The sequence below is a fragment of the Carettochelys insculpta genome, chromosome 31 (genome assembly GCF_033958435.1).
Source record: "Carettochelys insculpta isolate YL-2023 chromosome 31, ASM3395843v1, whole genome shotgun sequence".
NCBI classification, from domain to species: Eukaryota; Metazoa; Chordata; order Testudines; family Carettochelyidae; genus Carettochelys; species Carettochelys insculpta.
Genome location: NC_134167.1, coordinates 13,738,756 through 13,860,651, shown reverse-complemented (window position 1 = coordinate 13,860,651; position 121,896 = coordinate 13,738,756). Strand labels below are relative to the sequence as shown.

The following is a 121,896-nucleotide window of genomic DNA, read 5'->3' as shown; positions in this document are numbered from 1 at the left end:
GATGTGTGGCACCCAGATGTCCTGACCCCTCCTCCCAGCACTGCCTGGCCCTTTGTCCCACTCTACGGGCTGCTGCTCTGGCCTCCTCCTGCGCACGGGGAGGGAAAAGGCGGAAGTGAAAAGAATAAAGAGAGGCCAGGGCCCAATCCTCCCCCAAAGCGACCCCGAGCGCGGCCCCCGGGGTGAGACCGGAGTGACCCGAGCGCAGCCCCCGGGGTGAGACCGGAGTGACCCGAGCGCGGCCCCCGGGGTGAGACCGGAGTGACCCGAGCGCGGGGCCCTGGGGTGAGACCGGAGTGACCCGAGCGCGGCCCCCGGGGTGAGACCGGAGTGACCCGCGCTGGGGTGAGACCGGAGTGACCCGAGCGCGGGGCCCTGGGGTGAGACCGGAGTGACCCGAGCGCGGGGCCCGGGGTGAGACCGGAGTGACCCGAGCGCAGCCCCCGGGGTGAGACCGGAGTGACCCAAGTGCAGGGCCCCGGGGTGAGACCGGAGTGACCCGAGCGCGGCCCCCTGGGGTGAGACCGGAGTGACCCGAGCGCGGGGCCCTGGGGTGAGACCGGAGTGACCCGAGCGCGGCCCCCGGGGTGAGACCGGAGTGACCCGAGCGCGGCCCCCGGGGTGAGACCGGAGTGACCCGAGCGCGGGGCCCCGGGGTGAGACCGGAGTGACCCGAGCGCGGGGCCCCGGGGTGAGACCGGAGTGACCCGAGCGTGGGGCCCCGGGGTGAGACCGGAGTGACCCGAGCGCGGCCCCCGGGGTGAGACCGGAGTGACCCGAGCGCGGGGCCCCGGGGTGAGACCGGAGTGACCCGAGCGCGGGGCCCCGGGGTGAGACCGGAGTGACCCGAGCGCGGGGCCCTGGGGTGAGACCGGAGTGACCCAAAAGTGCAGGGCCCTGGGGTGAGACCGGAGTGACCCGAGCACAGCCCCCGGGGTGAGACCGGAGTGACCCAAGTGCAGGGCCCTGGGGTGAGACCGGAGTGACCCGAGCGCGGCCCCCGGGGTGAGACCGGAGTGACCCGAGCGCAGCACCTGGGGTGAGACCGGAGTGGAGTGACCCGAGCGCGGGGCCCTGGGGTGAGACCGGAGTGACCCGAGCGCAGCCCCCGGGGTGAGACCGGAGTGACCCGAGCGCGGGGCCCTCGGGTGAGACCGGAGTGACCCGAGCGCAGCCCCCGGGGTGAGACCGGAGTGACCCGAGTGCGGGGCCCTGGGGTGAGACCGGAGTGACCCGAGTGCAGGGCCCTGGGGTGAGACCGGAGTGACCCGAGCGCGGCCCCCGGGGTGAGACCGGAGTGACCCGAGGGCGGCCCCCGGGGTGAGACCAGAGTGACCCGAGCGCAGGGCCCCGGGGTGAGACCGGAGTGACCCGAGCGCGGCCCCCCGGGGTGAGACCGGAGTGACCCGAGCGCGGCCCCCGGGGTGAGACCGGAGTGACCCGAGTGCGGGGCCCTGGGGTGAGACCGGAGTGACCCGAGTGCAGGGCCCTGGGGTGAGACCGGAGTGACCCGAGCGCGGCCCCCGGGGTGAGACCGGAGTGACCCGAGGGCGGCCCCCGGGGTGAGACCAGAGTGACCCGAGCGCGGGGCCCCGGGGTGAGACCGGAGTGACCCGAGCGCGGCCCCCCGGGGTGAGACCAGAGTGACCCGAGTGCGGCCCCCGGGGTGAGACCGGAGTGACCCGAGCGCGGCCCCCCGGGGTGAGACCAGAGTGACCCGAGTGCGGCCCCCGGGGTGAGACCAGAGTGACCCGAGCGCGGGGCCCCGGGGTGAGACCGGAGTGACCCGAGCGCGGCCCCCGGGGTGAGACTGGAGTGACCCGAGCGCGGGGCCCCGGGGTGAGACCAGAGTGACCCGTGCGCGGGGCCCCGGCTGAGTCCGGGGGCGGCGCCGCGCCCGGCGGAGGATCTGGGCGGTGCTACTGGCCCAGCCCCCCGCCCCCGTCCCCCACGAGCGGTGCCCGAGGCCGCCGCGGGCCCAGCCGAGAAGCCGGAGCGGAGGGGCCGGATCGGGTCTGGTCGGGTCGGAGCGGAGCGGAGCGGATCGGATCGGATCGGAGCGGGTCGGGTCGGAGCGGAGAGGAGGGGCCGGACGCGACACGGCGCCATGGTGAGGGGCGCGCGGCGCTTTCGGTTCGGGTACCCCGGGCGCGCAGCTCCCCCAGCGGGGCACTGGGATCGGGCCGGGCCCACCCCCGCCTTGGGGTCTCCTTGGGGCCCAGCGCTGGGCCCTGTGTCCCCCGATCTGCCCCGCTGGTGCCCCTCCAGGCAGCTGCCCTGTGGTCCCTCCCCACCCTCTCCCCCGCCCGGCGTGAGGCCGCAGGAGCCCAGGGTCACACCCTGACCTGGTCCCGAGCCCTGCGCTTTGCCCTGCCAGTCGCTGAGGCTTTGAGGACTCAGGGCCCTTCCTGGCTGGGCTCTCCCTCCTCCCGGCAGGCAAGGGTGTGAAAAGGGGGCCCTGAGCCCAGCCCCTGCCCGAGAGCCCCTCCGTGTGCCTGGTCCCTTTTGCCAGTGGGGAAACTGAGGCACGCGGCAGGGGCGCGACGTGCCCAAAGTCCCCCGGCGCTGCAGGGGCAGAGCTCGAACCAAATCCCAGATTTTGACCCCCTGGTCCGGTCCCGCGCTCTTTCCACTAGGCCACACTGCCTTCCTGCGGGGTTCGGTGCCAAGGTTTGGCTTATGTCTCTCTGGCACGGCCCCCACATGGGAGGTGGAGCCGGCCAGGGGAGTTAGGCTGGTAAATTCCTTTCTGTGGCCAAGTCCCCTGACACCCCTTGGGCTTCTCCCCCTCCGAGGTCCCCTCGACCTTCTGCAGCGTAGCTCAGTAACTATCAGCCGGCCTTGGGGTTCCTGGAGCGGGGCGCTCCCACCATGCCAGAGCCGAACCCTCAGCCCAGCCCTGCCCTAGACTCTCTATGTAGGAGCTCTAGCTGCTGCGGCACCCCCTTGTGTGGCCTGGTCCCGTTGCCCCAGCTGGCACCTTCGGCCCTGGGGGCGCCCACCGGCTGAGCTGGGCTGGTGCAGGGAGCCGTGGGTGGCTGCTTCCCTTCTGCCGGGGCAGCCAGCTGAGCGTGCCCAGCTCAGGGGTCAGGGCCCCCCTGGCTGTGGGGCAGGGCCAGGGGATGCCTGTGGACCCGCCTCCCCCATTCTGACCCCCAGGACTAGGGGCCTGCAGAGGCCTTGCTGGTGCGTGAGAGTCCTGGGGGGCTGAGGAGCCTTGGCGAGCAGAGCCTGGCTTCTGAGCTATGGGGAGCAGGGTTGGGTAGCTCCCCGGTGGCTGTAGGCGGCCCCCCTCTGAGGACAGGCTGCTCTGTTGCCCCCGAACCCGCCTCGGGCACCAGGCACGGCATGGTGTGGCCAGCGGTGGTCTGCCCAGCCGAGGATCCGGCCCCCCAGCTCCAGCCTCCGGCCATCCCTCCAGGACTTGTGGGCAGCTCCCCCAGGGGCCCGGCCTGCAGGGAGGGGGTCAGCCTGGCCAGGACGGTTGCGGGGACCCTGGGGCAGAGAGGCCCCTCTTGGTTTAGACCCGTGGGAAATGGGCCCCCAGGAGCCTGTGGCTGGGAAGTCGCGCTTCCTTTCATGCAGCCGAGGTGCTGCGGCTGCGGGGAACCCCTGGCCTTGGCTGCTTCCTCTCTGAAAGGCTTTTGTTCGGGGGTGGGGTGTGCGCTGCAGGGCTGCAGCGGGTGATTGGTGTGTCTGTATCCTGCAGAGCAAGAGGGGCTAGGGCTGTGGGGGTGGCTGCTGGCTGGCCTGGGGGGTGATGCAGCTCGGTTCCCTGGGGCCAGGGGACAGTCACAGCCCGGGCAGGCAGGCAGGACTCCTGGGTTCTTTGCGTTCTGGGCCTCCTCTCCCCGCACGTGGGGCATGAGCCCTGTGGAATCTGGCTGGCAACCTGGCGGGTGTGCCGGGCAGCTCAGCCTCACGGATACGCTGGGGCGGGGGCTGCAGGGCGGGGGGTGGGCCGAACCCTCCGCAGCCTGGAGGGTCAGGGCCCGGGAACGCTAGCAAGCTCAGGCCCTCTAGGTGTGTGGGTCTCCAGCCCGGGAACCCCACCTGTGCTGTCAGCACAGGCTCAGCGCGTGCCACCTGCCCCACGTTCCCTCTCTGCGCCGCTCAGAAACCCCCTTGGGCCAGCATGGTCCTCATGTCTCAGCACCCTCGGCGATATCCCTGGCCCCCTGGGGCTGTGGCTACACCATGCGCAGAGGCGGTAGCTGCTGCATGTGCCCTGTTCACACCTGAAAACACCCCCCGAGATCAGGGCCCCGTCGGGCCAGGCGCTGCCCAGAGCCCCCCTGAGATAAATGCCCTGTCGGGCCAGGTGCTGCCCAGACCACCCGAGATCAGGGCCCCGTTGGGCCCAGACCCCCAGACACTCCCCCCAGGGGCTGGCTGTGCCAGGGGAGGCGGTGGACAGTGATTGTCAGATGTTCGTGGGGCGCTTGTGCCCAGCCAGGGGGAGTCGGTGGCAGAGCCCGACCCGCTCCCCCAAGGGCCCTGCCCCCAGCATGGTGCGGCGCCAGGACTTTCCTGCTGTGCTGACGCCTTTTCCACCTCTCCCCACCTCCAGGCATCCAGCAAAGCGGCGGACGGGAAACAATAGTTACTGGCTGGTTCCCGTAACTGCTCCCCCCCCCACCGCCGGGAGCCCTGTCCTGGCCCGAGGCAGGCGCCAGCCACAACCTGCAGCAACGGGCCAGGACCAAATACTGGGGGGCGGGTCAGGAACCCCTGCCATGAGCCGGGGCCTGGGCCCGAGCGAATCCCAGAGAAGGGGCAAAGGCTGAGCCAATCCTACGCCCCCCCAGGTACCCCGACCGAGAGGGGAGTGGGGGGGGGCTAGCAATCAGCCATGGGGCTGGGCAGACTGATCTCCCCTTGCTCCATGGGGCCCAGCCCTCCCTGCCCTGCCCTGCTCCTGCTGCCATTCCAGCAAGGTCTCCCCTCTGCGACCAGGCCCGATGAGCTGGGAATTTCCCACCCCGGCTTTCAGCACATGCCGCTGCGCTGGGTCGGTCGCTGGCTGAAGGGTTCCCGTTTCCTGCTGGAGTCTGCTCAGCGACTGTCCCATGCCCAGCACCACCCCCCGGTGGGTCTGCTTCCTCGGACCTGCCTGTGGCGGGAGGGTTTCCCTGGGGGCTGCCAAGGAACTGCCAAGGTCAGGGCAGCCGCGTGTTGGCACCGAGGATTTATCCTCCTGGAGATTTCCTGCTTGTGTCACGCGCTCCTCCAGAGCTGGTCCGGGAGGGTGTGCCAGCACCTCTCCTGCCTGGCACACAGCAAGCGGGGCCTCTTTGGCAAGGCAGGGCTCAGCTGAAAGGAAGCAAGAAAGAACATAAGTAAAGTCTCCGCGGAAAATCAGGCCCTGGACGGTGCAGGGCTGTGATGGGGTTCAGGGGTCCCCCAAGCTCTGCACCCGGCCGCAGGCAGGAGTGACTCTCGCTCAGCAGGAGAGCAGCGGGTTTATTAGCCGACAGGGCACAGCGTCGTACAGAGGAGTCAGTACAGCAGGCAGAGACAGCCAGTCCAATCCATGCTGGGGAGAGGAGGCCCCGAGGGGCCCCCAGAGCCGGGGCCTTGTCCCCTCCTTGGTCTCGCTCTCTCCCAGCCCAGACTCACTGCTCCCAACTCCCAGTTCCAATTCAAACCCCTCAGGCTCCATCTCCCCCTTTGTCTGCAGCCCAGAGGTGTCACCTGGGCGCCAGGTGACCCTCAGCAGGAGCCCCCCACCCTGTGCGAGACACCTGTCACACTTTTGCACACATGTATCCCCCACTCCATCACATCTCTCCCTCCTTCCAGACTGAACTGAGCGGGGTCACTCAGCCGGTGACCTGGGGAAGTTCGGGGTCTTCCCCACGCGATAGGGCATCGGCTGTTCCCTCGGTGCTCCCCTTGATGTTACCACCTCCATGTCATAATCCTGCCACGGGAGGCTCTAAGTCAGGAGCTTGGTCTTGGCCCTTTTTGTGTGATGCAGCCGGGCCAGTCCCTTTAGTTCCCTCGGGCTGGTTGGTCTCCCTGCTTCAGTCTCCGGTCCATCAGCCACGTTCCCAAGTCGGGCAGGCAGAGCCCATACAGCTGCTGCAGCAGCAGCAGATCAAACCGTTCTTCTCTGGTCTGGGCCCTGCCCCGTCTGCCCACCCGTCCATACAGCTGCTCCAGCCAATGTTTGGGATTCAGTTGCAGGCCAGTAAAGGAAGGTACAAATGCTTCCACCCTTGGCATTGAGCCAGACCACCAAAATGGTTGTGTGCCTCAGTTTCCCCTTCCATGCCACACAATAGGGTTGGAATGTTCCTCCTCGTGAGAGGTTGCAAGACTAGTTACAGGGAAGAGCGGTGACATTTCAGAATTGCAAAGTCCTTCAACATACAACTCCATACTTCTACATCAATGGCATCATGTTACCCGGCTCTTTCCAAACATGCAGTACACGGTACAATTCTACAGCTTCTGGTCGCATCATCCATTGGTTACAGCAGTCAGCGTGAGTAACAGAACAACCCCATTGCACGTGTACATTTATGTTGCTCTTTGGTAGACCACAACCTTTGTGTAACATCCTTGCGAATCTGGTATTTTGGGGCAAAATGGCTGAGGCCTTTCTTAGCACCATCAAGTTCTAATCTGTCTTGCTCTCTAGGGTGGAAATTTGATCTCTCTGGCTGTGCCCTCCCTTCTAAGGAGAGCTGGGCCATTGATGATCTCAGGGAGAGGGCCCCTCCCAGCCAGTCTGGAAATTTGCAAACCAAACTGGTTTCTGAAAGTTGTTTTGCGAGTCCCAGATGCAGAATCCACATGGAGGAATCCCTGTTTATCCCTTATCGGCCCACCAGGCCCACAGCTCCTTTGTCCTTCCACCTCCAACTTCTGCCTCCCCATGGAATCAGAAGTGGAGTCCAGTATAAGAATATAAGTGTTTCCACCATCTGGAGGTGAGGAATTGCTGGCCCTCTCCTGCATCCTACAGAGACTGACTGTGCAGCTGTTTCACTTGGTTATCACAGGGCTGCTCACACTCCCCGATAGTCTTCGCTTTACTTGGCCCAACTTCCAGTTCCTGAGAAACCTTTACCGTGCCTGCTTTGGACCCTTGCAAAGCACAGCCAGAGGTTTCATACTCAGGCAGGTCCTGGCCATCAGGAACTGAAACAAACTTCTCCACATGCAAAGGGCTGCTCTGGCTCTTACAGACATGCACCTTTCCTGTTTACTCTTCACCTCACTCCCATTTTCTGCAGTCCCCATGGATTGCTCAGGGAAATTTTCTTCCTCAAGAGCTCCCCCAAACAATAACTCACCCCTGTCTGCCTCCACAGGGGCACTGCTCCCTTGAGCCACAACCAGCTCCTGGGGTTCACCGACACCCAGGATCACTTCAGGCCCATCAGGCAGATTCCCACGTAATCCTCCTCCAGGTAGAGAACCAGTACCACTAGACAAAAGGGTAGGATCACAGCCCTCCCTTCCGCTACCAGCTTCTTTATCTTCATCAGGCACCATAACTCCATTGCCAGTCTGCTCTTCCTGGCTACGTCTACACGTGAAGCCAACATCGAAATAGGCTATTTCGATGAATAACGTCTACACGTCCTCCAGGGCTGGCAACGTCGATGCTCAACTTCGATGTTGGGCAGCACCACATCGAAATAGGTGCTGCGAGGGTACGTCTACACGCCAAAGTAGCACACATCGAAATAAGGGTGCCAGGAACAGCTGCAGACAGGGTCACAGGGCGGACTCAACAGCAAGTCGCTCCCTTAAAGGGCCCCTCCCAGACACAGTTGCACTAAACAACACAAGAGCCACAGAGCCGACAACTGGTTGCAGACCCTGTGCATGCAGCATGGATCCCCAGCTGCAGCAGCAGCAGCCAGAAGCCCTGGGCTAAGGGCTGCTGCCCACGGTGACCATAGAGCCCCGCAGGGGCTGGAGAGAGAGCATCTCTCAACCCCTCAGCTGATGGCCACCATGGAGGACCCGGCAATTTCGACGTTGCGGGACGCGGATCGTCTACACGTTCCCTACTTCGACGTTGAACGTCGAAGTAGGGCGCTATTCCGATCCCCTCATGAGGTTAGCGACTTCGACGTCTCGCCGCCTAACGTCGAAGTTAACTTCGAAATAGCGCCCGACGCGTGTAGCCGCGACGGGCGCTATTTCGAAGTTAGTGCCGCTACTTCGAAGTAGTGTGCACGTGTAGACACAGCTCCTGTGTCCTGGCTAGAGGATGACTCTGGTCAGACAGAGTTCTCTCACCCCTTCCAGCATCAGGCAAAGAACAAGTACCAGAATCGGCTGGTCTCTGGGATTCCCTGGTGATACCAACTGGATCAGACCGAGTTAAAGCATCACCCCCCCTGAGGGACACAGAGGCAGGCCCACTTCCCATCTGGGCTTCAGCTGCCCTCAGATCCAGCTCTGGGATCTTGGCCCCATCTCGAGCCCCCACAGGCTCAGGCAAAGGATTCACTTCCCTAGAAGCAGAAGCACCTTTCTTGCACCAAGGACCAGCGTCCTTATCAGGGACACCACTGCCCATCCCAGAGCCATTCCCTCTGCTCCAGCCCCCATGGCTGGATTCAGAGTCACACCTGGAATGCTCTTTTCTGGGTTCCCTCTCCAGCCACCCCAGGCTGGGGGAGTCTTCTTCAGGCAATGGCCTAGTTTCCTCATTGGCACCTTTTTCAAATGCAGGCTCTGCTCTCTCCCCTGTTCAACGGCAGACAGACAATGGGAGACACTCTCTCTTTTGCCGCAGCCCCCCTGGCTGGTCTGAGACACACACCCAGAAGGTGAAGCAGCTTCTCTCACAGACAACTTGCCATTCCCAGTGGACCAGCTGCTTTCCTGCCCAGACACACAGGCACCTTCCTCAGCCCGGCCTGGAAAACTCTTCGCAGGTCTGTCTTGGCCACTAGTAGATGATGGGTTGGAATCGCTCCTTCCCTCCTTGAGCTGTGGCAGGCCACTCGGTTCAGAGCTCCATGCAGTCCAGGGTTCCCTGCCCCGATCTGGGCTCACCTCTGCAGGAGTTTCCTTAACCCTCAGCTCTGCCATTGCACATCCACGCTGCCTTGTCCAGCTTCTTTAATCTCGATTCGGTTTCCAGGGGCTGCCACTTCACAGCGGAGTTGCTGAGTGTGGTTGCAGGCTCACAGGCTGATGCCCTCTGCACCCCACGATTCCTGGAAGAATCCCTTCAGTGTGCCAGGCTCCTTGCGGGTCACAAACTCCCCGGGGTTAGGCCGTAGGCCCCTCTGCCCTCTGGGACCGACTCCAACAGACTCCCAGCGGAACCCCTTCTTCGCTGTGACACCTGCTCTCAAGGACCATGAGCACCCTGTCTTGGGACAAACTCATTCAGCGTGTCAGCCTCCTTGTGGGTCACTTGTTCCTGGGGTTGGGCCCTCGCCCCCTCCACCTTCTGGCACCGACTCCAGCTGACTCCCAGGAGTAACCCCTCCTCGGCTGTGACACCCCGTCTCGAGGACCACGACCGCAGTTGCTTGGATTCGGCTGCAGGCCCCTCTGCTTGGGGACCTGCACCTCACTGCCTGTCAGCACACCTGGCTCTCGCAGGCCCCCTTCTTCCTCCTGGGCCCGTGTCACTTACTGCTGGGCGCTCCATCCTTGGGGTGCAAAACATCCCACTGCTGACACCAGTGTGACGGGGTTCGGGGTCCCCCAAGCTCTGCACCCGGCCGCAGGCAGGAGTGACTCTCGCTCAGCAGGAGAACAGCGGGTTTATTAGCCGAGAGGACACAGCGTCGTACAGAGGAGTCAGTGCAGCCGGCAGAGACAGCCAGTCCCATCCATGCTGGAGAGAGGAGGCCGCGAGGGGTCCCCGGAGCCGGGGCCTTGCCCCCTCCTTGGTCTCTCTCTCTCCCAGCCCAGACTCACTGCTTCCAACTCCCAGTTCCAATTCAGACCCCTCAGGCTCCACCTCCCCCTTTGTCTGCAGTACGAAGGTGTCACCTGGTCGCCAGGTGACCCTCAGCAGGAGCCCCCCACCCTCTGTGAGACACTGACGTACACACACATCCCCCACTCCATCACAAGGGCACAGCAGAGCAGGTACCGGACGACAAACTCATGCCTCCCGCCAGCTTGGCAGAAGCCGTCCTTCCGTGGGGCGTGCGGGAAGGCTGGGCTGGGCCCGAGAGGAAAAGGGCCACGGACCAGCCACTGCCTGGCCTGGGTTTAGCCCCTTGGTCCTCAGCATGTGAGTCAGAGGGCGCAGGCGGTCGTGGGCGTCCCCCGGCTGCCCTCCGGCCTGGCGGGATCCAGGGCCCGGCGAGCTAAGCCTGTGCCCCGGCAGCTGACAGCCAGAGCGGGGTGGCCCACGTTGAACCCCTCGTCCCCACAGGTGGAGAAGAACCTGGACCGGTGCCAGCAGGAGGCCGAGGAGGTAACTCAGATCATGCTGGACAACTACTCCAAGGTGCTGGACCGCGAGGGCAAGCTGGCAGACCTGGACAACAGGGCGGACGAGCTCCGAGTCATGGTAGGTCGGGGCTGGGCATGCGCATAGGCTCCTGGGGGTTCCTCCAAGACCCACAGGCATGCAACGGGCTCCTGCTGCCGGGCCCACAGCAGCGTGGGCCCCATAAACAGGTCTGCTGGCAGCGGGACGAGGGGCTGTTGTCCTGGGGGCCAGCTGCGCGGGGGGTGCTGGGGTAGCCCCGCCCCTTCTACCCGAGGCCCCGCCCTCCTGCCCAAGGCCCCGCCCCCAGGTGTGCAGAGCCTGGCTGCGCCGCGGCCAGCAGGGGGCAGGCTATGTGGGGGAGGCGACGCCCAGGCCGGTCCCCAGCTGCCCCGAGCTCTCTGCCTCTGTCCTGCAGAGTTCTGCCTTCACCCGGACGACAAAGACGGTGGCGCGCCAGGAGCGCTGGAAGCACCGGAAGCTGAAGCTGGCCCTGCTGGGGGTGCTGGTGGGGGCCGTGCTGCTGATCGTCCTGGCCGTGGTGCTGGCATTGGCCCTGCGCGGGGCCGGGAGTCCGGCTGCCCCCACTGCACAGCTGAGCCTCAGTGAGGCCGACAGAGGGGTGCAGCAGCCCCCCGCGTAGTGCGGCTGGGGGACAGAGATCACGCTCGGCTGCAGGCGTGTGCGTAGCTTTGGCACAGGCCCCTCGGGCAGGGTCTCCCTGCCGGGAAGTGCCTTCGACGGCCCAGGTCTGGGGAGCGACCCTACGATAACGCCCCATCCCCGGCCCAGGGCGCCCTACGATAACGCCCCCCTCCCCGGCCCAGGGTGCCCTACGCTAACGGCCCATCCCCGGCCCAGGGCGCCCTACGCTAACGCCCCCATCCCCGGCCCAGGGCGCCCTACGCTAACGCCCCATCCCAGGCCCAGGGCGCCCTACGATAACGCCCCCCTCCCCAGCCCAGGGCGCCCTACGCTAACGCCCCATCCCCGGCCCAGGGCGCCCTACGCTAACGCCCCATCCCAGGCCCAGGGCGCCCTACGCTAACGCCCCATCCCAGGCCCAGGGTGCCCTACGCTAACGCCCCATCCCAGGCCCAGGGCGCCCTACGATAACGCCCCCCTCCCCGGCCCAGGGTGCCCTACGCTAACGCCCCCTCCCCGGCCCAGGGCGCCCTACGATAACGCCCCCCTCCCCAGCCCAGGGTGCCCTACGCTAACGCCCCATCCCCGGCCCAGGGCGCCCTACGCTAACGCCCCATCCCAGGCCCAGGGCGCCCTACGCTAACGCCCCATCCCAGGCCCAGGGCACCCTACGGTAACAGAGGGGGCTCCCCCCAGCTCCCCAGGCTGTGCAGCCCGGCGCTCCCCGGGGACCCGGTGCGAGGAAGATGCGTGGGGATTTCCGGCAGCGGTCGTGGACAGTTACTAAACGCTCACTTGTGCCATGAACTGGTTGGAGCCGGCGTGTGCCCAGCGTGCTCAGGCCTCGGCTCGGCACTGCTGCACCTCCTCTTTGGGGAGGGAATAAACGGGAAACACTCAGGCTGTGTGGTTCAAACCCACCCTTGTCCCCCAACCCAGCCCCCTGTGCCCCACCCATGCCCCTGCCCTTCCCTGTTCCCTGCCTGTCCCTTGGAGGGAGCAAGAGCAAATTGCTCATCTCCCCTGCCCCGTCCTCCCTGGCACTTTCCCCTCGCTCCCTGGCAGCCAGGAGGGGGAGTGGGGACCAGCACATGGCTCGGGGGAGCTTCAGCCCTTCCTGCACCACCTGGCCCAGCTAGGAGCAGGAGCAAGGGGAGGCCGCTGGCTGCCCCACAGCCGTGTTCGGGGCCACGCCGGCTGCCATGGGGAGGCGCTGGAGAGGCAGAGGCTGGCGTAGCAGTGTTGCTCCTGGCCGGAACGGCGTCCCCCGCTGGCATGCACTGAGCCCATGGCTGGGGCCACCAGCCACACGCTGCATCTCCAGGGTGGCACCTCGGCTGGGCGCTGCCCGAGGGGGTCGTCAACACGAAAAGCACCTCAGAGACGAGTGCACTGCTCAGGGCATCAGCTCTGGTGGGTGAGACCCTCTTCCTCCGCTGGGGGATCCATCCGGCTGCTGGGCCGAGCCTGGGGCTGTTCCCAGCGCTGCACTGCTCAGGCCCAGGCGTAGCACCTGCTGGGGCAGGGGAGGGGCTCTCTGCTTTGCGGGGGCTGGCCCCCTCCCCAGGCCCTGCTAACACTCAATGAACCATAGGCTGTGAGCTTCCCACGGGCAGTGGTTACCTCCCCCAGGCTGGGCACCCCCCCCCGGGCAGTAAGCATCACCAGGGAGGTGTTCCCCCCCAGGCTGCGAGCGCCCCAGGGCAGTGCTGCCCCATGCTGTGAACACCCCCAGGGCCGTGCCACCCCCCCACGTTGTGAACGCCCCCAGGGCCGTGCCCCCCCCACGCGGTGAACGCCCCCAGGGCCGTACCCCCACCCCGCGCTGTGAACGCCCCCAGGGCCGTGCCCCCCAAAGCTGTGAACGCCCCCAGGGCGGTGCCACGCCACGCTGTGAACGCCCCTAGGACCGTGCCCCCTAAACCCCGCCCCCAGGTCAGTCTCGGCCCGGGCTCGGACTCGGGCACTGCCCGCTCGAATCACGGCCTCTCCCCGCACGGCGAATCACGATTGGCTCCTGATTCCGTCATCGTGACTCGAGCCCGCCAATCGGCGGTTAGCTTGCCGGCCACTTCCGCATACAGTCCCGCCCCGCCGGCGGTGATTGGCTGGTGCGGCCCGACCGGCGAGGCCATTGGGCCGGGCTGAGTCACCGCCGCCGATGGCTTCGTACTTCGAGGAGCACAACTGCGAGCCCGGCCGGGGGGGCGCCCTGCTGGAGCTCGCCAGGTGGGGCTGGGAGGGGAGCGCCCCGGGGCGGGGGGAGTTATGGGGCAGGGGGGAGGTGTGGGGCTGGGAGGGGAGCGCCCCGGGGCGGGGGGAGTTATGGGGCAGGGGGGAGGTGTGGGGCTGGGAGGGGAGCGCCCCGGGGCGGGGGGAGTTATGGGGCAGGGGGGAGGTGTGGGGCTGGGAGGGAAGCGCCCCGGGGGCAGGGGGGAGTTATGGGGCAGGGGGGAGGTGTGGGGCTGGGAGGGGAGCGCCCCGGGGCGGGGGGAGTTATGGGGCAGGGGGGAGGTGTGGGGCTGGGAGGGAAGCGCCCCGGGGGCAGGGGGGAGTTATGGGGCAGGGGGGAGGTGTGGGGCTGGGGGGGGGAGCGCCCCGGGGCGGGGGGAGTTATGGGGCAGGGGGGAGGTGTGGGGCTGGGAGGGAAGCGCCCCGGGGGCAGGGGGGAGTTATGGGGCAGGGGGGAGGTGTGGGGCTGGGAGGGGAGCGCCCCGGGGCGGGGGGAGGTGTGGGGCTGGGAGGGAAGCGCCCCGGGGGCAGGGGGGAGTTATGGGGCAGGGGGGAGGTGTGGGGCTGGGAGGGAAGCGCCCCGGGGGCAGGGGGGAGTTATGGGGCAGGGGGGAGGTGTGGGGCTGGGAGGGGAGCGCCCCGGGGGCGGGGGGAGTTATGGGGCAGGGGGGAGGTGTGGGGCTGGGAGGGGAGCGCCCCGGGGGCGGGGGGAGTTATGGGGCAGGGGGGAGGTGTGGGGCTGGGAGGGGAGCGCCCCGGGGGCGGGGGGAGTTATGGGGCAGGGGGGAGGTGTGGGGCTGGGAGGGGAGCGCCCCGGGGGCGGGGGAGTTATGGGGCAGGGGGGAGGTGTGGGGCTGGGAGGGGAGCTGCCCCTGGGACAGCGGGGGGAGGTGTGGGGCAGGGGGGCGCTGCCCCGGGGATGGGGGCGTGGAAGTGTGGGGCAGCAGGAGTTATGCGGCTGGGAGATGCCTTGGGGGAGTGGGGGGGAAGGTGTGGGGCAGGCAGGCAGCTGCCCCGGGAACAGCAGGGGGAGGTGTGGGGCATGGGGGGAGCTGCCCCAGGGGGAGGTGTGGGGTAGGGCGGGGAGCCCCATAGGAGCCCATGGAGGGGGCTCAGTGCCTGGCCCATCTGTTCTCCCCCCCCCACACGACCGGGCTCTCCATGTAGGACGCTGCTCAGCGGGCAGCAGCTCGACCTGGGCTTGGTGGACTTCAGTGACTGGGATGAGCGGCTGCCCCCGCCGGCCGCCCGCCATGCCGTACTCAGCCTGCCCACGGTGCGCGTGACACCGGCCCAGGCAGGTGAGTGACCCCCCCCCCCGCCCAGGCCTGGGCTCTGCTGCGCCCCAGCCCTGCGCCCCACTTTGTGCTCCCCCCACCAAGGGTTTGGCCCCTGGTGTCCGGTGGGCAGTGCCCCTCTGCTGCCCTGGGTCTGTGCCCTGGAGCCGGGCGCTCAGGCCCATTTCCCAGGCAGGGCCCCGGGAGCGGGCATGCCCTGCCTGGCACGGGCCCCGGCTGATGCCTGTCTCTTCCCTACTGCCGCCAGCCAAGGGGCTGAAGTGCCCCGTCTGCCTGCTGGAGTTCGAACAGGACGAGGGTGCCAGGAAGATGCCCTGCGAGCACCTCTTCCACTCAGGCTGCATCCTGCCCTGGCTGGGCAAGGTAGGTCTTGCAGGGCAGTGGCCTCGCTTGGCTGCCCGCCTTGGGGCTGCCGGCTGTGCCAGGCCCCCGCAGGGGTGGGGTGCATGGTGTGATTTCTCCTCTCTCCCCAGACCAACTCCTGCCCCCTCTGCCGGCACGAGCTGCCCACCGACAATCAGGAGTACGAAGAGTACAAGAAAGACAAGGTGGGAGGCGCAGGGGCTGCTGCAGGGGAGGGGGGCGTCAGAACGGCGCCGGGGCCGGAGGTGGCTTGGCTGGAGCGGGGCCAGCTTTCCCCATCCCTGGCATCTCTGCCCGTGCCCCGCAGGCCTGAGCGGAGCAAGCCTGGCCTGCCCCAGGGCTTGTCCGGTTGCGGGCTGCCCAGCGGAGGAGCTGGGCGTGCTGGGTGGCGCTCACTGCCTGCCCTGTGCCTTTTAGGTGCGGCGGCAGCAGCGGGAACACCGGCTGGAGTGCCTGCACGGGGCCATGTACACATGACTGAGGCGCCTGGGGACCCCCGCTGTGCTGGGGCATCGGCTGCTTCTCCGGGGGACTCCTCGGCCTGGGGACAAACTTGTCTGCGGCCAGCGATGCCGCCTCCCACGGACAGGCCCCCCCAGCCCAGCGCCCCGTTGGCGAGGGGACGGGACGCCGATGGGGTGGCAGTGAGGTGACAGCCCAGCCGCAGCTGATTAAAGCTCCTTTAAGCCAGAGCTGTTGTGGCATCCCTGGGGAGTGGGGCAGGGCGGGTTTCCCGGGGGCTGGGCTGGGGGAGTGGGAGGCCACAAGGGGTGGGGGGGTCTCTTTCCTTCCTGGGCAGGAGTGGGAGGGCCCTGCCCTTGGGCCTGAGCCTTGACCCCTGTGAGAGCCCCAGCCAGCTGGCTGCCTGGGACCTGCGGTGTGGTGAGCGCCAGGCCCCACGCTGATTCCCAGCAGCCGTCCCTGTGTGAGGGTGACCAGGGCCGGCCCCCCAGGCGGTTCAGTGAGGTCACAGCCGGGGCTGCAGTGACCAGCACTAGGGGGCGAGGGTCCCCCTGTGCCATAGGGTGGGCACCATGTCCCTCTAACCCGCATAAAAGGGGCTGCAGGTGGAGGTCCCTGCCCAGCAAGAAGCCGGAGCCTGGCTGGGCACCGGACCCTCTGCTGGCTGGCGGTTGCTCCTCCCAGCGGGCTGGGAAATGGGGAGACAGGAGCCCCGCACCAGGGCGATGGGAGAACCCTGATTCCTGGGAGTGCAGCTGAGAGGGCAGGACAGGGGAATGCAGAGCTGGCAGGAGTCAGCTCTGCTCAGCGGGGGGACATGGCTCTGCCCCAGGGAGTGGAACAGCCCAGCCCTGCCAACCCTTAGCCAAGCTGATAGCAGGAGGGTTGGTAATTGACCAGACAGGTCCGTCCACCTCACCAGCCACCACCCCGGCCCAGGGCCATTCAAACTGGCAACCCAGGGCGGGAAGGCTTCGCGTCCCGGCCCACGACTGGTTTGGGACCTGGCCTGTGGGTAAGGCCTGCGGGGACCGGGACAGCGACGGTCCCTGCGCTCACACCTCGGGGCTCCCCTGACACTGGCTGTTGCAGAGTCGTCACCCTTGGGCCAGCAAAGCCAGTTCCTGGTGGGGGGGCTGCCCCAGCAGCGACACTGGCAGGGAAACTCTGGCCTCTGCACGCCAATGCCAGCAGCACCTGCGCCCAGCAAGCGACCCCACCGGTGAGACACTGCTCAGAGGGGCTACCTGGGTGCCCGCGACAGCCGCAAGAGCCACCCTGGAGATTAACCACCTGCAAGGAGTTACAAGCTGCTTCGTGGCACGAGCTCCATCCCCAACAGCAAGGGGCGTGCTCTGGGCTGGGACAGCACCAGCCAAGCCAGGATGGACCTGAACGGGGACCCTTTGCCAGCCGGGGGGCTTCTACCTTCCCTGCCAGGTACGGGCCCCACACGCTACAGCCTGTGCCTGGTGGGAGTCAGCGGAGGGCTCCCAGGCGCTCCAGTGGCTCCGGGCCGTGCTGGCGCCTCCAGCAAAGCAGCCTGAGGAAAGACGAGGGAGTCCAGCGCTCAGCGCTGCTCACTGCTCGCGGCAGGCCCAAATGGGGCCATTTTACAGACAGGATAACTGAGGCCTGAGGGCACAGTGAGCAAGCAAGGGGGCTGGGCAAGAACCCAGGAGTCCTGGCTCCCCTGAGCTGGGGGCCCAGCCCTGCATCCTGCTCTCAGCAGGTAAGGGGGGTGGGAGAAATTGGGGGGGCAGGATGGAGTGGGGGAGGGGGTCTGGGGGGGTCACTTACCTGCTCCTGTTGGCCCCACCCCACTGACCACGTGCAAGGGCCAATGGGGGGTGGGACCACAACTCCCAGCATGCAGTATGGAACAACGGCGGCCAGGAAGGGCCTGGCACCTGTGTGGAACGCCGTGTCAGCAACCCTGGTTTGAGTCCCGGCCGCAGCAAAGTGCAGGGGCTCCAGGCCAGGGTCCGGCCCACCCTGCCACTGGCAGAAGCTGCAAGGAGCTCGGGGGCCCGTGCCCGCAGGCAGCAACTCAGTGATTCTTGGGCCTCTCCTGCCCCAGCCAGCACAGCTGGGCGTGAACCCCTGCCTCCCTGGAGGCCGACCCCAGCCCTGCCTGTTGCTCCCCGTCTCGACCTGGGGATCCCCAAGGGGGCGCTGAGCACCCTCACCAGGCTTCGGTGCCAAGTCATGCTGGGCCTGAGCATCTGCTGGGGGCCGCCCCCCAGGCCTGGTATGCAGCCGAGTGGCACACTGCTCCATGCAGAGGTCGGGGGGGGACGGTGGGAGGGCCTCTGGCTGGTGGGAGGGATGTAGGAGGAGGTGCAGGAGGGAGTCATCTGCCCACCCTGGTGGCTCCTTGCACTGCCCCGCCCCCAGCAAAACCTCTCAGCTCCCACTGGCTGGTTTCCAGCCAATAGCAGCATAGAGATTTTAGCCAGGGGGCAGCCCCCAAAGCTCCCCCTGCAGGCAGCCCAGCTCTCAGCCCTGTGTGGGGGAAGGCCCGAAAGCTGGGGGAAAGCCGGATGGGCAGCAGGAGGCCTGCGCTGTGCCCAGCCGTCAGCCCACGGGACAGGGAGGCCAGACTCCTGGGTCCCGGTCCCAGCTCTGCTGCCGAGCGCACCTGGGCCAGTTCCATGCCGCGTGCCTCAGTTTCCCCAACAAGTCATGGCACAGGATGCCAGCCGCCACGTGGCTGCGGTCCCGGGGGAAGAGAGCTGCTGGTAGGTAGGTGCAGCACTGGCCAGGACCGTGGCAGCGGTGGGACGTGATCCCATGCCGGGGAGCACCAGGCTGCTGCTCTGCTGGGTGGGCTGGGCAAGGGAGCTGCTCCGTCCAAGGTTCTCCAGTCAGAGGCGATGCAGGAATGCTCCTCACACCCCCAGTGTGGCTTCGGCAGCCTGTTTATTGGTGCCACGAGTGCCCAAGGGAGGCCAGGCTGGCACGGCCCTTCTCCGGCCCCCGGGCGCTCCAGCCAAGGTGCCCACTCCAACCTGGCCCCACGCATGCAGGGCCGATGCAATGGGGTGCGGCCAGTTCCCCCGCCCAGGCCACAGGGCTTGGTGGCACACACCTGGGGGACAGGGGGGGCGTGAGACTGTCCCAGCGCCCAGGTCCTGCGCTGGCCTCAGCCAGCACTTTCACCAGCCCCAGGTGGGAGCTGCCCCCGGCCTGGAGCCACCTCAGCCACCCACACACCAGGGGAGCCGGCAGCCCGGGGGTGCTGGGAGTCGGGGGCAGGCCAAGGGGGAGCCAGCGCTGAGTCCTGGCGGCTGGGCGCAGCAGGGAACAAACCGGCTCGGCTCGGCTCGGCTCGGCACGTCCATCAGCCGGGGGCAGCCGAGTCCTCTCCCCCGGGCCAGAGCATCTGACCCTCCCAGGCAGGGGCCACGGCTCCCCTCTGCTCAGCGCCTCGGCCGCCTCTTCTGCAGCTCCTGCTGCACCCGCTGCCTCAGCGCCTCACGCAGGGCCGGCTCCAGCGGGCTCTGGGCACAGACCTTCTCCGTCACCTCCTCCGGGCTGTCGTCCTGCGGCGAGTGGCAGCGGTCGGCGGGTGTCCCTGGGCCCCAGACGCCCCCTGCACCCAGCTCCTGGGGCCACCCCGGCTTCCCTCTGCGCGGAGCGGGCAGCTCTAGGCAGGGCTTCAGCCTGCGGCCTCTGCCACGTGCTCTGCCCACCCCGGCAGGGAAGCGCTACTGGGCAGGCAGGGGGCACGTCAAGAGGGGAACCAGCTGGGGCCTCCTCCCCAGACTGGGAAGGGCAATAAAAGAGGTGACACCTGGGGGTGGGGGGAGCGACTTTGCAGCACAGCACCCCCTGCTGGGCCCCCCAGCTCCCTGCAGCACAGCGCCCCCTGCTGGGCCCCCCCAGCTCCCTGCAGCACAGCGTCCCCGCCTCCCTCCCTGCAGCACAGCGCCCCCTCCCGGACCCCTGCCTTGCTCCCTGTAGCACAGCACCCCCTGCTGGGCCCCCCAGCTCCCTGCAGCACAGCGCCCCCTGCTGGGCCCCCCCAGCTCCCTGCAGCACAGCGTCCCCGCCTCCCTCCCTGCAGCACAGCGCCCCCTCCCGGACCCCTGCCTTGCTCCCTGTAGCACAGTGCCCCCTGCTGGGCTCCTGCATCATTCCCTGCAGCACAGCGCCCCCTGCTGGACCCCCCAGCTCCCTGCAGCACAGCACCCCCTGCTGGACCCCCCAGCTCCCTGCAGCACAGCGCCCCCTGCTGGACCCCCCAGCTCCCTGCAGCACAGCACCCCCTCCCGGACCCCTGCCTTGCTCCCTGCAGCACAGCGCCCCCTGCTGGGCCCCCACCTCGCTCCCTGCAGCACAGCGCCCCCCGATGGGCCCTCTGCAGCACTGACCTGGGGGGAGGGCGCCTCCTACTGGCTCCCACTCTCCTGCCAGAAGATCCCCTCCCTGCCGTCCCTTCTGTTGCCCCCCTGCCTGGAGGACCCAGGCCCCACCTGGTGCACAACGACCGAGGTGACCTTGCCGCTGTCGGCCTCATACTCAAGGCAGAAGAGCTCTGGGCTGCGGGACTCTGGCTCGGTGCTGGAGCTGCTCTCGCTCGACCCCTCGTACTCCAGGCTGCAGGCTGGGTCTGCTCTACCTGGGGAGCCGAGGGGAGTCGGTCAGGGCACCCGGCACCAGCGCCTGCGTTGGAGAGAGCCCTGAACCTGGCACCAGGGATCTCTCAGGTTTAAGGGTCACTGGTCCACCGAGCCTCACTTCCACCCCCAGCTCTGCCAGTGCCCCTCATTCCCACCCACAGCCCCTGCCAGCCCAGCCCTGCTGGTGCCCCTCACTGCCACCCACAGCCCCTGCCAGCCCGGCCCTGGGCCCCCCAGCCCTGCCGGTGCCCCTCACTGCCACCCACAGCCCCTGCCAGCCCGGCCCTGGGCCCCCCAGCCCTGCCGGTGCCCCTCACTGCCACCCACAGCCCCTGCCAGCCCAGCCCTGGGACCCCCCAGCCCTGCCGGTGCCCCTCACTGCCACCCACAGCCCCTGCCGGTGCCCCTCACTGCCACCCACAGCCCCTGCCAGCCCGGCCCTGGGCCCCCCAGCCCTGCCGGTGCCCCTCACTGCCACCCACAGCCCCTGCCAGCCCGGCCCTGGGACCCCCAGCCCTGCCGGTGCCCCTCGCTGCCACCCACAGCCCCTGCCAGCCCTGCCGGTGCCCCTCACTGCCACCCCCAGCCCCCCAGAACCTTGCTAGGCAGAAGTGGCTAGTTGTGATCACCTCTGGACTGGGCCGGGCCGGGCCGGTTCAAGGGAGCCCATTGCCAGAGCCTGGGGCGAAGGGAGGGCCAGGTGAAACAGCTGCTCTGTGGCACTGCCAGGGACAGGGCTGGGTACATCCGTCCCGCCCCGCCCGCCTGAACCCCTCGGCCTGGCCCTGGCCCGGGCCCAGCCGCCCGGGGACCCTGTGCGCCAGCAGAGCCCACTCAGGCGGGGGAGGGGGGCCTCAGCTTCAGCCAGTACAATCTCCAGGGGTCCATGGTGCAGACATGGAGCTGGGACATCCGGGCTCCCTCCCACCCCGGCTGGAGCCCTCCGCCCCCGCAGGGCCCAGAGGGGCGCCGGCCGTGCTCACTTCTCCGGCGGGGGTGGTACACCTGCTGGTCGGGCTTCCGGGGCCGGGGCGGGGTCGGCGTGTGCCTCTTCCTCACCTTCTCCTTGGCCTGCTTCATCTCCCGGTCATAGTCATCCCTGGAGGGGACAGGGCCAGGCCTGAGGCTGCGGGGGGTGGGGAGGGGGCTGAGGGGCGCGGGGAGGGACTGCAGGGCCTGCAGCTGCATGGAGGGGCTGGGGGAACCTGAGGCTGCAGGGGGTGTGGGGAGGGGGCTGGGGGGCCTGAGGCTGCAGGGGGTGCAGGGAGGGGCTGGGGGGCTGAGGCTGGGGGGTGTGTGGGGAGGGGCTGGGAGGCCTGAGGCTGCAGAGGGTGCAGGGAGGGGCTGGGGAAGGAGGGAGGAGTCTGTCTGGAGATGCCACTGATTCACCAGGTGGGCAGGTGGTGGCCATGGGGGGTACAATACCTTGCGGGGGAGGCTGGCGCGGGGGGTGTTCCCCAGTGCCCCCAGGTTACCCACAGGGGGAAGCAGCTGCCCCCGCCAGCTGCATGACTGAGCTGAGAACTGGCAGGGCTGGCACATGGGCCGTCCCTGCCAGTCACCCGACACGCAGTGGCGGGGGGCGGGGGTTGCTGAATGCCCATCCCCCAGCCGGGGTCTCCCAGCCCTGCACCCAGGGGGGTCACAGGGGCACTGGGGGCCCAGCTCCCCGGCGCTTTCAGTCCCACACCAGGCAGGGCCGGGAGCTCCCCCTGGGCTCGGGGCTCCCTGGGGGCCCCAGCTGAGCGGGGCACCAGGCCGGGTCCAGCTGCGGGGGGGGAGCCCTGGGCAGGTACCGGTACGGGGGTGGGGGTTCGGGGCCGGGGCCGGTACGCGGGGGGTGGGGGGTTCGGGGCCGGGGCCGGGGCCGGTACGTGGGTGGGGGGAGTCGGGGCCGGGGCCGGGGCCGGTACGTGGGTGGGGGGTTCGGGGCCGGGCCGGTGCCGGGGCCGGTTCGCGGGGGGTGGGGGGTTCGGGGCCGGGCCGGTACCTGGCGATCTGGTTCCGCCGGATGTGCCGCACGAAGCCGTGGCTCATGTCGAGCCGCCCCCCCGGCCGGCCGCCGCCCCAGCCCGGGCCCCGCTCCGCCCCCGGCCCCGCGTCCATCGGCCGCCGCCTGCCCAGCGCCGGCCCCGCCCCGCGGCCTTCGCCCCGCCCCCCCGGGCAGGGACCCCCCAGTGCCCCGCCCCGCCCCGCCCCCCCGGGGCAGGGACCCCCTGCCCTGGCCTAAGCCCCCCCCCCGCCCCAGCCCGGCCGCAGGGAGGGTAGGAGGGAGGCACTTGGGCTCCGCCGCACCCCCAGAGACCGAGCCCCCCCAACCCCCGCGGCTGGCACCAGGCCAGGCTGCCCCCTCGGTGCCCCAGGCCCTGCTGCCCCCCACCGCTGCCTATAAGGGGGCCGGGTGTGGCTGGGCTGGGCTGGGCTGAGCCGCCCAGTGGGTTTTCCAGTTCATTTCTGGGGGGCAGAGCAGGCCTGGGCGAACACCCCAGCGCGGAGCCCCTGGGTGCTGCAGACAAGGGGGCTCCCGCCTGGGAGTGCTGCCCTGACTCACGCGCTCAGGGGTCGGCGTTCGGGGGGCAGAGCCGCTTCCTTGGGGCGGGAGCCTGGGAGTTCTTTGAGGGGCTGCAGGCGGTTGGTTGCGCTGTTAGGCTGGGACCTCTGAGCACCGATGCCTTCATAACACCCCCAGGCTCTGATCTCAGGCCCTGGGCCCAGGCAAAAGCTTTGTGGTCACACACAGCTTGGCTCCCGGTCGGAGACCCTGGCTCAGAGAGAGCATCTCTGCAGTGCCAGGCGCTACCTTGGGGTTGGCTCTGCCGCTGGAAGGGCCTGTGTCAGAGGGGCGGAGGAGCGGGATGTAGCCCCCCAGCGTGTCTCTCCCACCAGCAGAAGCTGGTCAGATTGAAGGTGTTACCCGCCCATCTCCTGCCTCTGGCACCCTCTGAACAACACACCAAACCCCCTGTTGCTGTGTGGGCAGGTTCAGGCCTTCACACATCAGGAGCTCAGCCTGACAAGGGCAGGGTGTTACAATCAGCCCCTGCGGCCTCTCCATGGCCTCCTGAGTTGTGGGGCCTTGGCCCTCCCACTTCCCACCTCCACCCCATGGCCCCCGGCCTAGGAAATCAACCTGCTGCCCCTGTGAGCTGCAGCCCACGCTCCCTGCAAGCTGGGTGCCGGGCGGCCACCCAGGGCAGGGTCGAGGACCGCCGAGCTGACAGCAAAGTGACTGCAGCTGGCAGCCTGTGTGTGTCTTGCATGTGTGCGTGCTGGGAGTGCACTGCGTGTGTGTGCGTGCTGGGAGTGCACTGCGTGTGTGTGTGCATTGTGTGTGTGTGTGCGCGTGCGGGGGGTGCACTGCATGGGTGTGTGTGTGCTGGTGGTGCACTGCCTGGGTGCACAGAACAATTGATTGCACCCTGGATGGAACATGCTGGCGGGCGCCAGGCCCTGGCCCCTCACGGGACTCCAGGAGCTGGGGCTTTTGGGCAGGGGGGTGCAGGGTCGGACCCGGGGAGCGCTGAGTGGAAGCAGGACGGGGGCAGCAGCCCCACACCACCCCTGGGGAGCAGGACCAGGTCCCACGGCCCCGGGCTGTCCTAGCAATCACAGCGCCATAAAAGGGGACTGTCTCTTTAAACAGCAACTCCGGGGAGACCGGCGGTCGGCCCAGCTCGGCAACCCCGGGCGGAGAGCCACCAACGCGCATGCGGGAAGGGGCGACGGGCCGCCCAGTGCAAGAGCGCGCGGGCGCGGACGTGAGCCTCGGCACAGCAGTGCGCATGCGGCACTCGCTGCTCATGCGCACGGAGAGGCGCGGGGCAGCGGCCGCGCGTGCGCAGTGGCGGTTGGGATGTCCGGCCGGGTGAAGCGGGAGCGGGAGTCCCGCGCGTCCCCGCGCAGCGCGGCCTCGGCCCGGGACAGGCGGGAGCCGGCGGGGTCGCGCGGCTCGGCCCGGGCGAAGCGCGAGGCGGAGCCCGAGCGGGTCCGGGTGAAGCGCGAGCCCGAGGAGGGGCCGCCCCGGGCCAAGCGGGAACGCGAGGCGGAGGAGGAGCCGGAGCCGGAGCCGGCGCCGGCAGGTGGGGGCAGGGCGAGGGCGGGATGGGGAGGGGCAGTGATGGGCTGGCGGGGGCGGGGCAAGGGGCGGGGCTGGATGGGGAAGGGGCAGTGATGGGCTGGCGGGGGCGGGGCTGGAGGGGAGGGGGCTGAATGGAGGGGGTGGGGCTAGATGGGGAGGGGGCAGCGATGGGCTGGCGGGGGCGGGGCTGAATGGAGGGGGCGGGGCTAGATGGGGAGGGGGCAGCGATGGGCTGGCGGGGGTGGGGCTGAATGGAGGGGGCGGTGTGGGAGGGGGCTGCCATGGGGCTGGTGGGAGGCTGGGCCTGCAGTGCGCCGGAGGGGGTGGCAGGGGGCCGTGGTGGGCCCTGGGCTGGGGCTGGGGGGTGTAGCTGCGGCAGTGCAGGTGCAGCTGAGGGTTCCGCCTGGCGCGCCGATTCTCGGTGCCGGTGCCCGGGTGGGCAGCCCCTTCGTGCAGGGCCCTGGGAGCGACGCTGGAGGAGCTGCTAACCCGTCCTGTGGGGTCCTCGTTGCAGTGAGGTACGGCCGCTTCGACCCTGAGGACCGGCGCAGCAGGCACTGCCCCTACCTGGACACCATTAACAGGTCAGCAGAGACAGCCAGCCTTGCTCGCACAGGGCTCGGCTGAGTAGCAGCCTCATACGTCCCTGGCTGCGAGCGTACCGAGTACTCGCGAAGAACCGCACCTGCTCTTTGGAGCAGCCGTCTCTGCTCAGGAGGGCTGCTGGGATGGGCTGAGCTGCATCTGCCCAGGTGCATCCCTGGCAGCAGGAGGGTGGGACTGGAATAGGAAGGGTGAGCATGGAGGGAGCTGCAGCTGATGTTTAAAATTACGGGGGATCTTCGTTCTGGTAAGGGCCTAGAACTGCGAGGAAGGGGCTCTCTCCTATTTCAGGGTCTGGCGTGTAACGTGCGGTAGCCAGCCAGTGCTGTAGCTTGGGCCACCAGCAGTCATTTTCCTGGACATCTTGGTTCTCGTGAACTCAGTCAGATTGACAAGATTGTCGGGCTGGAGGTCTTAGAGTCCAGGCCCCTGCTACGGTAGGCAGTATTTGTCTGGGGGGTTTCATGGTAGCTCTGCTAAGTTCCTTTTAACCTGTTGTTTCAGGAGCGTTCTGGACTTCGACTTCGAGAAGCTGTGCTCCATCTCGCTCTCGCACATCAACGTCTATGCTTGCCTGGTGTGTGGGAAGTACTTCCAGGGTGAGTTCGCTCCAGCAAGCAGAAGCACTAAACTGGGGTGATACTCTGTGTCACCCAGCCCTGCATCCCATCTGCAGGCAGACGTGATTCTCCTTCAGCAGGGAGGGCTGGAGGTTCTCAGGCAACAGGGATACAGTACAGAACCCAGAAGCCATCAGTACCGTCCGTCTTGGGGAGAGGGGGTCCAGGCCCTCCTTTGCCTCTTTCTCCCAGACTAGACTAACTACCAGCTGTCCAGTTCAAACCAGCCAGGCCCCTCCTCCCTCCTTTACCCTGATCCCGGGGGAAGAAAGGTGGCAAACTTCAGGGCTCCGTTGTCTGCCTGTGAGAAGCCGTTACACTGAAACGCCCATTACCGCTCTGCATTGATGCTGTGCTAGAGAAGCTGGAGGGGATGACAGGCCCTCAGGAAACACATATAACCTTCCCAGGGACATAAAATGCTCACCCCCACTGCATTGCCCCCAGGCTCTCTTTCTCTGGGCCATTTAGCGAGCGCAACGTTCCTTTTGTCTTAAGTGAAAATTGGTTTTCACCTTTTCCTGCAGGCCCTGAATTTCTAAAGCTGTCTTACCTTCCAGTGGCCGCCAGAACGTTGATAAGCCTTTTCTTAAGCATTGCTGTGGCTTGGGCAGGGGTCACACTGTGATGGAGTGGGGGATAGGTGTGTGTGTGTGTGTGGCTCACAGAGGGTGGGGGGGCTCCTGCTGAGGGTAACTGGGGTGACCAGGTGACATCGCTGGACTGCAGACAGAGAGGGAGGTGGAGCCTGAGGGGTTTGAATTGGAACTGGGAGTTGGAAGCAGTGAGTCTGGGCTGGGAGAGAGCGAGACCAAGGAGGGGGCCAGGCCCCAGCTCCAGGGGCCCCTCGGGGTCTCCTCTCCCCAACATGGATTGGCCTGGCTGTCTCTGCCGGCTGCACTGACTCCTCTGTACGACGCTGTGCCCTGTCGGCTAATAAACCCGCTGCTCTCCTGCTGAGCGAGAGTCACTCCTGCCTGCAGCCGGGTGCAGAGCTTGGGGGACCCCTGAACCCGTCACACCCAGCAAATGGTGGTGACTGGAAGACAGTTATCAAGTATGTGAGCACATGACAAGGTGCTGCCTGTGCTGTTCTGTGGTTCCCTCTTTGTCGAGTTGTGATGGAGTGGGGGATACCTGTGTGCGTGTGTGGCTCACGGAGAGTGGGGGTCTCCTGAGGGTAACCTTGACGACCAGGTAGCACCTTTGTATTGGAGACAAAGGGGGAGGTGGAGCCTGAGGGGTTTGAATTGGAACTGGGAGTTGGGAGCAGTGAGTCTGGGCTGAGAGAGAGCGAGACCAAGGAGGGGGCAAGGCCCTGGCTCTGGGGGCCCCTCGGGGCCTCCTCTCCCCAGTGTGGATTGGCCTGGCTGTCTCTGCCGGCTGCACTGACTCCTCTGTACGACGCTGTGTCCTGTCGGCTAATAAACCCGCTGCTCTCCTGCTGAGCGAGAGTCGATCCTGCCTGCGGCCGGGGTGCAGAGCCTGGGGACCCCGAACCCCATCACACAAGTCCTCCTGAAATCAACGTGGCCAGCGTCGTATTTCCTGTTAGCGAAGCCAGGGGGGTTAAAGGAGAATCGCATGGTAAGTGACTGATTGTTGGGACCTGATCGTTAGCGTTGAGAGCCAAGGCTCCCATGTTAATATTAGCAGGAGTCCTGTGATGGGATTCTCCTGGGTAAATCCCACCTCGCCTTTCTGGAAATTTACCTCCAAGCACGTAAAGCTGTTTCAATATTTATTTCCATCCAAGAAAATCCCCTGCCCTGAGGACTGTTCCCAGGCGTGATACACGCTCAGAGAATTCTGGCTTCTTTCTGAATAAACACAGCAGTGAATGTGGGTAGTGGAGGTCCCCAAGATCCTCTTTTGGATCATAAGCTTGGCTTGATCCGGAAAGCGCCACGCGCACCCCGATGCAGTATGACGACCCTCCTGCCATTCTGTGGCACCCCTTGTGATGGGGTTCAGGGGTCCCCCAAGCTCTGCACCCGGCTGCAGGCAGGAGTGACTCTCGCTCAGCAAGAGAACAGCGGGTTTATTAGCCGACAGGACACAGCGTCGTACAGAGGAGTCAGTGCAGCCGGCAGAGACAGCCAGGCCAATCCATGCTGGGGAGAGGAGACCCCGAGGGGCCCCCGGAGCTCAGACCTGGCCCCTTCCTTTGTCTCTCTCTCTCCCAGCCCAGACTCACTGCTTCCAACTCCCAGTTCCAATTCAAACCCCTCAGGCTCCACCTCCCCCTTTGTCTGCAGCCCAGAGGTGTCACCTGGTCGCCAGGTGACCCTCAGCAGGAGCCCCCCACCGTCTGTGAGCCCCCACCACGTGTATCCCCCACCACATCACCCACCTCGCCAGAGGAAGGGTAAGAGCTGTGTGCTCAGGGTCCATTTGTTAACACTTGTTTCTGTCTGGGGTTGGGCCGAGCAAACTCCTCTGGAGCACAGCCAGAGTCCCGTCTGCCTGTCCGGGGAGGTAATGAACTGGCGGGAGGTATCACTGCCCTGCTGCATGTCTGTAGTGGGGATAACATTAGCACACCACCTGCAGGCCCGAGAGCAGCACGTTTCTCCCAGCAATCCATGCAGTTCCCGGGGCGCACCCAGGGAAGGACAAACCCAAATCCTGCGCTAGGTGTACAGAGCGGACTCTGGAAATTCTTTGTGCAGCTCAGCACCTGCCTTTGCAAGGAGAGCTCTCGTCCAGGCTGCCTCTGTGGCTTCCGTTGCTGGGCTCCGGGTTCCTGACCTGGGCTTCCTTGTCCCTTCCGCAGGCCGAGGGCTGAAGTCCCACGCTTACATTCACAGCGTGCAGTTCAGCCACCACGTCTTTCTGAACCTCCACACCCTCAAGTTCTACTGCCTGCCAGACAACTACGAGATCATTGACTCCTCGCTGGAGGATATCACGGTATGGTGGTGGGCGGGGTGGCTCCCTCCTCTCCCATTGGCGGCCCAGAGCAGGGCTCTTCCAGAAAACAGCACGATTCGCACCTGCTGAGCCGACTGCCTCTTGTGCCGCATGGTCTGGAGGCGTGTGATGGAGTAGGGGTGTGTGTGTCTGTCTGAGAGTCAGGCTGGATGTGTGTGTGACAGGCAGAGCAGCTACGGGTGACCCCGGGGCTGTGAGCTAAGCTGGCAGGTAACACCTCTGACCTGAACACAGAGCAGGAGGAGCCCAGCTGTGTTTGAATCAGCGGAGGTTAGAAGCTGGGGGGAGGGAGCTGGAAGGAGCCAGCCTGGCTGGGGGGGGAAGCTACACCCCAGAGGGGCTCCCCCTCGGGTTCCTCTCCCCAGTACGGCTTGGAATGACTGTCTCTGCCGGCTGCACTGACCCCTCTGTGCTGAGCTGTGTCTGTCACCTCATAAACTCCCAGTTCGACCTGCTGAGTGAGAGTCACTCCTGCCTGCGGCCGGGGGGCAGAGCCTGGGGACCCCTGAACCCCATCTCAGCATGCCAGCCCGCTGGTCTCCATGGGGACAGGGCAGCCTCGCTCAGACCAGAGTTGCTGGTGGAATTCTCCTGTGACTTGCTCCAGGGGAGCTTTGCTCCTGCTGCTGTCGGGAGGGTACTGGGTGGGGGTGTGTTTGAGCAGCAGAGGGGAATCGAGCGCTAGCAGCCGGAGGAAAGGCAGTTGCCAGAGGCATTAGCGGGTTGCCGTGGGAAGTGGAACAGACTGCTCAGCACCAGCAGGAGGCTGAAGAAGTTACAGGATCGGTCTTTGTCGGGGCTGGTGTTGGGCTTGCCGTGAGGGCGGGGGGCTGGGCGCCTCCCAGTGGGGTGCAAAGATAGACAGGTGTGCGTCGGGGCAGGGCTGTTAGCGAAGGAAGCAGTGGTGGGAGAAGCGGGATGGGGCAGCATCTGGCCTGGGGTGTTTGGTACACCTGTGTGTATACCTGGCCCGCGGGGTGTGTGTGTGTGTGAGACAGAGAGAGAACACACCGGCTCTGGGGGAGGGGAGTGTGATGGAGTGTGGGGGGGTGACAGGCAGAGCAGCTCCCAACGGCTAAGGATGACCCCCTGCTGGCTGTAACCTTAGCGGGCAGGTAACACCTGTCCCCAGCACAGAGCTGGGAGGCACCCGGCTAGTTTAAATCGGAGGTGGCAGTTGGAAGCTAGGGAGGGAGAGTTGGAAGGAGCCAGCCTGGCTAGGGGGAAGCTACACCCCAGAGGGGCCCCCCTCGGGCTCCTCTCCCCAGGACGGCTTGGAATGACTGTCTCTGCCGGCTGCACTGACCCCTCTGTGCTGAGCTGTGTCTCTGTCGCCTGATAAACTCCCTGTTCTACCTGCTGAGTGAGTCACTCCTGCCTGCGGCCGGGGGGGTAGAGCCTGGGGACCCCCGAACCCCATCACAGGGAGCGGGAGGCTGTGGTGAATACGGAAGGACGACAACCACTGCCGAAGCGGGTCTGTGCCCATGAAAGCTGATGCTCCAAAATATCTGTTCGTCTATAAGGTGCCACAGGACTTCTTGTGGTTCTGGAAGATGCAGACTAACGCAGTCACCTCTCTGGTACTAACCACGAGCGTGGCCATCCTTGAATTACTCTCGGTCCCTGCTGGTCTAAGCCATTATCCACTGACTCCCTGTCCTGTCTGCAGCTGAACCCAGCCCACAACCCTGCAGCCGGTCTCCATCAGACCATTTCACCCCAGTTTCTGGGGCTGGTCTGGGTCTCGGCCTGCACAGCCCTTTGTCCCTGTGGGCCGGGAAAGGGAACACGCCTGTGCGCTCCAGGAGGGTGCGTGGCTGCCGTCAGACAGCCGCACACCGCATGGGACTGTGGCTCGGCGTGTTCCCCGTGCCGGGCAGTCGGGGGGGAAGCACAGTGGAGGCAGGTGGGGTGTTGTGATGGGAGGGTTGGCTCCTGGTCCCTGGGCTCCTGCATAAGCCTGATGAGAGCGGTCGCGGTCAGGCATTGTGGGATAGCCGCTGGAGGACTGCGGGTGTTGGCGTAGGCGGTTCGGTGTCTGCATTTGCGCCGCGTTGGCCCCTGTGGGCTGTCCATGGCCCAGCACCCTCCGAGGCGTTGGTGGGAGAAGCAGCTCAGTGGGGACGTGTGGTTGATTGGAACTGTATCTCTAAAGGGGGCGGCGGCGTGTGTTTAAGCTTTCACTTATGAAGCCGCTGAGCGTCCTGCTGTGATGGGGTTCAGGGGTCCCCCTGCACTGCACCCCGTCCGCTGGCAGGAGAGACTCTCACTCAGCAGGTACAACAGAAGGTTTATTAGGCAACAGATGCCCAGTTTCTCACAGAAGCGACAGTACAGCAGTCAGAGACAGTCCTTCCAACCCGTCCTGGGGAGAGGACCCCGAGGGTGCCCCTCTGGGGTGTAGCTTTCCCCTTCCTCAGGCTGGCTGCCTTCCAGCTCCTCTTTCCCCCGCTTCCTAACTGCTGCCCCCGATTCAAAACCCAGCTTGGCTCCTCCCTCCTCTTTGTTCAGGGCAGAGGTGTTACCTGCCAGTTGTAGCCCCAGGGTCATCCTTGCCTCTCACATCCAGCCTGACTCACACATGCACTCCCCCGCTCCATCACACCTGCTCCTCCAGCCCGATGTACTGCAGGAGTCGCTATCGATGTCGCATGGGCTTTCCCACGCTGGGTTTGAATCTCGCCATGCTGGGGTCCCTTGTGATGTTCCCAGGGCACCTGGGGGCTAACAGACCCCTTTTCTCCTCTTCCAGGCGGGGGCTGCATCCTCCACACTGAATTTAGAAGCACATCTTGTCTTGCGCTGGGTTAATTTCCTTTTGTGTTTTCCTCGCTCGGCCGCTGAAACCAATGGATTTTGTTCCCCCTGCTCCCCCCCCGCCCCCCGAGAGTCCTGGCCCCTAGCGTTGGCACTGGAAGTGCCCCGGGGTGGGTCTGTGGTTGAAAAGCCATTTCGTAGATGAGCATGGGCGGTTCGCTGCCTGTCTCTTTCAGTACGTGCTGAAGCCCACATTCGCCGAGCAGCAGATCGCCAATTTGGACAAACAGGCTAAACTCTCGCGGGCGTACGATGGCACCACTTACCTGCCTGGCATCGTGGGACTGAACAACATCAAGGCCAACGACTACGCCAATGCGGTACTGCAGGTACGGCAGCTGTCGTCGGGCGCGCTGGGCCCCTACCCAGAGGCCCTGCATTTCGGACCCCTGCCCCTCCTTCCGGCTGAGCCCGGTGATGTGGCCATGGGCGGCTGATTGCATGCTGGGGTTTGCAGGCTCTGGGGCCTGTGTCTCGCTGGTCGGGGCAGATGACTCCATTGGAAGCCGGTTGGGCAAAACGTGGGCGGGACGGGGTTCGGGGCCCATCGGCAGCCAGCACTGCCTCTCGCTCAGCAGGCAGCGGAGGAGGTTTAACTCACGAGCTGCTGCCTCTGATTCCAACCAGCCGGGCGCCTCCCCGCTCTGAGCTGGGGACAGAGGTGTGACCTGCCCCCAGGGTCAGCCCCAGCTGGTGGGAGCTGCTCTGCCTGTCTCACATCTCCCACGCCCCCGACTCCATCACATCTCTCCCCACTTCCAGACCGAGCTGGGCGGGGTCACTCAGCCAGCGACCTGGGGAAGTTCAGCGCCCCCCCACCCCCGCCGAGCAAGGCATCAGCTGTGACATCGGCGCTCCCCTGTGCCCGGCCCTGCTGGCGATGTCCTCCCGGAGCAGCTCCACCTTGTCCAGCCCCATCTCTTCCCTTGGGCTCTGCCCGGGCGCATGAGCTCCGCAAGCCTTTCCCGGAATGCGAGGACGTCCTCCACCCCCGCCTCCCCATCCAGGGGAGCCTCCCCCTCCCACAACTCTCAGCACCCCCAGGGGTCCCCTCCCGCTTCTGCACCACTGCACAGTCAGGGGACCTGGTGGGCCCTTGGGGCACCCGCCGGTGCAAACAGCAGGTGGGACAAGTGCTCCTCTGTCCTGCGGGTGCTGGTGCGTAAAGGCCTCCAGCCTCTGCCTCAGCGTCCCAAGGACCCTCCCCACCAGCCCGTCGGGCCGGGAGCGACTCCCCCAGGCCCAGGAGAGCCGGATGCCGGCTTCTCCCGTGAGCGCCAGAGCAGGCAGACACGAAGTCAGCCCCCGGTCACCGAGGAGCTCCTGGGGGGACCCCACCCTGCTGGAAATGGCCAGCAGAGCAGCTGCCCCCATGTCTGCCCCAGTAGGGGGCAGAGCCCCGGCCTTGGGGCAGCGACATCCAGCCCCACCAGGAGGCATTTATTCCCCGTCCGGCTCGCCGTGCCGGTGGGCCCCGCTGTATCTATCGCTGCCTTCTGGGGAGGCTCCTCTACAGCTGTGTCACGGCGGCTTTCCCCCAGCCTCGGGCTCGCCCCACCCTCTGGCAGGAGCCGCAGGCCTGGCAGTACCGCCGCAAGGCCGCAGGTATCTCCGGCTAATGAAAGATCTGAAGCAGCCTCAGCTGGGTGCGCCGGACCCCTGGCACCCTGAGAGCAGGTCGTCATGGGCCAGGCGCAGCAGCCTGAGGTGATACCTTTGGGGAACCACCAGCTCCCCCTGGATGTCCTCTATGATCCTCCTTTCCCTGGGGGGAGCCACTCCCAGTACAACAATCTCCTCTCCCTCGGGAATCTCTCCTGACAGTCTCGCCGCAGGGGCTGAGCTGCACCGAGGCCAGCCGGCCCCTCAGTGCCTGGGGAAACCGAGGCGCGCGCGCACACACCACCAAGGGAATGACACGCAGCCTGCATCACATGGGTGCAGAACGCTTTCGGCTGGGCGGGTTTCATGCCTGCCGCCGGTGGGCGTGCGGGCCTGAGCGAGCTTTGCCCCTGAGCCGTCGCCGTCTGCGCCCAGGCCCTGTCTAACGTCCCGCCTCTGCGGAACTACTTCCTGGAGGAGGAGAACTACAAGAAAATCAAGCGCCCGCCGGGGGACATTATGTTCCTGCTGGTGCAGAGATTTGGAGAGCTGATGCGGAAGCTGTGGAACCCCCGAAATTTCAAGGCTCACGTCTCCCCCCATGAAATGCTGCAGGCCGTGGTGCTGTGCAGCAAGAAAACCTTCCAGATCACCAAGCAAGGTGAGGCCGCAGAGCCCTGAAACCCGGCGCCTGCGGCAACGGTTTGCGCCCAGGGAGGGTGGGTCGCCGTGGGAGGGGGACTTAGTGTGTTTCCTGCCGCGCGACACAGCCCGGGGGAAAGCGGAGGCCATGCTTGTGTTGGTCTGATGCCCTGTGTTGATCCCTGGCCGGGGTCAGAAGGGCGCTAGATCAACAGGCCTGGGATGGGGTTCAGGGGTCCCCATGCGCTGCACCCCGGCCACAGGCAGGAGTGACTCTTGTGATGGGGTTCAGGGGTCCCCATGCGCTGCACCCCGGCCGCAGGCAGGAGTGACTCTTGTGATGGGGTTCGGGGGTCCCCATGCGCTGCACCCCGGCTGCAGGCAGGAGTGACTCTCACTCAGCAGGTAGAACAGGGAGTTTATTAGGCGACAGAGGCCCAGTTTCTTGCAGAAGAGTCAGTGCAGCAGTCACAGACAGTCATTCCAACCCGTCCTGGGGAGAGGAGCCCGAGGGGGGCCCCTCTGGGGTGCAGCTTCCCCCTCACCAGGCTGGCTCCTTCCAGCTCCCTCTCCCCTCCAGCTTCTAACTGCCCCCTCCGATTCAAACGCAGCTCGGCTCCTCCCTCCTCTTTGTTCAGGGCAGAGGTGTTACCTGCCAGCCTAGGTTATAGCCCCAGGGTCATCCTTAGCCACTGGGAGCTGCTCTGCTTGTCTCACAAACATCCAGTCTGAGTCTCACACATGCACTCCCCCCCCACTCCACCACAACTCTCACTCAGCAAGTAGAATCGGGAGTTTATTAGGCGACAGAGGCCCAGCTCAGTACAGAGGTGTCAGTGCAGCTGGCAGAGACAGTCATTCCAACCCGTCCTGGGGAGAGGAGCCCGAGGGGGGCCCCTCTGCGGTGTAGCTTCCCCCCAGCCAGGCTGGCTCCTTCCAACTCCCCTCCAGCTCCCAACTGCCGCCTCTGATTCAAACCATCTGGGCTCCTCCCTGCTCTGTGTTCAGGTCAGAGGTGTTACCTGCCAGCTTAGCTCACAGCCCCAGGGGTCATCCTTAGCTGCTGAGAGCTGCTCTGCCTGTCACACACACATCCAGCCTGACTCTCACACGCACTCCCCCCACGCCATCACAGATGGACCAGAGGCAGCCCTGGGGCTGAAGGTACCCCTTGTAATCCGCTCCTCCTGCCGGGTGTGAAGCGGTCGTTCCGAGCCCACGAGGCCTGCCAAGCAATGGGCTTTGGATCGCATTTTGGTTTTCTTTGTGGACTTCCTCCTCTCCAATTCTAATGGGATCCTCTGCTCAGAGGGAGCTGACGTTCGGTGCCGGCAGAGCATTGAAAGCAGCCGTCTCTCCGGTGCTCACGGCCCCGCCGGCACCAGGGTACAGCTGTGTGCTGAGATGGCACCGGAGTCCTGGGCCAGTCGCCCTTCGTGTGAGGTGCTGTACAGACAAGCAGACGACCCCGTGTCATGGAGGGTGAGGGGTCCCCGGCCCTGCCCCAGCCGCAGGCAGCGGTGACTCTCGCCCGGCCGGGGAACAGGAGTTTCTCAGGCTGCAGGGACACAGCACAGAACAGACTTAGCACAGGGACCAGAAGCCGTTAGCACCGTCCCCCTTGGGGAGAGGGGCCCAGAGGGGTCCCTAAGCTGGGCCCTGGCCCCCTGCCCCACTCTCCAACCCCATTCCAGTTCAACCCGCCAGGCCCCTCCTCCCGCCTTTGGCCTGTGTGCCAGTGAAGAAAGGGGTCACCTGGCTGCCTGGGTTACAAAGAGCAGGAACTTCCATTGTCTTGGCTTGAGACATCCTCACACTGAAATGCCCATTGTCACCATGCACCCCTGCTGTGCCTTGGGAAACTGCATCAGGGACCATGTGCAGCCTAACCTGGGGAATACAAGTGTCCTCCCGCCCTGCCCACAAAGACCTTTCCCAAAAGCACGAGACAGGAGAACGCTGCTCAGCAGGGTGGCTGGGGTCAGTCACAGCTCACCCGCTTCCGACCGGCCGGGAACCGAACTCTTTTCGTCGCGATTGTGCTCGTGGGGTGCCGGATGCATAATCTGGGTGGTGTTGCCCTGACTCGTTTGTTTCCCTGTTGGCAGGTGACGGGGTCGACTTCCTGTCCTGGTTCCTCAACGCCCTGCACTCGGCTCTCGGCGGGACGAAGAAGAAGAAGAAGAGTAAGCTGAGACTGCTGCCTCTGCAAGGGCTGGGGGGGCGGGGTTGGGTCTCTGGAGGATAGGGGTCTGGTTTGCTTTGTGGGACACAAAAATAGTATCTCGGCTAAGGCCCCTGCCCGTCCTTGGTTGGTTCAGAGGCCGAGCAGATGAGCGATCACCATGTAGTGCAAGTCAAGAAGCCGCAGGGAGCCAGGCTTTGGCGAGTCGGACAGCTGGGAACCACGTGGGATTTCTAGCACCTCTGCTTTTGTGGGGACTTCATAGCCTGCACCCGCCAGCTGTACCAGAGCAAACGCCTCTTCAGCTTGGCCCTGTGTCATGTCTGGGGTCCTCCCGCTTCAGACGGAGCTACTGAGCTCTGAACTCAGTCAAGCACCTTTTCCCCTGGGGCATTCCCGCTCCCGGCTTCTGCCCCTCGCACTCCTGCAGGGGCCGGGCTGATTCCAGCAGGCAGCCCCTGCCCGCTGTCTGTCAGCCGCATGCCCCTGAGAATTCTCTGCCCTCTGCACCCCACGCAGTGTGACAGGCGAGACAGGAGACCCTCAGGTGTGACAGGGAAGCCCTGGCCAGCCGCTCTGTGTGCGCTCTTGGGAACATGCTCTGCCCCAGCAGCTGGGGGCTTTCGGACCAAGGCCTCCCCTCCAGAGCTGCTCACTGACGTGTGTTGCGTTTTCACAGCCATCGTGACTGACGTGTTCCAGGGCTCCATGCGGATCTTCACCAAAAAGCTTCCGCACCCTGACCTGGTGAGTTCTTGGCCCGGCTTCTCTGGGTTTGTGCCAGGAGCAGCAGAGGCCCCGGTTGCATCAGGCGGGAGAGTGCTACGCAGGCTGTGGTGGGGCTCGGGGGTCCCCAGGCTCTGCACCCGGCCGCAGGCAGGAGTGACTCTCGCTCAGCGGGAGAACGGCGGGTTTATTAGCCGACAGGACACAGCGTGGTACAGAGGAGTCAGTGCAGCCGGCAGAGACAGCCAGTCCCATCCATGCTGGGGAGAGGAGGCCCTGAGGGGCCCCTGGAGCCAGGGCCTGGCCCCCTCCTTGGTCTGTGTCTCTCCCAGCCCAGACTCACTGCTTCCAACTCCTAGTTCCAATTCAAACCCCCTCAGGCTCCACCTCCCCCTTTGTCTGCAGCCCAGAGGTGTCACCTGGGCGCCAGGTGACCCCCATCTGTGACCCCCCCTCCCACACACACACATCTCCCGCTACATCACACATGCACGCCTGGGGGGTGTTCCTGCGGTGGGGAAGCCTCGCACAGGCTGCCGGAGGAGCCAAGGGGGGCTGCGGTGACGGCGGCTCACCTCGCCCAGCGCCGGTTAGCTGCGTCTCAGCATCGCCCCTGGCAGAACGAGCGAGTCGGCATTGCTGCTGTCCAAGGCAGTTGGAGCAGAGGAGCGCGGCAGACCTGGCAAGGCTGTGGCCCTTTCCTCAGGCCGCCACAGCTCTCCTGAGATGGGCGCAGGGGTGGCTGAAGTTGCTTAGAGGCACTGGAGCAGGGTGGGCAAACTTTTAGTGGGGGGCCACTCAGAAATGGTGGTAAGTGGTCAAGGGCCGCACTGTTTTTGTAACGCGGAAGGGAGCTCGGGCCAGGGGCTGGGCCGCAGGGGCAGTGGGGGGTCTGGGAGGGGGTTGGGGTGCAGGAGGGGGTGACTTGGGCCAGGGGCTGGGCTGCAGGGGCAGTGGGGGGTCTGGGAGGGGGTTGGGGTGCAGGAGGGGGTGACCTGGGGCAGGGGTTGGGGTGCAGGGGCAGTAGGGGGTCTGGGAGGGGGTTGGGGTGCAGGAGGGGGTGACGTGGGGCAGGGGTTGGGGTGCAGGGGCAGTAGGGGTCTGGGAGGGGGTTGGGGTGCAGGAGGGGGTGATGTGGGGCAGGGGGTGGGGTGCAGGAGGGGGTGAACTGGGGCAACAGTTGGGGTGCAGGGGCAGGGGTTGGGGTGCAGGTGCAGGGTCCGGGAGGGAGTCGGGGTGGGGTGCCAGAAGCTGCCTCTATCGTCAAGGCGCTCACCTAAAAACGGTGCCCGGCCAGCTGCACTCCCGGCCCGGCTTCCCCCTTCCAGCCCTATCGCCGGTCCATGCGCCTCTGCCCCGGAGGGCTTCCTGCTCCTGGCCCCAGCACAATCTCACAGCTCCCATAGGCCAGAAACCAGCCAATGGGAGCGGAGAAATCCTGCATATTTTTAGCCCAGCCCCACCCGTAGCAGGGCAGGTTCATTCCCTCCTGCTGGGGCTCTCCTGGGCCATGTGGTCCCTTTGGCGGGGGGCTTGGCCGCGGTGTGGATTTCGGGGACTGGAAAACCGTCCTGTGGGGCGGGGGGAGGCTCCCTGGTGGGCGTGAGGGTTGCGGGTCGGACAGCCGCGTCTTCCCTGAAGCCGTCAGCGCAGCGATCCAGCCGGAGGTGCCTGGGTGGCTGGTGGGTTCTGCTTTGGCCGCCGGGGGACGCTGGGTGTCGGGGTCGCTGTGGAAGAGCTCTTGGAGGTGGGCTTGGTGCGAGAATCTCGGCTCTCCCCGTGTTCGTACGGTGTCAGGTTCTGCCTTGAACGCAGGAGCTCTGTCCGTCTCCTGCCCGGCCGTCCCCGGGAGAGTTTGGCTAATTCTGCTTCTCTTAGGGGGAGTCTTGAGAAATGGGAGGTGCTGAGGGTGTTGTCCGTGTGGGGGGCTTTGGTTCCGTATCTTCTGTACAAACTGGCGGGAGCACTTCTTCTTGTTGTGTCAAAGGGCTGTCGTTGGGGGGGACAGCGCTGGGGTGCAGGGGGGCGTTGGGGGTTGTCATTGGGGGGCCGGTGTTGGGGTGGGGGAGGGCGTCGGGGGGCCGGTGTTGGGTGTGGGAGGGCGTGGGGAGGCAACGTTGGGGAACCAGCATTGGGGTGCGAGGGGGCATTGGCGGGCTGGCGTTGGGGTGCGGGAAGGCATCGCGGGGCTGTCATTGGGGCGTGGGGGGAACCAGCATTGGGTTGCGAGGGGGCATTGGGGGACTGGCATTGGGGTGCGGGGGATATCAGGGGGCTGTCATCGGGGCATGGGGGGCGGCGTTGGGGAACCAGTGTTGGGGGGCTGGCGTTGGGGTGCGGGAGGGCATTGGGGGGCCGGCATTGGGGTGCGGGGGGGCATTAGGGGGCTGTTGTCAGGGCGTGGGGGGGCGGCATCGGGGAACCAGCATTGGGAGGCTGGTGCGGGGGTTCGGGGGGGGCTGGTGCCTTTGTAGGTTACAGCAGAGCAGGCCTAGTCCTCGGTGAGAGGCTGCTGAGGAGGCAGCTGGCGGGTGCGGCAGGTCAGGGCCGGGACGGCGGGGCGGCCTCGGAGGGACCCTGCCCCGGCTGCAGGCGGCACGCGCCGTGTTCGCTCTGTGCCCGTCCCCCAGACCGCCCGGCCGGCGGCGTTTGGCTGCGCTAACCAGGGCTCGTGTCTCGCAGCCCGCGGAGGAGAAGCAGTACCTGCTGCAGAACAGCGAGTACCAGGAGACCATGGTGGAATCCACCTTCATGTACCTGACCCTGGACCTCCCCACCGCCCCCCTGTACAAGGACGAGAAAGAGCAGCTCATCATCCCCCAGGTGCCGCTCTTCAACATCCTGGCCAAGTTCAACGGCATCATGGAGAAGGTACCTGCACCCTTCCCGGCAGGCCTGCGCTGCCCCCCTGCCCAGAGGGCGCACTTGTGCTGGGGTTCAGGGGTCCCCAGGCTCTACCCCCCGGCCGCAGGCAGGAGTGACTCTCACTCAGCAGGTGGAACAGGGAGTTTCTTAGGCGACAGACACAGCTCAGCACAGAGGGGTCAGTGCAGCCGGCAGACACAGTCATTCCAACCCATCCTGGGGAGAGGAGCCCGAGGGGGCCCCTCTGGGGTGTAGCCTCCCCGCTAGCCAGGCTGGCTCCTACCAACTCCCCCAGCTTCCAACTGCTGCCTCCGATTCAAACCCAGCTGGGCTCCTCCCTGCTCTGTGTTCAGGTCAGAGGTGTTACCTGCTGTGGTGGAGTGGGGGGGGTGCATGTGTGATACTCAGGCTGGATGTGTGAGACAAGCAGAGCAGCTCCCAGCGGCTAAGGATGACCCTGGGGCTATAACCTAGGCTGGCAGGTAACACCTCTGCCCTGAACACAGAGCAGGGAGGAGCCGAGCTGGGTTTGAATCGGAGGGGGCAGTTAGAAGCTGGAGGGGAGAGGGAGCTGGAAGGAGCCAGCTGGGTGAGGGGGAGGCTGCACCCCAGAGGGGCCCCCCTCGGGCTCCTCTCCCCAGGACGGGTTGGAATGACTGTCTCTGACTGCTGCACTGACTCTTCTGTGAGAAACTGGGCCTCTGTCGCCTCATAAACTTCCTGTTCTACCTGCTGAGTGAGAGTCACTCCTGCAGCCGGGGTGCAGCGCATGGGGACCCCTGAACCCCCTCACACCTGCCTGCCTAGGGTACAGCCCCAGGGGTCATTCTTAGCCACTGGGAGCTGCTCTGCCCGTCTCACACACATCCCGCCTGAGTCTCACGTGCACTCCCCCATTCCATCACAACACTGCCCTGCCCTGTCCCGTCCCTGTCAGCCCCACCCTGCTGCTCTGCCTGCCCGGAGAAGGCACTGCCCCATCCTGTCCTTGTGTTTGGGGGCTGCCCCACAGCTGCTGAGGCAGGGGTGAGCGAAGTTTTTCCCTCGGGTGCCCCTTTTCATCCCTGCAGCGAGCCGGGCCTCCCCCCGGCCTGTGTAATGCCCCTCGGAGCAAAGGCGAGCAGCGTGGTTCGTGTTCATGCGGAACAAAAGCCCCTTTCGGCGCATGTGGGAATCAGGCTGTGCAACGGAGCGTCTGTGTGAACCGCTCTAGGAGTGTGACTGACGCCCCTAAGAGCAGTAACGTCCTTCAGCCTTTTTGATGAGCTGGCTGTGCCTGAGCCCTGCGCCCCAGGGGGCCCGCTCCCCCCTTAGCTCGGCCCTGTGCTAAGGAGCCCGTGAGATCCAAGGTGGTGGTGTTGGTGCTGGTGGGGCAGAACAGGGCCAGGGTTCTCTTCTCCTGCAGGGTGCCCCTGCCTTGGCCGCCCCTGGGTCTCGGGTTGCTGAGGTTGTCTCTGTCCTCGTTCCAGGAGTATAAAACCTACAAAGAGAATTTCCTCAAGCGCTTCCAGCTGACCAAGCTGCCTCCCTACCTCATCTTCTGCATCAAGAGGTTCACCAAGAACAACTTCTTCGTGGAGAAGAACCCCACCATCGTCAACTTCCCCATCACGTAGGTACCCCAGCGCCGGCTGTGGGCCGGAAAGCCCCAGCCTCTGGGACCTGCTGCCTCGCTTTGAGACTGGGGCCCTGGCCCAGCCCGTCTCCCGGTGGCAGCGCTGCCAGGCGCTGGTGCAGAAGGCACCCCAGCGGGACACACGGAGAGAGCCCGTTCGGCTGGAAGCTTCCTACTTCCACGGGCGCTTGGCCCTGGCAAGCGAGACGCAGCAGGGAAGCTCTCTCTGCGGCCCCGGCAGACGTGTGCTGGGTGCAGGGTCGGGCGTGGGCATGCTGAGGAACTGCCGGCCTGGGTTCGGTTCCTGGCTCTGCCACAAGCATCCTGTGTGGCCCTGGGCAAATACCATCCCTGCTGTGCCTCAGTTTCTTTGTCTGTAAAATGGGCGTAAGCCTTCCCGCCCTTTGGGGCACTGGCGTGCAGGGCCATGCCTAGGGCAGCTGGGCCTCCTGTACACCGCCTCTCTCCCCACCCCAAGGAACGTGGACCTGAGGGAGTACCTGTCCGAGGAGGTGCAGGCCACGCACAAGAACACCACCTACGACCTTATCGCCAACATCGTGCACGACGGGAAACCCAGCGAGGGCTCCTACCGAATTCACGTGCTGCACCACGTACGTGCCCGCCGGGGCGGGGGTCAGGGCCTCTCCCCCGGGAGGGAGGGAGCGGCACGTGGCCCACCCCGCTTGCGGTGGTCCCTTGGGCTGTGGCGGCTCTGCGGAGAGTGGCTGGCACCAGCCCGCTGCCCTTGGGGCTGCTGTAGCGGGGAACTGAGGAGCCGCCCCCCCCCCGGTTCGTTCGCTCTCCAGCCTGCAGCAACCAAGGGCAGGCGCGCTTCAGGGCTGCCCCAGCAGCTCTGTTCCCCAAATAGCCCCATGGGAGAGCTCTGGCAGCAGCTTGCTCCTCAGCCCAGACACGTCCTCGCTGCCGGGCCTCTGCTCAGTGCCGTGTGCCCATAGCCGGAGCCGGAGCCGGGGATGAACCTCCTTGAGCATGCGTGGCCAGACCGCGGCCCCATGCAGCAGGCTCGGCCGATGGGCTCTCTGCGCCGTGCGCCCGATGCGTCAGAACCAGAGCACGGTAAGAGCCCTGGCATAACGCTCCCCCCACTTTGGCCTCGGCAGGGCACGGGCAAGTGGTACGAGCTTCAAGACCTGCAGGTGACCGATATCCTGCCCCAGATGATAACGCTCTCGGAAGCCTATATCCAGGTGAGTGTCCTGTTGGCTGCAGTGCGGGGCCATCCAGGGAAATCAATCCAGGGTAACTTGGCTTGAAATCCGGATGCTTCCAGCCCAGGCTGGGGTTTCCTTCTCACTGAGGCACATCCAGCCAGCCACCACAGCACCTCTGCCAGCCCCACTGGCCAGCCAGACCCCACACAAGCAAACCCCCAGACTTCCCAGCTGCGGTACCAGCCCAGACAACCCCCAAACTCAGGGGAGAGGTTATTAAACCTGTTTCGCCCACTCCACACAGATTCTTCCGCCCCCAAAGGGTCCAGCTGTAATCCCAGGTCAGTATACGCTCGGATCTTACCCAGATCACCACGCCGATGCCGCTCCTTGAGATCTAAACAGCTGTGGTTTTATTAACAAAAAGAGAGAACAGGGTGAGAGGGGGATTGTGAAAGCCACACTTCGCATCCATCAGTTACCGCTAGGGGTGCAGCCACGGGTGTTCTCTGCTGCTGCTTGAAAGTATTTGACAGTTCATTTCAGGTTACATAGACTCAGTCACTGGAGCATTGTAGGTCTGGCCACTGGGGTCCACATGCTGCGACACGAACCCTTGGAGACGGGCCCAGGTACCAAAAGATCTAAGTCTCCAAGGTGGAGACTGCCAGGTCCACCTCATGGTGCCCCCGTATGTCCAGGGACAAAGCCCTTTCTTCTTCCCATAGACCCATGGGGCTCTCACCCAGGTGAGCCACTGTGGTCACCTGCCATTGGTCGCTGGTTTGGCCAGCAACGCCCCAATCATTGACACAGCCAGTGGGCTGGATGTCTGGGCCTCTCATTCCAGTTCCTGTGCTCAGCCCAGCTCACTGGACCAGTGGGCTGCACCCCATCGACAAGTCCCAAGCCTCTGGGATGTGGGTTCGGTGTCTGAGCAGCTGGTTCCACCCCGGCCGGGGCTGAGCTCCCACCTCCCACGAAAACCTCAGCCCTGAAATGTTTCCTAACACCGCTACAATCTAGAGCTTCACCTGCGCACACAGTACAGAGACATCAGTACAGATTCGGTGCGTCCTCAGCCTGCGTTACACACCTCACGCGCCTCCATGGCGTGATATTTGGAGCCAGCAGACACCACTGGCCATAAAACCCCAGCACCTGACAGTGGCGTGGGGCCGTGTGGCCTTTCTGCTGCCCCAGGCCTCTGCCCGCCACGGCGGAGCCGACCTCTAAACTTTTGTGTGCTCCAGTTGGCTCGGCGTACTCTGCCCCCCCCGGGCAGTCTCTGAGCACCTAGGGGAAGGAAGTGGAGGTCCCCGTGAGGGGAGGAGGACTGGGTGTGCTGAGTCATTTCTGCGAGGTGAGACGTGCAGTCCTGCGGGGACGACGATGGGAGCCGTGGGCGGTGCTGTGACTCCAGTGCTTGGCTGTGCCTCCAAGGCAGCTGCCCGGGGCAGAGCTGTTGCTGTTGCACTCTGGGATGGGGCTTGTCAGCCGTGGGCTCTGGTCAGCAAGGGGTGTGATGGGGTTCAGGGTTCCCCATGCGCTGCACTCCGGCCGCAGGCAGGAGTGACTCTTGTGATGGGGTTCGGGGTCCCCATGTGCTGCACCCCGGCCGCAGGCAGGAGTGACTCTTGTGATGGGGTTCAGGGGTCCCCATGCGCTGCACCCCGGCCGCAGGCAGGAGTGACTCTTGTGATGGGGTTCGGGGTCCCCATGCTGTGATGGGGTTCAGGGGTCCCCCTGCACTGCACCCCGTCCGCTGGCAGGAGTGACTTTCACTCAGCAGGTACAACAGAAGGTTTATTAGGCAACAGAAGCCCAGTTTCTCACAGAAGCGACAGTACAGCAGCCAGAGACAGTCCTTCCAACCCGTCCTGGGGAGAAGACCCCGAGGGGTGCCCCTCTGGGGTGTATCTTTCCCCCTCCTCAGGCTGGTGCCTTCCAGCTCTCCCTTTTCCTAGCCTCTGACTGCCGCCCCCGATTTAAAACCCAGCTCAGCTCCTCCCTGCTCTTTGTTCAGGCAGAGGTGTCACCTGCCAGTTGTAGCCCCAGGGTCATCCTTAGCCACTGGGAGCTGCTGCTTGCCTCAGACATCCAGCCTGACTCACACATGCACTCCCCCCACTCCATCACACATGCACTGCACCCCGGCCGCAGGCAGGAGTGACTCTTGTGATGGGGTTCGGGGGTCCCCATGCACTGCACCCCGGCCGCAGGCAGGAGTGACTCTTGTGATGGGGTTCGGGGTCCCCATGCGCTGCACCCCGGCCGCAGGCAGGCGTGACTCTTGTGTTGGGGTTCGGGGTCCCCATGCGCTGCACCCCGGCTGCAGGCAAGAGTGACTCTTGTGATGGGGTTCAGGGTTCCCCATGCGCTGCACCCCAGCCGCAGGCAGGAGTGACTCTTGTGATGGGGTTCGGGGGTCCCCATGCGCTGCACCCCGGCCGCAGGCAGGAGTGACTCTCACTCAGCAGGTAGAACAGGAAGTTTATGAGGCGACAGAGGCCCAGTTTCTTACAGAAGTGTCAGTGCAGCAGTCAGAGAGAGACAGTCATTCCAACCCGTCCTGGGGAGAGGAGCCCGAGGGGGGCCCCTCTGGGGTGTAGCTTTCCCCCTCACCAGGCTGGCTGCCTTCCAGCTCCCTCTTCCCTCCAGCCTCTAACTGCCACTTCCGATTCAAACCCAGCTCGGCTCCTCCCTCCTCTTTGTTCAGGGCAGAGGTCTGCTGTGATGGACTATGGGGGGTGCATGTGTGAGACTCAGGCTGCATGTGTGAGACAGGCAGAGCAGCTCCCAGTGGCTAAGGATGACCCTGGGGCTATAACTTAGGCTGGCAGGTAACACCTCTGCCCTGAACAAAGAAGAGGGTGGAGCCAAGCTGGGTTTGAATTGGGGGCAGCAGTTAGAGGCTAGGGGGAGAGGGAGCTGGAAGGCAGCCAGCCAAAAGCTACACCCCAGCGGGGCCCCCCTTGGGCTCCTCTCCCCAGGACGGGTTGGAATGACTGTCTCTGACTGCTGCACTGACGCTTCTGTGAGAAATTGGGCATCTGAAATCTGGCCATCACACCTGCCAGCCCAGGTTATAGCCCCAGGGTCATCCTTAGCCGCTGGGAGCTGCTCTGCTTGTCTCACACACATCCAGCCTGAGTCTCACACATGCACCCCCCCCAACTCCATCACAAGGGGGCAAACCTCCGTGCAGTGGAGGAGCAGCCTGGCTATAGAAGGTAGAGCTCGTGCTACTTAGTGCTGCTTGCTGCGTGGGATGCCTGGACTTCAGTAAGGCGTTTGGCACCATCTTACGTGATCTTATCAATAAAACGGGCAAATACCACTCGGATGGGCTGACGAATGTGGGTGCGTGACTGGCTGGGTAGCAGTTCCCAAGTCCGGTGGCACCTTATAGACGAACAGATATTTTGGAGCAGTGTGATGGAGCCGGGGGTGCACGTGAAACTCAGGCTGGATGTGTGCGTGATGGGCAGAGCAGGTCCCAGTGGCTAAGGATGACCCCTGGGGCTGTGAGCTAAGGTGGCAGGTAACACCTCTGAGCTGAACACAGAGCAGGGAGGAGCTGAGCTGGGTTTGAATCGGAGGCGGCAGTGAAAAGCTGGGGAGAGAGAGTTGGAAGGAGCCAGCCTAGCTGGGTGGGAAGCTGCACCCCAGAGGGGCCCCCCTCGGGCTCCTCTCCCCAGGACGGGTTGGAATGACTGTCTCTGCCGGCTGTGCTGAGCTGTTTCTCTGTCACCTAATAAACTTCCTGTTCCACCTGCTGAGTGAGAGTCACTCCTGCCTGCGGCCGGGGTGCAGCGCTTGGGGACCCTGAAGCCCATCACAAGCATAAGCTTTCGTGGGCGCAGACCCGCTTTGTCAGATGCATGAGTGTGGGGGTGTTCAAAGGAGGATTTAAAGAGGGCATTCAGTCAAGGGAGGGCCAGAGCTGACAAGGTCTGTTCGCTCACAGAGGATGTGGCCTGTTATCAGCAGTGAAGGTGGAGTTATGAACATCACATTAGCTACCGATAATGGGCCACATCCCCCTGACGGGAACGACTACATTTCTCCTCTCTTGAAGTTCACAACGCCACATGAACTGCCGATAATGGCCACATCCTCCGTGACTGAACAGACCTTGGATGGTACCAGAGAGGCGGCGGTGTTAGTCTGTGCTCCAGCAAAGCAAAGCAGCAGAAATGGAGCACTTTAAAAACTAACAAAACGATTTATTCGGTGATGAGCTGTTGGGAGATCAATGTAGTTTCCAATACAGACACTGAAATTGACCTGACGTGGGTCTGTTCCAGGAAAGTTCATCACGGAATATATTATTTTGTTAGTCTTTAAAGTGCTTTGAATAGACCTTGTCAGCTCTGACCCTCCCCTTGACTGAGACCCCCTCTTTAAATCCTCCTCTGAAACCTCCCCTGATGAAGTGGGTCTTTGCCGACGAAAGCTGATGCTCCAGAATATCTCTTAGTCTATAAGGTGCCACAGGACTTCTTGTTGTTCTTGCAGATACGGACTAACTCAGTTACCTCTCTGCTGCTTGTTCCCAGAGAGTAGTTATTAATGGTTTGCAGTGATGCTGGATGCTGCAGTGATGCTGGAAGGGTTTAACAAGAGGGGTTCTGCAGGGATCTGTTTTGGGAAGCTTATTAAGTTTGCAGGTGATACCAAGCTGGGAGGGGTTGCAAGCGCTTTGGAGGATAGGGTCAGAATTCAGAATGATCTGGACAGACTGGAGAAATGGTCTGAGGTAAATAGGTTGAAGTTTAATAAGGACAAATGCAAAGTGCTCCACTTAGGAAGGAACAATCAGCTTCATACATACAGAATGGGATGTGACTGTCCAGGAAGGAGTCCTGCAGAAAGGGATCTAGGGGTTAGAGAAGACCACAAGGTAAATATGAGTCATCAGCATATTGCTGGTGCAAAAAAAACCAAACATGATTCTGGGCTGCGTGAACAGGAGGGTTGTGTGCAAGGCATGAGAAGTCATTCTTCCGCTCTACCGAGTTAATTAAGGCCTCAGTTGGAGTACTGTGGCCAGGTCTGGGCTCCACATTTCAAGAAGGATGTGGAGAAATTGGAGAAGGTCCAGAGAAGAGCAACTAGAATGATTATAGGTCTAGAGAACATGAGCGAAGAGGGAAAACTGGAAGAACTGGGCTGGTTTAGAAAAGAGAAGACAGAGAGGACATGATAGTGGTTTTCAGGTACCTAAAAGAGGGTTACAAGGAGGAGGGAGAAAAATTGTTCTTCTTTGTCTCTGAGGACAGGACAAGGAGCAATGGGCTTAAACGGCAGCAAGGGAGGTTTAGATTGGACATTAGGAAAATCTTCCTAACTCTCCAGGTGGTTAAACGCTGGAATAAATTGCCCAGGGATATTGTAAAACCTCCACTCCTGGAGATATTGAAGAGCAGGTTAGACAGACACCTATCAGGGATGGTCTAGAAATGGTACTTGGTCCTGCCATGAGGACCAGAGCCTGGACGCAATGACCTCTCAAGGTCCCTTCCAGTCCTAGTGTTCTGTGAGTCTGTGATTCTACACCCTCGTTTTCATCCAAACGTTAATATTTTCTTATGATCTTTGAACTAATAGCTAGAGACCCAGGGCTAACATCTACGGAGGTACTAAGTAAACACAAGTAGAGTTACCACTACATCTCTACCAATACTGGTTTGCGGTTCAACGCTCTGGTCCGTCTCTTGGCCCTAATTACTTTTTAACCTGTCTCGAAAGGTTGAATTCAGGCCAGGTCACTTGCTTGGTCCCCACCCCTGTGTCGCAGTGACCAGAACAGGCAGGTAATCCACTCCCAGCAGGCGCAGGGGCACTTGGAGTTTAGGTTGCGTCCTTGACCCTCTTGGCTAGTGACCGTTGATGGACCAGTTGCTGATGGACTCACCTGCTGCGTTTGGCCTCGGGCAGAGAGTTCCACAGGTGGACCATGCCTTGTGTGCCCGAATACGTCCTCATGTCGGTTTTAAACCGGCCACCTGTTGGTTTCCTGGGGCGACCCCTCGTTCCTGTGTGCCGAGAAGTAAATAGCACTTTTCTCCCAGCTAGTCACGAGTTTATAGCCTTCCGTCCAGTCCCTCCTTTCCCAGCAGCCGCGTCTTGTCAGCCTCTCCTCCGGCAGCCTTTCTCTCCTCCTAACCCCGTGGGTTGCCCTTTGCCGACCCTTCTCCTGCGCCAGGAGGCGGCGGTGGAGACGCAGCAGTACTCGGCGCCCTCTCGCGGAATGCCACCGCTGTGTCTGACCTGTACGGGGAGCTGAGATTGTTTTCCGGGGGGCCTTATTCTGCATGGAATTTTATCTGCTGTTTTGCAAGGCCCCTTCGGCCCTCCTCCCAGGCGCCTTTGGACTTCGCTGGCTGGAGTGATTGTGTGTTGTCTGCACCTCTGGCCCCCTCGCTGTCCTCCCCCTCCAGCTCCTCTAGGAGTGCGTTGAACAGCGCCACTACAGACCCTGGCATGGGGGAACCCCACAGTGTTCTGCAAATGGACCCTCTTTCCTGCTCCGGGAGAGGAGCGTCCCTCTTCCCCCAGGGCTGCCCACCTGGGTGACGAGCCTCGTCAGGGGCTGTCTGGCCTCATGCTTGGTGGCTCGGGCAGTGAGCGCTGCTGGCGTGGTGAGGCCCGAGTTCCCTCTTCTGAGCCCACCTGGCCCCTTCCGCACATCCCGTGTGTCCCTTTTGCGCTCTCTTGGAGCGGAGCTGGCCTGCCCGTATGGAAACGAGGCATCTCCCAGCTTGCAGCGCCCGGCCCGGCGCCGGAGCGGTCTTAAAAACGGGCTCTGTCTGGGCCGGAGGCGGCTCTCGGCACCAGGCCGCCTGGCGGGTCGGGGCCAGAGCACCTCCCGCTCGGGGCGTTGGTCAGACCATCCTCTGCTGTCACCGCTCGGCAGTTCCTTAGGCGTGTCCCTGCAAGAGCAGGACGGGGGCGAGTTCTCCCCATGCCCGCGGCGGCAAGGCTCTTTACCTTCCCCACAGGCAGCCGTGGGCAAGGGGCCCAGGCTCCTCTGTCACCCCACTCACCCTGCAGCTTCCTGCTGCTGAGGGACGTGAGCGGCGGTTTGCGGTTGGTTTGGGTTTTCTGAGCTGAGCTGCTCTTCAGATCTCCAGCCCCAGCCACCGCTGCTCTGGCTCTGCACTTAGCCCCACGGCGTTCGTTCGGTTTTACTTGCAGGGTAGCGTAGCCTGGACCTCTCTTATGGAGGTTTAAATGGGCTCCCAGCAGGCGTTGCCCCAGCGTCTGCTCCTTTCCATTTCCTCCTGCCACACTGCTGCCGTGGGCTTCTCCGCCATCCCCTGCCCCACGTGCCAAGCTGTGGGGCTGGGAGTTGGCCCGTTGTCCACCGTGAACGCCTGCTGTGGGTTGTCTCTGTACACAGCTGCTTGCTGTGCTGACGTGGGGCTGTCCCCACCTCCCCTGGGCTTCTCGGTTCTCCCTGTAGCAATTGAATGCAGCGAAGGGGCCAAGTCAGCTGCCTGGCCCCCTGCCGCAGCGGGCCCTGCCTGGGCTGTTGGCACTGGGGGGCATACGCCCTATTGCTTGTGGCGGGTCCCAGATACGAGCCACAGAGCGGGTGGGAAGTGGGAACTGTCCTCACGTCAGAGATGGGGAAACTGAGGCACAAGCGCCTTGCCCAAGGTCCCCCTGGGTCCCTGCTGCTCAGCCAGCGGTGGGGGGCAGGAACCTGAGTGACTGACACCCTTTCTCCTGGCAGATCTGGAAGAGGCGGGACGACAGTGAGACCAACCAGCAAGGGGCATGAGAGGAGCGGTGTGGTAGGGACGTTTTCTGCCCAGCCCTGGGCAGTGCCAGGTGCCAGCCGGCCCCGGAGGAGGCTTGCAGGCCTGGGGCCCATCAGCCTGCGGGGAAGGGGACCCCAGCAACTGTTGCCTGGGGAAACTCTTCAGGGACCGGTCTGTTCCCCTCCTTTCAGGTCCCAGCCAGGGAGGTCCCCGGCCCCACTGTCCTGCCGGGGACTGGGGGCCGAGCAGGCTGTGCCCACAAGCAAGGCCTGGCTCCGGCCAGCCCTCTTCCCATGTGTGCATTAAAGGAGTTGGGGGCTGTTTTTTACTTCCCTGGCGTGGCCTCATTACTTCTCTAATCCCCTCGCTCTGCCAGTCTGCTCCTGCCCTGCAGCCTCGGGCGCTGCCCCCCTGCCACCTGCAGCAGGTGCCAGACCCTCCCCTCCTGTCCCCTTCTCTGCAGAGCCCGGCTCCTATTGAAATGGGACCCCTGCGCCCTGGCGCCTTGGGAGCTGGGCTTGCCTTCCCTGCTGCTGGCAGGCTGCTGGCGTGCCCGGCCTCCCCTGGGGGTGCAGCTCGCACAGGGCCGGGCACTGGACTCAACCCAGCAGGGCTGGAAGCAGCCTCAGGCTGAGGTCCCCACCACAGCTGAAGGCCACGAGGGGACGCGCGGCAGGGGGGTGGGAAGGGCTGTAGCTGCCAGCGGCCTATGGGGAACGGGGGCAGGGGGGGCTGGTTGCTGGGGCTCAGGGCTACAAACAGGGAGGGGGAAGTGTGGGACTGACCTCTTCACCATCTCCCTGCTGCACGCTGGGGCGGCAGCCTGAGGCCAGCCAGGACGGCGGCCAGGCACTGGGGTGACGGCTCCCACCTCCTGCCCGGCCTCTGCTGCCCCCCCCCCCACCCTGGGGCAACTGCCCCACCTCCTGCCCGGCCTCTGCTGCCCCCCCCCACCCTGGGGCAACTGCCCCACCTCCTGCCCGGCCTCTGCTGCCCCCCCCACCCTGGGGTAACTGCCCCACCTCCTGCCCGGCCTCTGCTGCCCCCCCCCAGCCTGGGGCAACTGCCCCACCTCCTGCCCGGCCTCTGCTGCCCCCCCCCACCCTGGGGCAACTGCCCCACCTCCTGCCCGGCCTCTGCTGCCCCCCCCACCCTGGGGTAACTGCCCCACCTCCTGCCCGGCCTCTGCTGCCCCCCCCCCAGCCTGGGGCAACTGCCCCACCTCCTGCCCGGCCTCTGCTGCCCCCCCCACCCTGGGGCAACTGCCCCACCTCCTGCCCGGCCTCTGCTGCCCCCCCCCACCCTGGGGCAACTGCTCCACCTCCTGCCCGGCCTCTGCTGCCCCCCCCCACCCTGGGGCAACTGCCCCACCTCCTGCCCGGCCTCTGCTGCCCCCCCCACCCTGGGGCAACTGCTCCACCTCCTGCCCGGCCTCTGCTGCCCCCCCCACCCTGGGGCAACTGCTCCACCTCCTGCCCGGCCTCTGCTGCCCCCCCCACCCTGGGGCAACTGCCCCACCTCCTGCCCGGCCTCTGCTGCCCCCCCCCACCCTGGGGCAACTGCTCCACCTCCTGCCCGGCCTCTGCTGCCTCCCCCACCCTGGGGCAACTGCCCCACCTCCTGCCCGGCCTCTGCTGCCCCCCCCCACCCTGGGGCAACTGCTCCACCTCCTGCCCGGCCTCTGCTGCCCCCCCCCACCCTGGGGCAACTGCCCCACCTCCTGCCCGGCCTCTGCTGCCCCCCCCCACCCTGGGGCAACTGCTCCACCTCCTGCCCGGCCTCTGCTGCCCCCCCCACCCTGGGGCAACTGCCCCACCTCCTGCCCGGCCTCTGCTGCCCCCCCCCCACCCTGGGGCAACTGCTCCACCTCCTGCCCGGCCTCTGCTGCCTCCCCCACCCTGGGGCAACTGCCCCACCTCCTGCCCGGCCTCTGCTGCCCCCCCCCACCCTGGGGCAACTGCCCCACCTCCTGCCCGGCCTCTGCTGCCCCCCCGCCGTAATCACGCCCGGGCCAGCCGCAGGGGAGTGCAGCGCTTTATTTGCCAGCCAGCTTTCTCCAAACGGCGACCCGAAGCCCCTAGGGCGGGCGCGCGAGCGAGGGGGAGCCGGAGCTGGAGGCAGCTGAGTGCCGGGCGCTGGGGCCGTCTTGCCAGGCTGCAGGCGTGGGCCGCTGCTGCGGTTTTCTCTGCGGTGCCGCTCGGAGCGGGGCGGGGGGGACGTCTGCCTTGTGATGTGGGAGCCGAGCTGCTGTGCCCGGGCGGCCGTGGGCCCTGGGGTAGCGTCAGCTCTGCAGGTCCCCTGCTGCAGCCAGCCGGGTGGTGGTCCCTCTGCGGGCACAGGGCCCTGGCTGCCGGCCTGCACCCTGCACGGTGTGGGATCTCTGCCCAGCCCCTCGGGGAAGACAGGCCCCCTGCAGTTGCCGCACCCCTCGGGGCCCCGTTACAGCCACGGGGGGGTGGGATAGCTGTGATGGGGACAGGTTGGGGGCAGTCGGCCACTGGCCCGGGAGGGACAGCGTTAAACTCAGCTGTGCTCCTCCCCAGAGACCTGGCGCCCCAGGGCTGCTGCGGAGGAAAGGGACTGGCTGGGGGCAGAAGCCAGTAGGGTGGAGGCGGAGGCAGGAGGGCTGGCTCAGGAGCTCGGGCTATGCCCAGCCTTGGGCCTGGCAGTGCGGCACGGCCTGCAAGGAGAGGCGAGGCGAGGTTAGAGCCGGCTCCAGGCAGCAGTCCCGTTTCCCCCCTCCCGCCTGGGGGGAGCTGGGGTGGAAATGGGGCCTCCTGGGGCGAGGGGAGGCCACGCTGAGCCCCAGAGGCTGCCCCAGCCCGCCCCCCGGCGCAGCACTCACCTGGCACCGCTCTGCAGCCTCCAGGCTGGAGCACCAGTAGGCAGGTCCCAGCGTGCAGCCCTCAGTGCCCGGCCCAGGGCCCTGCCCGGCCTCACACTCGCCCAGTTCCTGTGTGCCGGCAGGAGAGAGAGCGAGGCTGTCAGCCGGGGTTGGGCAGGGCTGGGACCAGGGGCCTGGGCTGGCGGGGAGCCCGGCTGGGGGCATGGCTCCGCTCTTACCTGGCAGGTGCTCTGGGGGTCCCAGGCCTTCGGCAGCAAGACCAGCAGCTGGTACCGGTGCCGCTCCAGGAAGTGCTGACACTGGGGACGGAGAAGGCGGGTCAGTGTCTCCCCCTCGGTCCTTGCAGCCGGCCCCCAGGGCAGGGCACTGGGCAATCCCACTAGGCAGGCATCCCCGACGCTAGCACAGACTCCCCCGCGTCTTCCAGGGAGCCCCCGCCGGTGTCGGCATCTGCCAGGGGCAGGGACTCACCTCCTGCCGGCTCAGGTGGGCACCGCCGCAGGCCCCCAGCAAGGCCGCCTCCACCTCGGCTGCCGTGCTGTTCTCCCGCAGCGCCGGCTTCGCCAGGCCCGTGACGGCCACGCAGGCCTGGCACGCCGCGCTCCCGGCCCGGGGCGGCACCAGCGCCGGCTCTGCGGGGGACAGGGAGCACCGTGAGCGGCACAGGCCAGGGCAGCCGGGTGGGGGCGAGACAGGGAACGCCTCCCTGCCCCATAACAGGGTAACCAAGAGGGCTTCTCTCTAGCCAAACTGAAAAGCCTCCTGCAGCCGGAAGGAGAAGCCCCATTGCCAGGCCGGGGGTGCACCCTACTGGCACCCGCCATTCCCCCGGCACGGAAACAGGTCTCGGGACAGGAGAAGGAGAGGGAGTTCGCAGCATCGCGTCTGGGAAGCGAGGACGTCTCCAGAGCTGAGGGCGCGGAGCCCCACTCGATGCCGCCTCTTCGCTCTTCTGTCTGACCTCTGACGCGGCTGCTTCTCCACTAATCCCTGCCTGGCTTGTCATTGCTTCCCGGGGGCGGGATAATCAGTATGGCTAGGTGTAAATGAGTCAAGGGCCACTCCTGCTCTCCCAGGCTTCTTTCAAAAGAGGCGCGCAAAGGAGGTGTCAATTTGCATATTCGGCACCTCATTTGCCTATTCTAATTGCAGAAGAGCTTCTTGCCAAAGAAGAAAGCCGGCGTAGCCGCTGCTCTTTTGAAAGTAAACCCGTCTTCGACTGAATCCTTCTTCCCTTTATTTAACGGGCAGAAGGGTTCTTTCGCAGATGGGCTGACTTTCGGAAGAGCAGCGTCGACGCAGGCTTCCTGGCGAAAGCAGCTCTCTCGAAATCAGAATCGGCAAACGAGGCTCCAAATATGCAAATGTACCTCGTTTGCATTTTCGAGTTACCGCATCTGCACGCGCAGGTCTTTCTGTCCCAGTTGGTGACAGCTGGCGAGTGAAAGGATGATGGGTCAAGGCGGAGCTTTGCAGGACTCAGGTTTCACTACTAAACCTGGAGTCCAAGATGGAAGAAGGACGTGGGAAGAGAAGAAGCTAAGAGGACTCACCCCCACCACAAGACCAACACAGCCAGACCCTGAGGTGCACCAACCAGCATCCAGAGGGTGGCTGTCCCAACAAGGGACGTCTGCTATCGCTCAGGACGGCTCAGCCTGACGCTGTGCTCTGCCTATGTTCTGCTTGCGTGGGAATTGTCCCCCCACAGAGCACACAAATGATACCACGGGAGATTTCTTCAGTGGCCCAGATCCTGCAGACCTGCCAGGAATTACGCCCGGAGCCCGCAGCATTGGGTAAGGCAGGAGGGTAAATTAACAGGTGGCGCCTTGAGCCCCCGCCCAGCTGGGTAACGGTGCGTGCGTGGCCCTGAGTGGGGAAGGGATACAGAAATGTGTTTGGGTGACCTCCCCGCCACCACAGTGCTGCTCCGTCTGCTTGCAGCCTCACCTGCCCGGCATGGAACTGCTGCGTATTTATAGCCCTGTCCCCCTCCCAGCATGCCTTGCTGCCGCCGGTGGCTCCTCCTCCCAGTGTCGCGGCAGACTACAAGTCCCAGAAGCCCCAGCTCTCCGCCTGGGAATTGCTCGTACGGGGCCGCACGCCCTGCTCGCCGGGGCGCGTCGAGTGCCTAAGCCAAGCCGGCAGAGCCTCAGCCGAGGGTTAACGCGCCAGGCACCGGGCCGGGCCTCACCTGGGCTGCGGTTCTCCCCCGTGGCGCACATGAACAGCATCCCACAGATCAGCCGGGGGCCCAGCTTGTCCAGGATGAGCTCCAGCGTGGCGATGGTGTATTTCTCCATCAGGCAGCGGCAGGTGCCACTGATGGTGGCCGGCAGGAGACGGCAGAGCTGCGCCAGGGACTTGGCAATGGCTTCCTGGGGGCAGGGCAGATGGCTTGAGTCAGGCCCCCGAGGCGCGCTCACCCCCTTGGGTCCCACAGCCGCGGTGCCCCGGCAGAGCTGGGATTTTTTGCTGGATGTTTTGGACAGTTGGGGGGTTCCCCCCCCCAGTCCCGGGGGGGCTTTTCATTGTCGGGACCAAACCCGCCCTGATCTAACACATGCCAGCGTGGTGTTTGTTCAGCACTTGCCGGCTTTAAAAGCCTTTGGCCAAAACCTGACCTCTTTGCCCCAAAAGTTTTACCCCAAATTAACTTTCTTGGAGAACACCCTGGAAAATGCCATGTCTTTGTTAACCAGCCAGGCATTCGGCCTCCGCAGGAGTGGGCCAGCCCCGCTGCCCTGGCCTGGGCCCAGCTGGGCAGAGATGCCACCTCCAGCTGCTGCTGCTGCTGGAGGTAACAGAGGCTGTCCAGGTGGTTCTCTGTATGCCCTGAGCCCAGCCTCCCGGAGCCATGTAACACACCAGGAGCAGCCAGCCTATTTGCCCTGGAGGCGGCCAGCCAGGGCAGCTGGGAACCCTGCTTCAGGGGACCTGCCCCAAGGGGTTCGCAGGTCCAGCTGATGGAGAATTTTTCCCTTGAAATTAGTTTCGGGCAGAAATTCTCACCCACCCACCCCCTGCCAAATTCGAGCCGAGGTTTGATGGGCAATGGCCTCTGTGATGCCTCATGGGAGTTGTAGTTCTCCCCCTTCTGACTACATCTCCCAGGATGCACCATGGCACTCGACCCAAGCCCTGTGGTGCATCCTGGGAGATGTAGTTTGGCCCATGAGTTCAGCCCCTGGGGGGCACCCACGGCACTGCAAAGGCTGAACCATGAGCATTCCCCAGCGACGGGGGTGGCGGCTGTGGGAGGTACCTGGGGTTTTGTACCCCCCCCCATTGCCCTAACGAGCTGCCGTGGGCCTCTCCCCGCAGGCTGCCAGCCAGGCTGAGCCCTGCCCCTCTCGTCACACGTCCAGCTCCAGGGTCCCTCCCTCCTGCACTGCCCGGGGCACAGCACCTTGGGGACGGTGGACTCAATGCGGCCCACGATGGAGCGGCACATCCAGCACAGCGGGAGGGGGATCGGCAGGTCCTCGCCGGGGCGCCCCTGGGAAACGAGAATGGGGTGAGCTCCGCCAGCCAGGGCCCAGCCAGAGAGCGGGGATTGCAGCGAAGCTGGGTCAGTGGCGGGGGGTCAGCTGGGAGCCCCCTCCCCACAGCTCAGCCAGGGCACCCCTCCAGCCCAGGGTGAGGGAGCGTTGGCTGCCTTACATATAACAGCAGGCTCCGGGGCTGGGGCTGTCCCCTCCTGGCCACGGGTGGCCCTGTCTCCTTGGGTGATTCCACAGCCCAGCTGGTTAGGGGGCTGCTGCCGGCCTGACCCTACGGCAGAGGGCAAGAAGCTGCCTCCGGGGGGGCGTTGACTCTGAAACCTACTGATGGCCGGTCGGCAGCGCTGCTTACTCACACTCACCTCATGCAGCTGGAAGGGACCTCGAGAGGTCTCCGAGTCCTGTCCCATCCCCTGGGGTTTACAAGGCCAATACTCTAATCACTGGGCAATCCCTCCCCCAGCCGCACGGCCCTAACCTCCTCCCAGGCCCGGTGGGCTACCCACAGCTGCCCCAGCCCAGCGCCCGCCTGGGGATGGAGGGCAGGGTGGGATGAGCCCCCTGGCTGAGGGGCAGCCCTGGCCCTGCAGAAGCGGGTCGTGGCGCCCACCTGGCAGCAGGATCGGGCCCGGTGGGGGGTGGCGGGGCCCTACCTGCGTCTGGCTGACGGGAAGGTTCCCACGTAAGTCTTGCAGCGTCTGCCGCAGCAGCTTGTCCAGGGGCTCCGAGCCCCAGTCCTGTGTGGGGTCCGTGGGGCACAGGCCCAGCCGGACGCAGACGGAGGTGAGATTCTGAGGGGCAGAGCAGAGGCGGCGCTGGGGGGGTGCCCTGGGACCCGGGGGGAGGGATGTGGGGGACCCAGGGTCCCACGCTGCCCAGCCCCTGGTCCTGGCAATTCCTCTGGGGGCTCCCCGGTGGCCGTGCTGGCCAGTGTAGGGTGGGGGGGCTGCTCTCCCTGGGGGGCAGCGAGCCCAGGCCGGAGGGTGGAGCCTCAGTGCCCAGCTGAGGACAGGAGTCAGGCCTGGGATCGTGCAAATGGGGGCTGGGACTCCCGGCTGCTCCTCCCAGCCTCTGTCCCTGAGCCCTGGGCAACCCCCCCGTGCCTCAGTTTCCCCACCAGCCCACATCCCAGCTGCGTGGCCAGGGCTCACCCCGGCTGCCAGCCCCGGGGGTGCCATTGTGCGGGGTCAGCGGGGGCCCCCCGTTATCCCATTGGCCTGGCGCCAGGCAGTGTCGGGGGGCCCACGCGGAGCCCACTTACGATCTGCCCCTCCAGGCAGCTGGCGAGGATGGCCAAGTAGGTGTCTACCAGCGCCTGGCAGTGCGGTACCAGGGCATGCAGCGGCAGCTGGCTGCACTCATGGACCAGGTACTTCTGGATGGCCTCCTGCAGGGGAAGGGGGTAAGTGAAGCAGCCCCCCTGGCCCCTGCCGGCGGAGGGCACCCCCCCTCCCCCCTGACCCCCGGCAGAGAAGCCCTGGGCCCGGCTGTACCTTGAGGGCAGACTGCTTGGCCATGCGGGTCAGGGTGGTAACGATTTGCTCACAGTCTGCGCACATGTCCTCCTGTGGGGCAGAGGCTGCGTTGGGCTGGACGGCTGGGCCCCTCTGGGGCTCCTTTGTCCCCCACCTGGCAGGGCCCGGTGCCAGCCTGCCAGTGCCCGTATCCCCCACCCTCTCCATGGCCCGGTGCCAGCCTGCCAATGCCCGTATCCCCCGCCCCTTGGTATGGCCCAGTGCCAGCCTGCCAGCGCCCATATCCCCCACCTCTCGGCAGGGCCCGGTGCCAGCCTGCCAGTGCCCATACCCCCCGCCCTCTCCATGGCCCGGTGCCAGCCTGCCAGTTCCTGCAGCCCCCATCCCTGCCCCCCGACTCGGCTCCACTGCAGCCCCCAGGCCACAGCCGGCTGTGGTCAGCCCTTCCCAGGATGGTGGCCACCCCAGCCTGCCCGCGCTGCCGGCCTCCCGAGGGCCCTGGGCTGCCCCTGAGTCCCCAGCTGACACCAGAGCTGCAGCCCCCAGCTCCCGGCTGACTTGCAGAGTGGCTCTGGCAGCCCCACTGGGGCGCCCAACCTGGCCACGGGCAGCCAGGGCAGTGGATCTCGCCGGGGCCCTCTCCCCCACGCAGCCCGACCCCTCAGCTCCCGGGCCCCTCACGGCACCTGCCTTGGCAGCCGGGTTCCAGCCAGCCTGGGCACAGCTCCGCAGCGCCCCACAGCGCACGGCCGTCGCCAGGCTTCGGCACCAGGACGTCGGGCCCCCGGCACAGCCCAGTGGGGCTGGCGGCTCCCCAGCCAGGGCTAGCGGGACACAGGCCAGGAGCTGGTTAGTACCAGGGGCTGAAAGCCTCCCTGCTGGCCCCCCCCGCCCTCGGCCCCTCCTTGTCCTTGTCCATCTGTCCCACCTCCCCGCCCATATGTCCCCCTGTCTGTCCGTCCATCTGCCCCGTCTGTCTATCCGTCATCTGTCCCCTGTCTGTCCTTCTGTCTCCCACCCGTCCGCCCATCCATCTGCCCCCGTCCATCTGCCCATCCGTCCGTCCATCTGCCCTCCATCCAGCCATCTGCCTGTCCGTCCCCTGCCCATCTGCCTTCCGTCCATCCGTCCATCCATCCACCCATCTGTCCCCCGTCTGTCTGTCTGTGTCCCCTTCCCAAGCTGTGACAGGTGTGGGCTGTGTCTGGGTCGGGGGCTTCCTTCCTCGCCCCTGCCTGGGCCTTAGGGGCTCCGGGCCCCAGTCCTGTGTGGGGTCCGTGGGGCACAGGCCCAGCCGGACAGAGACGGAGGTGAGATGCTGAGGGGCAGAGCAGAGGCGGCACTGGGGGGTGCCCTGGGACCCAGGGGCTGCTCCCCACTGCCCTCCCCCAGGTAAGGACACAACCCAGGAGTTCCGGCTCCCCGGCCCCGTCCTCTAACCACTAGACTCCCCTTCCCTCCCCAGCAGCGCCCAGGAGGCCTTGTCCAGCCCCCTACACGCTCACCCCCGAGCTCTGCCATGGCTGGGCTGCAGCGTTTCTTCTGGGGGCTGAGTGTCACTGGTCCCACCATGACCCAGCGCTGCCCAGTGCTGCTCTGGGGTTTGCCCTGGGTCCAGGAAGCAGCTCTGGCCTGTTCTGGGGAGCCGAGGGCCCTGTGGAAGGGCCCCTGCTATCTCTGCCCCCATGCGCCCATCTCTGGGGAGGAACCTGCCTGAGCTGCACGCAGCAGGTCCAGGCCTGAAGGGTGGAGCAGAGGGAACTGGCCCTGCCCCATTGCCCCCAGCCTGGGCTCATCTCATTGCTCCCTGCTGGGTGGGCTGGGTGCCGGCGCTGTGGCCGCAGCTCGAACGTGTCCGTCCCCAGCCCTGGGCTCCCCCTTGCGCCCCCAGCTCCCCTCCAGCGCCAGGCTGGGGCCCTGGGGCCGAGTCCCGCCCTACCTGAGCCCCCACAGAGCAGGGTGAGCAGAAGCAGCCGGGACCCCGTCATGCTGAGCTGGCGCGTTCCTGCACCTGTGCCCTGCGCCCCTTTATAGCCCTGCTGGGCAGGGGCGGGCGGCTTGGCCAGGATCGGCCGCAGGGCGGGGCGGGGCCGGGCTGGCTTGGATTATACTCAGTGCAGTGGGGTGGGGGGCCTCAGCTGGGATCCAGCCCTGGTGCCCCTCACTGCCACCCCCAGCCCCTGCCAGCCCACCCCTGGGACTCCCCAGCCCTGCCGGTGCCCCTCGCTCCCACCCACAGCCCCTGCCAGCCCAGCCCTGGGACCCCCCAGCCCTGCTGGTGCCCCTCACTGCCACCCACAGCCCCTGCCAGCCCAGCCCTGAGCTCCCCTAGCCCTGCCGGTGCCCCTCACTCCCACCCACAGCCCCTGCCAGCCCAGCCCTGGGACCCCCCAGCCCTGCTGGTGACCCTCGCTGCCACCCACAGCCCCTGCCAGCCCAGCCCTGAGCTCCCCTAGCCCTGCCGGTGCCCCTCACTGCCACCCACAGCCCCTGCCAGCCCGGCCCTGGGACCCCCCAGCCCTGCCGGTGACCCTCGCTGCCACCCAGAGCCCCTGCCAGCCTGGCCCTGGGACCCCCAGCCCTGCCGGTGCCCCTCACTCCCACCCAGAGCCCCTGCCAGCCTGGCCCTGGGACCCCCAGCCCTGCCAGTGCCCCTCACTGCCACCCACAGCCCCTGCCAGGCTGGCCCTGGGACCCCCAGCCCTGCCGGTGCCCCTCGCTCCCACCCACAGCCCCTGCCAGCCCAGCCCTGGGCCCCCCAGCCCTGCCGGTGCCCCTCGCTCCCACCCACAGCCCCTGCCAGCCCAGCCCTGGGCCCCCCAGCCCTGCCGGTGCCCCTCACTCCCACCCACAGCCCCAGGCAGCCCTTCAGAGAGGAGCCCTGTGGGGCGGTTTGGGGTCTCCCTGGGGGTTCAGTCTGTGGCAGGGCCTGAGCCCTGTGGGACCCAGCTGTACCACACAGTGCCAGCTGTGGCTGAGCCCTGGCTCGGGGGGCACCTGGTGTGGGGTGCCTGTGTCTGACCCTGGGCTGCTTTGGGCAGAGGGGCCTGGCGGGTTTGCCTGAGAGGGGCCAGCACCTGTCCCAGCCCCCCACCACCCCTGGCTAGGTGGGGGGGGGGCTGCTCATGGGGGGAGGGGAAAATGCTGTCTCCCCCCTCCCCCCCGGCCCCACCTCTGTGCCAGCCCCGCAGCGCCCTGGCATGGGGGGGCAGGCTGGCGCCAGGGTCGTCCCACACTGTGTGCTCAGGTACTTGGGTTGTTGGCTTTGGCCTCACCCTGCAGCACAAGGGCCCTCGCCCGGTTCCCGGCAGCGCAGCCCAGGGCGTCGGGGGGGGCAATGGGGGGGCTGCGGTGCCGGCTGGCAGCGAGGGAGCCCAGGGATGCGTGGCCAGCCCCATGGCCGGGGGACCCCCAGAGCCGGCCGCGGGCGCAGGGCATGGCGTGGGCAGCCGGGATGAGGGGGGCAGAGCTGCGCACAGGCCCCCCCCCATCGTTCCCCTGGCCGCCGAGGGGCCAGGCCGGTGCCCAGGGGCAGGGGCGTTGGGCACAAAGGCAGCCGGAGCCCAGGCGGTGCAGGCGGAAGCTTTATTGAGGGTGCCATGCGGCAAGGCCTGGCCGGCGCGGCCCCCCCAGCAGCGGTGGGGCCGGGTCCTGGGCGGGGGTCACAGCGGGGGGCCGTTGCTGGTGGCCGGGCGTCAGGCTGCTCCCCACGGCGCTCCCTCGTGGGCTGCGGGGAGAGAGAGGCGGGTGAGGGGCGGCGCAGGGGTGGGAGGGAGCAGGACGGACAGACGGGCATGGCAGTGGGGGTTGGGGGTGCCCCTCGCCCCAGAGCCCAGCCCCCGCCCCGGCTCCATGCCCCCAGCCCGGCTGTGGGGCCAGGTCTGCCTCCAGGGCCCTGGAGTAGGAGGGGGGCAGCCTGACCAGCGGCTCCCGGAGCTCCCCGGCCCCTGACTCCCCTCAACCCCCAGCTGCCTCTGTGCCCACGGCTGGGGCGGGGCGCTGGGTGGAAACCTGCTGCACTGAGCGTGCAGAGTGGGACGTGGGGGGGGTGGGCACCCTCGTGCCCCCGCGGGAGGGCTGCGGCTGGGGGCCTCTCCCGAGGGGGCGCAGGTGGGTGCCTGTGCGGGGCCAGGGCTCACGTCAGGGCAGCTCAGCCTGGCAGGAGGGGCTGGGCCTGGCCTGAGCCCTGGGAACCCACCGGGGGTGCCCCTCCAGCCTCCCCGGCCCCCAGAGCCCTGGGGGGGGGGCACATTCCTGGGGCACCGCACCCGGCCCACAGCCGCCAGCTTGCGAAATTACTTCCTGCTGGGCCGGGCGCCGGCTGCTCTCCAGGGCAGGGGGTGGGCGCGGGGGGGCTGGCAGTGGCGCTGCCCAGTGGGGTGCAGGGCCGGGGGGAGGGTAAGGGGCAGTGACCCCCACCCCCAGGGCATGGGGGGCTGGACCCGATCCCGAGAGCGCGGGTGCCCTGGTGAGCTGGCCTGGGGTTTGTGCCCGGGTCCCCTGCCAGGGATCCCTGGCCCGCCTTGCCCGCAGCTCCTGGCTGGCGGCTCCGGGACCCACTGTGGGGGCTGAGCTGTGCAGTGGGGCCGGGCGCCAGGCGGGCGGATTCCCGGGGACCCGCTGCAGGAGGGGGCTGCTGGGCACAGACAGGCCTTGGGCTCCCCTGGCTGATCCCGGGCTGGGCGGAGGTTCGGGAGGGGGCCCAGGGCAGCGGCCGGGCCAGGGGGAGCCCTGCTGGAGCCAGCCCAGCCCCTCACCTGGGCGGTCCTGCCCCGCACACATGTGGATGGAGGCGCAGATGGCCCGAGGCTCCAGGTCCTGGGCCAGCCCCTCCTCGATGGGCAGCACGAAGCGATCCACCACCTGGTGGCACTGGCCGGCCCACACCGAGGGGAAGGTGGAGCAGATCTTCTTCAGCGCCTGTGTCACGCTGCTCTGGGGGCAGAGAGCATTGGGCAGTGCTGCCTGCCTGGGTCCTGGGACACCCGCCCTCGCACGGGCCCACTGCCTCGCACGAGCCTACTGCCCTCGCACGCTCCCTCGCACAAGGCCTCCTCCCTCGCACGGGCCCACTGCCCTCGCACGCTCCCTCGCACAAGGCCTCCTCCCTTGCATGGGCCCACTGCCCTTGCACGCTCCCTCGCATGAGGCCTCCTCCCTTGCATGGGCCCACTGCCCTCGCACGAGGCCTCCTCCCTCGCACGGGCCCACTGCCCTCGCACGCTCCCTCGCACGAGGCCTCCTCCCTTGCATGGGCCCACTGCCCTCACACACTCCCTTGTACGAGACCTTCTCCCTCACCCCTTCCCTCCAACTGCTCTTGCACACTCCCTTGCACAAGGCTTCCTCCCTTGCTTGGGCTCTCCACCCTTGCACACTCCCTCGCATAAGGCCTCCTCCCTTGCACCATCCCTCGCACAGTCCCACTGCCCTTCCACATGCCCATGGCCTCTTCCCTCGCACGCTGCCTCCCCCGTGCCCTCTGCCTTGGTGCTTACCCGCCCTTGCACTCTGGCGTGTGCCCATCTACCCTCCCACGCCTCCTGCGGGGTCCTACCGTGTTGTCCGGGTTGCGCACCAGCTTCTTCAGCTTGGTGATGACCTTCCTGCACACCCAGCACTTCACCAGGGGGTGCTGCTCCTCCGTGCCCTGGGCCGGGAGGTGGCAGGGTCAGTGCTGGGCCAGACGGGCCTGGGGCCTGAGGCGCCTGGGTGGGTGTGGCAGGCTTCTCTCGCCAGGCAGAGGGACGTGGGCAGCGCTGCCTGGCTGTGCCCTGGGACACCCTCCCTCGCACGGGCCCACTGCCTCACACACACACTCGCACAAAGCCTCTTCCCTCGCACTCTCACTTACACAGGCCCACCGCCCTTGCACACTCCCTCGCACGGGCCCACTGCCTCACACACACACTCGCACAAAGCCTCTTCCCTCGCACTCTCACTTACACAGGCCCACCGCCCTTGCACACTCCCTCGCACGGGCCCACTGCCTCACACACACACTCGCACAAAGCCTCTTCCCTCGCACTCTCACTTACACAGGCCCACCACCCTTGCACACTCCCACTGCCTCACACACGGCCTCCTCCCTCGCACTCTCCCTTACACAGGCCCACAACCCTCCCACACTCCCTCGACTGTCCCACTGCCCTTGCACACTCCCTCACATGGGCCCACTGCCTTGCACGCTCACTTGCACAAGGCCACCACCCTCACACACTCCCCTGCACCAGCCCACCACCCTTGCACACTCCCTCGCACAAGGCCTCCTCCCTCTCACTCTGCTCACACACATGCCCACTGCCCTGTGCTACAGCCCCGCCCTTGCCCCTGCTCAGTGAATCAGGCTGCACCGGGGTGTTGCAGGGGCCCTACCGCGTGGGAGCCGTCCTGGGCTCCGGGAGGAAATTAACCCGACCTGGGCCAGCCAGGAGGTGCTGACGGGTCCTGCCCCAGCCCTAACGCACCTCAGAGAGCTCGGCCAGGCACAACTGCAGCTGGCCACACCGGGCTGCTGTGGCCATATCCTGGCACCAGAACTCGGGGCCCTGCAGGCACTCGGGGGGAGCCCCCGGCGGGGCCAGGCCTGGAAGGGGGAGAGAAATGGAGAATGAAGCCCCCCAGCCCTGCCGGTGCCCCTCCCTGCCACCCACAGCCCCTGCCAGCCCGGCCCTGAGACCCCCCAGCCCTGCCGGTGCCCCTCACTCCCACCCACAGCCCCTGCCAGCCCGGCCCTGGGCCCCCCCAGCCCTGCCGGTGCCCCTCGCTCCCACCCACAGCCCCTGCCAGCCCGGCCCTGAGACCCCCCAGCCCTGCCGGTGCCCCTCACTGCCACCCACAGCCCCTGCCAGCCCGGCCCTGGGACCCCCCCCAGCCCTGCCAGTGCCCCTCACTGCCACCCACAGCCCCTGCCGGTGCCCCTCACTGCCACCCCCAGCCCCTGCCAGCCCGGCCCTGGGACCCCCCCCAGCCCTGCCGGTGCCCCTCACTGCCACCCACAGCCCCTGCCAGCCCAGCCCTGGGACCCCCCCAGCCCTGCCGGTGCCCCTCCCTGCCACCCACAGCCCCTGCCAGCCCGGCCCTGGGACCCCCCAGCCCTGCCGGTGCCCCTCACTCCCACCCACAGCCCCTGCCGGTGCCCCTCACTCCCACCCACAGCCCCTGTCAGCCCGGCCCTGGACCCCCCAGCCCTGCCGGTGCCCCTCGCTCCCACCCCCAGCCCCTGCCAGCCCGGCCCTGGGACCCCCCCAGCCCTGCCGGTGCCCCTCACTGCCACCCACAGCCCCTGCCAGCCCGGCCCTGGGCCCCCCAGCCCTGCCGGTGCCCCTCACTGCCACCCACAGCCCCTGCCAGCCCGGCCCTGGGACCCCCCCAGCCCTGCCGGTGCCCCTCACTGCCACCCACAGCCCCTGCCAGCCCGGCCCTGGGCCCCCCAGCCCTGCCGGTGCCCCTCACTGCCACCCACAGCCCCTGCCAGCCCGGCCCTGGGACCCCCCCAGCCCTGCCGGTGCCCCTCACTGCCACCCACAGCCCCTGCCAGCCCAGCCCTGGGACCCCCCCAGCCCTGCCGGTGCCCCTCACTCCCACCCACAGCCCCTGCCAGCCCGGCCCTGGGACCCCCCCAGCCCTGCCAGTGCCCCTCACTCCCACCCACAGCCCCTGCCAGCCCGGCCCTGGGACCCCCCCAGCCCTGCCGGTGCCCCTCCCTGCCACCCACAGCCCCTGCCAGCCCGGCCCTGAGACCCCCCAGCCCTGCCGGTGCCCCTCACTCCCACCCACAGCCCCTGCCAGCCCGGCCCTGGGCCCCCCCAGCCCTGCCGGTGCCCCTCGCTCCCACCCACAGCCCCTGCCAGCCCGGCCCTGAGACCCCCCAGCCCTGCCGGTGCCCCTCACTGCCACCCACAGCCCCTGCCAGCCCGGCCCTGGGACCCCCCCCAGCCCTGCCAGTGCCCCTCACTGCCACCCACAGCCCCTGCCGGTGCCCCTCACTGCCACCCCCAGCCCCTGCCAGCCCGGCCCTGGGACCCCCCCCAGCCCTGCCGGTGCCCCTCACTGCCACCCACAGCCCCTGCCAGCCCGGCCCTGGGACCCCCCCAGCCCTGCCGGTGCCCCTCCCTGCCACCCACAGCCCCTGCCAGCCCGGCCCTGGGACCCCCCCAGCCCTGCCGGTGCCCCTCACTCCCACCCACAGCCCCTGCCGGTGCCCCTCACTCCCATCCACAGCCCCTGTCAGCCCGGCCCTGGACCCCCCAGCCCTGCCGGTGCCCCTCGCTCCCACCCCCAGCCCCTGCCAGCCCGGCCCTGGGACCCCCCCAGCCCTGCCGGTGCCCCTCACTGCCACCCACAGCCCCTGCCAGCCCGGCCCTGGGCCCCCCAGCCCTGCCGGTGCCCCTCACTGCCACCCACAGCCCCTGCCAGCCCGGCCCTGGGACCCCCCCAGCCCTGCCGGTGCCCCTCCCTGCCACCCACAGCCCCTGCCAGCCCAGCCCTGGGACCCCCCCAGCCCTGCCGGTGCCCCTCACTCCCACCCACAGCCCCTGCCAGCCCGGCCCTGGGCCCCCCAGCCCTGCCGGTGCCCCTCACTCCCACCCACAGCCCCCGCCAGCCCGGCCCTGGGACCCCCCCAGCCCTGCCAGTGCCCCTCACTCCCACCCACAGCCCCTGCCAGCCCGGCCCTGGGACCCCCCCAGCCCTGCCGGTGCCCCTCCCTGCCACCCACAGCCCCTGCCAGCCCGGCCCTGGGACCCCCCAGCCCTGCCGGTGCCCCTCACTGCCACCCACAGCCCCTGCCAGCCCGGCCCTGGGACCCCCCCAGCCCTGCCGATGCCCCTCACTCCCACCCACAGCCCCTGCCAGCCCAGCCCTGGGACCCCCCCAGCCCTGCCGGTGCCCCTCACTGCCACCCACAGCCCCTGCCAGCCCGGCCCTGGGACCCCCCCAGCCCTGCCGATGCCCCTCACTCCCACCCACAGCCCCTGCCAGCCCGGCCCTGGGACCCCCCCAGCCCTGCCGGTGCCCCTCACTGCCACCCACAGCCCCTGCCAGCCCGGCCCTGGGCCCCCCAGCCCTGCCGGTGCCCCTCACTCCCACCCACAGCCCCTGCCAGCCCGGCCCTGGGACCCCCCAGCCCTGCCGGTGCCCCTCACTGCCACCCACAGCCCCTGCCAGCCCGGCCCTGGGACCCCCAGCCCTGCCGGTGCCCCTCACTGCCACCCACAGCCCCTGACAGCCCGGCCCTGGGACCCCCCAGCCCTGCCAGTGCCCCTCACTCCCACCCACAGCCCCTGCCAGCCCGGCCCTGGGACCCCCCAGCCCTGCCGGTGCCCCTCACTGCCACCCACAGCCCCTGCCAGCCCGGCCCTGGGACCCCCCCCAGCCCTGCCGGTGCCCCTCGCTCCCACCCACAGCCCCTGCCAGCCCGGCCCTGGGACCCCCCCAGCCCTGCCGGTGCCCCTCGCTCCCACCCACAGCCCCTGCCAGCCCGGCCCTGGGACCCCCCAGCCCTGCCGGTGCCCCTCACTGCCACCCACAGCCCCTGCCAGCCCGGCCCTGGGACCCCCCCAGCCCTGCCGGTGCCCCTCACTCCCACCCACAGCCCCTGCCAGCCCGGCCCTGGGACCCCCAGCCCTGCCGGTGCCCCTCACTGCCACCCACAGCCCCTGCCAGCCCGGCCCTGGGACCCCCCCAGCCCTGCCGGTGCCCCTCACTCCCACCCACAGCCCCTGCCAGCCCGGCCCTGGGACCCCCCCAGCCCTACCGGTGCCCCTCACTGCCACCCACAGCCCTGCCAGCCCGGCCCTGGGCCCCCCCAGCCCTGCCGGTGCCCCTCCCTGCCACCCACAGCCCCTGCCAGCCCGGCCCTGAGACCCCCCAGCCCTGCCGGTGCCCCTCACTCCCACCCACAGCCCCTGCCAGCCCGGCCCTGGGACCCCCCAGCCCTGCCGGTGCCCCTCACTGCCACCCACAGCCCCTGCCAGCCCGGCCCTGGGACCCCCCAGCCCTGCCGGTGCCCCTCACTGCCACCCACAGCCCCTGCCGGTGCCCCTCACTCTCACCCACAGCCCCTGCCAGCCCGGCCCTGGGCCCCCCAGCCCTGCCGGTGCCCCTCACTCTCACCCACAGCCCCTGCCAGCCCGGCCCTGGGACCCCCCCAGCCCTGCCGGTGCCCCTCACTGCCACCCCCAGCCCTGCCAGCCCGGCCCTGGGACCCCCCCAGCCCTGCCGGTGCCCCTCACTGCCACCCCCAGCCCTGCCAGCCCGGCCCTGGGACCCCCACAGCCCTGCCGGTGCCCCTCACTCCCACCCACAGCCCCTGCCAGCCCGGCCCTGGGACCCCCCCCAGCCCTGCCGGTGCCCCTCACTCTCACCCACAGCCCCTGCCAGCCCGGCCCTGGGACCCCCCCAGCCCTGCCGGTGCCCCTCACTCCCACCCACAGCCCCTGCCAGCCCGGCCCTGGGACCCCCCCCAGCCCTGCCGGTGCCCCTCACTCTCACCCACAGCCCCTGCCAGCCCGGCCCTGGGACCCCCCCAGCCCTGCCGGTGCCCCTCACTCCCACCCACAGTCCCTGGCGGCCCAGCCCTGGGACTCCCTCTCAGCTTTGCATGGGCCCGTCAGTCCTGACTCTCTGCATCTCTGCACTACAGGAGTGAGAAATAGCAGATGGAGATGGGAGAAACTGCAGGGAGAGGGTGGACTGGATGGGGGTGAGGGCACCCGCCGGGGCTGGGGGGGCTGACGGGAGCAAGTGGCTGAGGGGTGGTGTGGGACCCGGCGTGGGACCCGGCATGGGACCTGGCGTGGGACCTGGGTTGGGACCCAGCGTGGGACCCGGCGTGGGACCTGGGTTGGGACCTGGCGTGGGACCCAGCGTGGCACTTGGGTAAGTCTCTCTTCACCCCCTGCCCATCACCCGGCCCCTCTCTGGGGGCCCCTCTCCTGTCCCATGGGCTGCATTTCCCTGCCTCGGGGCTCCAGGGCCCCCCTTACCAGCCGCCCCCGCCAGCAGTGAGAGGAGCAGCAGTACGGTGCTCATTGCGCCCAGGGGTTCCCCAGCCCCACATGCCCCAGCCCTATATGCCCCAGGAGCAGCCCCCCCACCCCACCGCAGGGCCCCAGCAGCCAATCACAGGCGTCGGGGGCAGCAGGTCGGCTCGCCCGTAGGATAAGAATAGCAGCAGCCTGAGCACAAAACGTTTCCTTCCCCGAAACCTCAGCACCCGCACCCGCCTGCCTGCCTGCCGGGGGGACCTCGGCCACCCTCTCTGCCTGCCCCCCGGCCTGTGACCCCCGGCAAGTGAGCTCCAGCCTACGACCCCCAGCTGCCCCCCAGCATGTGACCCCCCCCCAGCCTGCGACCCCGGCTGTCCCCCAGCATTTGATCCCCAGCCTCCTGCCCCTCAGCTTGCTAGCCCTGGCGACTCCCAGCCTGTGATGCCAGTCTGGGACCCCCAGCTGCCCCCCAGCTTGTGATCCATTACTTTTTAAGGCAGGGATTGGATTCCTATGTCCTCGGGAAGGATCTGGTGTATTCAGGTCTAGCCCAGAAGATCAGCGACTCAACTCCAGATTAACGTCGTCTCGTTTTTTCTGAGCTCTCTCCTAAGGGAGGGTTCAGATTTGGGGTTACCCCACAGGGAGACACCCCAGCTGTGGCTGCCTGGGTTCTACGAGGGGGTCTCACTCCGGGGGTGGCAGCTACCCCCCAGGGTGAGGGACTCTGTGACCTTGGGAAGTTTTTAAACAGACCCTACAGAGGCAAGGGATTTCTAAGGTCCCTCGTGAGCCCCTGTGATGGGGTTCTGGGGTCCCCCAAGCTCTGCACCCTGCCCGCAGGCAGGAGAGTCTCTCACTCAGCAGGAAAACAGCGGGTTTATTAGCCGACAGGACACAGCATCGTACAGAGTTGTCAGTGCAGCAGGCAGAGACAGCCAGTCCAATCCATGTTGAGGAGAGGAGGCCCCGAGGGGCCCCCAGAGCTGGGGCCTGGCCCCCTCCTTTGTCTCTCTCTCCCTCAGCCCAGACCAACTGCTTCCAACTCCCAGTTCCAATTCAAACCCCTCAGGCTCCACCTCCTCCTTTGTCTGCAGTACAAAGGTGTTACCTGGTTGTCAGGGTTACCCTCAGCAGGAGCCCCACACCCTCTGTGAGCCACTCACACACACACAGGTATCCCCCACTCCATCACATCTCTCCCCCCTTCCAGACCGAACTGAGCGGGGTCACTCAGCCAGCGACCTGGGGAAGTTTGGGGCCTTCCCCTCGTGATTGGGCATCGGCTGCACCCTCAGTGCTCCCCTTGATGTGCACCACCTCCATGTCATAATCCTGCTGGGGGAGGCTCCAACTTAGGAGCTTGGTATTGGCCCTTTTCATGTGATGCAGCCGGGCAAGTTCCTTTAGTTCCCTCAGGTTGGTTGGTCTCCCTGCTTCTGTTTCTGGTTTATTAGCCACGTTCTCAAGTCGGGCAGGCAGAGCCCATACAGATGCTGCAGCACCAACAGATCAAATAGTTTTTTTCTGGTCTGGGCCCTGCCCTGTCTGCCCACCAGTCCATACAGCTGCTCCGGCACATGTTTGGAATTCAGTTACAGTCCAGTAAAAGAAGGTACAAATGCTTCCACCCTTGGCATTTAGCCAGACCACCAAAATGGATGTGTGCCTCAGTTTCCCCTTCCATGCCACACAATAGGTTTGGAATGTTTCTTCTCATGTGAGAGGTTGCAAGACTAGTTACAGGGAACAATGGTGACATTTTAGAGTTACAGACTCCTTTAACATACAATTTATGCTTTTACATCCATGTCATGTCACATGGCTCTTTCCAAACATTTAGTACATGGTACAATTTTACAGCTTTTGGTAGCAGCACCCCTTGGTTACAGCAGTTAGCGTGAGTAACAGAACAAACCCATTGCAACTGTACATTTACGTTGCTCTTTGGTAGACCACAACCTTTGTGCAACATCCTTGAGAATTTAGTATTTTGGGGATAAATGGCTGAGGCCTTTCTTAGCACCATCAAGTTTTAATCTTTTCTTTTGCCCCCTGGGGTGGAAATTTGATCTCTCTGGCTGTGCCCTCCCTTCTAACAAGAGCTGGGCCATTGATGATCTCAGGGAGACTGCCCCTCCCAGCCAGCCTGGAAATTTGCCAACCAAACTGCTTTCTGAGAGTTGTTTTGTGAGTCCCAGACACAGAATTCACATGAAGGAATTCCTGTTTATCCCTTACTGGCCCACCAGGCCCAAAGCTCCTTTGTCCTTCCACCTCCAACTACTGCCTCCCCATGGAATTAGAATGGGAGTCCAGTGTGAGAATATAAGTGTTTCTAGCATCTGGAGATGGGGAATTGCTGGCCCTCTCCTGCATCCTACAGAGACTGACGGTGCAGCCGTTTCACTTGGTTCTCACAGGGCTGCTCACATTCCCTGATAGTTTTTACTTTACTTGCACCAACTTCCAATTTCTAAGAAACTTTTACACTGCCTGCTTTGGACCCTTCCAGAGCACAGCCAGTGGTTTCACACTCAGGCAGGTCCTGGCCATCAGGAGCTGAAACAAACTTCTCCCCAGGCAAAGGGTTGCTCTGGTGCTTACAGACAAGCACCTTTCCTGTTCACTCTCCTCCACCTCACTTCCATTTTCTGCAGTCCCCACAGACGGGTCAAGAAAAGTTTCAGGGAAATTCTCTTCTTTAAGAGCTCCCCCAAACAATAACTCACCCCTGTCTGCCTCCACAGGGGCACTGCTCCCTTGAGGCACAACCAGCGCCTGGGTTTCACCTACACCCAGGATCACTTCTGGCCCATTAGGCAGATTCCCACGTAATCCCCCTCCAGGCAGACAGCCAGTACCACCGGACAGAAGGTTAGGATCCCTTTCCTCCCTTTTGCTACCAGCTCCTTTATCTTCATCAGTCAGCGTAACTCCATTGCCCATCTGTTCTTGTGTCCTGGCGAGAGGATGACTCTGGTAGGACAGAGTCCTCTCACCCCCTCCCAATAACACCTCAGCATCAGGCAAAGAACAAGTACCAGAATCGTCTGGTCTCTGGGATTCCCTGATGATACTAACTGGATAAGACCAAGATAAAGCATCATTCCCCCTGAGAGACACAGAGGCAGGCCCACTTCCCATCTGGGCTTCAGCTGCCCTCAGATCCAGCTCTGGGATCTTGGCTCCATCTTGAGCCCCCACAGGCTTAGGCAAAGGATTCACTTCCCCAGAAGCAGAAGCACTTTTCTTGCACCAAGGACCAGTGTCCTTAGCAGGGACACCAGTGCCCATCCCAGAGCCATTCCCTCTGCTCCAGCCCCCATGGCCGGATTCAGAGACACACCTGGAATGCTCTTTTCTGGTGGTTCCTTCTCCAGCCACCCCAGGCTGGGGAATCTTCCTCAGACAATGGGCTAGTTTCCTCATTGGCACCTTTTCCAAACGCAGGCTCTGCTCTCTCCCCAGGCTGCTGCTGCTGCTGTTCAACACAGACAGACAATGGGAGACACTCTCTCCTTTGTCCCAGCCCCCCGGCTGGTCTCCACACACACACAGAAGGTGAAGCAGCTTCTCTCACAGACAACTTGCCATTCCCAGTGGACAAGCTGCTTTCCTGCACAGACACACAGGGACCTTCCTCGGCCCAGGCCTGCAAAACTTTTTGCAGGTCTGTCTTGGCCACTAGTAGATGATGGGTTGGAATCGCTCCTTCCCTCCTTGAGCTGCGGCAGGCCACTCGGTTCAGAGCTCCAGGCAGTCCAGGGTTCCCTGCCCCGATCCGGGCTCACCTCTGCAGGATTCTCCCCAGCCCTCAGCTCTGCCACTGCACATCCACGCTGCCTTGTCCAGCTTCTTTAATCTCGATTCGGTTTCCAGGTGCTGCCACTTCACAGCAGAGTTGCTCAGCATGGTTGCAGGCTCTCAGGCTGATGCCCTCTGCACCCCACGATTCCTGGACGAATCCCTTCAGTGTGCCAGGCTCCTTGCGGGTCACAAGCTGCCCGGGGTTAGGCCGTAGGCCCCTCTGCCCTCTGGGACCGACTCCAACAGACTCCCAGCGGAACCCCTTCTTCAGTGTGACACCCGCTCTCAGGGACCATGAGCACACTGTCTTGGGAAGAACTTATTCAGCGTCAGCCTCCTCAGGGGTCACTTGTTCCTGGGGGTTGGGCTCTCGGCCCCTCCACCTTCTGGGACCGACGCCAACAGATTCCCAGGAGTAACCCCTCCTCGGGTGTGACACCCCCTCTCGAGGACCACGACCGCAGTTGCTTGGGTTTGGCCGCAGGCCCCTCCGCCTTGGGGAACTGCACCTCACTGCCCTTCAGCACACCTGGGTCTCGCAGGCCCCACTTCTTCCAGGGCCCCGGTTACTTACTGCTGGATGCTCCATCCTCAGGGTGCAGAACATCCCACTTCTGACACCAGTGTGATGGGGTTCTGGGGTCCCCCAAGCTCTGCACCCTGCCCGCAGGCAGGAGAGTCTCTCACTCAGCAGGAAAACAGCGGGTTTATTAGCCGACAGGACACAGCATTATACAGAGTTGTCAGTGCAGCAGGCAGAGACAGCCAGTCCAATCCATGTTGAGGAGAGGAGGCCCCGAGGGGCCCCCAGAGCTGGGGCCTGGCCCCCTCCTTTGTCTCTCTCTCCCTCAGCCCAGACCAACTGCTTCCAACTCCCAGTTCCAATTCAAACCCCTCAGGCTCCACCTCCTTCTTTGTCTGCAGTACAAAGGTGTTACCTGGTTGTCAGGGTTACCCTCAGCAGGAGCCCCACACCCTCTGTGAGCCACACACACACAGACAGGTATCCCCCACTCCATCACAGCCCCCCCACCTGCTGCACTCGGCATGTCAGAGCGGGGACCGGCCCTGTGTGACATTACTGGGTTTTACACGAAATATGAAACCATTCCTGGGATCACTGGGCTAGGTTTGCGAGGGGTCTACTGAGAGCGGGCGATGCCCTGAACCGGTGCGTTCCCTCGTCTGCCTGTGCTGGGGGTGTACGTGCGGTTTTAGGGTTATAGGCTCTGTTGCTGTGTTAGAAAAGTTTTAATGCTGAGGTTCGCACCGGAGCTGAGCTCTCCCCAGCCAGGTGACGCAGGCTAAACAAAGGGACAGCTGTCCAGATGCCCGCCTGCTCCGGAGATACGCCAATGCCTGGGGCAGAAGCAAGGAGCTTTTCCCTCCATGTGGAAAATTATAAGACGGGCCTGGCAGTGACCAGCTTTGTGCTTTCGGTGCTCGTGAACGGAACCTGTCTGGACCGGGGGCCTGTGCCCCCGGGGTGCGTTTGCCCAGGCTTTCAAGAATCAGCCTAGAACATCACTGGCTGCATCCCTAGCTGTGATTCCTGGAGGCCAGGCACCCCCTGGGCTTTCTTCCTCTCTTAATAAACCTTTAGATTTAGGATTCTGAAGGACCGGCCCAGCGTGGTGGTTTGGGGAAGATCAACGTGCATATTGACCTGGGACTGTGGCTGGACCCTTTGGGGCCCGGAAGAATCTGTGGATCCGGTGAAATGGGATTTCAAAGCCTCACCTGAGTAGGGGGCTGCTGGTTTGGGCAGTAGAAGCAGCTGGAGAATCTGGGGGTTTGCTGAGCTGGGCCTCTGTCGACGAATAAACTCCCTGTTCTACCTGCTGAGTGAGAGTCACTCCTGCCTGCGGATGGGGGGCAGAGCCTGGGGACCCCTGAACACCATTACAGTAACCATTCACCTGAATTTGGGGGCTGTTGGTCTGGCTGGTGCAGCAGCTGGGAAGCCTGGGGGTTTGCTTGTGTGGCGTCTGGCTGGGCAAGGGGCTGGCAGAGGTGCTGTTGTGGCTGGTTTGATTTGCTTTAGCGAGAAGGAAATCCCAGCCTGGGCTGGAAGTGGCCGGATTTAAGCACTTTTCCCAGGGTTGGATGTCTCAGCTGTGCCCAGAACAGCCCCATTAGCCACATGATATCACACCCTCCCCGTCTGCCCCTTCTCCCCCATCACTTGACTGGATTTTTATGTTGGTCTGGAAGCTGTTTTAATACCCAGTGTGGCTACTGGCCCCAGATACTGTGCTAAGGGGGTCGTGGGAGGTGTCTAATGAGAGCTGAGGCTGCCCGGAATCTGCGTGTGGTACCTAGCCCATGATGTCCTGCTCGCAGGACACCAGGGGATCCACCGCACCAGGGGAAGGTTGTTACAGAACTTTTTCTGGCCTGGGATCTTTGCAGCTGTCCGTCTGTATTGCCTGTCCTGCGATCCCTGCCAGAGGGTGGGGAAGAGCCGGGACAAGGGGAAAGCCGCCCTGAGGCCACTGCCCATCATAGAGGAGCCTTTCCAGAAAGTGGCTATAGACATAGTGGGCCCCTTCAGCAAGGCAACGCGTTCGGGGAAGAAATATATCTTGGTGGTGGTAGATTTTGCCACGCGATACCCAGAAGCAGTGGCCTTGACCTCTATCGACGCTGACACTGTGGCGGATGCACTGCTGTCCATTTTCAGCAGAGTGGGGTTCCCCAAGGAGGTACTCACAGATCAGGGGTCCAACTTCATGTCGGCCCTACTGCAAAGCTTGTGGGACAAGTGTGGGGTCCGGCACACCTGGGCCACAGCCTACCACCCGCAGACCAATGGGCTGGTGGAGAGGTTCAATGGGACTCTGAAGCAGATGCTGAGAACCTTCATGAATCAATACCCCCATGACTGGGACAAGTACTTACCCCACCTGCTGTTTGCATACAGGGAGGTGCCCCAGGAATCCACGGGGTTCTCCCCGTTTGAGCTGCTGTACGGAAGGAGGGTACGGGGACCCTTGGACTTGCTCAGAGAAGAGTGGGAGGGGACGGCCTCTCCTGAAGGGGAGTCAGTGGTACAGTTTGTACTGACCTTCCGGGAAAAACTCCCCGAGCTCATGGGCCTGGCCAGGGAGAACCTCTCCATGGCCCAAAGGAAGCAAAAGGTCTGGTATGACCGTAACGCCAGGGCCCGAGCCTATGCCACCGGGGATCAAGTGATGGTCCTTATACCTGTGCGGCGGAACAAGCTGCAAGCGGCCTGGGATGGGCCCTTCAAGGTTGTCAAACAGCTAAATGACGTGAATTATGTGGTGGAACTGTCGAACCGGGCCCACAGCCACCGGGTCTATCATGTGAACATGATGAAACCTTACTGGGACAGGGAGAACTTGGTGCTGGCCGTGTGCAGGCACTGGGAGGGGCAGGGGGATGATCCCTCGGTGGATTTACTCACAAGGACTGGAGCCGGCTCCTTGCTGGAGTCTATTCCCCTCTCAGACCAGCTGACCCCTGCCCAGCAGACGGAGATTAAGGAGGTGCTGCATTCGCATCAACAGCTGTTCTCGGACAGACCCGGACGCACTGACCCGGCTGTCCACCGAATAGAGACAGGCACCCACGCCCCTATCAAGTGTGTGCCATTCAGAGCCACAGGGAGGACGGCTCAGGACATAGAGTGGGAGGTTGAAGACATGCTGGCTCTGGGGGTGATCCAACCCTCGTCCAGCCCCTGGGCCTCTCCCGTGGTGTTAGTCCCTAAAAAAGATGGGTCTGTTCGGTTTTGTGTGGACTATCGCAAGCTTAACGCCATCACTGTCTCGGACGCCTACCCCATGCCCAGGCCTGACGACCTCTTAGACTAGCTGGGGGGAGCCCGTTACCTCACCACCATAGACCTCACCAAGGGGTACTGGCAAGTGCCATTAGACCAAGATGCCCGGCTGAAGTCGGCTTTCATCACTCCTGTGGGGCTCTACGAGTTCCTGGTCCTGCCCTTTGGCCTCAAGGGGGCACCTGCTACCTTCCAGCGTCTGGTGGACCAGCTACTGAAAGGGATGGAGAGCTTTGCCCTGGCTTACATGGACGACATTTGCATCTTCAGCCAGACGTGGGAGGACCATGTGTCCCAGGTCAAGCAGCTGCTGGACCGACTCCAGAAGGCCGGTCTGACTATCAAGGCAGGGAAGTGCAAGGTGGGAATGGCTGAGGTGACCTACCTGGGCCACAAGGTGGGTAACAGCTGCTTAAAGCCAGAGCCAGCTAAAGTGGAGGCTGTCAGAGATTGGCCAACACCCCAGACTAAGAAGCAGGTCCAGGCCTTCATTGGGATGGCGGGGTACTACCGGAGGTTTGTGCCCCACTTTAGCTCCATCGCAGCCCCCCTCACGGAGCTGTGTAAAAAGGGAAAGCCTGACAAGGTGGTCTGCACAGAGCAGTGCCAAGAGGCCCTCTGCGCGCTGAAGGAGGCTCTGGTCAGGGCCCCAGTGCTGGCAAATCCAGACTTCGACAAGCCCTTCCTGGTGGTCACCGATGCCTCAGACGTGGGGCTGGGGGCGGTGCTAATGCAGGTGAATGACAAAGGGGAGAAACACCCCATCGTGTACCTGAGTAAGAAGCTGCTGCCCCGGGAGCAGAACTACGCAGCCATAGAGAAGGAATGTCTGGCCATGGTGTGGGCACTGGGGAAGCTGCAGCCGTACCTGTTTGGACGGCGTTTCACCGTGTACACCGATCACTCACCCCTGACCTGGCTGCATCACATGAAAGGGGCCAACGCCAAGCTCCTGCGGTGGAGTCTGCTCCTGCAGGACTACGACATGGAGGTGGTCCATGTGAAGGGGAACAACACCCCCATAGCCGATGCCCTGTCACGCAGGGAGGGCCCCGAACTTCCCCAGGTCACTGGCTGAGTGACCCCGCTCAGTGCGGTCTGGAAGGGGGGAGAGATGTGATGGAGTGGGGGGGGTGCATGTGTGAGTCAGGCTGGATGTCTGAGGCAAGCAGCAGCTCCCAGTGGCTAAGGATGACCCTGGGGCTACAACTGGCAGGTGACACCTCTGCCTGAACAAAGAGCAGGGAGGAGCCGAGCTGGGTTTGAATCAGAGGGGGCAGTTAGAAGCTGGAGGGGAGAGGGAGCTGGAAGGAGCCAGCCTGGCGAGGGGGAAGCTGCACCCCAGAGGGGCCCCCCTCGGGCTCCTCTCCCCAGGACGGGTTGGAATGACTGTCTGTGACTGCTGCACTGACTCTTCTGTGAGAAACTGGGCCTCTGTCGCCTCATAAACTTCCTGTTCTACCTGCTGAGTGAGAATCACTCCTGCCTGCGGCCGGGGTGCAGCGCATGGGGACCCCTGAACCCCATCACAGCGGGTAGCTCTGAATAATATTCTGTGACTAACCTGCATTGCTATGGCCAGGGGGAAAGTGTCTCTGGCTGCGGGGCTGAAGAATCATAGACTCCTGGGGCAGGATCAACCCCAACTAAATTAGCCCAGCCAGGGCTTTGTCCAGCTGGGACTTAAAAACCTCTAGGGATGGAGATTCCACCACCTCTCTAGGTAACACATCCCAGTGCTTCACCACCCGCCTGGGGAAAGAGTTTGTCCTGATGTCCAAGAAGTTAGCTGCTTGTCTGGGCAGAGAAGTGGTGTGTCTATGAATGCAACTCCTGCATATGAGCCTGAGGCCTTAGAAAGGAGGTTGGAATTGGACCAGAGACAGGAAAGGTGCAGGGAGCAGAAGGTTTCTGGGAAGCAGGTTGAAGTAAAGGATCAGGTTAAAACCCTACCTGAGAAGAAGGGTGAGGGTTGTGGCAGGAAACAAGTTCAGCCTTGTGTGTTGAATGCAGCCGAGAGCAGGGGGACGTCCAACCCATTGTCTGCTGGGAGCAAGCAATTAGCTGTGAACTAACTGATATTTTGGAGCATAAGCTTTGCTCCAAAATATGTTAGTCTGTAAGTGCCGCAGGACTTCTTGTTGTTTTTGAAGATACAGACAAACACCCCTCCCCCTCTGATACCGGCCAGAGAAAACCAAAAAGCAGGCAAGTAGCACTTTAAAGACTAACAAAATAATTTATTCGGTGCTGAGCTTTGGTGGGACAGACCCACTTCTTCAGCCCAGAGCCAGACCAGAACAGACCAATATTTAAGGCACAGAGAACCAAAAATAGTAATCAAGTTGGACAAATCAGAAAGAAGTGATCAAGGTGAGCAAATCAGAGAAGTGGGTCTGTCCCACGAAAGCTCAGCTCACAAATTATGTTGTTAGTCTTCGAAGTGCTACTTGACTGCTTTTTTGTTGTGATAGTCTGTAGACTAGCCCGGCTTTCTCTTTGTTACTTGCCGGAGAAAAGTGATTTGTTTAAAGCACAGAGTGATCAGCCCTTGTCTGTGCAGAGAAGCAATTTGTCTGCTAAGGGCAAGGACAGGCCTGGGAAAACCTCTTCCACGCCAGGGAGAAAAAAGGGGCCTGTGTGTCTGGGCAGGGAAGCAGCTTGTCCACTGGGAGTGGCAAGGTGTCTGGGAAAAGAGCTGCCTCACCTGGCAGGTGTGTGTCTGAAGTCAGCCCTGGGGGCTGGGACAAAGGAGAGAGTGTCTTGGGTTGTCTGTGGTAAAGAAGAACCTCTCTGTGCCCTTTAGTTTTGGATTGTTTCATTGCTTGCCCTGTGGAGTGACTGAGGTGCGCCTGGGAAGGCCTGAGAGATGGGCACCTCCAGGCACTTGCAAGGGCTGGAGCAGGCAGGTCCCAGACCAATGAGAAGAACAATAGAACCTGTGAAATGGGCCCATTGAAAGAAGATTGGACACGTGGAGGCCTGGGGAGGCACCAGCAAGCGCCTGCCTTTGGAAGCACCAGGAGAAGGTGCTAAATGCATATTCATAAAATTGCTCTTCCAGCTTATGCATATGCATGAGCCGGCTAACTGGTGCCAACCTGCGCGGGAAAGAGGACGCTAGAAACGGAAGCATCTTGCACGGGGACCCGGGTTTGTCTTGCCGGCACTGGAGCACCGATGCGGATCGGCAGAAGCCCGGCTCCACCGGGCCCCAGCTCACTCACCCGGCCCCAGCGAACTCACCTGGCCAGGGCAGTTAGGGGGAGCAATGACTGGTAACAGCAACAAGCCAGGAGAGAGTGTGTAATAGATCTGTGTGTGTGTATAAAAGATCTGTGTCTGTGTGTGTAATAGATCTGTGTGTGTGTCAAATGATCATATGCATTTGAGCAGTGTTATTTGCTATATGTGTATTACCAGTAAATGCAGTATTTTGCCTTTTCCCCCAAACTTTTCTGTACAACATCCTCACTCCAAGCAGAAGCAGTGGGGCTCTCGGGGTGCAGTGCCAGCAGAGCAGCCACCCCCCCCCCCAGCATGGCCTCAGCTCCAGGGGGCTCCTGATTTAATTGCAGGCCTGGCACTGCAGGACCGCCCCCCCCGGGCCTCTGGTGCTGCATTGTCCCGTCACCACAGCGGTCCCCATCCCAGGCTGCCCCCACTGGCTCCCCTCAGGAGAATTCCAGGATGCATCCTGGCACACCGCCCTCCAGCCAGCCCCGGGGTCGGGAAGAGGGGTCAGGTTAGGTGGTTACCATGGTCCGGTCTGTCCTCGGGTACCATGGCCAGCGTTACTTCCTGACCCCGGCACTGAGTGCCCTGAAGCATGAGAGTTCCCACCCTTTATATCCAGGCGGGGTATGGCTGCAGGGGCCAGGCACAACGCATCCCAAGAGCTCAGGCGTCAGGAAGCTGAGCCTCGGCTGTGGTGACGGGGGAGTGGGGACGGCTTCAGTTCTGGGAATTGCCCCCCCCCCCCCCCCCGGCGCGCCACGTTTCCTGTGGGCAGAGCTCTGCTTCCTGAGAACTGCCGGGGCCAGGCCACACGGCCTCGGGGTATGATCGGCCCGACCGCACTCCCCGCACGCTGGCTGCCTCCCTCCTGGGGGGTCACTCGCCCTGAGGGAGCCGGCGCCCAGGGTCCCTGTGCTGTGGCAACAGGGTTTTAGCTGGCATCGGTGCACATAAAATTCATTCTGCCCATGGATAGGGCGATTAGAGGAGCCCTGCCTGGCTCTGGGGGAAGGACATTGCCGAGGGGAGGCCAAGGCTGGGAACAGAGCAATAAACAGCAGAGCCCTGGCATGGCATCCCAGCCGCCTGGCTCTGCCTTCTGCTGCTGAGGAGATGCCCATGGGCTGGTGTGATGGAGTGGGCGGTGTGTGTGTGTGTGTGAGAGAGAGAGAGAGTCAGGCTGACAGGCAGAGCAGCTCACACAGGCTGGGGCTGACCCCCTGGGGCTGTAATCTAAGCTGGCAGGTAACTCCTCTGCCCTGAACAAAGAGCAGGGAGGAGCCGAGCTGGGTTTGAATTGGAGGCGGCAGTTAGAAGCTGAGGGAGAGAGAGTTGGAAGGAGCCAGCCAGGCTAGGGGGGAAGCTACACCCCAGAGGGGCCCCCTCAGGTTCATCTCCCCAGGACGGCTTGGAATGACTGTCTCTGCCGGCTGTACTGACCCCTCTGTGCTGAGCTGGGCCTCTGTCAACTGATAAACTCCCTGTTCTACCTGCTGAGTGAGAGTCACTCCTGCCTGCAGACGGGGGGCAGAGCCTGGGGACCCCTGAACCTCACCCCACTGGTGGCAGCAGTGGGATACCCTGCACCCACGGATGAGCTCCCAGCAGCGACTGACTGGGCGCCGTAGAAGGAAGGAGCCTCACGACAGCCAGGGGGGCCAGGGGCTGAACAAAGCGATTTCTGGGAACCGTGCGGCGCTGCAGCTTCGGCCGGTGAGTCGGCACCCGGGGGACGGCGGGGAGATGGATTATACCCGACTCCTGAAGGCAGAGCTAGCGGGGCTGTGCACAGAGAGGGGCCTGCCCGTGGGGAAGGCGACCAAGGCCCAGCTGATTGCCCGGCTGGAAGAGAATGACAGGTCCAGGGGGCCAGATCCTGTCCCAGCAGGAAGCAGCCGGTCACCCCCTGGGAGTGTTTCGGACTCTCAGGCGGGAGTGGGGGCTGGATGCTGCCAGCCAGCCACGGTGCCCACCCGGCCGCGCCCCACTAGCGGCCGTCCACCCCGGGCAGGGTCCCCCGCAACAGAGCTGCAGCAGCCGGAGATCCGGGCGGGATTAGCGGAGCTGGAAGACCAGGAGCGACAGCCTCAGCAAGGAGACACACAGAGGGAGCACGAGCCGACCATGGCGGAGATGAAACGCGAAGAGGCCCCGGCTGCGCTGAGCGGGGAGGGGGCCAGGAGGCCCGGCCCCGGCAGGCGCTTTCCGTGGCTCTTGATGGGCCCGTGTGAGGACGTGAGGGCCATGGACACGTTCCTCGCCTCCTTCGAGCGAGTCTGCGAGTTGCACGAGGTCCCCCCGGAGGAACGGCTCCTGCGGCTCACCCCCTTGCTGGGCCACAAGGCCGCAGCGGTGCTCAGCCAGCTGAAGGGGCTGCAGGCCGGGGACTATGAACGGGTCAAACAGGCCCTGCTGCAAAGGTTCGGGCCGACCCCCAGGGAGTACAGGGAGAAGTTCCAGGAGGCGCGGAAGAGGCCGGGGCAGACCTATGCAGACCTGGCCTCCTGCCTGAAGCAATACTACTGCGGGTGGGTGTTCGGGGAGGGAGCCCGGACCCTGCAAGACCTGGAGCAGTTGATGGTCCTGGAACGGTTCTACGAGATGTGCGCACCCGACCTGAGGGTGTGGCTCAAGGACCAGGCGCCCAGGGACCCATACAGTGCAGCAAAGCTGGCGGATGAGTTCACAGAGAGACAATCCAGCTTTGAAAGGGAGTCCCGGAGGGACAGGGAATCCCGGAGGGACCAGTTCCTGGCTGTACGACAGAGGGAATCACCTATGGGGCGAGCCCAGGAAAGAGGGGCCGGCCGCTCACCCCCCAGAGAGCCAGCCAGGGCCTGGACGGAGCAGCCGGCCCGAGGGGCACAACAAGACCCGGGCTGTTATCGCTGTGGGCAAAAGGGGCATAGATCAGCCCAGTGCCCCAAGCTCCCAGACAGGTGGAGCAGGCGGGGGGCTCCTGGGGTCAATTGGGGGGAGTCCCAGAGGTCAGAGGGGCTGGCAGGCCGGGCAGGTGGAGCTGGTTGTAGGTCCTCAGCTTGGGCCGAGCCAGCCCCACAGCCCAGCTCCTCAGGGGGCCCAAATGCACAGAGATCAGTTTGCAGAGGGGGGAAGGCAATGCCCCTGCGGAGCGAGTGTTTCATACCCCTCGAGGTGGATGGGAGAAAGGCCATGGGGTTCTGGGGCACAGGCGCTGACGTGACGCTGGCCCGGCCCGGGGTGGTGGCACCGGGCCGAATGTTGCCCAATTCCCACCTGACTGTAACAGGAATTGATGGAACCTCTTTCAAGGTGCCCATAGCGAGAGTGCACCTGAAATGGGGGGACAAGGAAGGCCCCAAGGAGGTGGGCGTGCACAGCCATTTACCTGCGGATGTACTAATGGGGGGTGACCTGGAGGACTGGCCAGGTGAACGCCCTTGTGCCCCGGTTTTGACCCTCAGCCAAAGGAGGCGAGGGGTGCTCTCCCCAGGTCCTGGGAAGGATGCCCAGCCAGACCTTGAGAGCCAGGGGGCCCCCAAAAGCCGGATCTCACAGGCTGGTGGTCCTGGAGCCAGGCAGGGCGGGGGAAGCAACTCCCACCTCTGCCCTGGCCAGGGAGTAGCACGGAGATCCCTCCTTGCAGAAGCTGGGGTAACTGGCCAGCCTCAGCCCGACCCCCTGTGATGGAGTGGGGGGGTGTGTGTGTGAATCAGGCTGGAAGTGTGATAAAAGCAGAGAGAAAACCCTGTTATTCTACAGACTATCAAAGCCAAAAAGCAGACCTGGAGCACTTTAGAGACTAACAAAATAATTGATTAGGTGACAAGGACCAGAGAGGTGGCCGTGTTAGTCTGTGTCTTCCAAAACAACAAGAAGTCCTGTGGCACCTTATAGACTAACAGATATTTTGGAGCATCAGCTTTCGTGGGCAAAGACCTGCTTCCTCAGATGCACGAGTGGTGGGGGGGTTTCAGAGGGGAATTTGAAGAGTGGGGTCCCAGCAAGAGCGAGGACCAGAGCTGACAAGGTCTATTCAGCAAGGTGGAAATGGCCCAGTATCAGTAGTAGGTATCAAAAGAGGAAAAAACAAGTCAGATCGGACAGGGGGACGTGAGCCTTTGTCAGAGTCTAATGGGGAGATATTAGCTCCCAGGGCAGAGAAAGTGCCTTTGGAAGCTGCGAGTCGCTCCCGGTCTCTGTTTAATCTGGAGAAGTGGGTCTGTTCCAGAAAGCTCAGGGCCTAATCAATTAATTTGTTAGTCTTTAAAGTGCTGCTGGACTGCTTTTTGGTTTAGATAGGCTGGGTGTGTGTGTGACGGCAGAGCAGCTCCGACCGGCTGGGGGCTGACCCTGGGGCTGTGAGCTCAGCTGGCAGGTAACAACTCTGCCCTGAACACAGAGCAGGGAGTAGCTGAGCTGGTTTGAATCGGAGGCGGCAGTTAGCAGCTGGGGGGAGTTGGAAGGAGCCAGCCTGGTGAGGGGGAAGCTGCACCCCAGAGGGGCCCCCCTCGGGCTCCTCTCCCCAGGACGGGTTGCAATGACTGTCTCTGCCGGCTGCACTGACCCCTCTGTGCTGAGCTGTGTCTGTCGCCTAATAAACTCCCTGTTCTACCTGCTGAGTGAGTCACTCCTGCCTGCGGCTGGGGGGGTGGAGCCTGGGGACCCCTGAACCCCATCACACCTGGGCAGGGTGCTGCGCTGCACATGAGGGGAGGCTCCCTGGGGTGGGCGGGCCTGGCTGTGCCTGACCCCCCCGGTATGGGGTGCAGGGCAGAGAGGAGAGAGTCAGGCACAGGCCGGGCAGCTGCCAGGCTCTGGGGGGCTGGCATAGGGGAGGGGTAAGGGCCTGATCCTGCCCTGGGCACCCCAAGGCCTGTACCAGGGGAGGCTGTTGCCAGCCGGAGGAGAGGGACCACGGCAGGCGGCTGCTCCCTGTCAGCTTTGGAGTGGGACCAGGACCTGCCCCCCAGGAGTGTCACTCCCCCCCCCGCTGCCAACAACATGGGTCTGTGGGGCCCTCCACCCCGAGCAGCACCACTTACTTCCTGCCTCCTTCTGCAGTGACAGCCTCCCTGGGCCCCCGCAGCCCTGCTGGGAACACCCCCCAGCCCTGGGCCCCCCCAGCCCTGCCGGGAACACCCCCCAGTCCTGGCCCCCCCCACTCCCCTCCCCTGCCGGAAATGCTCCCCAGCCCTGGGACCCACAGCCCTGCCTGGGCACAGCTCCCCCCCCAGCCCTGAGCCCCACATCCCTGCTTGGAAATGCACCCCCCCAGCTCTGCCAGAAATGCTCCCCAGCCCTGGGACCCTCAGCCCTGCCTGGGCACAGCTCCCCCCAGCCCTGAGCCCCACAGCTCTGATGGGAAATGGCCCCCACCCAGCCCTGCCTGCTCACGGCTCCCTCCACAGCCCTGCCCCCCTACCCACCTGAGAACCCACACAAATGGGACCATGGGGCAGCCTGGTGCCCCCCAGAGGCCCTGCCCCCAACCCTACAGCCAGTCTGCCCCAGTCGCCGGGAGCCCAGTACTGCATGTTCTCCCACCGCAGATGGAACTGAGAAACCAGCAGCTTTTCCTGTGGGCCCCCAGCTCTGCAGAGTGCAGCTTGTGGGGGGGGGGGTAGGCGGGTGTGATTCCCTGGGTTCCGTTTTATGCGTTTCCTGCTGTAACCCCGGGTGGTGCCTCAGTTTCCCCAGGCACAGCACCGGCGCAGGGCGGGGAGGGGAGTTCGGGTGTGAGGACGTCTCACACGCAGACAATGGGGCTCCAGGCTCTTGGTAACCCAGGCAGTCAGGTGACCCCTTTCTTCCCCAGGGACACAGGCAAAAGGCGGGAGGAGGGGCCTGGCGGGTTGAACTGGAACTGGGCTGGGAGTGGGGCAGTCTGGGCTGGCTGGAGAGGGGGGCAGGGGGCCCGGGCCCGGCTCGGGGACCCCTCTGGGCCCCTCTCCCCAAGGCAGACGGTGATGGCGGCTTCTGGTCCCTGTGCTAAGTCTGTTCTGCACCGTGTCCCTGCGGTCTGAGAACCTCCTGTTCCCCGGCGGGGTGAGAGTCACAGCTGCCTGTGATATTGGGGGGGCGGCGGGGGGCGTGTGAGAGTCAGGCTGGGTGTGCCAGACAGACAGAGCAGCTCACACCAGCTGGGGTGACCCCCCGGGGCTGTGAGCTAAGCTGGCAGGTAACACCTCTGACCTGAACACAGAGCAGGGAGGAGCCCAGATGGTTTGAATCAGAGGCGGCAGTTGGGAGCTGGAGGGGAGTTGGAAGGAGCCAGCCTGGCTGGGGGGGCAGCTACACCCCAGAGGGGCCCCCTCGGGCTCCTCTCCCCAGGACGGGTTGCAATGACTGTCTCTGCTGCACTGACCCCTCTGCGCTGAGCTGTGTCTGTCACTTCATAAACTCCCTGTTCTACCTGCTGAGCGAGAGTCACTCCTGCCTGCAGATGGGGGAGGCAGAGCTTGGGGACCCCTGAACCCCATTCCAGCCTGTGGGTGGGGCAGGGCCCGGGGACCCCCATGCTGTGACAGGGGGTGCTGGGGGGGTTGCTGAGGGAGGGGGCCCTGGGGAATGGGAGGCCCAGTGGGATATCCAGTCCCCTCCTCTTCAGAGACCTCTGGAGCCCCACACCCAGGCACAGCACACCTAGCTGCTGCTGCTGAAAAGGGGGCTGACAACTCAGCGGGGGGGGTGCAGCCCCCACACGCAGCGCTGGGCCCAGCAGGGGGCGCTGTGCTGCAGGAAGCTGGGGGGGGCCCAGCAGGGGGCGCTGTGCTGTAGGGAATGATGCGGGAGCCCAGCAGGGGGCGCTGTCCGGCAGGGAGCGAGGCAGGGGCCCAGCAGGGGGCGCTGTGCTACAGGGAGCGAGGTGGGGGCCCAGCAGGGGGCGCTGTGCGGCAGGGAGCGAGGCGGGGGCCCAGCAAGGGGCGCTGTGCTGTAGGGAGCGAGGGGGGGGTCCAGCAGGGGGCGCTGTGCTACAGGGAGCGAGGTGGGGGCCCAGCAGGGGGCGCTGTGCTGTAGGGAATGATGCGGGAGCCCAGCAGGGGGCGCTGTTGTGATGGGGTTCAGGGGTCCCCCTGCACTGCACCCCGCCCGCTGGCAGGAGAGACTCTCACTCAGCAGGTACAACAGCAGGTTTATTAGGCAACAGATGTCCAGTTTCTCACAGAAGCAACAGCCTAGCCGCCAGAGACAGTTCTTCCAACCCGTCCTGGGGGGAAGACCCCGAGGGGTGCCCCTCTGGGGTGTAGCTTTCCCCCTCCTCCGGCTGGCTGCCTTCCAGCTCTCCCTTCTCCTCGCCTCTAACTGCCGCCCCCGATTCAAAACCCAGCTCAGCTCCTCCCTGCTCTTTGTTCAGGCAGAGGTGTCACCTGCCAGTTGTAGCCCCAGGGTCATCCTTAGCCACTGGGAGCTGCTGCTTGCCTTGGACATCCAGCCTGACTCACACATGCACCCCCCCACTCCATCACAGCTGTGCTGCAGGGAGCAAGGAGGGGGCCCAGCAGGGGGTCCAGCGGGGGGGCGCTGCGCGGCAGGGAGCCGGGCGGGGACTCAGCACGGGGCGCTGCGCTGCAGGGAGCTGGGGGCCCAGCAGGGGGCGCTGTGCTGCAGGGAGTGAGGCAGGGGACCCAGCAGGGGGCGCTGCGCTGCAGGGAGCTGGGGCCCCAGCGGGGGGCGCTGTGCTGCAGGGAGCGAGGCGGGAGCCCAGCGGGGGGGCGCTGCGCGGCAGGGAGCCGGGCGGGGACTCAGCAGGGGGCGCTGCGCTGCAGGGAGCTGGGGGCCCAGCAGGGGGCGCTGTGCTGCAGGGAGTGAGGCAGGGGACCCAGCAGGGGGCGCTGCGCTGCAGGGAGCTGGGGACCCAGCAGGGGGCGCTGCGCTGCAGGGAGCTGGGGGCCCAGCGGGGGGCGCTGTGCTGCAGGGAGCGAGGCGGGAGCCCAGCAGGGGGCGCTGCGCGGCAGGGAGCCAGGCGGGGACTCAGCAGGGGGCGCTGCGCTGCAGGGAGCTGGGGACCCAGCAGGGGGCGCTGCGCTGCAGGGAGCTGGGGGCCCAGCGGGGGGCGCTGTGCTGCAGGGAGCGAGGCGGGAGCCCAGCAGGGGGCGCTGCGCGGCAGGGAGCCAGGCGGGGACTCAGCAGGGGGCGCTGCGCTGCAGGGAGCTGGGGACCCAGCAGGGGGTGCTGCGCTGCAGGGAGCTGGGGGCCCAGCGGGGGGCGCTGTGCTGCAGGGAGCGAGGCGGGGGGTCCAGCAGGGGTGTTGGGCTGTATGGAGCAGGGCGGGGGGCCCCAGCAGGAGGCAGTGGCTCAGTGCAGTTGCTGCCTGAAGGCCCCAGGCAGTCCCAGGGGCAGCATGCTGGTCTGATACACGCTGTGACATGCAGCCCTGGGCTCTCGTGGATGTTAATCCAGGACCTCACTGAGGGGTGGGCATGAGCCCAGGGCCTCGGCCAGGCTCTGGCACAATCGGGCTATTCCGCGCCCTTCCTCTGCCCTGCAGCTTCAAGTCAGCTCACGTTTCATCAGCTCTCCCTTCCCACTCCAGGCTGTTGCAGTGTGCAGTGAAGCAGCTGCTTTGTCCCACCCCAGAGCTGGCTGCACTGCAGGGCAGTGCGATTTCTGTGCGTACCAAGCCCTGGCTGCTCCATCAGCCATGACCATTAAGGGGCCTCACGGACAGCACGCACCCCGACACAAGGCACACAGTTCCCCAAGCCGGCCCCTAACTCGCGGGCTCTGGTCGGGGCGCTTGCAGGTTAGGCCGATGCAGATCAGAGGGGTGCGGTAAGAGGAGCAGACCTTGGACTGGGTGTCACACAAGATGGTCGCGAAGCCGGAGCAGTAGAGGAGAAGCAGGCAAACGGCTAAGGCTGGGAAGCCACTGCAAAGGGGGAACCAGCAGAGAGCAGGCGTGTGGCTAGCAGGTACCACAGCGACCGCTCCTTGGCCTCTGCTCCTTAGCCCGTGTGTCTGTGGCCTGGCAGAGAACCTGCTGTCACCCGTTGCTGGTGACAAGCCCCAGGCAGGTGGGATGTACCCAAGGAACATCCTGTGACAGAGAGACCTGGATGCTGTGACAGAGAGACCTGGATCACCTCCTGCAGGTCAGTGTGCTCAGGGGGAATGGGGAATGCATTATATGATGGGCCAGGCATTACGAGAGAGGGGGTGTTACAGAGTGGTGGGGGTTCGCCATGACTCTCACCTGGCAGGAGTACAGGAGTTTCTGAGGCAACAGGGATACAGCCTGGAGCTCCATTGTTTACGTGTGAGAAGCCATCATGCCGAAACGCCCATCTCCAACTGTGCACGGATGCTGTGCCTGGGGAAACTGAGGCACACACCTGCTGTTACTACAGGACGGCAGGAAACACATGCCACCTAACAAGGGGAATAGCCCCACCACCAGCTCTACTTTGTCAGACCTTGTCAAAGGCCTTTCCAGACATCTAAGTGGATCCCCCTTGTCCTCAGGCTTGTTGACCCTCAAAGGACTCTAATAGATTGGTGAGGCGTGATTTCCCACGATGGAAGCCATGCTGACTTTCCCACAACAAACTGTGTTCACCCATGAGTCTGATGGTAATTCGGGTGGTTTTTTTTTTCAGTCTATTTGCCTGGTAACAGCCTGTAGTTGCCAGGATCACCTCTGGAGCCCTTTTTAAAAATTGGCATCACATTAGTTCTCCTCCAGTCCTTGGGTACAGAAGCTAATTTAACGAACAGATTACAAACCACGGTCAGTAGCTCTGCAATTTCACATCTGAGTTCTTCCTGAACTCTCGGGTGAACGCCAGCTCGTCCCGGTGACTTGCTATCGTTTAGTTTATCAGTTTGTTCCGAAACCTCTTCTAATGGCGCTTCAGTCTGGGACTGTGCCTCAGACTTGTCACCTACAAAGAGCACCTCCAGTCTGGGGCTCTCCCTCATGCCCTCAGCTGTTAAGACCGATGCAAAGAATTCACGGAGTTCCTCTGCAACGGCCTTATTGTCCTTGCGTCCCCTTGAGCGTCCAGTGGCCCTGCTGGTTGCTTAGCTGCTTCCTGCGTCGGATGCACTTAAAAAATTGCGATTCCTTCTGGAGTTTTTCAACAGCTTTTCCTTTTTGGCCTCCCTTAGGTTTGCACACTTCCCTTGGCAGCATTCACGCTCCTGTCTCTTGTCCCGCTAGGACTCCATTTCCACCGGTTCGAAGACCCACAGCCACAGCAGCTGTAAAGCCACGGAGCCCCTTTGGGCAGGGCCTGGCCCAGCCCTTCGTGCCGGCCTGGCTGCATGGATCCAGGACACCCACGGACAGGGACCTGGATGGACACATTGCAGAGCCAACGCACCCTAGTCCCAGTGCTGCCCCTGTCCAGGCGGGGGCATCGCCCTGCTGGAGAGGGGAGGAGGCAGCATCGTCCCCAGAGCCTGGCAGGGGGCACCCCTCTGAAGGGGCAGTGAGTGGTGCCACTCTGGGGTGCCAGGGCTGGATCCAGGGCCCGGGGGGGTCAGTGAAAACAGGCCTGGCCATTGGCACCTGGCTGTGCAGACCCAGTTGGGGGAGACGGGCCCAGATCCGGCACTGCAGGCCGGGGGGAGGGTGACAATGTCCCCCTCTCCTGGCCACGGGGGCAGGGGAAGGCAGGTCTGCCTCTGGGGCCCTGGTGCTGGGGGTCCCCTGCCGAGGGGGGAGGCTGGCTGGGAGGGGCTACTGGGGGGCAGGGTGGGGCTGGCTGGAGCAGGCATGTCCGGCTCTTGGGGAAGGGGCAGAGTTCAGCCCCTGGAGCTTAAAACATCCCATTCCCACCCCCCTGTGTTAACCCGCCTGCGGCTTCCCGGCCTTGACTTGTGGGGCAGGGGGGAGGGGCTGGGACCGCAGCTGCTAGGGGGTACCGTAATACACCTGGTAATGGGCAGCGCCTGGCCAGGGATGTTGGGGGGGGTGGGGGCTCTCTGCTGGAGGTACCGTAATACACCTGGTAATGGGCAGCGCCTGGCCAGGGATGTTGTGGGGGGTGGGGGCTCTCTGCTGGAGGTACCGTAATACACCTGGTAATGGGCAGTGCCTGGCTTGGGGGTGCTGGGCCTGGAGCCTGGTGCCTCTGCAGTGAGTGTCTCAAGCCCAGGCGGAGTCTGGAAAACTCCTGGTGGCCAGCGGAGGAAGGGTGAAGGCCCCGGTGCTGCCCCCTTGTGCTCTGCAACCTGCCCCCCGCCAAGGGCTGGGACGGAAGAGCCGCAAAATGCCGACCTGGGCCGGCTACCTTGGGGGCCTTGCCCTGGCTCTGCCCCAGCACACCCGCCACGCAGCACTTGCCCAGGGCCACGGGCTGTGCCAGGAGCACCCACCAGGGGGCAGCAGACACCTTCCGCTGCTGCTGACTCCCCAGGTCAGGGTCCCTTTGGGCCAGGTGCCTGGCGCTGGACAGACCCCCCACGCCCCCCCCAAGATCCAGGCCCCATTGGGCTCGGCGGTGCCTAGACCCTCCCCGAGACCAGGGCCCCATTGGGCCAGGTGCTGCCCAGACCCCCCGAGACCAGGGCCCCATTGGGCCAAGTGCTGCCCAGACCCCCCCGAGATCAGGGCCCCTGTGCTGGACCCCCCACCTCCCTGGGATGCCCCCCATTAAATCCCAATGCTGTTGCCGCAGGGCTGGGGATCCAGGTACCTTCCCCGGGGAAGCTGCTCCCCTGGTGTGAGCCTGGTGGTTCCTTCTCCCACAGCCCTTGGCTGGGAATTGCTCCTTTGCACGTGAGCGGGGGCGGAGGGGGGCATAAACACGCTGATAATTGGCTTCGCGGGTCCCTCCCCCGTTTGCTTCTTGGTGGCAGCTCGATCTCCCCGCCAAGAGGGAATTCATTTCCAGGCCCTGATGCCCTGTCAGCGTGGGCACCCAGCATGCATGATGGATAGAGCCCGGCAGCAGCAGGGGGAACTATTTAATGATGCATAGAATTAAATCCAGCCCTCCTCAGCTGAGCCGGCGCCTCCCCCTCCTGTTCTCAGGCTCCCGAGGGGGGGCCACGGCGGCTGCCGCCCCCCGCCAGCTGTGGTGGGGGGCAGAAGAGGGCCTGGGGGGCCTGCTTTTGCGGCAGGGGCTGGTTGGAGTCTCTGGGGGCTGTGCCAGGCCGGTGGGGTTCTGCTGTGTGTCTGGGATGAGTCACCCGGCTCCTTGCCTCAGTTTCCCCTGCCAACCCTGCTCTGTTCAGCCTGTGAGCTCTCTCAAGCTGGCAGTGCCCGGCCAGGGTCTGGAGAGGGCCCTGATCTGGAGGACAGGGTCCTGCCTCCAGCTCACACCCCAGCTGCAGAGCCACAGCCTGTCCCCCAGAATCAGCCCAACTCTGGCCTTGCCCGTCTTCCTTGGGGAGGCTGTGAGCCCCTGGGACCTCACGGAATGGGTCCCTCTTGCCATGGAAGGAGCTCAGGGCAGGGCAAAGGCCTCAGTCCAGCTCCCTGCCCCACCGCCACTCCACGAGCCAGGACCGGCAGCGCTGCTCGGTCGGGGGACGTGTGGGGTGGGGACTACACCCCTCTGCTGAGACATGCTCCCCACCTGGGCCTCTGGGGCACCTGCACCTGCCTCAACCCCTGAATCCAGCCACTGGATTTCCACCCCCGCCCCAGAGCTGGGCAGAGAACCCAGGCGTCCTGGCTCCCAGCTCCACTTGGATTGTGCCTGGCACCTGGGTGGGCATTGGTGGGAAGGGGGCTGCGTCCCGAGGTTGGGGGTTAAAATGTTCTTCCTCTGTCTCTGTGACCCCTTCCGCCAAGGGGAGCCCCAGCTTCACCAGTCCAGTTCACGGCGTCTTGGGGATGTCTCATGAGCAAACGAGGGTGGCTGCTACCACAGGCATGAAACACAGGACATGTAGGGGGCCAGGGCTGTGGGTGGCAGTGAGGGGCACTGGCAGGGCTGGGGGGCCCAGGGCTGGGCTGGCAGGGGCTGTGGGTGGGAGCGAGGGGCACTGGCAGGGCTGGGGGTCCCAGGGCCGGGCTGGCAGGGGCTGTGGGTGGGAGCGAGGGGCACCGGCAGGGCTGGGGGGCTCAGGGCCGGGCTGGCAGGGGCTGTGGGTGGCAGTGAGGGGCACCAGCAGGGCTGGGGGGGGTCCCAGGGCTGGCCTGGCAGGGGCTGTGGGTGGGAGTGAGGGGCACCGGTAGGGCTGAGGAAGGCCTGACAGAGGCTATGGCCTGGCACAGATCAATTCACTTGTCCACTGCGCAGCCCAGGGATGAGCATTTCCCACTATTGGCCCCTGCTGCACAGTGATCCCTACCACCAGGTAGCAGCCTTGGCCTTGGCCTTGTGTGCCAGGCACAGCCTGTGACACTGCTTCTCCCACAAAGCCAGGCTGGGCTGTGGGGCGCCCCCAGATTGCGGCACTGGAGCAGGGACAGCTGAGGGCAGCCCCATGTCTGTGGCCAGCAGGTGGTGCAGGACACCCACTCAGCTGCTCAGCCAGGCTGGGGGTCAGTGAGGAGCAGCCCCCAGCCCAGTCTGGGACCCTACAAGCTGGTGGGAGTTTGCAGCTCTGGGTGTTGCCGGGAGGGACCATGAGCAGAGGGCTTCCCGGGGTCCAGGGCAGAGTCGGGGCATGAATAAGGCTCCTGGAGACACCTGGAGGAATCATTGAAGCCCGGGATTGGAAATACCAGCTGGGCTAACAGGGTGATGCTTGGTGTGTTGGGGGTGGGGGGGTGCCCTGGGGACGGGGCCTGGGAAAGCTTCCACACCTGCCCCAGTCTGGGAGCTTGTTAATATCAGCTCTGTGCCATTAAAAAGCCTCTCCGGCCGTGAAGCTCAGAGCAGGTGCCACCCATGAACTCAGGGGAAACTGAGGCACTGGGCGGGGAAGTCAAAAATCACAATACAAGCCTGACTCCCTGCCCACCCTATTCAGTGAAGGACATCACAAGTCCTTTCCTAAACCGTGGGATGTTCAAATGTGCTGAAAAGAGCCCTTTTTCCACACGCCATCGGTGGAATTCCCTGGCCGTGAAATTAGCATTCCACGCCCAGAGATGATTTTGGCAGCAGAAGACTGACTTCCCCCCACATGTGGCAGCCAGAGGCCCTTTCCTACCCACCCCTGAAGTCCCTGCCAGGGTGGGGTGGGAGGTGTTTTACAGGCATAACCAGCAACACACATCATTCAGGAGGCACCGCTCTAACAGTAACAGACTTAACTTTCATGTTGCTATCTGGCCATTCTCAAAGTGGGTTTTTTCAAAGTCTCCCTTTTTAGCAGTGCCCTTCCCATGCTCGCCTTATTGCCCTGGTGTCTGGCTGCTCATAAGTACTGCCCAGGTGATCTGCCTCTGCCTTCCGGCCTGTCAGGAAATTTCCCCCCTTGCTCTCACATAAATTATGGAGCACACAGCCGGCTGCCACCATGAAGGGGATATTGCCTTCGCTGAGGTCTAACCGAGTCAGCAGGCTCCTGAATCTGGCTTTTAAGGGGCCAAATGCACATTCTACCACCCTTCTGTGCTTGCTCAGCCTGTAGTTGAGCTGCTCCTTACTGCAGTCCATGCTGCCTGTGTGAAGCTTCATGAGCTGTGATGAGGTTCAGGGGTCCCCAAGCCCTGCACCCCGTCTGCAGGCAGGAGTGACTCTCGCTCAGCAGGAGAACAGGGGGTTTATTAGCTGACAGGACACAGTGTCGTACAGAGGAGTCAGTGCAGCTGGCAGAGACAGCCAGTCCAATCCATGCTGGGGAGAGGAGGCCCCGAGGGGTCCCCGGAGCTGGGGCCTTGCCCCCTCCTTTGTCTCTCTCTCTCCCAGCCCAGACTCACTGCTCCCAACTCCCAGTTCCAATTCAAACCCCTCAGGCTCCACCTCCCCCTTTGTCTGCAGCCCCGAGGTGTCACCTGGTTGCCAGGTGACCCTCAGCAGGAGCCCCCACCCTCTGTGAGCCCCTCACGTACACACACATCTCCCCCAGCACATCACATGAGCCAAGACAGCAAGGTGTAAGCTGGGGCTCCCAGGATCAGCACATGCATCTCCACACCTCCAATGGCGACGTTATGGTCTGGGAAGAAACTTCCATTCTGCAGCTTTCTGAACAAACCACAGTCACGCGCCCTTCCCGACTATTTCACGTTGATGTCGGTGAAATGACCCACCCATTGCTGTAACACCATGGAGGAGTATCCCTTGCAGTTTATCCACTCCAAAATAAGGTGGTCAGGGGCCAGGATGGGGATGTGTGTTCCATCTATCGCCCTACCGCCCTTAGGGAACCCTATGCGAGCAGGGTAATGGGGAGCAGGTTTAAAACTCATAAAAGAAAGTTCTCCTTCACTCAGCGCATAGTTAACCTGGGGAACTCCTTGCCAGAAGGCTGGGACTGTAACAGAATTTAAGAAAGAGCTGGATAAATTCATGGAGGTTAGGTCCATAACAGGCTATTAACCAAGAGCAGGAATGGTGTCCCTGGCTTCTGGTTGTCAGAGGGTGGAGATGGACAGCAGGAGACAAATCGCTTGATCATTGTCTTCAGTCCACCCTCTCTGGGACACCTGGCACTGGCCGCTGTCAGCAGACAGGCTCCTGGGCTGGATGGACCTTTGGTCTGACCCCATATGGCCATTCTTATGGCAGCAGAACCATCCGCTACGTCCTGCACGTTCCTGAGTCACTGTCTTTTGCAGCGGACAGGCACTGATGGCCGTAGCTACCTGCATCACCATGGCCCAGAGGCATCTTTGCCCACTCCGAATCGATCCCCCCCTGACCAGATGTCGTAAGCTTCTACAGAGCCATTGCCACCCACTTGTGAGCTGGCAGGGCTGGTCTCATGCTGGTATCTCAGCGCCCCAGGGCGGGGGACAGCAAATCACCAACCTCCATGGAAGTGGCCTCGCACGTGGGGACGTTTGACGGCCACTGCTGGTCATCCCAGACCTGCAGAATGACACGGTCACTCCAGCCTGAGCTTGGCTCCCTGCTCCACAACCAGCACTCTGCTGTGTGCAAAGCAGCGGGTGCAGCCGACGTCTCCCCGGTGTCTCCCAGGGACCCGCCTTGGTCTCCTTACGCGCCGAACAAGCTGCAGCAGCGGGGAGCGATCGTAACCCTTTCCACCACAGCTCCCGGCGCCTCTGGCTCCGTGCCGGCCTCGCAAGGGCGTGAGCCAGGCTGCAGAAACATGGCCCGAAAAAGCTTCTTGCGGGGTGTTTGCAAAGGGAGGGGGCGCAGTGAGCTCTGGGGTGCCAGCTTCCCGCGCCCTCAACCACCCGTCTCACCTTTTCCCCCATAACTCCCTGGGATGGAAGCCCAGGAAGCAACGGGTCAGCAGGAACCGTGGGCTCGAGGCCCACGATGCTTTGCTGGCTAAGCCGACCCAGGCGAACTCAATGGGGAGGTGCTCTGTCGACTTTCTGGACGTGCGCCCTGGACTCTACAAAATCGGGGGCCAGGAAATCCCTTAAGGCGCTTGACCTAATGTCCTAGTGACGCCCGAGCCCAGAGGGACTCCAGCACTTGGTACCACCCCGGCGGTTACACCTCCTGCTTCGGGGCTAAGGCAGAGACCAAGCGGGGTCCGACAGGCCCCTGAGCTAGACGTGCCGTCTCCCTCCCCCTGCTCACAGGGGACGGAGAACCCAGGAGTCCTGCATGCTCTCTGGCTCTAACCACTACACCACATTACCTAGGATGAGAGCCCAGGCAGTCTAACTCCTGCTGTCACCCCCACAGCTCACCCCTCCCACGTCCATGGACTCCTCACCAGAGTCCCTTCCCCAACCCCCCCACCCCCCGGTGCCTCCCTCCAGCCTGTCTCACTCCCCTGCTCTCCCGCGGATGATTTATTACTTGCCCTGATGCTTCTGACAAACCGTTTGCAGGGAACGAGCCTGGGATGGACCTGGCTGGCTCCCCTGGGGGGGAGCAGGGGGTGCCCCTGCCGAGACCCCCCCCCCACCCCAGCCGCCCCCTAGGCTCACCCAGGCCTTTCAGATGAATTAGGAAAGTGAGGGGCCGAGGGAGGTGCGGGGAAGGTTTTGGAGCAGGCAGGTGTGTGGGAATGTGGGGTCGGTGTGTGTAGGCGGGTGCTGGAACCAGGCCGGGGGCAGGGAGGTGAGGAGCCCTAGTTTGTGGGGTACAGGGGGGCAGATCCCCTTCCCGCCACCTGCAGGTTTCTCCTGCAGCTCAGCCCAACCATCCTGCTTTGCACCCAGCGAGCCCTCTTGGGACACCGGGGAACAAGCTGGCTGGGGGGGTGTTGGCCCATGGGTGTAGCTGCCTGTCAGAATGAGGGTGTCCCAGCATCCTCTGGGGCTGGGTACAGGTGTAACCCCTGTCAGAATGGGGGTGTCCCAGTGCCCTCTGGGGCTGGGTACGGGTGTAGCTGCCTGTCAGAATGAGGGTGTCCCAGCGCTCTCTGGGGCTGAGTATGGGTGTAGCTGCCTGTCAGAATCGGGGTGTCACAGCATCCTCCGGGGCTGGGTACAGGTGTAACCCCTGGCACAAGGACACAGGCCGGGTGTGAGAGCCCCCATGGGCCCTGGCAGAGTCTCTGCAGAGGTGGGAGGGCTCCGAGCCGTCTGAGCGTCCCTGTGCGTTGAGCCTGCCATGGGACCGGGCGTGCAGCTGGCCCACCGGCCACCAGAGCAGGGCAGTGCCTCCCCTGCGCCTGGCCAGCGGCTCCCCTGGAGTGCGGCTGCTGCGGCTGTGACAAAGTGGGGCTGCGTCTGAGGCTGCAGTAATGCCCGGTGTGTGCCTCAGTTTCCCCAGGCACAGCATCGGTGAGGGGACTTTTGGGGTGAGGATTCTGACCCTTTGTAACCTAGGCAACTGAGTGCTACCCTGGTTTGAGCGGGGTGTATGTGCTAATGCTGTCTTATCCATCCCCAGACTCCCTAGAGCTGACCCCCATCCTCCCAGCTTCTTGGACTGGGGAAAGCAGGGTGCTGAGAGGGGATGCTGAACAGAACCCAGGGGTCCTGGCTCCCAGCTCTGGCTTTGCACAAGCCGGGTGGGGCTGTGCTTCCAAAGTCAAACCTCGGCAGATCCCAGCCCCGGGTTCATCCCATCTCCATGGGCGGAAGGATCAGGGCTCCGGGAACAAAGTGAGTGCAGAGTCCTTGGGAAGGGATGAACCCTGCTCCGGAGCCTGGCTGCAGCCTGGCGGGGAGTGGGACCCCCCCAAGCTGAGGTGGACCATGCCAGGCAGCTGGCAGTCTCCATTGAGGCCACGTGCAGGGAGCTGGGGGGAAGAGATGGTCCCTTCCTCACCCACGAGAGACAAGACAACGATGGAACAGGGAAACTGAGGCACACCCTGGGAGGGATTTGCCTCTAGTCACCCAGGAAGAGAACCCCATTTCTCCTGAGTCCCAGCCTGGCGCTCTACCCACCAGGCCACACTGCCCCTTCTGCAATCCAGACCAGCCCCTTACCTGAAAGCCCCTCCCCGATGCCCCCCCAAGACATTATCCCCTGCCCCCATTTCAACCTTTTAGGGGTCCCCAAAATCTCCCACCACCAGCCTGGTCCAGCCCCCAGCCACCCCCCCCGCTGCACCACAGCCCCTGCCAGGCCAACCGTGTACCCAGGGCACTGGCTCCCTGCCTGAAGGGAGAAGCTGCCAGCAACTTCCCCTCCCCAATCAACACCCCCCGCACCCCCAAATAAAACAGCAAAGGGGGGGGCGGGAATCAGCCGCGCTTTGCGGTCTCATGAGCTGGAGCCCGTGAGCCGAAGCCCGTTAGGTTATTAGCCACGTTTTCTCGACTCAGTAGACACAAGCCGAAGAAACGCAGGACCAGAGGCATTAATTGAGATTTAACGGGGGGCGTTTATCTTCCACCTGCCAAACGCTGACGGGAGGGTCTGGCTGCCATGTATCAGTCCCCAGCCGGGCCCCGGCACACAGCGGGAGCCGTGGCAGGAGTGTGTGTCGAGGGGCAGGGCTGGACGGGCCCGTGGGATCCGGTCGGCAAAGCACCAGCCTGGGGTGATCACATCCGGTCGCTGACCCTGGTGCCATGAAGCCGGGCTCTTGCTGGGGATTATTTCTGCTCAAAGGGGGCTTTAAAGAGCCAGGCCCTGGTGTGCCAGGCACTGCCCCAATGACAACAGGGGAGAGGGGAAACTGAGGCACAGGCCAGGCCTGGGACTGCCCCACGACCGGGTGTTGTGTTCACGGCTGGTGTGCCCTCCCCCGGCTGCGAGGCCCGTCTCAGTCCTCGAATGTGCCCCCTCTTTGGGGGCAGGGACCCGCCCAGACACCCCGCTCTAACCACGAGACCCCATTCCCCTCTTTCTCTTCCTCTGCCCGCTCGCCCGGCCCATGCCCGCTGCTCCCAGGACATGCTGCAGCCAGGGCCGACGCCGTCAGCCTGGCCCCCAGCACCCCCTGCCTCTCTCCCGAGGGGGATCACCGCCCTGTGCCCTAGTCCTGAGGCTGGGCTGACGTGGGGGTGAAGTACACGGGCTGGGGGGGTCACTGGAGCTGGGTGGGCCATGGGGCTGGGGCACGCGAGGGTCCCTGTAGCTTTGCCCAGCCCCCTGAGTTGCAGGTGCCACTTCCAGCAGATCAAATGTGAGGGCCGGCCAGCCCAGTGGCCCTTCTCCTGCCCTGAGGTTCAGCCAGCCGGTCACCCCAGAGCACCCAGGCACCCTCTTCCCACTGGGCTCCCTTAGGAGCCCGGCCTCCAGGGCTCTCGGCGCAGCGTTCCCCAGCTGAGCTCACGGCTGGGCTTGCTCAGACTCCCTCGCGCTGGCGTCCGGAGGCTGAGAAAAAACGTGGCCCTGATTGCCTGTCTCTGCCCCCCAGGCATCCCCTACCTGTGGGGCTCAGCCCTTCGCCTGGGGAGCAAACCGAAGCCCCCTGCCCCACTCCCACCCACCCCAGCTGGCAGCCCTCTGTCCCAGCTGCCGGACCCTGCCCCCTCGGTCTCAGCTCCCAAAGCCCCCGTACGGGCCACATGGCCTGGAAAGCCCCCCCCGTGCCATGGGACATGGCTCAGCCGAGCTGCTCCCAGGGTCTGTGCCCGCCTGGAATGTGGCCGGGCAGCATTTCCTGCCCACGCAGCCCGGCTTGGGGACGGCGTCTGGCTGGGGAATGCGGCCGATCTGCTCCAGCCCATGGGGCAGATCCGCCCAGGAGTCGCCGCTGATGGGACAGGCACCTCAGAGTAGTGGTTAGAGCGGGCCCAGGGTTTCAGGACTCCTGGCTTCTATTCCCTGCCCTGTGAGGGACGTGTCGCCTCAAGGTAAAACTGGGGGAGTGGGGTCTAGTGGTTAGTGCGGGGTGTCTGGGAGTATTCCTGAGTGGCAGCGGTGGGCTGCCTCTATTGGAGAAGGACTCCTGGGGGGCTGCATCTTCTCCGCTTGCTCATGGTCTGGGACAAGTCACATCACTTTTCTGTCTCACCCCCTTCTGCCCCCTGGGTCACCCATGCCTGTGAGTTGCTCAGAGACCTTCGACCAGGCTCAGCACCCGTTGGCTGAATTCCAGCCCGGTGGTTCATCGTCGTACGCAGGGCCGGGCCAGGGAACACCCTGGCCCAACCTGTGGAACTCACCGCTGCAGGAGGCTGAGAATACCCTGGCTCAGCCGGATCTCCTGCTCCAGGGTGTTGGCTGATCACCGCTGGGTGAGGTCAGGCAGGGCTGTCACCCCCATTGCTTGATTAGCCAATAGGAGCATTTCACTTTCTTCTGAAGCATGGCTAATGACCAGGCTTGGCGCAGGCAGCTGGCCTGGACGGGCCAATAAAGTGCTCTGGGGCGGCCAGGCTGCCCTAAGCCCCTGGAACGACAGGGACATGAGTGCACCAGAGAAGACACTTACCCCAGCTGAGATCAGCACCACCGGTGCAAATCCGCAGCCTCCCTGGCAGTCGCACTGCCGGAAGATTTGACCTTAGAAGATGTTTCTTTTTTCTTGTGCTCCCGCACCCTGGTTCTGACCTCTGGCACTGATCCTTCTCCAACCCACGACCGGCCAGCCAACCTGCGCCTTGCCAGGAATTGCTCAGCATTTCCCCAGACTCAGCCACCTCTGACTCACCTGTTCTACCTCCCTCTCCCGCCCCTGCCCAGAAGTCTTAATTAGCCATGTACCGTGCAAACGAGCCCTGAATAAGTCAGCTATTGTCCCCGCTGGGGGTTCAGGCCTCCGTCCCACCCTCTTGGTGTTCCTGCCTGCCAGGGCCTTGGTGGCCAGACAGTCCCTTTTCTGAGTCACTCTTCACCCAAGAATTTCAGTGCAGGGCGTGGGAGCTGCCAAAGTATAACTGGTGGGGAAGTCCAGCCCCCAGGGTGCCAGGGCTGGCCGCGGGGCTCTGGCTGCAGGCAGCGTGAAGCTGGGGTCCCTTTATTCCTCTCATTACGGTAGCACCTCAGGTGCAGTTGCTGAGGGAGGATGCACGTCCCCATCACGGGTGGTCACCCTTCTGGGTAGCAGACCCAAATCACCTCCCCAGTGCAGTGCCCAGGCCTGGAGCTCTAGGGAGCTGCGTTCTAGTCCTACCTCCGTCCACTCGCCTGCTTCCTGCCTCAGTTTCCCCTCTCTCCCCAGTGTCCTTTCTTATGGCCAAGAGTTGGGTGGGGGAGAAGGTGTCAGGGCTCCCAGGCTCAAGCATGAAGTCTTGTGGGGGGAGATGGGTGCCAGGACTCTTGTGTTCTGCCCCTCGTCCCGGGAGGGAAATGTACTTTGGTGGTTGGAGTGGGACTCTTCAATTCTGTTCCTGATTCTGCCGCGGACTTGTCCACAGGTGATGGTTGCCTGCAGAGGGAGGGGGCACCTCACTGAGCAAATACGGAAGGTGGGAGGGGGGCCACTGCACCTCCTGAGCGCTACCACAAGTCACCCGGGGATTTGTCTGTACAGAACCTAGCACGGTGAAGTACCAGGAGATCTGCAGCCTGCAGGTGTGGCCTGTAAGAAGGATTTTTTTGAAAGAATGAGAAAAGAATCCTGGTGTAGGTTTTGGTGCATTGCTACATGGCAATGGGAGAGCTATCAAAGAAAGAGACAGAAGAGTGCAATAAATATTTCTGTTCTGTATGTGGGGGAAAATGTGATGTTGTCACATCATATCGTAACACTTTCCCTGGCATTAGCAGCTCATGAGGACGTGAAACAGCAGCTTCTAAAGGTAGACACTTTAGACAAACAGCTCCAGAGAACTTGAATCCAAGAGTTTTAAAAGAGCTGGCCGAGGAGCAATGGGATTACTAACAACTGAGTTTCGATACCTCTTGGAGCCCTGGAGAAGTCCCAGATGATTGAAAGAAAGCTCATGTCACTCCAATATTTTGAAAGGATAAACAGGATGACCCAATTAACTGTAGACCTGTCAGTCTGACATCCATCCTGGTCAAGATAATGGAGCTGTTGTTATGGAACTTGACTGGAATTAAAGGAAGGTCACATAGTTAATGCCAAGCAGAGGGGGCTTCTGGAAAATCTATCACATTAAGCTCTCTTGATTTCTTTTGAAGAAGTCACACGTTTGGCTGGCAAAGGGTGATAGTGGTGAAAGAAGAGATAGAATTGCGTAAGGCAGTTCACTTGATTAAAACACAGAAGATGGAAAGTGAACATGGCACACGTTTGGTGGATTGAAACCCGGCTAACTGAGAATGTTTCAAAACAGGGAGTGGCCTCAGAGCCAGCGTATTGCCAGAGGGGTCCCACAGGCACCAAAGCCCGGCCTTCTGCTACTTAACATTGTACCCAGGGCCTGGAAGAGAACCTGAACTGGGGGGTGGGATTCTCAGCCACACAGGAGCTCCCGTGCCATCCAGGGGGCCAAATGGTCTGTCGAGATCCTGGGGGCTCTGGAGTAGCAGAGGAGAGGTGGTTTTCACTGTTTGCCACTAATGCGACCAGCTCTAGGGCGCAGAGGCTGGCGGTAAGGGCGGAGTAGAACCCCGAGAAGGACGACAGGAGAAGGAAACATGACTTTTGCTGAACACAGAGCAGCTGACCCCATCTCTCTGGGGACGGATCATTAACAACGAGCTCCGCGGCCCAGCCAGGGAAGCTCCAAAGTGGTCCGAGGGCTGGAAGTCAAAGCTGGGCAAATTCCGCCGGGAAATAAGACGACGTTGTGGCCGTTCCCAGGGGGACGAGTTACCGTGCGCCGGGTGGCGTCTCCCTCGCTGGCCCTCTGTGAATCAAGGTGGGGAGTTTTTCGCACAGGCATTGTGGGCTGGTCTGTGTTGTATGGTGCGTGGGGGGGGGGGGGGGGGTTTCGTGTCAGACAAGCTGCTCACAAGCATCTTTTTCGGCCTTGGACTCTGTGACTGTCTGAGAAGCCTGATGGGGGAGAAGCGTCAGGTATGCAGTGAGGAGGGGAAGCCCCTGTGATGCAGTGGGGACGTGAGGTGTTTTATCCCCCTGGTTCAGTGGCAGGTGTTTCCTACTGCCCCGCAGTAACCCCGGCTGGTGCCTCAGTTTCCCCGGGCACAGCACCGGCGCAGGGCGGGGAGGGGAGTTTGGGTGTGAGGACGTCTCACACGCAGACAATGGGGCTCCAGGCTCTTGGTAACCCAGGCAGCCAGGTGACCCCTTTCTTCCCCAGGACACAGGCCAAAGGCGGGAGGAGGGTCCTGGCGGGTTGAACTGGAACTGGGCTGGGAGTGGGGCAGTCTGGGCTGGCTGGAGAGGGGGGCAGGGGGCCAGGGACCGGCTCGGGGACCTCTCTGGGCCCCTCTCCCCAAGGCAGACGGTGCTGGCGGCTTCTGGTCCCTGTGCTAAGTCTGTTCTGCGCCGTGTCCCTGCGGCCTGAGAACCTCCTGTTCCCCGGCCGGGCGAGAGTCACGGCTGCCTGCGGCTGGGAGCCAGGCCCAGGGACCCTCACCCTCTGCAACAGCCTCCTCGCATTTCCGAGGTGACCCCCGAGCAGCTCCCTTGCCATGCAGGCTGGACAGCCGGGCCCAGCACAGGGGAGCTCGGGATGGGCCTGAGGGGAGGTGCAGAAGCAGGAGCAGGTCCAGGCTGGGGAGGTCTGTGCCCCAGGGGCAGGTTTCCAGGGAGCGGTTGGCACCAGGCTCATTAGGGAAAGAGGGAGGGAAGGGTGGGGCACTCCTGGGGCTCAACCAAACCAGGCAGAAGTGCCTAACCCTCCTGAGCGCCACCCACAGCCCTCCTAAACCCGCTTGGCGCTGGCAGCCTGGCCGGGAGTGAATCACTCACCAGTTAACAGCAGAGCAACCCCCGTGACCTGCGTCTCTGGCTTCTCCCGCTTACAGCCCTCTGTGGGTAAAGTCCAGGGGAGCCCCAGCCAAGGCCCCACAGCTGCCTTCGCAGGGTGTTGGCTGACGGGGACCGTGCTGGCCATGGATTGCACAGCCCTGCAGGAACTCTATGCATGAGCTGCCAGTTGGGTTTGTGGGCCTCAGTTCTGCCGTCTGTGCAATGGGCCCCAGCTTGCGGCTCCCTCGGTGGGAGTGTTGCCAGGCAGAGGGTGTTAACAGGCTGGAGCGCCGTCCTGCGAACAGTCAGCCTAGTTGCGCTCCCACTGAGAGCCACATGCAGGGGAACTCAGGCTCTGTCGAGGAGACCAAATGAAAGCCAGTTTCGGCGCTGCCAGCCCCTGCCTATGGGCTCTGCTGGCCCCGTTGCCTGCAGATTCCCAAGCCCCCTGGCTCTGCCAGCCTTGATGTCCAGGGCACGGGCCCTCGAGGCTCTGCTGCCACCCAGGGTCCCACTGCCAGGCTCTTTCTCGGCCTCGGCCCAGAGCTCAGTAACTGTCCCCAGCTGCAGCCCAGCCTGGGGCAGGGAGGGGCTAGGGCTGCCCACTTCCTGGGTCCTGATGGACTGAACGCCTTTGCTGTGAGTGGCGTCCGGTCGGCCTGGTGCAGGGATGTTGGCAGCCGACGGAGGGGCACGGACAGGTGTAAGAGGTGTAACTCAGCTCCCCTGCCCGACCTGTTCCTGCTCCGCCGCCCGTCCCCACCCGGGGCTCGCCCCTTCGGCACCGGGCGCTGCGGCCCAGCTGGGGAAGGCGAACGCGGGCCAGAGGCTGGGAGGTCAAATTCAATAAACTCATCTGGCCTCGAGGTGCCAGTATTTGTTTACTGGTGCCAGGAATTCGCCTGGGCCCGACCGCCCCAGACTCGCGGTGGCAGATTTCCTAACAGCTGTGCCCCGGCCCTGCAACCTGGCACAGCCACCCTGCTCCCTCTGCCCACAGCATCCTGGCGCTGCCCCCCGGTTAGGCACACAGGCGCTGCAGCTAAGGCACCAACTCTGAGCAGCTGGCGAGAGTAGGTTGTTATCCCCTGTGAGCAGAAGGGCCGTGGCGCTCCTGTAGGGCCGCCCACCCGCCTGGCCGCTCCGGGGACGAGCCCCTCGGAGACGAGGCTGGCGGAAACCTTTGCCCCCGGCCCTCGTTCCGGCTGCTCTGGCAATGGGTAGCTGCGGAGTCAGCGAGTTCTGAGAATGGCCCAGCCTGGGTCCCCTCCTCTCGGCTCCCTGCCACGTGGCCTGGATCCACGCCACCCCCCCTCCCCGACCCTACGCGGAGCAGCAGCTCTGCTCCCAGAGCCCCCACGTGCCAGGTGGCCTGGCTCTGTGCCTCAGTTTCCCCCCAGCTTGCATTGCCACCACTAGCTGAAGGGTTCTGCTGGGGAGACAAGGACCCGATGGGCACAGGGGGGTCACAGGCTCCCTGCTAGCCGTGCCGTGGGCCTCCATGCCCGTGTGCCCTGGGGACAGGGGTTGAGGCAGATCTCTTTGGCAGCTCGGCGGTTCCCTTGCCCAGCTCTGGGTCCTCCCAGCAGGGCAGCGGGAAGGGTCACTGTCTGGCAAGGAGAATATTTAAGCAGCTTTGTGGCATGACTTTTGGACTTGTGCAAGGGATGGTGAAACAAGGGCCAGGGCAAGTGGGCGGGACTCCCCAGCCAGCGTGCAAATCCACGTGCCCAGCAAAGAGCACGACTGCCTGGCGCACGAGGAAGTGAGCGTGGCCCTTGGAGGGTGGCTGGAGCAGCGTGGATCGGACCCTCTCCATCCCCTGCCCTGCCTCCAGCCAGCCGTGCAGCCCCCAGCCCCAGCCAGTGGTGGGTGGGCGAGAGGGCATGGGGGACAGCGCCGGAGGTCCTGGAGCTCCCCGGCCCCCACTGGCTAAAGCCAGAGCCCAGGAGAGCGAACGGGCCCATCTAGGGCCCGGCTCCTCCAGCGTCCTGGGAAACAGCAGGGAGCCGGCAGCCCGGCTGAGAGCGTGGGTGTGAGGCAGTGAGCCCCACCCCGATTGCTTCTGCTGGCCCCAAAGGCACCCCAGAGCCCCCCCAGCCGGCTGCCCAGCCCCCATCTGTCCGTCTTCAGACACACCCCGTCCTGCCCTATCTATCGATCTATCTATCCCCACCCACTCCCCCATCTATCTATCCCCACACACCCCCTCTATCTATCTATCCCCACACCCCCATCTATCTATCCCCACACCCCCCTCTATCTATCTATCCCCACCCCCCCCCTCTATCTATCTATCTATCTATCTATCCCCACACACCCTATCTATCTATCTATCCCCACACCCCCCTCTATCTATCTATCCCCACACACCCCTCTATCTATCTATCCCCACACCCCCTATCTATCTATATATCTATCCCCACACCCCCTATCTATCTATCCCCACACCCCCCTCTATCTATCTATCCCCACACCCCCCTCTATCTATCTATCCCCACACCCCCCTCTATCTATCTATCCCCACACACCCCTCTATCTATCTATCCCCACACCCCCTATCTATCTATATATCTATCCCCACACCCCCTATCTATCTATCCCCATACCCCCATCTATCTATCCCCACACCCCCCTCTATCTATCTATCCCCACTCCCCCATCTATCTATCCCCACACACCCTATCTATCTATCTATCCCCACACCCCCATCTATCTATCCCCACACCCCCATCTATCTATCTATCCCCACACCCCCATCTATCTATCCCCACACCCCCCTCTATCTATCTATCCCCACACCCCCATCTATCTATCTATCCCCACACCCCTCTCTATCTATCTATCCCCACACACCCCTCTATCTATCTATCCCCACACCCCCTATCTATCTATATATCTATCCCCACACCCCCTATCTATCTATCCCCACACCCCTCTCTATTTATCCCCACACCCCCCTCTATCTATCTATCCCCACACCCCCCTCTATCTATCCCCACACCCCCATCTATCTATCCCCACACCCCCCTCTATCTATCTATCCCCACACCCCCTATCTATCTATCTATCCCCACACACCCCTCTATCTATCTATCCCCACACCCCCTATCTATCTATCTATCTATCCCCACACCCCCTATCTATCTATCCCCACACCCCTCTCTATTTATCCCCACACCCCCCTCTATCTATCTATCCCCACACCCCCCTCTATCTATCCCCACACCCCCATCTATCTATCCCCACACCCCCCTCTATCTATCTATCCCCACACCCCCTATCTATCTATCTATCCCCACACACCCCTCTATCTATCTATCCCCACACCCCCTATCTATCTATCTATCTATCTATCCCCACACCCCCTATCTATCTATCCCCACACCCCTCTCTATTTATCCCCACACCCCCCTCTATCTATCTATCCCCACACCCCCCTCTATCTATCCCCACACCCCCATCTATCTATCCCCACACCCCCCTCTATCTATCTATCCCCACACCCCCTATCTATCTATCCCCACACCCCTCTCTATTTATCCCCACACCCCCCTCTATCTATCTATCCCCACACCCCCCTCTATCTATCCCCACACCCCCATCTATCTATCCCCACACCCCCCTCTATCTATCTATCCCCACACCCCCATCTATCTATCCCCACACCCCCATCTATCTATCCCCACACACTCCCTCTATCGATCTGTATATCTACCCCCCCATCTATCTATCCCCACACCCTGTGTCTACCCTTCCGTCCCTGTACCCTGCCTCTGTCTATCCATCCCCTGACACATCTCTTCCACTACATCTAGTTAACTGGCCCCTATCACGCTGGTGCCTGGGCACCCCCCAGGTGTCTCTGGGCAGTGGCTGGCGGCTGAGCTGGGGCTGACCCCAGCTCGCCTGTGCCAGGCCGGTGCCCATGGTGGGATGTGGAAGGTACCAGGGCCGCCTGGGAGGGAGGTGCAGCCTGGTGGGAGCTGTGTGATACACTGTGGGACGTGTAGCCCAGGCTCCCAGCCTGGTCTGGGCCGCAGGCGTGTACCCCACAGTGTGCCCCCACATGCAGCCTGGCCTCAGGACCTGCACTTTACTGGGCCTCTGGCATCTGGTGTGGCAGGCAGGCAGCCCTGCACCAGGGCATGCTGGGGGGTGGTGCCCAGAGCCCCCAGCATCCCGCCACCCCCTCCTCTGCTGCAGGCTGAGGCACAGGCTGTACCCCTTTCCTCCCCATTCCTCTGCAAGGGGCCTGGACTGACTCCAAAGGACAGGGGGATCTCGGCTAGAACCTGCGAGCTGATGGCCTGGCCCTGCCCCATTCTCTGCCCTGCCTGCACCCACACTCCTGAGACCAGGGACAGTGTCACACTGCCCCCCGCCCCCCCAAGTGTCCTGCCCCTCCACCCCCTTCCCAGAGTGCCTCAGTTTCCCCGTCTTCCTCACAGGCTCCTGGCCCAGATTGCAAGGCCCTTGGGGCAGGGACTTTGGCTTGGCTGTGGCTCTGAGCCTGGGCACATGTGAGCAGCTTGGAAAAGTCAGTGCAGGGTCATGCTCTACAGGCCAGGCACTGCAGGACAAGGAGAGGGGGTGTCACAGAGCGTGGGGGGGGTGTCACAGAGCGTGGGGGGGGTGTCCCCAGCCCTGCTGCAGCCGCAGGCAGCCGTGACTCTCACCCGGCCGGGGAACAGGAAGTTCTCAGGCCACGGGGACGCGGCGCAGAGCAGACTTAGCACAGGGACCAGATGCCGTCAGCACTGTCCGTCTTGGGGAGAGGAGCCCAGAGGGGGCCCTGAGCCGATCCCTGGCCCTCTGCCCCCCCAGACTGCCCCACTCCCAGCCCAGTTCCAATTCAACCCGCCAGGCCCCTCCTCCCGCTTTTGTCTGTGCATTGATGCTGTGCCCAGGGAAACTGAGGCACCTCCTGGTGTCACTGCAGAACAGTAGGAAACACAGGAACTGAATCAAGGGAATCTCCCCCCCACACCCTCTTCTTCACAGAGGGCTTTGTCAGGATTGCCATTCTACAGATAGGGAAACTGAGGCACAGGCCGGTGACTTGCCCCAGGTCACACATGGGACTAACCTTATTGCATTCCAAGGGCGAGGCCAGCACGAGGCAGCCCCCATGCTGGGTGTGTACAGCACCTAGCACCACAGTGCCCCATCTGCAGCTGGGGGTCCCCCAGCACCACCACAGTCCCTATCGCTACGATGCAGAGCCCAGGGTGGGCTCAAGCGATGCAGAAGCAGCCCAGGCCAGCTGCAGGGGGGAGCCTCACCCAGAAGAGCCAAACAGCCAGCCAAAGGCCGGGCAGCGCGTCCTGTTGGGCAGGGCGCCAGGCTGGGAGCGGCAACCACTGAGTTCTCGGCTGGGTGACTTTGGGCAAGCCCCTTCCCTCCTCAGCACCCCCGTGTCCTTCTCGAGACGTCCCTGGAGCGCCCCCTCCAGAGTGGCTGAGTCACCAAGGCAGAGCCGCTACCCCCGAGCTGGGTCAGCTGCACATTTCCAGGGTGTTCCCAGCACCGGCAGCTCCCCCGGCCGGGCAGCTTGTAGCGAGGGGTTTGGGAAAGGCCCTCAGGTCAGCCGGGCCAATTTCCCAGAAACTAGATACCCTGGGGGTCTGTCCAAACGGCACCCACGTTGTAAAGGCTCACTGGGTGTTGTCCTGGTCCTCCATGGAGATAGGGGGCACTGCAGGGAAAGGCAAGACAAGAGTCCATCTCTATGAGCCAGCTTGCTGGGTGAGTGGAGGTGTCGCGCTGCCTCCAGGAGCAGCCTGTTTTGTCTCACTCTGGTTTTTGTTTGTTTCTTGGGAAACCCGCCTTTGTGCATGGATAGACGGATGGATGGATGGATGGACGGGGTGTGTCCGGGGATGGGTAGATTGAGGTGGGGGGTGGGGCGGCATGGCTGGAGGGATGGACAGATGGGGTGTGGGCTGGACCTTTGGCTCATGTGACATTGGGAAGATTATCTGTGATTCATAAAGATGCTCATTGGGTGTGTGCCAGGGACATGGCTTGGAGGGTCTGCAGGCTGGGCAAAGACCCTCAGGAGAGAGAGGCGACATCATGGAGAAGGACACTAGTCCCCTTTCTAGGGCGTCACCTCCAGCTCCCTCCCTGCATGGGGGAGCATGTGCACCACCCCGGCACACATGGGTGTGCCCACGCCCAGGCACACGCGGGTCTACCCAGACCCTGGCACACGCGGGCATACTCTGCCCCCAGCACACATCGGTGTACCCACACCTAGTGCACGTGGGTGTGCCCAGCCACTGGCACTCTGGGGTGTACCCAGGCCCCGTACACATGGGTGTGCCCAACCCCAGCAGACATGGGTGTGTGCACCCCCCCGGTGCATATGGGTGTGCCCAGCCCCTGGCACACTTGGGCATGCCTGCCTCCTAGTACACATGGGTGTACCCAACCCCAGCACACCTGAGTGTGCAAACTGCATAGCACCCATGGGTGTGCCCACCCCCAGCACACATGGGCATGCAAACCCCAGCACACACGGGCTTGCACACCCCTTGCACACACAGGTGTGCCCACCCCCAGCACACACAGGCATGCACACCCCTAGCACACCTGGACGTGCCCAACCCTGGCACACACAGGCGTGCACACCCCTAGCACACCTGGGCATGCACACCCCTAGCACACCTGGATGTGCTCAACCCTGGCACACACGGGCGTGCACACCCCTAGCACACCTGGACGTGCCCAACCCTGGCACACACGGGCGTGCACACCCCTAGCACACCTGGACGTGCCCAACCCTGGCACACACGGGCGTGCACACCCCCAGCACACACGGGCGTGCACACCCCTAGCACACCTGGACGTGCCCAACCCTGGCACACACGGGCGTGCACGGGCACTCTCACGACTGACTTGTGAGCCGGGGGGGAGCGGTGTGACCCGGATCCCTCAGCCCCGGCCCAGGCGGGCTCCGAAGCTGCCCGGCTCGCTCCCTTTCCCGCTACGCCCCCGGCACCCGAGCGCCCCCCGGGGGCCCGATCCCGCTCGCCCCGGGCCAGGCGGCTGCACCTCCCCTGGCCTCCGGGCGCCCGGGGAAGGGGCCCTTTGCCGGCGCCCCCGCTGCCAGCCCGGCTCCCGCGGTTCCCTTTAACTCTCGGAGGCGCTGAGCCGTGACCCCCTTCCCCTTCCCTTCCCGGGCCGGGCCGGGCCGGGCAGCCAATCCCGCTCCGCTCCGCCGGGCCTGGCGCGGGGACCCCGCGGATAAAACCGGCGGAAGCGGCGGGCGCGGAGCGGGACCAGCGGCTGCCCCGGACGCCTGGGTCCCTCCCGGCGCCCTCGTCCCCCGGCCATGCGCCACGGCGCCGCCCGCCCAGGTAAGACCCCGGCCCCCCGCGGTACCCTCTGGAGGCACCTGCCGGGCCGGACACGCGTGGGGCGGGTGGGGCTCCGGGGGGCTGGGGCCTCGGGGCGGGGGGGCTCTGCCCAGCGGGTCCTAGGCCGAAGCGGAGGTTGGCGGGCGATGGGGGGGGCCGTGTGATGGCTGGTGGGGGCGGTGTGTGGGGCCAGGTGGCAGTGTGCGGGTCAGAGCCGGGGGCTGGGCTGGTGGGGGGGCAGTGTGTGGGGCAGAGCCGGGGGCGGTGTGTGGGGCCGGGCTGGTGGAGGAGCTGGTGGGGGGGGGGGGGGCGTGTGAGGGCTGGTGGGGGCGGTGTGTGGGGCCAGGTGGCAGTGTGCGGGTCAGAGCCGGGGGCTGGGCTGGTGGGGGGGCAGTGTGTGGGGCAGAGCCGGGGGCGGTGTGTGGGGCCGGGCTGGTGGAGGAGCTGGTGGGGGGGGGGCCGTGTGAGGGCTGGTGGGGGCGGTGTGTGGGGCCAGGTGGCAGTGTGCGGGTCAGAGCCGGGGGCTGGGCTGGTGGGGGGGCAGTGTGTGGGGCAGAGCCGGGGGCGGTGTGTGGGGCCGGGCTGGTGGAGGAGCTGGTGGGGGGGGTCGTGTGAGGGCTGGTGGGGGGTGGGGGGGGCAGAGCCGGGGGCGGTGTGTGGGGCCGGTCCGGTGGGGAGGCGCAGTAAGACCCCCTGGCAGGGGCTCCGGGCTGGCCGTGTCCGCTGGAGCGGAGCGGAGCGGAGCGGGTCGGGTCCCCCCAGCCGCGCCGCCTTGGGGCTGCCAGCGGGAGCCGGGGACGCGCCGGGGACAACGGGACCGGCTCGAGCCCTGCCCCGTCCTGCCGCGGCCGAACCGGGGAGCCCACGGAGGCGCTCAGGGACGCGGCGCCCCGACGGGCTGCTGGGGAGGGGGATGGGGTAAATCGGCCGGGCCGAGCCAGCCGCCCCCGCCTACCTGCCGGGAGCCCCTCGGTGCGCTCTGCCGCCGGGGGGGGCGGAGGTACCGGGTCTGCCCCTCCCCGCCAGCCCGTCACGGCTCAGCGGGCCCGATCCCGTGGGGGAGGCCCCGGGGTGCAGCCGCGGAGCCCGGCCGGGCTTTACAGGCGTCAAAGAGCCGGGCCGGGGCTGCCCCACGCGCGACCCCGGGTACCGGGCCCCCCACGCGGGCACTCAGCACCCTGCGCCGCGGAGCCCCGGCCGGCTGCTCCCCATGCGCTCCCCCACCCCATCTACCCCCCGTGCCCGGCCTCCGCCCCCCCCCCTGTGCCCCACAGCCCCAGGGTGGGATCACAGCACCCCGCTGGGCGGTCACGCAGCCGGGGAGGGGCCATCCAGTTCCCCCGCACCTCGCCCTGGGGTGTCTGCACCCCCCCCCCCACAAGATTTGCCTCCCCCTGCCCACACACTGCAGACAGGCGCCCCCCGCTGCTGCCTGGCCGGGGACCCTCGCTGGAGCTGCGTGCGGGGCTGGGGGTGCAGTGGGGTGCTGGGGACAGCTGGGTGTGGGCCCTGTGGCTGGCCCGTGACAGCTGGCAGTGGAGGAGCCAGGCGGGCCTGGTGGCAGAGTGGTGGTCCGGGGCAGTCAGGAATGCAGGGGTAACTCCAGCACGGGGTCACAGCCGCCGTGCTGTGCCGAGCCGAGCCACGTTCTGGGCTGAGCTGAGTCAAGCCAGGCTGAGCCATGTTGTTCTGTGCCGAGCTGAGCCATGTTCTGTGCCAAGCTGTGCCGAGCTGAGCCATGTTCTGTGCCGAGCCGAGCCAGGCCAAGCTGTGCTGTGCCAAGCTGAGCCATATTCTGTGCCGAGCCGAGCCAGGCCAAGTTGTGCTGTGCCGAGCTGAGCCATATTCTGTGCCGAGCCGAGCCAGGCCAAGCTGTACTGTTCTGTGCCATGCCGGCCTGGGGAAGGGTCACTCCCCAGCCCACTGTGGCACTCCGTGGGGCCAGATCAAGAACGTGGCTGCAGGAGGCCCCAGGGCTCAGCCCCCCACCACCCCAGGGTCTTTGGGATGAGCTGCTGATTTACATCCCTGAGGATCAGGCCCTTTAACTGCAGTGCTGCGCAATGCTGCCCCAGCTGGCTTTCCCCACTGCTGCCCAGCAGGGATGTGGGGCCCAGAGCCCGGCAGCCTGCATCTCACTGGGCTCCTCTGGGCTCGCCCCTGCCTGCCAGCACAGGGCTCGTGCCCAGTCCCGGGACCCTGGACTAGTCCTTGTGTGGGCTGAGCAGCCAGTCCTGCAACCTGCCCCATGCTGAGCTGGGTGTAGATCAGCAACACTCTGCTCCCTGGCACCCAGCAGCTGCAGCAAGGGCTTGATCCCTGCCATCTAATGCCACCTGGGAATGGAGGAGGGACCCTCACAGGCTCATGTCAAGGGGATCGGGCCCAGGGGCTTCCACAAGGGGGGTGTGTGTGTGCCTGGTGTGTGGCCTGGCAGCAGCCCCTGGCAGTAACCAGCAGGAAATAGGGACCAGGGTGCTGCTTGCAGTAATGCTAGGGTTATGGGCTTCTCTGAAAGGCAGGAACAGGGGCTGGAGTCAGTGTCTGGGTTGCAGTGTGTGTGGGAGGGTCAGTGTTGGGAGTGCGGTAGGGGTCGGTGTTGGGGGTCAGTGTGAAGGGGTGGAGCATGAGGCAGAAGTCTGTAATGTCAAACAGCTGCTACTAACATCAGACCGCTTTCAATCAGCAGCTGCGGAGAATTTGCACCCAAGAGTTTCAAAAGAATTGGCCGAGGTGTGTCCTGGGCCATTAATGTTGACTTTTGTTGATACGTGCTGGAGCGCTGGGGATGGTCCAGAAGGCTGGAAGGAAGCGAATGGTGTGCCAGTATGTAAAAAGGGGATGACCTAGCGGGGTATAGACCTGTCAGCCTGACCTCAGCAAAATAGTGAAGCGTCCAATCTGGTATTCCTTTATTAAAGACTGAGGGAGGGTGATGTAATGAATGTCAGTCAATGGGGATGTATGGGAACCAGCCCCGAGGGGGGTGAGAGTTGTAAAGTGATCTCCCATCTCTGTGCAGCCTGTTGCTGCTGTCACGGGGGGGCGGGGGGGGAGCGGTCCCCGGCCCTACTGCAGCCGCAGGCAGCCGTGATTCTCGCCCAGCCGGGGAACAGGAGGTTCTCAGGCCACAGGGACGCGGCACATAGCAGACTTAGCACAGGGAGCAGAAGCCGTCAGCACCGTCTGCCTTGGGGAGAGGGGCCCAGAGGGGTCCCCGAGCCGGGCCCTGGCCCCCTGCCCCCCTCTCCAGCCAGCCCAGACTGCCCCACTCCCAGCCCAGTTCCAGTTCAACCCGCCAGGCCCCTCCTCCCGCCTTTGGCCTGTGTCCCGGGGAAGAAAGGGGTCACCTGGCTGCCTGGGTTACCAAGAGCCTGGAGCCCCATTGTCTGCGTGTGAGACGTCCTCACACCCGAACTCCCCTCCCCGCCCTGCGCCGGTGCTGTGCCTGGGGAAACTGAGACACCAGCCGGGGTTACTGCAGGACAGTAGGAAACACCTGCAACCCAACCTGGGGAATAAAATCCTCACCCCCCCCGCCCCCCCGGTCACACACTGCAATGGCGTCTTCAAACAGACACACTTCAGTATTTGAATTTCCACTGAAAAAGTGCCCTTTGGACTGTTCAGTGCTGTTACCCCCCGGCAGGGAAACTGAGGCACGGTGCTGGGGCAATCAAACAAGGGTAATCCAGTCCTCACACCCACCCAAGAGCAAAACCCGGGGCGATGCTCATAGGTGTGGGGGACCGGTGCCTGAGAAGCATCATGATTTGGTAGCATGGCAGAGAATCAGCTGCCGGGTGCCAGGCTGCAGACAACAGGGCCGACGCAGCCCTGGCTGGGCCACTGCAGAGTTGTGGCTGTAGCAGGGGCTTTTCTCTGGCTGGCTGAGGTGTGCTCCCCGTGGGACCTGGTGCCCAGTTCTGGTGCCCACTATGTCAGCTGGGTGTGGGTGGCAGGAGGGCTGGCAGCAAAGCCAGGAGAACGTGCATGGGCTGGGACACCCAGGGGCCTTGCAGCCACCTGCTGGGCTGATCCAGGAGAAGGGGCCTTGATCCCCCCAAGGCGTTAATGGGGGGACGTCCCCACGTCTGTGCTGCCCCGGTGGTCAGACTGGGTGATCGCCGCAGCCCCACCTGATGCCCTCAGCTGTCCCCCAAGGGAGACCAGCTGGGTGCAGGGAGCTGGAATGCTTAGAGGTGCTCAGGGGCCAGGTGACAGCCAGGCAGGCTGACATGGTTATAGGGCTGGGAGGGAGAAAGGGGCTTGGGGGGCAGAGTTTGGGGGTTTGGGAAGAGATGCTGCAGGCTTGGGGAGCAGGGGGACAGGGAAGGGAAGTGGGATCCCCAGGGACAGGGTGCAACATAGGACGCTCACACCCTCCACAGCAGCCCCCCTCAGGAGCTGGGCGTGGAAATCACCTTGCCAAGGGTGAGGTCCTTTGGTCTCTGCTTTTGGGGGCCCCGGGGGCCATGCCCAGCTCCACCCTGCAAACTGGCGAGCTGCAGCAGAGACCCCGCAACCTTGGCTGCCAGGGCTGGGGCTTTTTGAGCCACCCGGAACAGTGAGACGGGGGGGAGGTGTTCATCCCCAGAACTGAACTCCCAGGCCCCTGGGGCAGGCCGGGGGGGAACCTGGAATCCCAGCCCTGAGGGTGTGGCTAGTTTCTGGGGTGCTGTGTGGCAGGGGAGCCACCCCAGGGGTGCTGTGTGTGGCCTGCAGCCCGGGGTGGCCCCAAGGGGTGCTGGAGTGCAAGGGGTGGGGGGCCGGGAAGCGGGGAGCCATTAGCAAGACAGAAAGGAAATGAGGCTGGAGCAATAGAAAAGCAAAATCTAATACCGAGGAGGGGGAAATAAATGGAGATTAGGGGGCGGGAGTTAGCTGGAATGGGCCTGGCGCTGAGACAAGCCTAGCAGGCCAGGGGAGAATGCCTCCGAGGCGCGCTCATGCGGGCAGGAGCCATTATGGAGGGGAGGCGGGTGGGGGGGAGCAGGCGGCGGGGAGAGAAAAAGGGGGGCAGCTGGCAGCCAGGCAGTGCGTGGGCCTGGAGTGGGGGGCTGTGGCTTGGCACAGGGCTGGGGCACTGTCTGGCTGGGGGCTCTGTGTGGGGTGCAGGGCTGGGGCACAGAATCTGCCCCCAAAGGGGCAGGGTAGGGGCCTGATCCTGCGAGGTGCCAGCCCCCTGCAGATGCTGGAGGTGGCTGCTGCGTCCATAGCTTTAGTACCAGCAATCTGCCTGTCCAGCACTCCCCTCTGTCTGTCCATCCATCCACCCCCCTCTGTAGTCACCCAGCCCCGTACCCCTCCCTCGCCCTGCCTGCGAGCTGCTTGCTGGGGTTTGTCCCCCTGCCCATCGCTGGGGTGTCGGGCCTCTTCCCTTAGCAAAGGCCCTTGCGAATTCCTTGGGGTGGCTGGAGCTGGGGTCAGGCTGCTCTGTGGTGCTGGGGCTGGGGGGGAGGTCGTGGCTGTAGTTAGGGGGGCTTTGAGGGGCATCTCTCACCCCACCTTTCCAGCCCTGGGATTCTGTGAACCCCCAGCACACCCGTGCTTTGCCTGTAACGATTGTGATGGGGTTCAGGGGTCCCCAGGCACTGCCCCCCCCGGCCGCAGGCAGGAGTGATTCTCACTCAGCAGGTAGAACAGGGAGTTTATTCGACAAACACAGCTCAGCACAGAGGTGTCAGTGCAGCCGGCAGACACAGTCATTCCAACTGGTCCTGGGGAGAGGAGCCTGAGGGGGGCCCCTCTGGGGTGTAGCTTCCCCCCCCAGCCAGGCTGGCTGCCTTCCAGCTCCCCCCAGCTTCTAACTGCCTCCCTGCTCTGTGTTCAGGTCAGAGGTGTGACCTGCCAGCTTAGGTCCCAGCCCCAGGGGGTCACCCCAGCCTGGGTGAACGGCTCTGCCTGTCTCACACACCCAGCCTGACTCTCTCACGCACCCCCCATCACACCCATGCCAAGCCGAAAGCATCTTCCTGTTCCCCGACTGCCCAGGCACTGAGTAATAGCTCAGGCCAGCTGCCTTCAGCCTGGGCTAAACTGCCCAAAGGAAAGGCTGCCGGTGTGGGCGGGGGGTGAGCTGGCACGTGATGGGAGCAGGCAGGGGCTGGTACCGGCAGGTAATGGAACATCGGGGGCCCTGAGGGGCGCTGGCAGTGGGTGTGTCTGGGGCTAGCCCTACCCGCCTGGGGCTCTGTAGGCAGGCTTGTAGAGCCGTGCCCGGCTGGGCTGCGTAGCTGGATGTCACTCGGGAAGAGAAGAGCTGCCGGGTTGGTCCTGGCAGGCCCGGGCCCCACTCGGCTGGCGCAGAACGCACGTCCCCCGCGGAGCTTTCTCTTCCCCGCAGAACGACGACCGGGAAAAACCAGGGACGGCCCTGCCCTGGGCCAAGCTCAGCTGCTGCTGCTGGCTGGGCGGGGAGCAAGGGGCTTTCGCTTCCCCTGCCCGGTATCTGGGGCTGGGTCAGACCTGCCGCCCCCAGTTTCTCCCCCTGATGTAGAAAACTCCGCCAGCTCACCTGCCCCCTGGTTCCTGCATCCACCGCTCAGCTGCAAGGGGAGGGATTCACTTGACCCCTCTTCTACCCAGACCCCTTGCCGAGCCTCATCTCAGCAGGGGGCACCCCAGCCCCCCGGAAAAGCGCCCTCCCGGGGCACTCGCTAAGCTGCCCTCTTGCCCCACTCAGCTTCCCTCCCCGCCCTGCACAGGCCCGTTGCTTCTGCACCCAGCACTGCCCCCCCAGACCTCCCCACCTGGACCCCCCCCATGGAATAGCCCACACCTGCCTTGTCCCACACAGGCTCCCAGCACACACAGCCCTGCATGGCTGAACTGCCTGCTCTCACCTGGGGCTCCTGGCAAAGGGGGCTGCAGCCTGGCCGCCGAGGGGGGCGAGAGTTGTAAAGTGATCTTCCATCTCTGTGCAGCCTGTTGCTGCTGTCACAGAGTTGGGGGGGGGGGTCCCAGGCCTGGCCCCAGCCACAGGCAGCCATGACTCTCGCCTGGCCGGGGTACAGGAGGTTTTCAGGCCACAGGGACACGGCGCAGAACAGACTTAGCACAGGGACCAGAAGCTGCCAGCACCGTCCCCCTTGGGGAGAGGGGTCCCCGAGCCGGGCCTGGGCCCCCTGCCCCCCTCTCCAGCCAGCCCAGACTGCCCCACTCCCAGCCCAGTTCCAGTTCAACCCGCCAGGCCCCTCCTCCCGCCTTTGGCCTGTGTCCTGGGGAAGAAAGGGGTCACCTGGGTTACCAAGAGCCTACAGCCCCATTGTCTGCGTGTGAGACGTCCTCCCACCCGAACTCCCCTCCCTGCTCTGCGCTGGTGCTGTGCCTGGGGAAACTGAGGCACCACCTGGGGTTACTGCAGAGCATCAGCAAACACACAACCGAACCTGGGGAATAAAACCCCCACCCCCCCTTCGTCACGCTCATGTTCTCGAGCTCTTCCCACCTGTGCCACTGTCTTGGCACTACCGTAATATTTTGTTGGTGACGCTGGTGTGGGTTAATGCCTGGGGATAAACAGAGGCTGTTCGCAGGCCAGCCAGGGCCGAGGGCTCCCACTCCCGAGACAGACTGAATGAATCGTGCGATTTATTTCAAACAGCTCTGTTAAAGAGGAGGTATTTGGGTTTGCTTCCGGGGCTCGGAGGCTTGGGAGTTGGAATGGGCTTTGTGTGTTCCATGCTTTCACCCCAGCCACGAGGGACAGAAACTTACTTGTTCCTTGATCCAGCAGAGATGCTCCGCTCATCCCATGACTCCTGGAGCTGGGGCTTGAAGGAAAGCAGCCAAGCTCGCAAGCCACACGATGCACTGGTGACCCTGCTTTTAGGGCCAGGAATTGAGCACCGTTTGCTAAAAGGCTCCCTGGTCCCTGGAGTCTAAGGCACAGCCCTGGCCAGAGAATTTCCCCAGGGGTCCCGGTCACAGCCCGAGCCAGCGCCTGTCACCAGCTTCTCTTTGCATGGCCCCTAAGTAACCCCAGGCCTCTCCGGCCCGCCCGGGGCTGCCTTTGCTTTGGCAGGCCATGGCGGGCTGAACCAGCTGGGCGGGGCCTTCGTGAACGGCCGCCCCCTGCCCGAAGAGGTCCGGCAGCGCATTGTCGAGCTGGCACACCAAGGGGTGAGGCCCTGCGACATCTCCCGCCAGCTGCGCGTCAGCCACGGCTGTGTCAGCAAAATCCTGGGCAGGTAAGCGCAGAAGCGGGAGCTGTTTGCTGCCTGGCCGGCGGCGGGGGAGAGGGGGAACCAGGATGGGAGCCTGCGGTCTCCACGCCAGCCACCGTCAGCCCCTGGTGGATGAGCCAGGGAGGGCGCTGGCACAGGTGGGACCAGCCCCCTCCCCTGAGAGTCGCCCCAGGGTAACGAGGACCTGTGCGGGCAGAGTTAAGGGGACCCAAAGGCCGGTTGCCGACTGGCACTCGAGCTGGGGATTGGGCGCAGCCCTGTAGCGCTGCCTGCCTCAGTTTCCCCCCAGCAACGCAGCTGATGGTCTTGGGGCCTGCACTTGGCGGGGGGCTGCTGTAAGACATGCATGCAGTTCCTGGCGGAGCTGGCAGGCAGGGCTTTCTGCTCCAGCAACTGCTGCAGCTGGTCCCGGCTGGGTGGCTCACTGCCAGCCCTGGCCGGTGCCGAGCGGCTGGAAACCCTGCACCGGGGGAGCTCGTGGGTCCTGCAGCCATCAGCGACTCAGGGCAGCTGGCGCCAGGAGTTTGCAGGATAATACGAACAGGCTCTTCGCCCCAGAATTCAGCTCAGCACCTGCCATTGGGTCGTCTCTGCCACGTCCCACGCTGGGGGGTACCCTCTCCTGACAGAGCAGCCCTGGGGGACCCCCACCCTCTGCCCCTCCCAGCCCCCCAGGGCTCCACTTCCCCGCAGTGTGCCCCAGGCTGGCGGGGGGCTGCATGGGGAGGGCCGTGGGATTCCAAGAAGTAATTCATCCAGCCCCAGCGACACTGGATGCCACTGCGATGGGCGCAGGAGAAAGGGTGGCACAAGAGGCCTGATCAGGTGCCGTTCCCCGAGGCTGGACGTCCTCGGACTGTTTATAACGGGCCCAGCTGAGAAGTGGGGGAGGCCCCGTTCCCACCCCGTGCCTCAGTTTCCCTATAGCCCTTTGTGATGCCCTACGGGGGTGGGAGGGGCAGCGGTTCTTTCGCCCTGAGCAGCCTTGGTGTGGTGCTGAAAGACAAGCCCCCCGGAGCTGCCCTGGCGCGGTCCACAGGGAGGGCATTGTGCTGCTGCTGCTTTACCCGGTAACCCTCTCGCTTTCTCTACTGGAGTAGGTACTACGAGACCGGCAGCATCCGGCCCGGCGTGATCGGGGGCTCCAAGCCCAAGGTGGCCACCCCCAAGGTGGTGGAGAAGATCGGGGACTACAAGCGGCAGAACCCCACCATGTTCGCCTGGGAGATCCGCGAGCGGCTGCTGGCTGAAGGCGTCTGCGATGGCGACACCGTGCCCAGCGTCAGCTCCATTAACAGGTCGGGGCGGCCCTGGGGAACCCCCCACCCTCTGCCTGTGGTACAGCCAGGCCTGTCCCCTCCCAGCCACCGGGGAACCCCCCCATCTCCTGCTGCAGCCCCACGGGCAGGGACGTGGATCTAGCGGGGCCTTGGTAGCGCTTATAACCGACAAAGCCTGGGCATCTCGTCAGCCCCGCTTCCCTCTGAGACACGGGAGATGGCCGCTCCGTGCCTCAGTTGCCCCACCCAGCACATGGGGCTAAAATACTTTGAGACGCCCCACGGACGGGGCAGGACCGAAGTCCTAGCTGGGACTGCCCCCGAGCTGTGCTTGCAACCCTCCCCGAGACCCAGGGACCCGCCTCCAGCTCCCTCCAGGCCAGGGTCCCCCCATTCCCCAGGCTGCCACGTAACCTCTCCTGTGTTGTTCCCCTCCAGAATCATCCGCACCAAGGTGCAGCAGCTGCTTAACCTGCCGATGGACAGCTGCGTGACCTCCAACACCCTGAGCCCCGCGCACTGCTTGAGTAAGTTCTGGGGCCCACGCGAGGGCTGTTTCTAGAGCCAAGCAGATTTCAGCACTGGCCCACGCTCAACGGGGTGGGGGGGTGGTTACCCCCTCCACACACCTACAAAAAATCCCCCCCGCCCCAAAATCTCATTGCCCCAGCAACAGCCGCATCAGTGGCAAAACCTTCCAAGCTCCCGGAACCAGCATTTTTCCCCCTCCTCCAGACAAAGTTTTTTGCCCCAAATTTTCAGCCCAGCTCTACAAATCAACCGTGGTGGGCCAGTCCCTAGATGGGCCCAGCCGGCCGTGCCCGGTGGGCTGCGGAAATACACCCACTAGCCCTTGGGCCCGGGTCAGGCAGGGAATTGTCCATGGAAGTGGTGAAAAGGTGAGTTCTCAGCAAAGGATTTCCTTTTCCAGCCCCAGGCACCTGGGCATATTCCAATTCGGACAGGCTGCCCTGGTGCCTCCTGGGAGTTGCGGTCCGCTTGCCTCTTAGCAGTGTTCTCCCTTAGGCTGGGCTCCCCAGTAGACTGCATCTCCCATGATGCATGTGATGGGGTTCTGGGGTCCCCCAAGCTCTGCACCCCATCCGCAGGCAGGAGAGTCTCTCACTCAGCAGTAAAACAGCAGGTTTATTAGCCAACAGGACACAGCATCATACAGAGGAGTCAGTACAGCAGGCAGAGACAGCCAGTCCAATCCATGTTGGGGAGAGGAGGCCCCGAGGGGCCCCCAGAGCCGGGGCCTTGCCCCCTCCTTGGTCTCTCTCTGTCTCTCAGCCCAGACTAACTGCTTCCAACTCCCAGTTCCAATTCAAACCCCTCAGGCTCCACCTCCTCCTTTGTCTGCAGTACAAAGGTGTTACCTGGTCATCAAGGTTACCCTCAGCAGGAGCCCCACACCCTCTGTGAGCCACTCACACACACACAGGTATCCCCCACTCCGTCACATCTCTCCTCCCTTCCAGACCGAACTGAGCAGGGTCACTCAGCCGGTGACCTGGGGAAGTTCGGGGCTGTCCCCTCGTGACAGGGCATCGGCTGTACCCTCAGTGCTCCCCTTGATGTGCACCACC

General features: G+C 64.5%; 8 protein-coding genes across 17 annotated transcripts in view; 5 read left to right on the top strand and 3 right to left on the bottom strand.

Annotated features, from left to right (window-relative positions):
• The first annotated feature begins 1,893 nt into the window (after window positions 1-1,893).
• VAMP5 (vesicle associated membrane protein 5) lies at window positions 1,894-11,974 on the top strand. Its single transcript, XM_074981903.1, has 3 exons — window positions 1,894-2,110; window positions 10,373-10,510; window positions 10,848-11,974. Exons 1-3 carry the CDS (start codon window positions 2,108-2,110, stop codon window positions 11,070-11,072), a joined length of 366 nt encoding a protein of 121 aa, XP_074838004.1. The 5' UTR covers window positions 1,894-2,107; the 3' UTR covers window positions 11,073-11,974.
• A 1,010-nt stretch (window positions 11,975-12,984) lies between these two features.
• On the top strand, window positions 12,985-15,659 carry RNF181 (ring finger protein 181). Its single transcript, XM_074981902.1, has 5 exons — window positions 12,985-13,303; window positions 14,474-14,607; window positions 14,852-14,967; window positions 15,078-15,152; window positions 15,385-15,659. Exons 1-5 carry the CDS (start codon window positions 13,236-13,238, stop codon window positions 15,442-15,444), a joined length of 453 nt encoding a protein of 150 aa, XP_074838003.1. The 5' UTR covers window positions 12,985-13,235; the 3' UTR covers window positions 15,445-15,659.
• A 2,655-nt stretch (window positions 15,660-18,314) lies between these two features.
• Window positions 18,315-22,164, bottom strand: C31H2orf68 (chromosome 31 C2orf68 homolog). 3 transcript variants are annotated; one of them, XM_074981782.1, is made up of 4 exons: window positions 22,045-22,164; window positions 21,038-21,153; window positions 19,908-20,053; window positions 18,315-18,966 (listed from the first exon to the last, which is right to left on the bottom strand). In XM_074981782.1, exons 1-4 carry the CDS (start codon window positions 22,158-22,160, stop codon window positions 18,907-18,909), a joined length of 438 nt encoding a protein of 145 aa, XP_074837883.1. In that variant the 5' UTR covers window positions 22,161-22,164; the 3' UTR covers window positions 18,315-18,906. The 3 variants fall into 3 exon arrangements, with proteins under 3 accessions (XP_074837883.1, XP_074837880.1, XP_074837881.1); XM_074981779.1 differs by having other exon boundaries at window positions 18,317-18,974; XM_074981780.1 differs by having other exon boundaries at window positions 18,840-18,974; window positions 19,806-20,053.
• Window positions 22,165-23,882: 1,718 nt separating this feature from the next.
• On the top strand, window positions 23,883-50,026 carry USP39 (ubiquitin specific peptidase 39). Of its 2 annotated transcripts, none has more exons than XM_074981793.1 (13): window positions 23,883-24,125; window positions 24,645-24,716; window positions 25,240-25,334; window positions 28,132-28,268; window positions 31,286-31,438; window positions 33,147-33,372; window positions 35,462-35,539; window positions 36,218-36,285; window positions 38,947-39,135; window positions 40,599-40,741; window positions 41,223-41,358; window positions 41,869-41,955; window positions 49,664-50,026. In XM_074981793.1, exons 1-13 carry the CDS (start codon window positions 23,908-23,910, stop codon window positions 49,709-49,711), a joined length of 1,650 nt encoding a protein of 549 aa, XP_074837894.1. In that variant the 5' UTR covers window positions 23,883-23,907; the 3' UTR covers window positions 49,712-50,026. The 2 variants fall into 2 exon arrangements, with proteins under 2 accessions (XP_074837894.1, XP_074837893.1); XM_074981792.1 differs by having other exon boundaries at window positions 23,884-24,133; window positions 24,647-24,716.
• A 1,683-nt stretch (window positions 50,027-51,709) lies between these two features.
• Window positions 51,710-59,512, bottom strand: SFTPB (surfactant protein B). Its single transcript, XM_074981738.1, has 11 exons — window positions 59,457-59,512; window positions 58,208-58,341; window positions 57,536-57,607; window positions 57,304-57,429; window positions 56,696-56,833; window positions 55,949-56,038; window positions 54,734-54,917; window positions 53,008-53,168; window positions 52,755-52,835; window positions 52,537-52,644; window positions 51,710-52,371 (listed from the first exon to the last, which is right to left on the bottom strand). Exons 1-11 carry the CDS (start codon window positions 59,503-59,505, stop codon window positions 52,336-52,338), a joined length of 1,179 nt encoding a protein of 392 aa, XP_074837839.1. The 5' UTR covers window positions 59,506-59,512; the 3' UTR covers window positions 51,710-52,335.
• A 1,608-nt stretch (window positions 59,513-61,120) lies between these two features.
• Window positions 61,121-68,551, bottom strand: GNLY (granulysin). Its single transcript, XM_074981574.1, has 5 exons — window positions 68,506-68,551; window positions 63,985-64,103; window positions 63,075-63,167; window positions 62,275-62,452; window positions 61,121-61,244 (listed from the first exon to the last, which is right to left on the bottom strand). Exons 1-5 carry the CDS (start codon window positions 68,549-68,551, stop codon window positions 61,213-61,215), a joined length of 468 nt encoding a protein of 155 aa, XP_074837675.1. The 3' UTR covers window positions 61,121-61,212.
• Window positions 68,552-80,956: 12,405 nt separating this feature from the next.
• Window positions 80,957-88,388, top strand: LOC142004138 (uncharacterized). Its single transcript, XM_074981573.1, has 4 exons — window positions 80,957-81,076; window positions 81,293-82,120; window positions 82,517-82,772; window positions 88,318-88,388. The coding sequence occupies exons 1-4, from the start codon at window positions 80,957-80,959 to the stop codon at window positions 88,386-88,388; spliced, it is 1,275 nt and encodes a 424-aa protein (XP_074837674.1).
• A 22,280-nt stretch (window positions 88,389-110,668) lies between these two features.
• PAX8 (paired box 8) overlaps window positions 110,669-121,896 on the top strand; it is a 21,894-nt gene continuing 10,666 nt past the window's right edge. For 3 of the 7 annotated variants that reach the window (XM_074981842.1, XM_074981843.1, XM_074981847.1), the window contains exons 1-4: window positions 110,669-110,838; window positions 118,865-119,030; window positions 120,128-120,325; window positions 120,746-120,834. In XM_074981842.1, the coding sequence (XP_074837943.1) occupies window positions 110,814-110,838; window positions 118,865-119,030; window positions 120,128-120,325; window positions 120,746-120,834 (478 nt within the window). In that variant the 5' untranslated portion in view covers window positions 110,669-110,813. Of the gene's footprint in view, window positions 110,839-118,864; window positions 119,031-119,729; window positions 119,853-120,124; window positions 120,326-120,745; window positions 120,835-121,896 lie in introns of those variants that run through there. The other 4 variants (XM_074981841.1, XM_074981848.1, XM_074981846.1 and 1 more) reach the window with 2 other exon arrangements.

Excerpts from the sequence above, each read along its gene's own strand:
- VAMP5 (XM_074981903.1), top strand. Across the intron at positions 10,511-10,847 it reads CGGACGAGCTCCGAGTCATG|AGTTCTGCCTTCACCCGGAC; the intron begins GTAGGTCGGGGC and ends TCTGTCCTGCAG.
- RNF181 (XM_074981902.1), top strand. The coding sequence starts at position 13,236 with ATGGCTTCGTACTTCGAGGAGCACAACTGCGAGCCCGGCCGGGGGGGC. Across the intron at positions 13,304-14,473 it reads GCCCTGCTGGAGCTCGCCAG|GACGCTGCTCAGCGGGCAGC; the intron begins GTGGGGCTGGGA and ends CTCTCCATGTAG. Across the intron at positions 14,608-14,851 it reads CGTGACACCGGCCCAGGCAG|CCAAGGGGCTGAAGTGCCCC; the intron begins GTGAGTGACCCC and ends TACTGCCGCCAG.
- C31H2orf68 (XM_074981779.1), bottom strand. The coding sequence starts at position 22,160 with ATGGACGCGGGGCCGGGGGCGGAGCGGGGCCCGGGCTGGGGCGGCGGC. Across the intron at positions 21,154-22,044 it reads CGGCGGAACCAGATCGCCAG|GGATGACTATGACCGGGAGA; the intron begins GTACCGGCCCGG and ends TGTCCCCTCCAG. Across the intron at positions 18,975-19,907 it reads CCTCGGTCGTTGTGCACCAG|GACGACAGCCCGGAGGAGGT; the intron begins GTGGGGCCTGGG and ends CACTCGCCGCAG.
- USP39 (XM_074981792.1), top strand. The coding sequence starts at position 23,908 with ATGTCCGGCCGGGTGAAGCGGGAGCGGGAGTCCCGCGCGTCCCCGCGC. Across the intron at positions 28,269-31,285 it reads CCTCGCTGGAGGATATCACG|TACGTGCTGAAGCCCACATT; the intron begins GTATGGTGGTGG and ends TGTCTCTTTCAG. Across the intron at positions 31,439-33,146 it reads ACGCCAATGCGGTACTGCAG|GCCCTGTCTAACGTCCCGCC; the intron begins GTACGGCAGCTG and ends GTCTGCGCCCAG.
- SFTPB (XM_074981738.1), bottom strand. The coding sequence starts at position 59,505 with ATGACGGGGTCCCGGCTGCTTCTGCTCACCCTGCTCTGTGGGGGCTCA. Across the intron at positions 52,836-53,007 it reads CCCACCTGAGCCGGCAGGAG|TGTCAGCACTTCCTGGAGCG; the intron begins GTGAGTCCCTGC and ends CTCCGTCCCCAG. Across the intron at positions 52,372-52,536 it reads AGGCTGCAGAGCGGTGCCAG|GCCGTGCCGCACTGCCAGGC; the intron begins GTGAGTGCTGCG and ends CTCTCCTTGCAG.
- GNLY (XM_074981574.1), bottom strand. The coding sequence starts at position 68,551 with ATGAGCACCGTACTGCTGCTCCTCTCACTGCTGGCGGGGGCGGCTG. Across the intron at positions 64,104-68,505 it reads ACTGCTGGCGGGGGCGGCTG|GCCTGGCCCCGCCGGGGGCT; the intron begins GTAAGGGGGGCC and ends TCCCCCTTCCAG. Across the intron at positions 63,168-63,984 it reads GCCTGGCCGAGCTCTCTGAG|GGCACGGAGGAGCAGCACCC; the intron begins GTGCGTTAGGGC and ends CTCCCGGCCCAG.
- LOC142004138 (XM_074981573.1), top strand. The coding sequence starts at position 80,957 with ATGAGCTCCCAGCAGCGACTGACTGGGCGCCGTAGAAGGAAGGAGCCT. Across the intron at positions 81,077-81,292 it reads CGGCGCTGCAGCTTCGGCCG|GCGGGAGTGGGGGCTGGATG; the intron begins GTGAGTCGGCAC and ends TCGGACTCTCAG. Across the intron at positions 82,121-82,516 it reads GGAGGGACCAGTTCCTGGCT|GTGGATGGGAGAAAGGCCAT; the intron begins GTACGACAGAGG and ends ATACCCCTCGAG.